Source organism: Antechinus flavipes, chromosome 4 (assembly GCF_016432865.1).
Source record: "Antechinus flavipes isolate AdamAnt ecotype Samford, QLD, Australia chromosome 4, AdamAnt_v2, whole genome shotgun sequence".
NCBI lineage: Eukaryota > Metazoa > Chordata > Mammalia > Dasyuromorphia > Dasyuridae > Antechinus > Antechinus flavipes.
The window spans coordinates 130,608,213-130,748,907 of NC_067401.1; the positions used below are offsets into that span (position 1 = coordinate 130,608,213).

A 140,695-nucleotide genomic window follows, 5' to 3' on the forward strand; every position below is an offset into this window, starting at 1 on the left:
TATCATCAATATTTTTTTCTTCCTCATCATAGTGATAAAAACGTCCACTGAACTTCTCTCATTTTCTGAGAGCTCAAGGCAGTAGTCTCTTTGATGTGTAAGAAATGGTTGAAGTAAGATTATGTGATGATTAACTATGATAGAATTAACTCTTCCCAGCAATATAGTGATCCAAGACATTTCTAGTAGACTTGTGATGGAAAATGCTATCCGCATCTAGAGGGAGAACTGAATACAGATAAAAGCATACTCTTTTCACCTTTTTGTTTGTTTATTTACTTGTTTTTTCTTTCTTATGTTTTTTTTTCCTTTTGATCTGATTTTTCTTGCACAACATGACAAATGTTTAAAAGAATCGTTATATGTATTAGTCTACCTGCCATCTGGGAGAGGGGGTGGGGGTAAGGAGGGAAAAATTGGAACAGAAAGTTTTGCAACTGTCAATGTTGAAAAATTACCCATGCATGTATCTTGTAAATAAAAAGCTATAATAAAAAATAAATTAAAGGATTATTATATGTATAACTTATATCAGAATGCTTGCTGTCTTGGATAATGGAGAGGTAAAAGAGGGAGAAAAAATTTGAACCACAAAATTTTACAAAAATGAATGTTGAAAACTATCTTTACACATATTAGAAAAAATAAAATATTATTGAGAAAAAAAAGAGGCAGTTGAAGCACTTTTCAGAGTCAGCAAAATTTGCCAACACCTCAAGGACTAATTCATCTTCAAGGGGATTAGAAAATATCAGCACTATCCATTAGGAAAAGCTGATCCTGTTATTACCACTGACCCTTGAATCCTGTGCCATCACTGCAGGGGGTTGGTGAAGCAAGACAAGTGGGGCACTCAGAACTGGGCGTTTGGATTTAGGGAAAAGGTTAATAAATAAGTAACACATTAGGTTGGTACAGCAGAGAAGTGGTTTCTCCACTATTTCTTTTTACTACTTGAGCAGACTACCTATCCACCTGCTCCAGAAAAAAAAAAAGTCCATTAAAAGTAATAGATTAGGAATGGGGTGGTAGGTAAGGGTAGAGGGCAGTGCACAATCAGGATGGGAAGCATGTCAAGTTCATGCCATGGTGATTTAGCCTAAAAAGAGAAGATAAGGGAACATAATAATAGCTGTTGTAAAGTATATAAAGTACAGTTACGTAGAAAAGGGATTACACCCTTGTTTTCTTTAGTCCCAGAGCTCAAAAGTAAGAACAATAGCTGGAAGCTACAAGAGAGGAAATTTTAGCTTGATGTGAGAGAAAACTTCTTACAATCAAAGCTATTCAAAAGCAGGATGGGAGGTTAGTGTGTGTTTCACTGGAGATTTTCAGACAACAGATGGATGATCATTTGTCTATCAGGAATGTTATATATATATATAAAAAAGGATTCTTACTCACCTATGGTTGCACTAGAGATCATTTGAGGACCAGTTCATTGGACAAATGAGAGGGAAGTGACTTGGCCAGGGTCATACAGTTGGTTGTTTGCCATTTCCTCCTCCAGTTCATTTTACAGATGAGGAAACTGAGGCAAACAGGGAGAAGTGATTTTTGCAGTCACACAGCTAGCAGTTTGCTATTTCTTCTCCAGTTCATTTTACAGATGAGTTAACTGAGGCAGACGTAGTGAAGTGACTTGCCCAGAGTCACTTAGGAAGTGTCTGAAGCTGGATTTGAATAAAGTTCTTCTTGGCTCCAGGTCTGGCTCTGTATCCACTATGCCACCTAGCCATTATCTTAATGTAAAAGACATTGTGTTAAATGTATAAATATATTATATAAATATATAAATAACAAATATAGAAATATATTTTATATAGCTATATTATATAATATATAAATAATACCAAATATAATATATATAAAAACACCAAATATAGAAGATCCTTCCACCCATGGAGATAAATGGCTCATCTGTAACTTGTAGTCTTAGAGGGACATTAAAGGGTTAAAGTGATTTACCCAGAGGCCTCAGAGGCAGCTGGGTGACTCAATGCATAGAGTACTGGACCTGGATCAGCCAACTCATCTTCCTGAGTTCAAATCTGGCCTCACTATCTATGTGAGCCTGGCCAAGTCACTTAACTCTATTTGCCTCAGTTTCCTCATCTGTAAAATGAGCCAGAGAAAGAAATGGCAAAAGTCCAGTATCTTTGCCAAGAAAATCCCAAATGGAATAGGAGAAAATCTGAAACAATGGGACTGATTGAGGGCCTTGATAGTTGGGTAGTATTTAATTAAGGGAAGGAGATTGTTCAATCATGTCTGACTTTGGGACTCCATTTAGGTTTTTCTTGCACAGATGAGGAATTGGGACAGAGTAGGTGACTGGCACAAGATCACACAGCTAGTACGTGCCTGAGGTCAGATTTGACCCCAGACCTGGCGTTCTATGCACTGTGGCAGTACCTAACCTCCTGAAAAGATATTGTCAAAGGTTGCCTTTTTCTTCTCCATTAAGAAAAGGAAGTGATGGATGAGATTTGGGAAGGAAGAGATGGATGAGATTTCTATGGAGGCAAGCCTTCATGCAGACATGGAGGAAGGAATGAATCTGCAAGGGGAAGACTTAAGATTTCTGGCCAAAGAAGCAAAGACTGTTATTTACATTCAACCTAACTAGATCAGGACTCAAACAATGACCAAATGGAATGTGGCCTGAGACCTATTGATAGAAGCAGATTGGCTTTGGTTCGGTCCTTAAGAAAAATCTACTCAGAAAACCTAAGAGATCTTGAGAAGGTTTAGAGGTGCAAAAGAGAAAAAACAAACAAACCTTTGTATCTGACTCTTTGTGACCCTGTTTGGGGTTTTCTTGACAGAGATACTGGAATGCTTAGTCATTTCTTTCTCCAGCTCATTTTACAGATGAGAAAACTGAGGCAAACAAGGTAGAGTGACTAGTCCAGGCTCATACAGCTAGTGAGTGACAGAGGCCAGATTTGAACTTGGGAAGGACCAGCCCTCTATCTATTCATTGAGCTGCATTGTTGTCTCAGATATCCAGCAGAGAATTAGAAATCTAAGACGATGGAATATTCTAAAGTATTACTTGTCTTCCCCCAAATCATATCATCTTCTCTCTTTGTTGACATTTTTTCTCTGTATCTAACCTGAATGCCCTTTTTATGTAGGACTCAGCTCTCAGGAGGCTTCTTGGAGTTACAGTTTAAGTTGCATAATAATGTAAAAAGATTAATCTGGGACCTCTCTCCTCCCCCAATCTGATCTGGCTAGAGAACAACTTTTAGAGTGTAGCTGAATTCCTCTGATCATTTTTGGTAACATAGTCTGCTTCATTGCTTAAGAATTTTCAATTTGGGAAGATGCAGAAATAATATCTTGTTTTTTTAGGTCCCCATGATAGTAGGAGGAGGTGGGTTATATCAGAGTGTTGAACTTTTGTTCAAATCTTTTCTTAAATACATTAACTATGTGTGATTGAGGGGGGTGAACTCTGAAAACTGTGTCCCCTTTAATCTGTAAAATAATCACTCTGGAAGCTGAGTCCTTGTTGATTTGTAAAAAAGGGAGATTCAGCATCTCAGGCCTTCTTGGGAAAGCATGTCTCCCCAGACAAGTTAAGTGGAGTCATTCAATTGGGCTTTTCTAAAGCAAATCAGTCTCCCCCTTTGGTAGCCGGATCCTCATTCAGGAAGCCTTCAAAGTGATTTTCATTCAATTGGGAGATCTGGGCCTGATATTGATAAGTATCTAGGCCTGGGGGCATTCATTGGCTTTCTTTTTAACTGGAAGTTTTAGCCTCATACTTCTATAAAAGACAATTCTCAATTCCATATTTTTGCAGCAGTTCAAAGTAGTATGCTTTGCCTCTTGGCACAACTGCCTACCAGGATGCCTGCCCGCTGTGAAGACATTCTCTTCTCAGTGCCAGCCTCCATTTTCCTAACAGGACTTTGCCACTCGGAAGTCAGTCTCGGTACCAATAAAACTTCCTTTTTTGCCACTAATATTTCGGGTTCATGAATTCTTTCTCGTAGGAATTGCACCTATGACCAAAAGGGGATTCCCACAACTTTCTGCACTGCCATTAGAACAGCATCATGATGATGTCAAATTCACTAAACTTCTTATAGTTTTAGTTTCCTTATCTATAAAATGGACATTAAAATTCTTATTCTTTCTACTTCATATACTTTCTACTTATAAGAAAAGTACTTTGCAGATCTTGAGTGTTATATAGAAGTATGATTGTACTTATATATTATATAGATTCTGATATATAATATATAACTATAATTAATAAAAAAATACTTCAGTACTTTGAAAGCTTTATGATTTCATCAGTGTTTTTATTCCTTCAAATAACAAAGACCATAACCTTTACATGTCTTAGAAATGCACTTGGGAAATGACTTTATTGGGATCAAAAAAAGTCATTATTTAGAGGTGAATCTTCTGGTAATAACTCTCTTTGAACTTATTTAATTAGAAACATACTCAAAATCTTTCCCACTTGATAAAACCTGCCAGAGTTTGGGTTCCACTGACATAACATTTGGAGGAACTCAGAGTGATCTATATCAAAATGAGGGATAGGACTAAAGCTTTGATGGAGAAGAGTAGAAATCACCCTATAAAAATTGTTCACTTGCCTATATGATATGTCCTCTGGAGAAGAAGGGAATATAATAGGCTTAAGTCTGCCAGAAACATTTTTAATTAACTTATTATTATTCTAAATTCAAGTATTAGTCTGCTTAGAAAGAAATGTCCAAATTGGCAGAGTCCCCTCAGGCCTGAAGCAACATTTAAAGAAGTCATAATCAGATAAAAGACAGTATTGGAATAACTTTCAAATCTATCTAATTGAATAATAGTCACTTAATTTTTCCTGAGGCAGCTATTAGACAAAATGGATGGAGCCCTTGACCTGGAATCAGAAAGATCTGAATTCAAATGTGATCCTGGGCATGTCATGTAACCCTGCCTATTTCAGTTTCCTCATCTGTAAAATGAGCTGGAGAAGGAAATAGAAAACCAGTTTTAAAAAGCACCACATGAGACTCAACAACAATAACAAACAACATCATCTTTTCTAAAACCACTCAATTCTTTCTTTGACTAAGATCGATACCCTAACACCTTCAGAACTGGGAAAGAGTGAATCATAAATCTAGTCCCCTCAGGGGATGGAGAAGGCCCTGATCTTAACAAGACAGGAAGTCTCTCTAATTTTAATTTTGGCCAATCCATTTTCTGAGGGCCTTAAGTTTAGCTTTTTTCCCTTCTTACATTCTTCCCTAAGGGGAAAAGATTGTAGTTAGAGAAGTATTTATTAATATTTTCAGCTGAACTAAAAAGGTTTTAAAATGTCACAAGAACTATTTTGCTATTGCTCTAGACAGATTCCATTTTAGAGATTCAAAGAGTTATCTAATTATTCATATTTTTCTGGATGAAGTCTTTCCTTATTAATTAACCTTTATAAAATACATTTGTACTCTTGAGTGTTATAGAAAAGGGGAAGAGTAATGCATGCTAGGAGCAGAATATCAGTTATGAAAGCAATGATTTGGAAGTGCAGTAATTAGTATCAGAGTACAGCAAAATAAGTAATGGGATTTAGTCCTCTAATAAAGAGCAAACAGCTACCAGTGGGTTATAGGATTTATAATTATTGAGAGATGCTTAGTTAGGCAAAAAACAAAAAAATTCCCAATAGCAAGGGTCAGAAGCTAGTGATAGACAAGCTCAAAAGATGAGCTTGGAATCCTATAATGTCTGGGCTAGCTCTCTGGAGGGCCTCAGGATCAGTCAGAGTCAGGATCAATCAAAGTCCTTGGCCTTTAAGGGGAGAAGTGAAGAAGGCAGGCAAGCTGCCATGAGGCTTGCCAAAGATCAATTCTGGACTCTGGAGTCCAGAGCCTGAAGTCTCTCTCTTCCTCTTCCTTCAGCTGAGTGACCCTGACCTCTCTCCTCAGCCCTCCAATCCTTGCCTACAATTACCTCACCACCACACATTCAGCAAGCACCAATGGTGAGGAGAGCCATCACATTGCCATCTCATCTATATATATGTATAGAGAGCCATTCTCTCACATCAAACAGGTAATTAGCCTTAAGTGCTCTGCGGTCTCAGATTCAAGTACACCTTTTCAGAGTTTCAACCCTTTACAGAATCCCTGGAAGATTCCAAAAGACCTGGAAACAATTGTCATCTCCAGACACTTCTAAGTAACATATGATAGTAATTTAATCTCTATAAGATTCATTTGATTCATCTGTAAAGTATAAATGTTACTTTTTTTTAACACTTTTACTTCCTCTCTTGTAAGGAGGTTGAGAGAAAAAATAATAGACTTGCACTGGCTTAAGGGACTGGAGCTTTCCTTTGCCCTGCCAGAGTTCTGAATTCCAGGTTCAGTCAGGGACTGGATTCAATCCTTAGGATGACTATCCTTTTTTGTTGTACAGCCATTTCACTCTCACCTTGGTTCTACACTATTTGGAAAACTCAATCTCTCGAGGACTATTATCTCTTGGCAAGTTAGGACATCTTCCTGTTGGTGTCATCTTCTCTGAGAAGAATTTGGTTACAGCAAACTCATGCTGTTGCCAATTGGCTGGGATTGGGAGAACTGGAGCCCCTAACTTCTCAGTCTCATGATATTGCTCCCAAAGGTAAAAATGTTCATCTCAGGATCACAATACAGCCAAGACAAATAAATCAATGCACTGACTTCCTTTGATGACACACACCTCACTCTGCCTTTCGAATTCCCGGTTTCAGGCTGATTACAGATAAGCCTGGAAAGATCTACATGAACTGATGCTGAGTGAAGTGAGCAGAACCAGGACACTACACAGTAAACAAGATGATCAATTGTGATGGACTTGGCTCTTCTCACCAATGTGGTGATTCAAGGCAATTCTAATAGATTGAGCTGGAAAATGACAATCATATCTAGAGAGAGAACTATGGAGAATGAATGTAAATTGAAGCATAAGATTTTCACCTTTTTTTTTTTCTTTTTTGTGGTTTTCCCCCCTTTTGGTCTGATTTTTCTTGTTCAACATGACAAATATGGAAATATATTTAAAAGGATTACACATATTTAATCTATATCAAATTGCTTGCAGATTGGGGAGGAAGAAAAATTTAGAAGACAAAGTGTTACAAAAATGAATGTTGAAAACTATCTTTACATGTATTTGGAAAAATAAAATAATATTTTAAAAAAAAAGAATTCCCTGCCTCTTACAAGAAACAGGGGATATGCTACATGGTTAATATTCTGATTTTAGTTTGATAGTACAATTCATAGAGTGGTAGGTCTAGAGTCAGGAAGACTCATCTTCATGAGTTTAGATCTGACCTCAGGCACTTACTAACTGGTGATCCTGGGCAAGATTCTTCACCCTGTTTGCCTCAGTTTCCTCATCTGTAAAATGAGTTGAAATAGGAAATGGCAAACCACTCTAGTATCTCTGCCAAGAAAACCCCAAATGGGGTACAAAAAGTCATGACCTACAACAACTACTACAATTACTTACTACTACTACTATTACAACAAATTCTGCTATCACTTTGACCCGTCTTTCTTTTTTTTTTTTAAATTATAGCTTTTTATCAACAAAACATATGTGTGGGTTATTTTTCAACATTGATCCTTGTAAAAACTTCTGTTCCAAATTTTCTCCTCTTTCCCCTTCCCCCCTCCCCTGGATACTTGCCTTTCTTTTAAGAACCTCCATAGAAGAGGGACAATACATTATTAATCAGAGAAATGCAAATTAAGACAACTCTGAGATACCACTACACACCTGTCAGATTGGCTAGAATGACAGGGAAAGATAATGTTGAATGTTGGAGGGGATGTGGGAAAACTGGGACACTGATACATTGTTGGTGGAATTGTGAACACATCTAGTCATTCTGGAGAGCAATTTGGAACTATGCTCAAAAAGTTATCAAACTGTGCATACCCTTTGATCCAGCAGTGTTTCTACTGGGCTTATACCCCAAAAAGATACTAAAGAAAGGAAAGGGACCTGTATGTGCCAAAATGTTTGTGGCAGCCCTGTTTGTAGTGGATAGAAGCTGGAAAATAAAAGGATGTCCATCGATTGGAGAATGGTTGAGTAAATTGTGGTATATGAATGTTATGGAATATTATTGTTCTGTAAGGAATGACCAGCAGGATGAATACAGAGAGGCTTGGAGAGACTTACATGAACTGATGCTAAGTGAAATGAGCAGAACCAAGACATCATTATATACCTCAACAATGATACTGTTTGAGGATGTATTCTGATGGAAGTGGATCTCTTCGATAAAGAGAGCTTTAATTGATCAAAGATGGACAGAAGCAGCTACACCCAGAGAAAGAAAACTGGGAAATGAATATAAACTGCTTGCATTTTTGTTTTTCTTCCCGGGTTATTTATACCTTCTGAATTCCATTCTCCCTGTGCAACAAGAAAACTGTTCGGTTCATACTGTATGATGATCAATTCTGATGGACGTGACCATCTCCAGCAATGAGATGAACCAAATCAGTTCTACTTGTTCAATAATGAATAGAACCAGCTATAACCAGCGAAAGAACTCTGGGAAATGAGTGTGAACCAATACATAGCATTTCCACTCCTTTTTTTATCCGCTTGAATTTTTTATTTCCTTCTCAGTTTAATTTTACATTATTTCAAAGTCTGAATCTTCTTGTGCAGCAAAATAACCATGTATATGTACACATATATTGTATTTAACATATGCTTTAACATATTTAACATGTATGGGTCTACCTGCCATCTGGGGGAGGGGGTGGGGGGAAGGAGGGGAAAAGTTGGAACAAAAGGTTTTGCAAGGGTCAATGCTGAAAAATTACCCATGCATATAACTGTAAATAAAAAGCTATAATAAAGGGGGGGGGGGAAAGAGGGACAATTGAAACAGCTGAATCCCAGATTTCTCTGTAAGATTTTCTTTAAAAGAAGTAATCAGTGGTAAATTTAAGCAAAGGACACAGCTTTCATGAGAACAAAGGAAAGTCAATTGTCAGGTATATGAACGGATTAAATCAAAATTTTCAGCAAAATACCATCTGCTTTTTGTACCTTTACCACCCAGCCAGGGAGAATTGCAATATGACATGAAAGCTTAAATGATGGCTACCAAAGAAATTCCTTGATGGCTATAGGGAGTTTGGATTTGTGTTTGAATTTGTTGGAAAATAAGAAAATCTCCCAGAGAGGAATCTGGAGTACAGATGTGTCAATAGTCATTAATCATACTCCAAGTGAAAGCATTATTTTAGAGGGTAAAGATAGTAACTGAGGGTGGAAGAGAGGGTGGAGTGGAAACTAAGAATTTTTTCCCTTCTACATGGGGACTCCCTTCAGTGCCTTGCCCACTTTTTCCCAAAAACTCTTCCCTTCCCAGATCCCTTGGTAATCAATATTGGAGATCTAGCAAAACCCATGAGGCTTAGGCTACAAAGTTGGGAAATAAATCACAAATTCTCAGGGGAAAGGGGATGAGTAAAAGTAATGTCACACATTACAAATCATTCCCTGAAGTACTTTCCTTTAAAAAAAAAATTATTTTTCTGTTATCCTGAATACTAACTTTTATATAAAAGATGATTGCTTATGAAACCATGAATTTAGTTCATCCTTGCTTTTTAAAAAAAATGTAATAAATTCAGCATATTAGTTTAAAAACTATCTCTCTGTTGTCTCCTTCTGAACTTTTCCCCTTCTTGTGCTAGGCATTTTTAAATACTTCACTGATGTTTTTTTCTTTTCCCTTTTTTTTTTTAGTGGACTAGGACCAACATATCATTAATGCTCCCTACTACCCCAGCTAGAGTATCACTTCATAAAATTTTCCATTTTTAACAAATAAGCAATCAAACAAACAAACAAAAACTAAGTTTGTATATAAGCTATATCTGAAAATATATCTCATTCTCTCCCTCTTGTTCTAGACAGCAGCACTTGATCCTTGAGCAATAGTTTGCAGAGTGACTAGTCCAATACCTCTATCAATAAATATGAAATATGCTTCATACTTGATCCTCTCATACTGAAGTTGGTAATTGCCTTGGTCAAAATTCTGAACTCTTTCAAAGTTGTTTTTCTTTACAATGCTGTAACTATTTCTTTTTTCATCTCTTCCTGCTAGATTTTGCTAGTAATAAAGGCTAGCTGTTATTTATATAGGTTTATTTTGTATTACTACAATTTTGTTGAAGTTATGGTTTTAATTCATTTTTAAATGGAATCATTAGGTTTTCTAGGTAGTTCATTTTATCTGCAAAAAGCATTAATTTTGTATCTTCAGCTCTAATATGATAGTCAAAGGTGAAAGAATTGCAGGCAAACTAGTACATTGTTGGTGGAGCTATGAAACAGTATGATCATTCTGAAAAACAAATTGAAATCAACAAATAAAGGGATTAAAATGTCCATATCTTTTATCCAGAGATTCTACTATTGCAAGGAGGTCATTAACATTATTTCACTGTACAATAAACAGAGTTCTTTAATCTTTCAAAGTTTTCTTTACAATGTTGCTGTCTTTGTATAAATTGTCCTCCTGGTTCTACTCCCTTCACTCTAAATCAGTTCATACTTTTCAGTTTTCTCTGAAATTATCTCTTTCTTCATTTCTTATGGAACAATAATATTCCATTACATTCATATACTTCAATCTGTTCAGCCATTTTACAATTGTTTAGAAGAATTTAGGTTTAGATAGATTCTAGTTCTCCTTTTCTTCTCCCCTCCCTTTTTAATTTTCTCTTCAGGATCAGGGAGTTAATTTTTCTTGTGGCTGTTCCCTTTCAATCTTATTATCCCTTTTAAATCATCCCTATCACCCCTACTTGTTCTAAGATGACTGACAACAATAAATCTGGGCTTCATTTATTGTTATTTTGATTGTTTAAACTTAGGAAATGATGTAAAAATGTTAATAATTCAGATTAAATTTAAGTGTGTTGTACCCAGTTCGAATTGTTAAAACATTTATCAGCACACCATTGCTAGTTTCCCTTTTGAGTAGTTTAGTACAGAATATACTAAATTGTGTATGTGTTCAACTATCCTTTCTTTCAGAGATAACTGAGGTGCATCTGATATCTGCTTCCCCTGTCCTCCCCCTTCCTCCTTGTTTGTATTTTCTTCTCATCTGTACCAGATATTGCCTTTTTCCTCCTTTCTGTACTAGTTCTGATGGTGTATTTGTTAAATTAGAATGTTAGCACCACATCATCATAAAGTTTCTTGTAGTTGCTCAAATAAATGTAACCTTTTAATAATTCTATTAACTAGTTTTTGGTTATTTAAGGCTATTATACGAGTTCTCCTTTCCCTTTCCTTGATTTCACAATCCCATTGATAGCAGCATCCGCTCCTCTGCTTTTTCCCGAGATTCTCACAAGGAAGTGGCTCTTTGTGCCTAAGCTTTATATATTTGATTTTAACCCCTCTGTTCTCTCCAACTCCCTGCAACCTCAATCATTTTACCTGTTACTATTTAATCTTCAGATTCTCCATTCCTACTGATTTCTTCCACTCTTTTAAACCTCTCCAAGTTTCCCCATCCTCAAAAAACCTTCATTAATCTAGACCTTCCCTTCAAACTATGATCTTATATCTTGCCATAATCCACTGGAAAAGGAAATGGCAGACCCCTCCAATGTCTTTGCCAAGAAAAACTCATGGATAGAATGGTACATGAGATAATAGAGTTGAATTGACTGAATAACAATAATAATAATACACTCAATTCTCCTACCTGTCAACGGCTCTTTTCCTGGTTCATAACATGATCCTTAACCGCCTATTACCAAGGTTCTGGCCTTGGATTCTCCCCTTCTTTCTCTACACTCTTCCTTGGTGATCACCATCAGCTCCCGGGGATTTAATAATTTTTTCCATGCAGATGACTCACAAATTTATATATCCAGTCCCAGTCTCTCCCCTGAGCTCCAATCTATACCAGAAATTACCTAATGAATATTTGCAACTGGAGAGATCCCAAACAATGTATGCAAAATTAATCCCTTACCTTTCCCTCAAGCTTAAATCTTGTTAAAGGCACTACCATTCTTCCAGTCTCCCAGATTCATAATCTTGTCATTATTCTTAATTCCTTACTCTCCTTTATGCTATGTATCCAATAATTTTCAAATTTTCCCATTTCTAATTTTATAATACCTCTTACATACAATCCTTTCTCTCTACTCTGCTACCACCTTAGTTCAGACTCCTATTACCTATTTGGATTATTACAATAACTTTCAGATTGTTCTCTCTGCCTCAATTATAGTTTCATTCCAATCAATCTTTTATCTTGTAACCAAAGTGATTTTCCTTAATTGACCTAATCAGGTCAATTGAAACCCTGATCAGGTGATTTTTCTTAATCTACTTCAATGGCTTCTCATTGAATCAAATATAATAACCTTTTTGTATAGCTTTTAAAATCCTTCCCAAACAATTCCTAACTGATTTTTTCATTTTCATTGTATATTATTCCCCATTTAGCACTCTGCAATCTAGTCAAACTGGGCTTTTCTCTTCCATACACACAAAGCTCCATTTAAAAATTCTCTAAATCACTATTGATTAGATTAATTAAGATTTTAATTAGTAAGATTAATTGAACTAACACCCAGATTAGCTAAAATGACAGGAAAAAATGATAAATGTTGGAGAAGATGTGGGAAAACTGGAACACTAAATACATTGTTGGTGGGCTTGTAAAATTATCCAACCATTCTGGAGAACAATTTGGAGAACAATTAGCTCCAAAGAGCTATAAAACTGTATTTACCCTTTGATCTAGCAGTCTTACTACTGAGTCTGTATCTCTTTAGGATATTTCCTAAAGAGATAATAAAAAAGGGAAAAGGATTCATGTACAAAAATGTTTATAGCAGCTTTTTTGTAGTGATAAGGAACTGGAAATTGAGTGGATGCCCATCAGTTGGGGAATGGCTGAATAAGTTGTGATATATGAAGATAATGGAATATTAGTGTAATATAAAAAAAATGAGCAGGCTGATTTCAGAAAAGCCTGGAAAGACTTACATGAACTAATAGTGAAGTGAGCAGAACCAAGAAAATGTTGTAACAGCAAGATTATGTGATGATCAATTATGATAGAACTATGATAGATTTGGTTTTTCTTAACAATGTGGTGATTCAAGACTATTTCAATAGACTTGGGATAGAAAATGCGCCAATCATATCCAGAGAGAAAATTATGGAGACTGAATGTGGTTCAAAGCATAGTATTTTTACCTTTTGTTTGTTTTTTCTTTCTCATTTTTTTCCCTTTTGCTCTGAATTTTCTTGCACAACATGACAAATATGGAAATATGTTAAAAAGGATTGCTCAAAATATTTGTGGCAGTCCTTTTTGCAGTGGCAAGAAACTGGAAACTGAGTAGATGCCCATTAGTTGGAGAATGGCTGAATAAGTTATGGTATATGAATGTTGTGGAATATTATTGTTCTATAAGAAATGATCAGAAGGATGATTTCAGAAAGGCCTGGAGAGACTTACTTGAATTGATGCTAAGTGAAATGAGCAGAATCAAACCATATGGCAACAAGAAGACTATACAATGATCAATTCTGAGGGACGTAGCTCTCTTCAACACTGAGATGATTCAAACCAGTTCCACTTGTTCAGTGATGAAGAGAGCCATCTACACCCATAGAGAGAAATATGGGAATGGAGGGTAGATCACAACATAATATTTTCACTCTTTTTGTTATTTGCTTGAATTTTATTTTCTCATTTTTTTCTTTTTTGATCTGATTTTTCTTGTGCAGCAAGATAATTGTATAAATATGTATGCCTATATTGGATTTAACATATTTTTTTGCCATGTTTAACATATATTGGATTACTTGACATCTAGAGAAGAGGGTGAGAGGAAGGGGGGAAATTAGAACACAAGATTTTGCAAGGGTCAATGTTGAAAAATTATTTTTACATATATTTTGAAAATAAAAAACTTCAATAGGGACAGCTAAGTGGTGCAGTGGATAGAGTACTAGCCCTGAAATCAGGACAAACTGAGTTCAAATCTGTTCTCAAACAGTTAACACCACTTCCTAGCTGTGTGACCCTGGATAAGTCACTTAACCCTAATTGCCTCAGCAAAAAAACAAAAAAAACAAAAAACACGCATAACCAATAAAAAAATAAAAAATGAAACCAAAAATAAAAAACCTCATTATAAAGGTGGGGGGAAAGGATTACATATATTTAACCTATATCAAGATTGCTTGCTATCTATTTCTTGCTATAAGAAAAATTTGGAATACAAAGTTTTACAAAAAGGTATGTTGAAAAGCATCTTTTATATGTATTTTAAAAAATAAAATATTATTTTTAAAAACTCCATTTCTTATCTCCATGCTTTTATGTTGTTGTTCAGTCTTTTCAGTTATGTCTCATACTACATGACCTAATTTGGGGTTTTCTTGGCAGAGATACTGGAATGGTTTGCCATTTCCTTCTCCAACTCAGATGAGAAAACTGAAACAAACAGGGTTAAGTGACTTATCCAGGGTCACACAGCTAGTGAACTTCTGAAGTCAGATTTGAACTCAAGAAGGTTCCTGCCTCCTGACCCAGTGCTCTGTGCACTATGACACCACCTAACTGCCATCCATGCCTTTAGACTAGCAGTCTTCCATGCTTGCAATGCAGTCCTATAATCATCTCTATCTCAGAATCTTTCTCTTCCTTTGAAAGATGAATTTCAAGCACTACATGTTATATATGGTTTCTTTCTTGATGATCTAAACTATTAATGATCTCCCCAAACCATCCTGTATTTAACTATCATTTATTTGTATTCCTTCTTTTTTATTTTTTGTATATTCATGTATTTATTGGGTATCTTATTAGAATGTAAGCTGTTCCTTGAGAGCAGAGATTGTTTCATTCACTGTGTTTGTATCCCCAGCACCTAGCACAGTTCCTGAGTCATAATAGGTGCTTAGTAGATTATCTAAATGCCAGTGGATGGATAGAAGATCTGAGTTCAAATCCAGCCTAAGATACTTAACTAGCTGTATAATTTTTGACAAGTCACACTCTCCATCTGCCTTAGTTTATTCAACTATAAAATAAGAAATAAAAGCCTATATCTCACAAGGTTGTTGTGAAGGTCAAATGAGAAATCTGTAAAGCACTTAGCACAGTGCCTACACAAACTAGGAGCTTAATAAATCTTTATTTCCTTCCCCTTAATAAATGTTTGTTGATTGTCACTGAAAAAAAAACCCTACTGATTGAAATCTATATTAAAATATATTTACTGAAACAAAATGGAAAGTAAAAGGTCCAAAATATTAAAATTCTGGAGCAACAGGGCTACTTTTCTGGAAAGTTTTGAAAATTCTTCCCTCCTTATCTTGGTTTTCTGATCCTATTTTTCCAAAGATATACCTGAACACCTTTTTTTTAAGAAAAATGCTTTCAGCATCCTGATTTCAAAGCCAGGAGAAGAAAGGAAGGGCTTAAATCACTTCACTGAGTTCCTGTTGCCCTAATTCCTCATGTGGCACATGATTTCCTTTTCTGGCAAGCTAGTCAGGTAAATTACCTCCTCCCTATCTTAGTCCATGTCCATGCAATCACAGTGGGAAGATTAGCTTCCTTCTTTTATTCTCCCAGAGTCTCAGCTGTGTGTCCTCCTGCCATGGACAAGCCTGGCCTAAAAAAGCAAATGCCCACTAAGCAGACCTTTTTGGTGAGAGACAGATAGACAAAGAAAAAAACAGACACAGAGAGATAAAGAGAGGGAGGAAGGGAGGTTTGTCTTTTACAGTAACAGAGCTATATATATTTCTTTATAATGCTATAAAGAAAAAGACCAGTTCCAAATAATGTCGAAATGGTTTCAAAATCTCATTATGACATATTGGAATAAGTCCTCACTCCTGGAGTGAGACTACTTGGATTCTGACTCTTGTTCTTATTCCTGACACTGTATAATGTATCCAATGTACATCATGTCTGTGAGCTCTGTTTTTCCAGACTTAAATGGGAAGGATGCTACTTCTCCTCCCTATTTGGATATTGTTTCAAGGAAAGGGCCCTAAGAGTATTGCATTAGTGAGATCTCAATGAAGAAGCAGAGGAAGCCACTAGATAGTGGTGACTTCTTTGCTATGATTACAGCTGTTATTCTGCAGTGATGACCAGCAAACTTGAAAGAATTAGATGTTTCATGTAATTCTTAGAGCTATCTTAAGTGGATGGGGAACAGAAAGAAAGAGAAGGTAGCAAGCATTTATAAAGCACCTACTATATGCTGAGGTACTTAGCATTTGTTAAACACAATAATCTCATTTGATGAAAAAGACAGGGAGGAATCTCCAGAAACCTACCTCTGCAGAAATAACCATCTTATGACAAATATTCCAGGGGATGTGAGAAAATCGGGACACTGATACATCATTGGTGGAACGTGAATGGATCCAACCATTCTGAAGAGCAGAATTATGCTCAACAAGTTATTAAACTGTGCATACCCTTTGACCCAACAATGTTTCTACTAGACTTATAGCCCAAAGAGATATTGAAGAAGGGAAAGGGACCTGTATGTGCCAAAATGTTTGTGGCAGCCCTCTTTGTAGTGGCCAGAAACTGGAAACTGAGCGGATGCCCATCAATTGGAGAATGGCTGAATAAATTGTGGTATATGAATAATATGGAATATTATTGTTCTGTAAGAAATAACCAGTAGGAAGATTTCAGAGAGACCTGGAGAGATTTACATGAATTGATATTGAGTGAAGTGAGAAGAACCAGGAGATCATTGTACATGGCAACAACCAGACTATATGACGATCAATTCTGATGGACATGGTCCTCTTCAACATTGAGATGATTCATTGATAAATAATGGACAGAAGCAGCTACACCCAAAGAAAGAACACTGGGAAATGAAAGTGAACTATTTGCATTTCTGTTTTTCTTCCTGGGTTATTTTTACCTTCTGAATCTAATTCTCCCCGTGCAACAAGAGAACTGTTCGGTTCTGCAAACATATATTGTATCTAGGATATATTGCAACATATTTAACATATATAGGACTGCTTGCCATCTAGGGGAGGGGGTGGAGGGAGGGAGGGGAAAAATCAGAACAGAAGTGAGTGCAAGGGATAATGTTGTAAAAAAATTACCCTGGCATGGGTTCTGTCAATAAAAAGTTATCATAAAATAAAATTAAATTAAAAAAAAAAACATTGAGATGATTCAAACCAGTTCCACTTGTTTAGTAATTTAGTAATGAAGAGAGCCAACACTACACTCAGAGAGAGGACTGAGGGAACTGAGTATGGACCACAACATAACATTTTCACGCTTTGTGTTGATGTTTGCTTGCATTTTGTTTTCTTTCTCAGGTTTTTTTTTTCTTTCTAGATCCAAATTTTCAGATCCAGCATTTTTTGGATACAGCAAGATAACTCTATAAATATGTATACATATATTGTATTTAACATATAATTTAACATATTTAACATGTATGAGACTACCTGCCATCTAGGGGAGGGGAAAAGGAGGATCAAAGTTGGAACAGAACATTTTGCAAGGATCAGTGTTGAAAAATTACCCATGCATCTGTGTTTTGTAAATAAAAAGCTTTAATAAAAAGTGGGGAAAAAAAAGAAAGGACCATCTGAAAATTCTGTCCACTAAACAAGCATTAAAATGTGGAAGGGACAGATAAGAAAAAGGATAATTTGGGAGTAATTAGTTTTAGGTAGCAGGATAGAATGATGACCCCTAATATTGAGAGAAATCATTGTGTTTGTGTGCACTTCATATGTATATATGAGCAAAGTGCAGATCCCTCTGTACAGTCATGTGCAAGGATAGACACTCATCCCTATAGGAATATGGTTTACAGATTTCTCTGTATACTTCTTTTAGCCAAATTTATCTGACTACTTGCCCTCTCTCTATTATGGATTCTTCTGAATATGCTTTTTTTGGTGGATTTAGATAAGTACTATGTCTAAAACTCTCTAAGAAGGGCTTCTCTCAGGCAATTCACCAGAAATTAATCAAGTATCTATTAAATATTTGCAAGATACTATGCTAGATTTTTGTATGATACCAAAAAAATTTCGTGCCCTCAAGAGGCCTACATTCTACTAGAGGATACAATACGAGAATAAAAGAAATATGAAAGAACAGAAACCTGACAGCATTTGAAAGTACTTATTATAACAGATAAAATAAATATAAAATTAATGGAGTATGGGGAGCAAGGAAAGTTTATGTATTGAAGTGGTACCTGAGCTGAGTCTGGAGAGATGTCGGTTCCAATAGCTTTTCCCGCAGAGATTATGCTGCTACTGTAGCTTTGAGATACTATTATTGTATCTTTAAGAGAGAACAATCTTGAATTACAAGCTTACTTATTCTAGAGAGGCTATTAAAAGTGATGGCTTGAGAGAAATGAAAATCAAAAGAACTTTTCTGGTGAGAAGAGGATGATTTTAATTTGTATCCAGAGCGAATAGAATGATAGGACTATTGTTTCAGAAGTAAGAAGTTATCAGTGGCTATAATGATGTTTGGAGGTAACTGTAATCTTTCTCACAGTTAAAACATTGTAAATAATTATTTAGGTCTATTGTGTTAATAGTTGTTACAGTATTAATAAATTGTATAACTTGCAATTTTAGTATTTAGCTAAGTTTGGTATTTACATATAGAAATGAGAGAAACTGCTTATGGGAATAAAAAAGATCTATCCTTTTAAATCGGAGGTAGGAAGAATCACATTTAGATCTAATTGAAAAATAAATGAGAAAGGTCATTTGTCATTAACAAAAGACTTTCCAAACATACTTATATGTTACCTTAGAATTTAGGATGATAAGAATGAATATGATAACAAATCTGTATGTGTTTATAACAAAAGATAAAGACATGTAAAGGAGGCATAGGAAGTTAAAAATTATATGTGTATCTATATATATAATATGTCTATCCAGGCCATCTATCTATGGCACAGGAAGCTAAAAGACCAGGGGAAAAGGTTTAAGTGGAAAATCTGCCACAGAAAACCCTCCTGCTCTTTTTTGTTGTTGTTTTTAAGAGACATATATTGTTTTTAACATAATAACAAGAGCATCCCCTGTTTTCATTTTCTTCCTGAAATCTTGTCACCTTAACCCCAATTCCTCTCCCTACTCACTGGCTTGCCTTCTTGTCCCCTTTCACTTTTCTAGGACTGAGGATAAAAATAAGAATGTAGTAAAATTTTAACAGAAGTTGTAGTTATTCAGTCTTGTCCAACTCTTAATGACCCCATTTTGGATTTTCTTGGCAGAGATACTGGAATGATTTGCCATTTCCTTCTCCAACTCATTTTACAAATGGGGAAACTGAGGCAAGCAGGGTTATGTGACTTGCCTAGGATTACACATTTAGTGTCTGAAGATGGATTTAAACTCTAATCCTTCTGATTCCTGGGTCACCTCTCTATTTACACCCTCTTTCTAAGAAAAGGGAATTGGAAATAAAAACAGGACATCTATGGATGCTGTTTGGTTATCAGAATGGTCTCTGTTCATACACTGGAGCTTCTCTGCCACTTTGATCGATGTGCCCTCTCCCACAACACAAACAGCAAATCTGCTAACAAAAATTAAATTTTTTCCAAGATAGAAACCAAAGAAAGGTACATGTATAGCAGGTGCCAAAAGCCTCATGAGTTTCCTAAGAATGTGGATAAATTATTTTTCCTGGTTCTTGCTCATCTGCCTCCTCCTCAAGAATAAATATCTCAGTTCCTGTTTATTACCCATTTAAATGTGCAGTCATTCCAAGAAGCTATAGGTGATGTGAGGTCACTGGGATTGAGGGAGGAAGAAGAGGAGAATTGGAGTTAGTTTAGATGAGGCTAAACCAATCCCAACATGATAAAACTTGAGCTCATTTGCATCCCTTCACTAGATTGGACAGCAAGGTATCGAGGTCAGAGTAATTATTTATTATGGGTTTTTGTTTACGTCAGTTGATCTAGTGAGCATTCAATTCCACAGCACTAAAAGCAAATAAACCCTTCCTCTTCCTACCACCCTCTTCCCCCCATCCAAATGTCTTATTAGCCATCCAAACTTTTCTGATTTAAGCTACTGCTGTTGCTCTGAACTTTCTATTATCGTTTCACAAACAAATATCAATAAATTCACACTATTCCTGGAAAAGTTAAGGACCCGGAAGGAATTTATTGGGATGGTATAAACAATATAAGATTCATTAGGGAATTTTTATTACATCTGAGAGTGACAAAGATCTCCACATAACCCCCACCCCTCATACTGACACATATGGATAAGGCATGATGGGGAGATCTTTATAGTGGGCTAAATAAGAATTATCTTCTCACCAAAAACATCACCATTCATTATATTCTTAGAACCACAGGAAGAAGAGGACAGACATTAAGGTGATGAGAGATGGGGTGGGATGGGAGTGAGAGTGCAAATGGCAAGGGCATCCCTGGCACAGAATCTCATCCTCCTGGCACTGGCAGAAAAATCTGAAAGCATTTGTAAGCACTTACTAAAAGTCAGGTACTATGCTAGGCCCTAGGGATACAGATTAAAAAAGGCTGGGGGGGGGGGGGGGGTGGGAAGAATGATCCCTGCCCTCAAGGATCTTACATCTTATGGAATGTTAGAGTCTGAAGTCCTTGAGAGTAGGGATTATTTCATTCTCTGTCTAGCACAGTGCCTGACACATAGCAGCTCCTTAATAAATACTGGAAGGTGATTAAATAATCCCAAGAAGTTGGAAAAATAAAAAGAGAGTTATGGCTGGAGAAGAGACAAATGATATTTCCAACAGCTCTGTAAATACAGGCTTAGATGAAACTGCCCTGGAGTCCACAGGAATACCTGGTTCTGGGGAGTTCTGGGAAGACTCCTTCCACCCTACCATATTCCCCTCCTCCACAGCATAGCCTTAAGCTCCCCTTCCCTGCCCCCCAGCCCCTGAACAGCTTTATCTCTCATGTCCCAGAATAAGGAAGGAAGTAGGACAGCCTTGTAATTACAGCAAATCTGGAAAAGTCAAAGGGGGGGAAAGATTAAACGTTTTAGGTCACCGTTTGGCCATCCCTTCAGGGTCTGGGATTATGCTCTCCTCTTTCCTCTCTAAATCAGGAATTCAATATGTTTTAGAAAAAGTGAGACTGAGCTGAGTCTTCACTGATTTGCAAAAGTGAAGTGGTACATTCAGGGAAGAAAAAGGCGATCTGGCAACGGTGGAGAGGGCAGCTACAGAGCTGGGGACCTGGTATCGCTGCCGGGCTCCGGCTCTCCTCCCTAGCTGGATACCGAGGTTCGTAGCCAGGTTCTAAGGCTCTGTTCTGAAGCCACCGTGGGTGAAATCAGGGAGGTTAGGAGCACAGGCAGCCGTCTCTGGAAGGCATGAAACAGGGTTGACTTTGCAGAGCCCGGCATCCTGGTCACTCTGAAAGTAGACGGCATCAGGAGACTGGACAGATGGATCCTCATTAAAAAAGTTATAGGGTCGAAGGAAGAAGCCAACACCATTCCCCACGGTCAGTGTGTTAGGGATGTCCTCTGCATGAGGAATATGCAAAAAGCCAACGGTCACCCAAGCGACCAGGTCCTGGAGGAGGAGACAAGAGGAAGGGCCCAGGGATGAATGCATTCTCTGGAAGGGAGGACCCAGTCTGGCAAAATAACTCCCCCTTCCAGCCCTGTGGAAAAAGGAACCTCAATCCTGCTAAACACCCTTTCCCAATGAACCGAAAGAAGCCCCCAGCTGTTGTCCAGTCGTGTCCAACTACTCCCTCCATATGGGGTTTGCCATTTCCTTCTCCAGAGGATAAAGGCAAACAGCTTCAGTGACTTGACAGGGGTCCCACAACTAGCAAGTGCCTGAGGTGAGTGGAATTTAGGTCCTCCAGCCCCAGCACTTTATCCCCTAACTGCCTCCAAAGCAGGACTTGCATTTACTCATCTGATACACATCGAGCCCAATGGTATGTACTTACTACAGCCTAGGTGTTGGAGATAAAGACAAAAATGACCTATCCCTGCCCCAAGGAGTTTACATTCTAGGGGAGGAAAATATAAATATAAAGTATATAAAGTAAATGTAGAGTAAAGGAAACGCATGGTGATTGGGAATAATCCTTCAGGAGAAGGTCCCTGCAGATATTTTGAAGGAAGGGAGGGACTCTTGGAGGTGGAGGGGAATGGGGAGTACATGTCAGACATGGGGGAGGAAGGAATTGGGAAGTGGGTAACAAATGGCCCATGGAAAAATCACAGAAACTTGTGCCCTTCCTCTCCCCCCCCCCCCCCCCCCCCCCCACTGCACGGATCCAGAGAATCCTGCTTGGTGAGCCCAGATCTGGACCTCCGAGCTTGGTCTCATCTTCATTTCTGTCTTAAGAATCATTTCTATTTGAGGGAAGACAAGGGAAGTCAGAGAAGGTGCTGTGTGTAGTTGGGGTATCTGGAAAGAGGCGCGCATTAGGAGAGCGTACACCAGATCATGGCAGAGCCAGTGGGAGCTTCCAAGAAAGAAAATATATTCTCCCCCCTACCCTCAGCACATAGTCTCATAAGTAAGGTCATGCTGTTACCAAAACTGGCTCAAGACAGGGTGTGGGAAGACCTTGGCAAAGGGCTAATAAAGAGCTTCTCTGAAGTCTAAGGAAGGCAAAAATCAGCTATATTTTGAAGTCACGAGGAGCTCTCTGAAAAACTCAAATAGAAAGCCCGACTATAAGAAACCCTATAGGCAGCATATTGACTTAGAAAACTACATATTAACATTATTTGTGTACTGTTATTTTTTATTTGTTTTGTTAAATATTTCTCAATGACATTTTAATCAGACTGAAGCAGACTAGTGGATGCTGTGAGTCGCATGTGGCCCAGATAGGTAAGTAGATTTGACACTTCTGTTCTATGGAAACCACTTTATCCAAATTTAATCAGAGTATTCCAAGTCTTACTGTTCTTTTAAGTATTATACTTATTATAATTAACACTTTGGGGGCATCCTCTATGAGAATTTGGTTTGATGGAGAGCAAACAATAGGGAAGGAGATTCAGCCACCCTTGCTCTTGCCCCATAGATTGCCTACCTTGCCCGCTATGGTTTCATTGTTGATGAAATCAGTGAAGTTCAGAGTAGGAGTCCAGGGATCATTCTGATTATAGAGACTGGTACTCGAAGGTTCTTCCTCCTTCCTCTGTGTCACTGCCAGTTGGTACCTAATATCAGGGACTATGATCAGAGCTCTCAAGTGGAAGATGTTATGATCCCACCAGAAGGTAATATGAAAAAGGATCAAGGATCTTCAGGTTATCCCCTCTTCCTCCCCCTTTTCCATTATCACTCTAGAATTGTTCACCTTATCCTAGGATTTACAGTGCTTTCCTATGCTCTACTGGATTGTTCCCCTATCTCTGGGCAGGATGGCCCCGTCCCCATCCCAGGCCGGTGCAAATCTCTCTCATATGCCCAAGGATCTCCAGAAAAATTGATGACCTGAGCTCTTTGACTCACCCCGTTTTGGTGTCTTCCCAAGATCTACCATCCTCATATTCTATACTGCTTCTGTAGCCAGTTTCTCCATAGTATAGACCTAGAGTACCCCGTGCCCTTCCCCCCACAGGCTAGCCCCAGTCCCTGACCTCCCCCAGCTGCAGGCTCTTTCTATGTCGCTTTCCTGGGGCAGTGGCTGCCCTGCAAAGTTGATGGGCTGGATCCGGTATCCCCGACGGTGACCCCAGGCATTGGTCCGATTGCTAGCCAGGTAGAGGTATCGAGGAGTGGTGCTCCCAAAGGGGAAAGCCGCCTGGTCTTCGCTTTCCACTGTTTTTTGAGTCAGCTGCATCAGCTGCATCTCATGCTCTGGGCTCCAGGGTACAGACCTAGGCTCAAATGCCATGTCCTCTGCCACCAGCCAGTTCTCCTGTCCTACAAAGTTAAGGAGAAGGATGGTAGTTAATCATCTACATAGTCATTTTCTGGACTACCTAGTCCAATAACCCCAGGACTGGGGAAGAAAGTTGGGGTAGAATCAAAGACTAATACAGGATTAAATTACAAATACCTCATACCTTCTTTAGCAACTAGGTAATACAAGAGACAATATGCTAGACCTAAACTCACGAAGATTCTTCTTTGTGAGTTCAAATCTAGCCTCAGACACTTACTAGCTTGTGTGACCCTAGGCAAATCATTTAATCCTATTTGTCTCAGTTCTTCATCTGTAAAAATCAGCTGTAAAATACTCCAATATCTTTGCCAAGTAAACCCCAAATAGGGTCATGAAGAGCTGGATACAATTGAAATGACCCAACAACAACAAAATCTCATACCTTCCTATAATCTCCCCTATCCTTTGGCTAAAATGGCAAAATTGTGCCAAAGTTTGGAGCTGTTCTTTCCTCAGTAATTCTCAACCCCAGTAATAATCCCAGATGCTCCAATACTACTCTTCATCTGGTACCTGGTCTTTCTTTTAAGAACTTGCCCATGTAAAGAGGAGACAACACACACAGCTGACTCACAAAGCCCTTTTTAAAAGATGTTTTTAACAAGTAGTGATTAATGGCATGTTCAGTCTGTCAGCCCATAAGCATTTATTAAGTGCCTACTATGTGCTATGTACTGTACTAAGCACTAGAAGTCATTTGTCTACAAGGAAGTCAAGAAATGACAGATCAAAGACATTAAAAAAAAGACTATCCTTTCATGATGAAATGACATTTTTACACAGTTATTCATACATACTATACATACAGAAGCATTTTCATCCTTTGCCAAGGTCAGAGAATTAGGGAACTCAAGGTACATTAGAAAAGTCTTGGAGAGACTGATAACTACCAGAGACTTTCTTGAAGACCGTGTGGAATTCAAATTAAGACTCATGGGTAAGTCATTTAACTTCTCTGGGCTTCAGTCTCTTAACCGTGTAAAATGAGAGAGTGAACATGATGGCCCCTGAAATCTCTTCCTACTTGAAATTTATGATTCTACAGAGTGCAAATGTGCACATTATCCCCTGTTAGCTAAATATACTGTATTAGAGGGGACAGAATAAATGTGAGAAAGGTAGATACTTCCTGGTAACGAAAACCGACTCTTTTTTTTCTCTGCCTAATTTTTCTCCTCATATGCCTCCCTGCCAAATCTCTTGGGAGATTGCTGTTGGAATGTAATACCCAACAAAATCCAAAGCCAATGACCCCTACTCTGCTCTGGTTGCAGAAATGAGGGCCAATGGGAGCAGAAATCATGAGTTTTGGGGCTTAAGTTAGACTTGGGAAACACTCACAATCCTCCAGAGAAGTCAGGAAAGAAAAATGAGATCACAGGTTACACTGTTCACTGTTCCCTAAGCCATAAGAGTTCCCATGACTTTGTCATGTAAAATGTCTTATATAAGGAGTCTTCAGGTGCTCTGAGGTTGAAGAACAAGAAATCAAGTAGAAAATCACCAGCTAACTTTGATCCCCAAGATCATGGGAAACAAAAGTTTAAAAACTTAATAGTTCAAATAGCTTTTTTAAAAATAGTTTTCCTTATAGCTTTGAGAAACCAGCAAAATAATATTCTCATGCTGACATTCAAGGTCCTTATAGTCTAGCTGACACCAACTTTTCCCAACTTAATCTCCTACAGTTTCCCTACTTGGATCCTATGTTTCAGTCAAACTAGATTTTGCCCTGTTCCCGACTCTTCTTGCACACCCTGTGTTCCCTAACTCTGTGCCTTGCTCACTGTTCTCCTGGAACGCCCTTTTTTCCTTCTTCACCTGACTCCCCATCCTTTAAAATCCAGTTCAAATTCTCTTGACCTCCATTAAACCTTTTCATTTCTCCAGCTAGAAGTGATCTCTCTCTTTGGGGAACTTATGCAACATTCTACACAACAGCATATGTGACCCTCTGCTTTCAATCACGGATATGTTTATGTCCCCATCTTATCTCCCCATTAGACTGTAAGCTTCCAGAGGATTTCTATTTATCTGACATCTTACCTGGTTTTTGTTCTTTGTACACAGCAAATGCTTGACCAATATTTGATGAAAGAATGGATGGATTGATTACTTCAAAGTATCGAACATAAAGCAAAAGATGAGAATTTGAACCTATGCCCTTTTCCCTCGGGGCCTCTCCCCCAGGAGCCTACAAGACCCCCTCACCTGCCACATCCAGATCAACCTTGAAGTTAGCAGCGTGGGTATGGATGGTCCCTAAGGTGTGCTCCCCAACCCGGTTCCCATATCTTCGGCCAGCGCCAAATAAAAAGGATGAGCTGATGTAGCCGGTAGCATGAAACTTGACCTCTATGGCTCCATTGGGGTGGAAGGCCATGTCCCACACGTAATCATAGTTGAGTAGAGTGGACACAGACCTGACAATCAACACTGTCCCCGGGAGACCCCCGTAGTAGTAGGAGAAAATATCAGAGTGGTGCCGCCGCAAGGGGATGCCCTGGTTCTGTTCGAATATGCACAGAGCATCGCGGATGGTCCTTGGAGCCCCAGAATCTGCGAGGAAGTCCCAGTCCACGTAGGTGGCCAAGTATGGACAGTCCACTCCCCGAGTCAGCGGTGTGGAGAACAGGCCCATGCCAAAATTTCCGTCTAAATAGCGAGTCATCATGGCTGCCGGGGAATTGCCGCCATAGATAGTCAAAGCCTCCTGGAGGCCCACCTCATAGGCCACGCGCTCGCCTTGGAACCGGATGTCAAAAATCCTCAGGCCGCTGAACAACTCCAGGCTGAAGGTGAAGGTCCAGAGAGGAGAGGCCACCTGGCTGCCTTGGACGTGGTATCTGGGACCCTGGGGAGAAAACTGCAGTGGGGGTGGAGCACCTGGGGAGCCCCGGGGCCTGAGGGATGAAGGTCCCTTGGAGCTGGGGGGTGCTATCTCTACAACTTCCACCCGTCCTCCCTCAAACTCTCTTTCAAGGACCTCCAGGCTCTCGTAGTACCGACCGTTGTAGAAGGCCCGCTGAACTCTCCACTGATCAGGGTCCAGGGCCGCATGGTCCACCAGCAGCTCCAGCCCCACGGGGTGGAGGTAGAAGCCAGCCCCTGAGACATTGTAGTAGATCCCAAACCAGGTGGCCCGGTCCCCCGAGCGCAGGCCCCGGGGAGCAGTGGTCATGGACACCAGGTTGTTCTTGTAGTAGCAGCAGCGATGGAGGAGCCCACTGATGCGAGGCAGCGCATGCTCGGAGATCATCCTGCTCACTTCTTCGAACTCCTTTGAGGACAGTGGGCGCTTGTAATAGGGGAGGGGGCCCCCGTGACGTTCTACAGTCACATCCCGGAGGTAGGCAGGGTTGGGCAGCGGCCCCACCACCAGCTCACTCACATTGGGCTGGGCCTGCTGGCCAAAGAAGACAATGGCTAGAGCCTCCCGGGGGGGTGGAGGGCCCCCCCTGTCCAGGTGGGCCAAGGCTGCGGCCTTGGAGGGCAGCTGCAGCTGCACTGAGTAGACAGAGTTATCAGATGGTTTGGCCAGGTTTGCATCCACCAGCCCTGATCCCAGCCTCTGGGTCAGGAAGCCCATGACAGAGGCCAGCTCCTCCCGGCTCAAGTCTGAGAACAGCCGGCTGGGGTCCGGGTGTGGCCTGAGCAGGCTCTTCTGGGCCGTCAGGGGGGAGCACTGGGGAGGTGGGCTGCACCGCCCCCCACCCCTGCCGGTCAGCAGGACACAAACCAGAGCAAAGATGATGAGGATGGAGATGACCAGAAGCACCAGAGCTGTCCTCAGGTTCATGGCAACATGGACAGTCAAACCTAAACAGAAAGGGGAATGGGGAGGGGGATATCTCCAGGCAAGGGCAGTGCTTGGGGTTATGTGCCTGGTCACAGGGCAAAGCTGCCAGACTGCAGAGATATGAGAGAATGTGTAGGGCCCAGACAGCAGGGGGGAGGATCGGAGGGATGGGAGGACCAAGGGCGGGCCAGCCGGGGGTGGAGGCGGAACTGAAGCAGGGGCCACTGGAGCTTGAGCTGAACCATATAAGGATCTGTCTTTCATATGGGGTCCTGCTTCCAGAGGCAGAGCTGGGGGTCACGCATGGGAAAGGAAAATGAGAGGAACGCAGGAGAGAGAAGGGGCTGAGTGCTATGTCCTCTGTCCTACTCCTATCCCCCTTTTCCAGCCTCCATTTCTTCCACCCTATTCTCCCCTTCCCTCCCACATCCAGATGTGGCCTTTTCTTTAGTTGCAAAATATTGTTCAGCCTCCAAGGGAAATTTATTCCTTATGCACTCCCATCCTCCCAGTTTCCCTCTTTCCTAAATCAAAATTCTGACTCTTCCCCTCCCCCAGCTTTCTTCCTTCTGAAGCCCTCCACTTCCTCTACCATGAAAATTCTGGGGAGAGGGCAAAGAAGGGTTAAATTCTTAAAGAACCAAAGTGGAGAGGAAATGAGAAAGAATAAAGAACATGACAGGACTAGGGAACAGGGTGGGGATGAGTTCAGAGAGGATGCGTGGAATGACTCCCAGCTGACTTGAAGAATGTGCCAGGTAGGTCGACCAAGTAAGGAAAAGGATGGAGAAGAATGACTGAAGAGAGGGGAGTTACAAAAGACACAACCCAGATGTCAGGGTTTTAAGCAGAATTAGAAGCCATAGTAGGAAAAGGGAGGCAGGTCAGGCACACAGGCAGCCAAATCCGGGAGGCAGGCAATGGGGTTAACGTCGCAGACCCCAGCATTCTGATCATCCCGAAAGTAAATAGCATCAGGGGAGAAGGCAGAAGGGTCCTCATCAAAGAAGTTGTAGGGCCTGAGGAAGAAACCAACGCCATTTCCCGAAGTCACTGTGTTGGGGACGTCCTCTGCATGGGGGATATGCAGAAAGCTTGCTGTAACCCAGGCAACCAGGTCCTGGGAAAAAGAGGAAAGAATGAGGACCTCGCTTGTGAGGATGGACTTTGCCCACCCTTCCCCCACCTGGCAGGGAGGAGGAGTCCCCTCCCCAATATTGTCAGTCTCCAACACTCAACTCTACAGTACAACTCAGGGTGTATCAACCATACTTCCCCATCTCCCACAAGATCCTAGCTGCCCCCGGGGAAACCAGCTGCAGGATGATTTGTGCTCAGGTTTGAGCAATCACCCCAGGAGGGTAGGAGGGGCCTCTGTTTCCTTTCTATCCCAGGCCATGTGGCATCTGTCCCCACAACTTTGCTGAAACTGCTCTGAGGCTACCAGTAACTCTCAATTGCTGAATTCAAGGGTCTCCCCCCCTCCATCTTCTTCCTTAAACTCTGCATTATTTTTTAACATTATTGACAACATCCTCCCTGTTTGTTCTCATTCCTTGACTTCTGAGGTATCACCTTCTCCCTGGTTCTCCTCCCTCCACTCCAATAGCTCCAGTCTTTTTTGCTGGTACCTCAACATCAAGGTTCCACATCTGTCCTTGGTTTTCTTCCTCTATAGTTTTCCTTTATCCTCTAACACCTTCAAATAATATGTGTAAGGCACTTAGCACAGTGTCTGGCATATAAAATACTTATCCCCTTCTTTCTTCCCTTTCCTCCCTCTATTGAAGGGATTCACATATCTAAATCTCCAGTCCTGACCTAAGCTCCACATCTGTGTCTACAAACATCTACTATGTCGTCTCTAGCTAGACAAACCTCTCAAGCTCAGCATGTTCAAAATAGAATTTTACTCAACACTCTTCCTTAATGTTTCTGTCATTGACTCATCCAATTTCCTTGATTAAAGTTCCTTTATTGCTCATATCCAATCAGCTTACCAAATTCTGTTGGTTTTATGTTTGAAACCTTTCACACATCTGTCATCATTATCTCTCTTATCCTACTTTCACCATTTTAATACCAACCTTCATTACCATCCACCTGGAATATTAAAAGTTTCCCATAGTTTCAGCCTTCACCCTTTACTGCTCTCAAGTTTATCTTTCATTGCTGCCAACATTAAACTTTATGCATTGATTCAGTCATCAATTTCACTATTCAAATGTCTTTTAGGCTATTTATTGTTTACTAAGTAAAACTCATACTCTTTTCCCCTGGTATTCATGGTCTTTATTTATAGCAACACTATCTTTCCAGCCTTATCACATACTGCTCTCCTCTACAGGTTACACTCCAGTCAAATTAGACTTCTCTCCTGAATATGTCTGTACTCTCTTACTTGCATACCTTTGTTTATGGTGTTCTGGACACTGTTTTAAATCTGCACCTTGATAAATGTAGCCTTTAAAACCCTAGTTCAAATGCCACTTTTACCATAAAACTTTCTGATTCCTCTAGTCATATCAACAATTTCCCTGATGATTTCTTGCACATTTTTTGTACTTGTGCATTACTTTGACCTGTGATTATCTAAATAATAGAAACAGAACTGGATTTTGTTTCAGGACATGTAGGTTTGAATCCAGCTTTGCCACTTACTTTCCCTGCCCCAGCACCTTGCATATAGCAGACACTTAATGATAATCGTTGTTTCTGGTGCTGAATATCATACAAGTCCCTATCCTTTCAAAAGGCTCAGACACCCAAAGTCAAAGTCTAAAGACTGACATGTTAGTCAAAAAGACTGAACAAACTTGGAGACTTGGTAACTCCTCTCTACCCCCATCCATCTCTAGGGCAACTGACCTCCCCAGAGAGCAGCTCATTGTCAATGAAGTTGGCAAAAACCACAGTTGGTGTCCAGGGATCATTCTGGTTGTAGATGCTGCTGCTCTGTGGCTCCTCCTCTTTCCGGCGAGTCACTGCCAGCTGGTACCTAACCATGGGATGGGGACTCCAGATAAGCCTGAGAGGCCTTAGTTAGAGACTGGGGTGAATCTTTATATAATTAAGTCTTCTCTCCAGATGCTAGGAGATATTTTGCCTTTTGGTCTGGAGGAAAGGACGGGGAGCTAACAAATTGTACCCTTTCTTCCTGATTCTTCCCACCCAGATCCCTTCCTCCCTCTTCCTCACCTTCCCCAGCTGAATGCCTTCTCCATGCTGGTCTCCTGGGGTAGATGTACTCCAGCAGGACTATGAATCTGCAGCCGATATCCACGGCGGTGACCCCAGGTATTGGTGTGGTTGCTGGCAAGATACAGGTATCTGGGAAGGTCATCTCCCAGGAGGAAGGCTGCCTTATTCTCTCTGTCCAATATCTGCCTTGTCAGCTGTGGACGTTGCAGCTGGTGTTCAGGACTCCAAGGCACAGCTATGGGTTCAAACACCACATCCTCTGCCACCACCCAATTTTCTAGCCCTGCAGGGGTGAGGCAGGGTAGGGGTTGGGATTACACATCATTTGAGATCAATTCAGACAAATTGTATAATACACACACACACACACACACATACATGCACACATGAGTGATGAAAAAGTGAATGATTCAAAATCTTACAAAGATGAACATTGAAAATGTTTACATGTAATTAGAAAAAAAGAACAATTCATCTCTGATTGACTCCCTACCAAATTCCCCACAAGGCTATTTCATACCTTTCTGTTAAACTCACAATTCCACCCCCCTCCATATCTCCTTTCTTAAAGTGTAACCCTGACTCTTCCTTTGTGAACTAATCCTCTCATCTCATTTCCACACTCCAAAATGTCACATTTTCATCATTCATCCACTCCTTCCTTGTTTTCAGAGTAATATTTCCTTTACAACTCTTAGCAAAGCTAAATCCCTCCATTTCTGTCCCAGTCTTCCAGTCACAGAACTTGCTCCTTCATATCCATCTTTGACTCCTTCCCATTTGCTTATAGACATGCTTAGGTTTCCCTTATCCTAATCAAATCTTCCCTTTCCTTACTACTTATCAAGCTATTTCTTCTTGGCTTTCTTCTTTTACTCTCAAATGTAGTATTTCCAACGTAAGCTTATCACTTTTCTCCCTTAACCTGCTCCTCCCTTCTGATCACTCTTTGTGGCACCCACTGTTTCCCACCACCAGTTTCCCACATTCATAATAACCTTGAGACTACCTTTGACCATTCCCTTCTCTTTTCCCTCTCATAGCCAATTACCTAGATTTAATGTTTACATAGCCATACTCTTCTCATTTGTGCTCCCCCTCTCTCTATTCCACAATCACCACCTTAATATTGGCCTTGAGGACCACTTACCTGGACAACTGTAATAACTTCTTCACAGGTCTCCAATCTCTATTTCTCCCTGCCCCATAGCTCTCAAATTCACCCTGTATACTACTGCCAGCATTATTTTATTAGCAACTCTAATCATATCATTCCTCTGTTCAAAGAATCATCATTGGCTCCCCTTGTCTTTTGAAGTTGACTTGTCTGCTTAACTCTCCATTCTCTGTAACCATTATACCTTCCCAGCCTTATCTTGTTACTTCCCCTTCCCTCCCCCACCTTGAACTCTTATAGTCAAATTGAAGTATATATATGTCCTTTACACACACACACACACACACAGCTCGTGTTTTTATACATTTGCCCTTAAATGCAATGCTTTCTGTAGAAATGCCCTCACTTCTTGAGTTTTCCTACTGAATCCTTAAGTCATCTCTTAAAAAATTCATTTCAAATACTACCTCATTCAAGAAACCTTTCTGAAGTTTTCTACCCAGCCACAGTGTTTTGAGTCAAAGAATATGGGCACTAATCTTGAGACTCCTTACTATGTGTATGACTGGTTAGTGAAATAGGAGGAAAAGCATTTAGTGCAATTATGTCTGACATATAAAATCTATAAAGGTCTTACATATACATTGTCATATATATATATATAATTTTATACATACATACACACACGACCAATGGAATAATGACCAAGAGACATGAACAAACAAATCAAAAGAATTACAAACTGCTAATAAGATTAATAACCATAAAAAATGCAAACCAAGAAACCTTAAGCTACTACCTTCATACCCAACTAGGATGAGAAAAATAGCAAAAAATAATCAAAATCAAAATTGGTGCAACTGCAAGGAAAACAGGAACTTTTAATGAATTGTTGATAGAGCTGCAGACTGGTGCAAACATTTTGCAGAGTAGTATATATGTCAACATATCATGAAACTAAAAAAACTGGCTAATTTTTGTTCTAACAATTCTTATAGAACCCTTGCCCTAAGATATTATAAAAGGATGCTTATATTTAAAATATTCATAATTGCTTTATTTGTAATAGAAAAAAAAGGAAACCCATCTATATATCCAAGAACTAAATGGCTGAAAATGTTATGGAACCTACCCTTGGAATACCCGGGTTCAAGTTCTGCCTTTGATACACTTTGACTATGGCAAGCCAATGAATTTCTTAGTTATAGGCAATTCTTTAAAACTACAAATTGCAGAGAAGGTGCCAATCTGCATCAGCAAAGGGAGTTTCCTCATCGGGAATTCTCTAGTTCAATGAAATCACAGGTTCAGTCCCTTTCTATGGTGTAATATACATGGAAGCAGCTAGATAGCTCAGTGTACAGAACCCTGGACTGAGTCTGGGATACCCATCCAGAAACCCCCACACACTTATAGCTATGTAACCCTAAGTAAATCATTTCATTTCTATTAAAAAATGAGATGCCCTTTCTCTCCCACAACTGTTGAGGGGATCTCTTAAAGGGAAGTCCCTGGATCCACAGAAATCCTGTGCTAAGTATGTTCCCCAAATTCCCATCTTCATTCAACTGTGCTATACACTGGTAGCCTTTATAGTTAGGCTCAGGTGGATATCACTTGAGACAGTACACTTAAAGCACTTTGGCAAAATCTTAAGATGCTACATAAATGCATGCTCTTAAATGTTGATTTTAGGAATTGGGAAAACTTGGGTTCAAATCATGGACACATGGTAAAGTCAATCTCCTCAAGTTTCCTCATCTGTGTAATGGGGAAGTGTCCATTTTCCTATCTCACAGGGTTGTTGAGAGGTTCAGATGAAACAATAGCCTTTGAGGGCTCTACAACAATGTTAGCTATTAGGTGACACAGGCTTCTTTCATAACTTCTCTTTGTTCACAACAGCCAGCTGCAGGTAACCACCCAACTCACCCAAACCACCATGATCCCTGTAGGTTTATGTAGCTGGCTGTATCTCCCATGTTGCATCACTGATCACAGAGCATGCTGCAAATAGCAGAGATCAGTTTATGCAGAAACACAAAACCTAAAACAATTTAATAATTCCAGCTAATGTGAGAATGTGAAGCAAAGGTGATGACCCTGTCTAGACATCTGATAAACTGTTTCATGGACTCTCTGTGCCTGATACTTCATATAGTGGACAATATAATTGCTCAGGTCACTCTCACCAAGTGCATTATACTACTTGTGTGGTGCTCCAACTTTATCCCCTCAATCTCCTTCCAAAGACTGGTATTTTGGATCTTTCTCCTTATATATTCCTTATTAACCAACCCCAAATTACCTGCTACATCCAGGTCCAGCTTGAAGTGAAAGGCATGAGTGTGCAGTGTCCCCAGGACTTGTCCCCCTATACGGTTCCCAAAGCGAAGAGTATTCTCTCCCCCACCTAGAAAGGCTGTATTGATATAGCCTGTAGCATGGACCCGGCCCTCAAGTGCTCCATGAGGGTGTAATACAAAGTCCCAGATGTAGTCATAGTTGCCCACAGATGACACCGACCGGATAACAAGAGCCGAACCAGTTACGGCACCAAAGTAACGACCCTGTGCCTGGTTATGGTGTCTTCGAAGAGGCATTCCCCGTGCCTCTTCAAATACACACAAGGCTCCAGGGAGCAACTGGGCTGTCCCTTGGCCCACCAGCACATAGGCATCCACCATAGTGGCTAAATAGGGACAATCCACTCCCCGTACAAGCCCCCGACTGTGCCGACCAATCCCATAAGTGCTATCCAGGTAGTGGGTCATCATTGTCTTTGGTGAATGAGCACCATAGATGGAGAGACATTCCTGGACACTGATTTCATAAGCCACCCGCTCCCCCTGGAACCATACATCAAAAATCCTCATGCCACTGAAAACCCCAAGGCCAAAGGTAAACGTCCAAAGTGGAGAGGCTACTTGACTCCCTTGGACACTATAGCGGGGACCCTGGGGTGAGAACTGCAGAGGAGGAGGAGGACCTGGAGGTACCTTAGGCCTCAAAGAGGATGCCCCATCTGGCAAGGGTGGAGCAATCCTAACCACATCCACTTGGCCAGCCTTGAACTTTTGCTCCAATTGGCCCAAATCCTCATAATAGTAGCCTTGATAGTAGACCTTCTGGAGGGACCACTGAGCTGGATCCAGGTCCCCGTGATCCAGCAGCAGTTCCAGCCCCACAGGATGCAGAAAAAAGCCAGCATCTGAGACATTCTGGTGGAGGGCAAGCCAGGTAGTACGCTCCCCTGATCCAAAGCCATGAGAAGGTGAGGGCACAGGTGCCAAAGAAGAGCCATCGTAATTGAAGACCGAAGTCAGGAAGACAGGTGCCTTAGGCAGCTCTACCTCCTTCAAGTGCTTCCACATTTGGGCAAACTCAGTCTTCAGCATGGGGCGCCGATAATATGGGAGAGGACCCCCCCAGCGTTCTATGGTCACATCGCGAAGGTAGGAAAGGCTTGGCAGTGGCCCCACCACCAACTCACTCACATTGGGCTGGGCCTGATGGCCAAAGAAGACCACAACTAGAGCTTCGCGGGGGGGTGGTGCTTTTCCCCCATCCAGGTGGGCCAGGGCTGCGGCTTTGGGGGGCAGCTGCAACTCCACTGAGTAGACACAGTTGTCTGAAGGGCTGGCATGGCTCGCATCTACCAACCCTGTCCCCAGCTGCTGGGCCAGGAATCGCATCACTGCGGCCAACTCCTCCCGGGTCAGATCTGAGAACAGCCGGCTCCTATTAGAATGCAGCCCAGACTGACTGACAGGGGTCCGTGAGGGACAGTAAGGAGTTTGGCTGGAAGCACCCCTACCAGTCAACAGAACACAAACCAGAGCAAAAATGGTGACAACGGAGAGAGCCAGGAGGACCAGAACCACCCTTGTATTCATAGTGAATACCAAACAGATCAAGTCCTGGGAAGAGTTCTCCCAGTTGCTTCTCCCAGCTCCAGGATCCAACTCTGGGGAGAAAGCTACTCCCTGGGGCGGGACTGAAGCTCTCCACCCCCTGGTCTAGATATGTAATTTTCTCCATACTTTGGTCCTGCCCTCTCCATTTTCCTTTTCTGTGGTTTGGCTTTCCCAATTGCCATCCCCCGCTCCCCTATTCTCCCCACCCCCAGCCCCAGTACACCCGTGAGTCAGGCTCCAACAACAATAAAAAATGTAGGTACTTTTCATCACTGCCAATGTTGTTGGTTAAAAACTTTTAATTTAGGGGTTTCCTTTAGTTGAAGGATAGCATAGATCATGGGTAAAGAAATTTTTAGAATCTTGAAGTACAACCAAACAGGTGCTGGAAATAAGATTCCTGCTTTAAGTCTCCTTACAAGGCATCCTTATGCAGAGCTAAAGAGCACTGGACTGCAAGTCAGAGAACCTAAAGGATGCATCTGCAGGAAATATTAATATCCTCAAGTCACAGGGCAAGTCACTCTACCTTTGTGGGGCTAAGGGAGGTGGGGAGGTTGTCTCAGTTCCTTAAAGTCCATAAGAATTGGAATAGTTACATCTCCAAAGTTTTCTTAATTCTGATGCTGTATACATACAGGTGTGTATACGTACACACACACCATGTCTTATCTCTTCCATTTTAGTATAGTCTTAAGGGGAGCCAGCATCTGTACCATCCTTTTTTCCTATCCCCATTAACATTTCCCTTAGTACAAATAAGCTAGGTCCTTGGCAAGCCTTTCAAAGAAAAGGGAACTCCTGAGCTCCAGGACTAGAGAACATGACCATTCAGTGCAAAAGACAGGTACTCTTCCCCACATGTGCCTCTGCCTCACAATCCTAGGATGCCCTCCCTTTCATCTACTCTCCATTTCCCACACTAGTCTTTTTTTTTTTTTTTTTTAACGGATTCTGATAAGTGGAAGACAACAAATCTTAACTAAAAGCAGTTTTTGTTGTTTTTTTGAGTGGCAGTAAGGTCAGGCTCTTAGCAGCATATGACTGGAAAATGAAAAGTATACTTGCAAGATGTAAATTGAGGAATTCCAGCCAACATATCAAAAACAAAAAACCCCCACCACTCCTAGAAGTGAGCATAGACTAAGTACCAATATGCAAAGTTTTTAAGGAATTGAGAATATCCTTCTGAAAATCAGAGATCATATCCTGGCAACATATCCCTGAGCCAGTCACTTAATATCTTCTTGGTGTTCTCATTAACTCTCTAATACTAGAGTTGACAGAGAAATTCAAGATCTACAATGGTAAATGAAGGTCCTGGCTGGGCGCTCCCACACCAATGAAATCACAGGCACAGCATGCTACTAGGTTGGCTTTCTTATGACCCTTCCTTTGCACAAGGGAAAAGGAACAGCAAAGGGCATGGTGGTGCATCAGATAGAGCATCAATCAAGCCAGTTGGGACTGCTGCTGTCTGAGTCTTGGTTTGGCACTAACCAGCTAATGTGGCCTCGGACAAGTCGTTCTGCTTCTTGGGGTGTCAATTAGCTCCTCCATAAAACAGGAGTGTGGGTTCAGATGACCTTCCAGCTCAAACAACTGTAGGCCTCTTAAGTTCAATGCTGAGGAAACTCTGTACCAACTGCATGAGAGCACAGCAGCCTCTACTGGCAGCTCTGAGAATCATCAGGAGAGCAAACAGATGCCAAAAGAGAAGGGGTGGGGAATTGGGAGGAGACCCTCAAGTCTCCTGGAAGTGCCATTTTTAACATAAACCAAGATAGATGGTGGGGCCATCAGAGAAAGGGTCTACCTTTTCCCCTAATACTGGAAGACAGTTGTTAGGTCAATCTTTTTATCACTTAAGGGGGAGTAGAGGTTGCTCACCTCATTTGTAGTCAGCCTAAGAGGTGTGTGTATGGAGATTGGCCTCAGTTGTCTGAGGATCGCACTGGGGTCTGTGACTTTAAAAAAAGGTCAAAGTACCTGTATTTTTAATAATTTCTTGACATGGTAAAAGGATTTTACATTACGATCCAGGGAAGCTGGGATAGGATAAGGATTGGGGAAGCAGGGTTGGGGACATCAGAACAATCCAACAAACAAAAAAGCAAACAACACCAAGAAACACATGGTGGAGAGGGAGAAGGTAGGCTGGGAAGGGGACAGGCTCTAGGAGAGGCCCAACTAAAACACAGTTGGTTTGTTACTGAATATTATTCATGGGAAGACAATGTCCTGACTCCTTCACTATAACATAATGGAACAGACAGTGATGCATCCCAGGTGGAAACCAGCAGGAAAGTGAGGAACAGAGAAAAACAGAAGGGAAGATGGAAACACACATAGGAAAAGGGTTGATTGGCTGAAAAAAAGCAGACTTTCTCTGAGAGGTAACAGAGCTGAGGGAGGAGGGGAGAGGCTGAAGAACCTGTAATAATGGAATATATCCAGAATTCTCAAGAGAAAGACAGCAACTCTTCCATGTTTCTGCTCCATCCCAGAGTTACGCACGCATGCGCATGTACACATGCGCACACGCGCACATACATACACACACAGGCACACACACAGGCACGCACACACACACACATGTCCTATCCTTCTTGGGAAAAAATATAAATAAAAATATTCCAAAAGGAAGAAGCCCAAAAGTAGCATCTGGATCTAAGCTTCAGAAAACACCACCCCCCTCCCATAATTTTTAACTGATTTAAGAAGAACCAAACAGTTGGGGCAGCAATCTTTGTTACAATTCCCAACAAAACTTGAGTCACAGGACTGGTGGCTGCCCTCACCCTCTCCTCCCCATCTCTCTGTTCAGGTGAACAGACTGTGCCTCTCAGCTGAAGCCTCTTCCACTTTAGTCTGGACACCTGACTCTTGTTCCTAGAATGAACTTTTAAAGATGGGGGGGAGGGGGAGGAGTCTGGTAATAAGGTCAGGCGTATGTGTGGTGGCAAAGCTATATATGAAAAACTGAAAACCTCACAATAAAGACATTTTTTAAAAACGAGAAAGAGACAGTAGAAGGTATATTTCCCAAGGTCCCATGGTAGGGAGATACAATTTAGGAAATACAACCTCTTCCTCTTTCTTTCCCCATTCCCATAATCAAAGATCCTCTACGCCAGAGAGGCAACGGTAGCACCCCACCCCCCCAATTCCCTCAAAGAAAAACTAAATTCTTTCACTTCTGACTCCCCCAATATCTAACCAACTAACTGAAAAGGAGACAAACAGACCAAGATACCAGAGATGGGTTGGGGTGGGGAAAAGAGTTCAAGAGAAAGTGCATGTGTGCATGAACACACATATGCAAACACTCCAGAAACGAGTCTTGACAGGGCAAGTTGGGAATGGGCACTAGGGTAGGAGAGTTCCTGAGGCCTGAAATAAGAGGTAAACACGTCACAGAACTACATGAGAGCTTCATTAGACTCTAACTAAAAACAGAAGAGAGGTGTGATTACTATTTCCAGCCAGTTTCCCCATCTCGATAGTCATGTAACAAACCAAGGCAATGTCGGTCTTGAGCCAGACTCACAGAGTCCCCTGGCTCTGGCCCTGGCCTCAGTACAGCGTCTCTGCATTGCTGCTCCGGGGCCGCTTGATCTTCTCAATGTTTTTCAGGATCATGTCATGTAAAGTGACCTGAGAGAGAGGTTGGGGGAGGGGGAAGGAAAATCACCCACCTGGCTCTCATCCAGCCTAAGCATAGGGACTTCAAACAGCTTTCAGGTAAGAGATGGGATCACTGGATATCAACCACCAACTTTATGGCCCTGAGCTCTCAGATGAGAATCAGACATGCCCATGCCCATGCCCATGCCCCCGCCCTCGCCGCCCCCCCCCCCCACTCCCATCCCCTGGAGATGAGTGCTGAGAGAAGCCAGGGCAACTGGAGAGTTATGTAGTAAAGGGGTCACTCACGTATTGGTTCCTCAGTTCTGATATGATGAGCCGAAGGCTGATATATTCTTTCTCATCAATCTCTGTCACTGTGCGTCGATAGTCTTCCTGAAGAATAGGAAGAAAGGAAAGGAAAGGAAAGGAAAAGGAAAGGAAAGAGGAGTGGCTGTTTTTCAGGGCCAGGAGGAGGGTGGGCTTATTCAAGACTTTTCTCCCAATTTCACACTTCTCATCCCCCCACCCAACAAAATTTTCTCACTTACCACATGGGGATATTTGGCTATTTTAGAAACCAATTTGGCTCTTGTAATGTAATATCTGGAATAAAAAAAAAAGAGGAAAGAGCAAGTAGTAGGAGGAGTCAAAGATTAACCCTATTCCCCAATCCCTGGGCCAGTCCCCAACAGTCTTACCTAGAAATCTGGTCCAGATAAGATGCAGCTTCACTCTCCACAGTCCTTAGTTCTGCAACAGTCTCCTCCTATGTGGGATTAAAGGATGGATGTGTGAAAGCAAATCCATTCCTACTGACACCCCAAAGGATATCAGCTAGTAAGGCCCCAAAAAAGCAGATGAGAAAATGCTTGACTACGTAAGTAGACTTTCATTTAAGGATTTTATTAGACAATCAACCAAGAACCTGTATTTTGCAAAAGTACAAAAGTAATGTTGGATACAAATGTAAAGATCACCAAATTTCTGCACTAAATGAAATAAATTCCTTGAGGGCATATGATCTAGTTTATCATCTAATCAGAAGGCATTACCTGGATGGATACACCAAAGTTATTCCCATCTTCTATCCTGGGGATAAGGAGCTGAACCCACATTTTGACCTGGAAAGAAAACAAAGCAACATGAGAACATTACTTATGTGAAAACTACTACTGGGTGAAGGAAGAAAGGAAAAGAATCACTAAACACAAACTTGGCAGGGAAGCATCTACTGCCCTTCCACCTCAAAAATAAAAATAAGTAAAATACAAAACCACTTTCCTCTTCCCATTAAGACTTTTCCCCATCCACCATGATTTTCATTTCTACTCTGGCCTTACCGTATTGCATTTCTCGATCAATAGCCGGATTTCAGGTTTCACCTTTTCAATAATGTCCACCAGCTGCTGGTTGCTTTTTAACATCCCATTAGGCATCACAAATACCTTGGTACCTGGTAGGAAAAGAAACAATTTTTTTTTTCTGGTCTATAAGAGGTATAGACATTTTTCTCTCTTCTTCCCAAAGCCTCATAAGCCACCCTTCTCCTCCTCAGTACTCTCACCCACACAACCCCTGGACTTCCCCCAACACATGACCCTAAAGTCAGGTCAGGACTTCCCTTGCCTCAATGAAAAGCAGTTTTTGTGTGGCTCAAAATTCTAAATTCAGATACGTTCAATTCTAGAAAATTCAATCAGACTGTAGCACTCTGGATACCAAATCAACCAAGATGAGGCTTACGGGAATAGGTTTGGGGAAAAAGATAGTGCTCACCCTGGAAGGCCTCCTCACATTCATCCAACTTCCTCTTCTTCAAAGTGGGCTAAGGACATGCAGAGGTTAAGTGTTATCCTCCTCAAAGACATCAATTTTTAAATTACTTTACCCTATTCTTCCCATAGAGTCCTGAAACCTAAATTGAAAGTCCCTCATTGTTGATTCCATTCAATTCAATAAACATTTATGTGCCTATGTCAATGGCACTGTGCTAAAATACCCCAGAGATAAAGACAGTAAACAATCTGTTCTCAAGAAATAATTTAATTGAAAAGACTAAGCTCATTAAAAGCAAATGATGGAGATGATTTGGTATTGACTTCATTTAAATAAATACTAATAAGCACTTAAACAAAGAAATGATCAATGGGGGGTACTGAATTTATTTGGGAATTCTTGCTTTAGACCTATACTAGTTCTGTAAATAGCTGATAGTTACATAGTGCCTCTTTTCAGATTTACAAAGTACATTACATATATTATCAAATTTTCATATTCAAAACTACAAGTCAGAAGGAAGGGTGAGCTTAGACAGCAACAACTTCCTAATCTTTGACAGAATGAGATACCAACTGGTTAAAAAAAAAAAGTCTTACCCAGGACCAGATATCTTATAACCTCTAGAGAATGCGTATGTTGATTTCAGTACTGTTGGATGTCACAACAGCTTTAGGAACAGGATAGTTAAGAGTCTTCTCATGTTACAAATACAGAAACAAGATGGATTATGCTAAACTCTCAGAAAGTGGCTCCTAGTCCCTGAAATAGGTCTTTAATACAAACAGAACTCTGGTTTAGGTGCATCTATAGATCAACAACAGAGAGTAGTAAAGAGAAACTTACACCATCCAATCCGTCGTGGCTATTGGTAAGAAGGATAGGATCAGGGACAGGGAGATTCATGTCTGAGTGGATCTGGGTTAAATCATGGATGTTTAAGATAGGCTCCTGGAAGGAGGAAAAAATATGTTTCTAAGTTAAATAGAAGTGTAAAGATGATTTAAGTGGAAAGATGAGGGGCTATGGGTATGGAATGTCACTGTCAGATGTGGTCACTGCTAGCTGCTTGTGCTTAACTATTTTTCTTCATTATAAGGAAGGACTCAGGGGAATAGAGGTACAATTATATCTGGAAATGACTTCAATGTTAAAAGAAAAGGAATAAGAATTCTTTTTTGAGGTGCAAGGAAGGAGAATGTATGTGTTAGAATCAAACACAAAGCAGACAATTCCAATTTGCTATGGAGTCCAGCATCCTGAGGGAACTGGGGATAAAGGTAGCTATAGAAGGGAAGGGAGGGAAAGGAAGTATCTCTCACCTTCAAAAAACTATCAAGTTCTAACAACTTCTTTGGGAAAAAATTTGCCACCAAGTCTTCTGCCTGAAAGGGACACAGTGAAGTTGACTTACTGCTTGCTGGAGGGCTCTTAGCATCCAATCTACACACTCCCCAGGTGACCTCTTTTGGGTATCCCCAACTAAATCAGTCTTCTCTTCCCACCCAGCAAGAAGCATCACTACATCACTCACCTCACTTGTGATCCGCTCCCTGAAAGAATCAACCTGCAAAGGGCAAGAACATACATCAGAACTTCTTCCAGGGTCTGGTAGCAGGAGGAACAGGTGTTCTCAGAAGCAAAACAAACAAACAAAAAACCCTAAACTCCACAAATACACACCAAAAAACTGTTGCTGGTGCCTCTGCTCACCTTGTAGTTGTAATGAGAAGACGAGAGACCCCCAGATTCTAAGTATTTTATTTTTTTGAGGATCCATTTTTCCATCTTGGGGGTGGTACCCACGGAATAGGGGCCAACACTCGTCGGTTTTTCCTCCCTCCCTATGTCAGCTTGCTCTCAGGGGTAAGGGGGTTGTAGGAGAGTGGAGACTTGGGGGCTGTGATCTCACAAACGCATCCCCCAACCCTCAGTGACGATGCGAGGGCAACCCCAAGCACCTGTGGGATGTTGGCCTCCGGAGGGGGGAAGGGGGTTGGCGCTGCACAATCGATAAAGGGAAGGTTGGTTTTCGCTGCGGCTTGCCTACGGAACCCGGCCCAACACGTGTCCGTCACCGCCTTCCCTCTCTCCTCCCTGAGCCCTGAGCCCAGCGCCGGTAGAAACTGCAGCGGCCCCAGAATAATAGCATCCCCGGGTGAAGCGACGCTCCGCCCGCCTCCAGGAAGAGCCGATGGCCAACCCGGGCTGGTAGCAGGATGGGGCGGGCCCGGGGCAGGGGGAGGGGGCGGCGGGATCGGAAGTCCCCCCGGGAGACAAAGGCGGCCGCCGCGGGGTCAGGAACCGGCCCGGCGGGGTCGCGGGGAGGAGGCGGGGGCTGCTACCTTGAGCTTCACTTCCTGATCCACCTTCAGCAGCGAGGCCATGGCCGGGGCGGGCCGCGTCCGCTCCGCTGGGGGCTCCGGGACGGGAAACCGGAGGACCTGGGCACAGGGGCAGGCTTTCGGCTTCCTTCGGGCCTCCGCCGGCCTGTCTGGCTCCCTCGCTTCCTCGCTGCCTGCCTCCCGGGCGCCTGCCTGCCTTCCTGCCTGCCTCCCTGCTCGCTCACTCGCTTGCCCGCCCGGCTTCCGCCGCTTACAGCGGAAGTCGCGTCACAGCCAATCGCCGGCAGGCTCTCGGGCGGCACGTGCCTGGCGCGCGCTCTTACGCACGCGTGCCCTAACGCGCGGCGCTAGCTCGGGCCGGAGGCCAAGGGACTGGGCTTTCTCTTGTCTCTAGTCACAGGACCAGCTCCGAGTAGAGAACTGGAGTCAGGGGCGACCTAGGAGGCTAACAATAGCTAGTGCCTTCCTCCTTTGGGTCTCAGAACATTACGTGGCTAATGAGAGAGGCCAGAGGGGCCTCGGGCATCTTCGGCCGTCTTCACATCTCTGGTGGAGGCCAGGCGCCAGCGCGCTGTCGTGTGCCAATGACGTCAATATTGCGGGCCGGGTCCTGGGCTGTCAGTGGAACCCAGCAGGTGCATGCCTCGGGCCGGGGCGGGCTACTTCAGAGCCCTGGGATACTTGCCCAGGTGCCAATCTCTGGTGTGTGTTGAATAACCGCACTCATCTCGTCCCGTTTCATTTACCTTAATCTGGGAGCCTTCTGCAGACAGCGATAAGCTCATCATCATCAATAGATTGAAAAAGTTGGTTTACAAAGGGAACTTGGGAGAATATCTCGTCCAATGCCAACGCCGTGCTTTTACAGATAAAGAAACTGACGCCTGCAGATGGAAAGTTGATCGATCAAAGTGGTAGAGCCAGGTCTAGGAACCATAGCCACAAACAAGAGACCACACCCTTTTCTAACAAGTTTAGGGCCAATGCCATCGAAGTCATATGTCATTTTCTTTGGATTTCTCCCCTCAGCTCTTTATTTTGTAACTCTAAAATACACTTCCTTCTTATGTAATGTTTAGTACAGTTAAAGATATTTGGGTTTTACAACCCACTTGACTAATCTCTATGAGGGTCAAGGGTCTTCTCTATTTTTTTTTTTTAAATCTCAAGCACCTAAAAGCAGATTGCTTTGCACTGGAGAAATCTCTTAATGTTTTTGAGCTGGACCTTGTGTCAGAAGAGAATTGGAATGATTAATGAGTATATATGCAAAGGATCTTCACGGTTCTTTGAGTTAGTGGGACAGAGAAGTTGCACTGTTTGACTCTACAACCCAACATGGGTCTTTTCCTTGTGCTAGATTTAGAGTGAGGGAAATGAGTTCAAATTCAGCAGCTGATGTTTATTATTATTATTCATACTTAGCAGAAAGAAAAGTATAAAGAATAGCTTTATTTTATAGCCGTTTGAACACAACCCCTATGATTATCCTATTTTAAGAGTGAAGGTACAGGTTTAGAAAAAAGTTAATTGTTCAGGGTCATCAGGGTCATCAGCTGAATGTGAAACCAGGGTGGGTGTTGGCGTTTCCCCACACCCCCCCAAGTCAAATTCAGCCCTCCATTACACCTCATAAATTACTCATTCTTGAGAGCTCTTGTCAATTGGTCAGTAAGTATTTATTAAACTTCTACCATGTGTCAGGCATTGTTCTAAATATTAGGGATCCAAAAAGAAACCAAAAGACAGTCCCTGTCCTTGCGTTCACAATTTAACACAAGATAACAGGTAAATATGTACAAACAATCTATATACAGGAAGAATAGGAAATAATTGAGAAAAAAGGAACTAGTATTAAGAAAAGTTGGGAAAGGCTCCCTGTAGAAGATAGGATTTTAGTTGTACTTATAGGAAACTAGTGGGCAAAAATAAGGAGAGAGAACATTTGAGCTACAGAGAAGGGAGCAAAAAAAAAAAAAAACCTGAAGCTGAAAGATAGTGTCTTTTTTGTTTGGTGACAAAGAGGCCAAAGTCACTGAATAAAAGAATATGTCACTGAGAGTAAAGGTGTAGGACTACTTTCATTAAGGGTATCTCATAGAAGACAGACTACTGTGCCAAATGCACTAACACCATTGATCTTTGTTTTCCCCTGCTTAATAGTATTTTTCCCAATTACATGTAAAAATAAGTCTCAGCATTCATTTTTATAAGATTTTGAGTTCAAAATCTTTCTTCTTCCCTCTTTTCTTTCCACTCTCCTTAAAAGAGAAAGCAGTCTGATATAATTAAATATTTCCACATTAATCATGTTGTGAAGGAAGAATTCGAACAAAAGGGGAAAACTATAAGAAAGAAAAAAAGTGAAAAAAGTATGCTTTGATCTGCATTCAGATTCCATAGTTTTTTCTCTGAAAATTTTCCTTCATGAGTCTTTTGGAATTGTCTTGGATCATTGTATTGTTGAAAAGAGCTAAATCCACATGTAGTTGATCATTGCGCAATGTTGCTGTTTCTGTGTTCTCCTGGTTCTGCTTGCCTCAGTCAACATCAGTTCACAGAAATTTCTTACAGTATTTCATCACAATCACATACCACGACTTGTTCAGCCATTCCGCAGTTATTGGGTATCTCCTCAATTTCCAATTCTTTGCCACTACAGAAAGAACTGCTACAAACATTTGCATGTGTGGGTCCTTTTTCTCCTTTTTATGATCTCTTTGGGTTATAAACCCATCAGTGACACTGCTGGATCAAAGGGTACAGCACAGTTTTATAGCTGTAGTTCCAAATTGCTTTACAGAATGGTTGGATTAGATCTAAATTTTTGGATCTGTTTTATGCTCTTCTCCTCTGCCAGGGAATTTCGGATCATAGAATCTAAATTGGAATGGACTGCATCTAGTCCAATCCATATCTAATATCCTTTCAATAATACAACTGGTCCTACTCAGACCTAGACTCACTTTCTATCTTCCGAAATAGCTTGTAGTTTTTGTTTGTTTTTTCAAGCACACATTTTCAACACACACATAAAGTTAAACTTTATGTTTTTCTGCTCTCTCAGAATCATGAATTTAGGTCCTCAGAGACTATCCAAGCCAAACTCTCTCATTTTATAATGGATGAAAAGGTCCAGAAGGGGTGTGATTTACCCAAGGTCACACAGGTCATGAATAGCAGAGGCAGCATCCAACTCAGATTCTGCGACTCCAAAAAATATCTTCTGACTTCAATCCTGACACTCAGGAAAGTCTGAAGGAATCTGGTTCAGTTAAGATTGAAAGGAAAGGGATTGATTGATGGGAAGGGCTGGAGAATTCAGAAATTTTCAATTGCTCCATTTTCCTTCCTCCAGTTCTTGTACTTGCCCGCAACTCTTGGGCTGTTCTATGGACTTAACTGCAGTTCTTAAATCTAAGCTGTGGAGGCCGCTGTCGCGCTCCTCTTACTCTGGGACCGAAGAGCCGAAGCTTGAGATTGGTGGGTGGAGTTCGCGTCTTTGAGTCCTTCGTCACATCCTTTGGAGGGCGGAAGTCCCGCCCAGTGAACCGGGAAGTAGGAGAGGGCCGAGATATCTGGGCTGTGGGCGATGGGGGTCGGGGAGACGGGAATCCTGGAGAAAGCCGGAGGTGTGAAGGTGCCACCGCGGTAGGCCCTACTCGGCCTGGCCTGGGCAGCGGATTCTGGAACGTAGAGGTGAGGAGGCGGCGGCGGTGGTCCTGGACTGGGGCCCTGACCCTGGGGCGAGACCGACCTCGACCCCGCTGTCGCCTAGTTCGTGATTCTGCACCTCGGCCAAGAGTGGGCTCCCGGGCCCTGGGACTGGAAACTCCTTGGAACCCTGGGGTAGAGGGCTGGAGTGAGAATTCTAGGCCAGAGAAGCGCCCCCGGGAACCCCTACCCCACGCTGATCTACAGCCGGGTCCCCTCAGGGATGGAGGGGTCGAAGTCATCGAGCAGCACCATGCAGGTGAGCTTCGTGTGCCAGCGCTGCAGCCAGCCCCTGAAACTGGACACGTCCTTCAAGATCCTAGACCAAGTCACCATCCGGGAGCTCACAGGTCTGCTCCGTTCTAAGGGTTAGGGGGAGGGCCTTTGCCCTTAGAAGTGGACCAGTGACTGATTACAAGCCGCTGGGCTTTGCCTAAGGATTATTTTTTTCGTTTTGAATAAAAGAGGAGGTTGAGATGGCTAAGACTCCTTGCAGTTTTAATGCTCTGTAAGTTCTGGAATTCTATTTGAGTTTTTCCACCTCATTTTCATTCGTGTTGAATATAAAGTGGAGGTCGAGAGCTTCCAGTGTGATGGAGAGAGGGGTAAAAATAGGAGAGGAGTGGAGTGAGAGTAATGAGAAAAAAATTAAAATTGATGCTTGTTTTGTATGTAAAGGTATGTGAAGTGAAACAAAACAGTTCCAACTAATGTAAATGTCAAATTCTAAAAGGGAGGGCAAGGCTATCTTCACAGCTGGAGCAGGAAACTTTCACTGACTGGAGTAATTTCTTCTCTCTCTAGCTCCACTACTCACCACAGCTCAGACAAAGCCTGGAGAAACCCAGGAAGAAGAAACTAACTCAGGAGAGGTAATAGAATAGGGTTTGTACTTTGTCTCAAGGGTAGAATCCAGCCTAAGAAAAACATTCAGAGCTTCTGCTCTACTATAATGGTCCCTTGAATTTACCCAGGCTCCATTTATAGATGAGAAATATTCTACTTAAGGTGTCTGTGAAACATGCGTTTTTATCTCTATAGTTACAGAGAAGTAGAAGACAATTTGAGGGTCCACAAGTATTAGCCTATGGTGGGAGAGCTCATGAAGCAATAATAACACTTTAGAGAAGATTGTTACTTGAACACTGATGTTTTCTAACATAAATGATGAATGGCACTGTTAGTATTAGTTTTAATATAAAAAGCAGTAATGCATGAATATGTTTTTTGTCATAAACACATAAATTATTTATTTTATGGCTTACTATATTATCGTTAATCATAGGCTGGCTTGATCTTGCCAGCCCTTTTTTGGTGAGGCAGTTGGGGATAAGTGACTTGCCCAGAGTCGCACAGCCAGGAAGTGTTAAATGTCTTGAGGTCAAATTTGAACTCGGGTCCTCCTGACTTCAGGGCTGGCACTCCAGCCCCTACACCGACTAGCTGTCCCACTGCCAGCCCAATTCTAGGCAAATTTTTCTAGCTACTATGGTTTCATTGGTATAGGGAACTGCCACATGAGGACTGGGGGTTGGGGAGAGACGGGGAGGTTGGGCCACCTTCCCTATAAATCAGTAGGTTAAATGACTTCCTTGAGTTCATGCAGCCAATATCTCAATGGCAAGATTTAAAAGTGAGGTCTTATCTTGAAAACCAGCTTTTTTACTATATTACAACTTATATAAACATGTATTATGGAAACATATCTAGATCTAACCTATAATAATTGGGTAAATTTGCTCCTTCCCTTGGGGGAAAACATAAACATTTCACCTTTCAGATAAGGATGTTTAAAACCAAATAGGATTTTTTAAATTATCTGACCCATTAGTGCTATTAATCAGAGATTGCCTATATTACCATATACCAGCTTTTGTTCTGTTAAGTACTGGTGATTTAATTACTAAAGCAAAACCAGTCCCTGCCCTTTAGGAATTTATATTGTAAGGGAGCTGACTTTACATTTAGGAGAGTGGTTGGGTGTGGGGTAAGGGAAGAACACTTTGGTTTGGAAAGTTACTAGAATGAGAAGATTGGGCTGTTGGGCAGCTGATTACCCAATCTAAGAAAAATAACTGTTGACTTACAGTTCTTGGTTCCAGAATTGGAGGACCTTAAGGAAAGGGTACTAGCACAGTAGCAATTAGTCTTGCTGATGTGAAGGATTTGGCCAGAGGAGAAGGAGAATAAAGATTAGCATAGTGACTAGAGCTTTATTGAAAATACTTGGTCAGGACAGGCGGTTATATTCAGGGGAGCAGGGTTATTGTTTGGGACACTAACTGGTACCATAGTCAACTGGTAGTAAGATAATAATGTGTCCCCTTATTTTTAGGAGCCATTTGCTGAAACTCGTCAGGATGGTGTCTCCCGAAGATACATCCCTCCAGCCAGGTATTTATGCCTCAGCCCCTATTCCATACTAGAGGCACATAGAATTAGGGTGGCTTTCTCTGTGTAAGGTCTTAGGATCAGATGTCAATGGACAACCATATAATTCCTCCAACAATCAAGGTCTTCTGTCTCCCTTCCCCCATAGTTCTTTACTGTTGTGGAATGAATCCAAAATTTCCCTCTGGCAACTATTAGGATGGAGAGGGCAAATTAAGTAGTACTTAGCTGGGAAAAGTTAATTCCCTGCAGTGGAAGGAACAGAAAATCTGAAAATGATTATCCTTTAATTGGTATTTATGAAATTGGGTTTTTTAATAGGGGCTATATATAGGAAGTGCTCTTCCTTGGCCACCCTACCCACTGAAATTTCTGTGGCATAAACCTCACGTTGATGACATGGTGGTTCTCTCAATCCAATGACTGCCTTATGTATCACCAAGAGCAGAGATCAGAATGACTTTAAAGAAACCCAGAATTGGGGGAATAAATTTGACTCTTAAGAGTTTCTATTGCTTTGCTACCTAAGAGTCTTGCCTCTGGCACGTTAGGAGGTGGAGGGGGAACCTCTCTGCTCCCTCATGTGGCTGGTGGGTGGGGGACTGTCTATAGGATGATGTCCACAGAAAGTGCCAACAGCTTCACTCTGATTGGGGAGGCATCCGATGGAGGTACCATGGAGAACCTCAGCCGAAGACTAAAGGCAAGTCTGCCCATCAAGGGGATATGGTCTGAACTGGTGGAGGAGTATGTGATCAGTCAGTGTGAGGATGACTCTCACTGACTCCTCACAATGAACTTCATAGATCACTCATTTCTTATTCCTCAGGTCACTGGAGACCTTTTTGATATCATGTCAGGCCAGACAGATGTGGATCACCCTTTGTGTGAGGAATGTACAGATACCCTGTTGGATCAGCTGGACACCCAGCTCAACATCACAGAAAACGAATGTCAGAACTATAAGTGAGTTCTTGTCAGAGTTTGATAAATGAGACTCTAGATTAGAGTCAAACAACTCGGTGCTTGCTGTTTGATCCAAAGTGCAGCTTGGATGAAGGAATCCCAGATTAATTTCTTACAGGTTTTCCTTGAGTCTAGCCGTACTATAGTATGGGTGACAGGTTCCCTCAGATTAAATATAGTGTCTTCAACAGGCGATGTTTGGAGATCTTGGAGCAAATGAATGAAGATGATGAGGAGAAATTGAAGTTGGAGTTGAAGGAGTTGGCACTTGAAGAAGAGAGGCTGATCCAAGAACTAGAAGATGTAGAAAAGAACCGAAAAATTGTGGCAGAAAATCTTGAGAAAGTCCAGGCAGAGACTGAGCGGCTAGATCAGGAGGAAGCTCAGTAAGTGATTCTTATCTCAAGTGTATACCCCATTCCTCCAAGGCTAAAGAAAACAAATAAAGCCTGAATGTACCTTGGACAAGTTCTAAGGCACAGATTAAATGACTGTCTAGGAGTTAGTAACAATTGAAATTTGAACCCTTGTCTGCTCAACTTCAAGCCAAGCAGTTTCTGTATTATGCCTTCTACGGCACTGAGTACAAACACAAAACGCAAACAGGCCCTGCTTTAAAGTTCAGTTTTTGCTACTATGTCACAAATATGTCATTTTTAAAAAAAAACTACATTTGGAAGTTGGAGCTTGAGCCGAGCCTTGAAGGAAGCTGGTAAAAGGTGGAGTTTAGCCTATGTATAGGAAGAAAATCAGGAGGTAGGATTCTAAGTCCAAGAAATAACTAATCGATTAGTTTGGCTGGAACATAGAGAACAAAAAAGGGACTAACATAAGTCTGGTTATATTGGTTGGAGCCAGATTATGAAAGGCTTTAAATACCAGGAATGGAAGAAAGCTTGCATTTTATCTTAAGAGGCAATAAAGAACCGCTAAATATTTAAACTCGCTGAGCCTCAGTTTCATCTGTAAAATAATGGTATTTACTTGTTTTAAGATAGGTTATGTACATTCTCATTTAGTCCTCATAACAACCCTAGAATATGCAGATATCATTTTACAAATGAGGAAACTGAGGTTTAGGGAATAAAATGGTTTACCTATAATGACATTGCTAGTCATCTTCTCACAGCCACATCTTCTGATTTCAAATCCAGTGATTTCACTATTACTCAATAACTGCTAAGATCTCTAAAAGTCCTTTCCTGGCTTAGAATTTTGTAATTACATAACAGTGAAGGAAAAACCCATTCTTGTTAGGTTCCTGTTATATGAAGCTGGAAGAGGTTTCCATCTGGTGGGGAAAATTGATCTTTTTGGCACTTATAATTGGGGAGATGTGTAAAGTAAGCCATTTTAAGTTTTACCATTAACTGTGGGCTAGGCTTTGGGAATGCTAAAACAAAGAAAAAAAATTCCATGCCCTCAAGGAATTTACAATTATGTTCCATGAAGGAAAGTACAGCTAGGATGTTTAAGTGTCACAGCTGATAGAAATTGAGCCAAGGATTTTATAAAGTAAATTCATACTAGTGTAAATACTCAGGTCAAATGAGCCAACCCAGGGTAGTGTATATGTCCAATATGGTCTTAGGGAGTCAATCTCCCATGATTGTCCTTTTTGAAAAAATTTGTGTTTTGTCCTTTGTGAAGGGCATGCCCAGCCCCGAACAGATGGAACTTTACATTCTTTTTCTCCTCTCACTGGGAAAAAGGAATGACGCTCAGTGTTGTGTCCTATTTGGTAACCCTATACCAAATTCAGAAGGCCCCAACAGCTTTAAAGCCAAAATAATTCATTGATTGGAATGATAAAATTGAGTGCTTTGTCCACAAGTGACACCAGCTTGTTTGCCTTAACAGATACCAGAGGGAATATAGTGAATTTAAACGACAACAGTTGGAGCTAGATGATGAGCTAAAGAGTGTGGACAACCAGATGCGTTATGCTCAGATTCAACTAGACAAACTGAAGAAAACAAATGTTTTTAATGCAACATTCCATATCTGGTAATATGGACTATGGTATGGGAAGAGAGCGTGGGGGGTGGGAACAAGACACATCTGGATTTTAATTACAGAGCACCAAAGACACTCTCCCCAACAAAACAGGAACTAAGTGTTGTATCATGATGTTTTGTTTTAATTCAGTGTTAATGGGGTGAGTATGAATTCACCTAATTCTAGGGCATAAAATTACCTAACACTGAAGGGGGAAAGAATCATTAGGCAAAATTTTCTAGACACATAAGACTTATTTGTCCTGTCACATAGTACTGATTCTTGCCCCCTTGCTCCTGCATCAATATTTTTTCCCTGGGGTTATGGCAAAGGTCCACTAGGGTCACAAATTTTTTCCCTTCTTTCCTGCTTTCTTCCACAGGCATAGTGGACAGTTTGGCACAATTAATAACTTTAGGCTTGGGCGGCTCCCTAGTGTCCCTGTGGAGTGGAATGAGATCAATGCTGCATGGGGACAGACAGTGTTGTTGCTCCATGCTTTAGCCAACAAAATGGGCCTGAAATTTCAGAGGTAGGATAATCAACTTTTTTGTTTCGTCTCCATAGATTAGCAGCATATTTTCAATAATACCCCATTCTATTTGGTAGATGTTTTCTGGATGAGGATTATATTTCTTTCCTGGACATTTTCACTCTGTAAAGCATTTTGTCTATAGGAGAGAAGAAACTACTAAATCCATGGATAATTGATAAATTACATGGCTTCATTGCCTTTATTAGAAAAGAGTATCCTCTTAAGCAGCCCTGTTATCCACTTCCTTTAATTTTTTTTTTTTTTTTTTAGGTATCGCCTTGTTCCTTATGGAAATCACTCATATCTGGAGTCCCTTACAGACAAATCCAAGGTACTCTGGGGTATCTCCAGTTCAACTGAATTATAGAATTAATCCTGGTATTTTCTAACGAGACAGCTGAATATTGTTCTAATATTGCACTTCAGCTTCTGTCCCAGCCTCAGGTGGTCTCTAAAACATGAATATCTAAGATGCAATTAAAACTAAATATTTTTCAGAATCAGCTAGAAAATTCTGAATGAGAGGTCCCTAAGGTTTTCTCTACTTGGGGTGGCTACAGAAGGTTGTATTAATTGTCATGGGAAAGGAATAGCTACGAGGGAGATTTGTCTTGCTTCTATTTTCTACACGAAAAAACCAGACCCAAAGAAGTCAGTCTGTACCCAAAGTAATATAGTTGCTCTACTACAGGAGAGAAAACCACCAGGACTTGCCTGTTTTCAGTGGAATTCAGATAAGAGCATGGATTGAAAAATCAGCAGGACTGAAACCATTCTGTATGCTTTGGAGTCATATGTACATTAATATGTCTCTCTTCTTGAGCAGGAGCTGCCATTATACTGTTCTGGAGGTTTGCGGTTTTTCTGGGACAACAAGTTTGATCACGCAATGGTAGCTTTCCTGGATTGTGTGCAGCAGTTCAAAGAAGAGGTGGAGAAAGGCGAGACACGCTTCTGTCTACCTTACAGGTTAGTGTACAGTGACACCAGACCAAGCCAACTTGGAAAGAATTCACAGTCCAGGAAGTCAGAATAGTGTCAAGGACTTGTAAGGCCTGAAAAGAGCTGGAAAAAAGTGCTAGGTCTCTCGGCTTTGATTGTGAGGGACTTGAGTATTGCTCTTTCTGAATCTTTGCTCAGGTCCCTTGATCTCATGAATGGAGCAGGATGCGATCCCCAGTCCCTAGAGAGAGAGAGACAGAGAGACAGAGAGACAGAGAGAGAAAGAATATGTTATACTAAATGAGTTTGGGGGTTATCTTGGCAAGGAGCTCTGTCTTCTCTAGTTTCAAGAGGGTTTTTCCAGAAGCTCCTGGAAAATAAGCATTTTGATCAGATGTTGGCACCACCCTTAGTTAACAGGCGGAGAGTTCTCCATCAGTGGAGCAGAATTCTCTTTCCTGGCCATGAAAACAAAGCATTTCCTTTCCTCTCACCTTTCTTTTCCATGAATGCAAGGATGCTTTAGAGATTAGTGAGGGATACTCTAACCTTCACCTCCCGCTACAGCCTACTCTTTGCTCCCATCCTTTCATTTGCTTCTATGCTCTCTGCATTCAGCTGTGACAATGGGGCTCTTGTGACAGCCAGCATGATATTTGGCTTTCGAAGCAAATCCAAAGTACACCACCCATCCCTGACAAGAGTGCTTTTAATAGAGAAAATGACGTGAATGGTCCCATGACCGTGGCCCTGCCCGTTTGCCTGAGCTGACTTGATTTCTCAGTTACTAATGAGCTCTGATGTGTCTCCTCTGTAGGATGGATGTGGAGAAAGGTAAGATTGAAGACACAGGAGGCAGTGGCGGCTCCTATTCCATCAAAACCCAGTTCAACTCTGAGGAGCAGTGGACAAAGGCACTCAAGTTTATGTTGACAAATCTGAAGTGGGGTCTTGCTTGGGTCTCTTCACAATTTTATAACAAATGACATTTTCTTTTTTTTCCTCCATGAGAGAGAGAGTGAGGGAGTCTTCTGCCTTAATGGCTTTGGAATGTTTTATTGGCAGAAATGTTATATTCATTTAATATTAAACAGTACAATATGTTTACAGTACCAAAAAGGAAAATCCACAAAGCCACTTTATTTTAAAAGAATAACGTTCTATTGCAGTAGTGTCCAGAACAGTAACAATGTGTAGAACTCTCCACTAGTCCATTTCACAACTTTCTAATGGTCTTCAAAACAAAATAAGCTTGCTTAAAAGATTGATAAAAAGCCTAAGTTGAGTGATTATCAATGGATTTTCTTTCTCCTAATTATATTCATATTCAGCATAGTTTTTAAAATATGAACATCTATTAAGAGGGGTGAAATGTGTGTAACGTTAAGTAACATGGGAAAATGTCACATAAGCTTTTGCCCAGAGGCCACATGATGTGATTGGAAGCTTGAAACTTAATTCTTTCTCAAAGTTTAGTGCTTATTGTCTCTGCTCTGTGCCAGCAAACACAAGGCAGAAGAGAGAGACATGGAACAGACTTTAATAATGTTTGGGGCATTATGAAGATATATAATTATTCTTAATAAAAGATTTGCTGCAGTCTGTTACTGTGCTGAGGTGCACTGGTTGTTTAAAACAAAAAAACTATTCTATAATAAAATACTTAGTATTTTAGAAAAACCAAACGCATGTAGCTATGTAAAAAAAGTTGGGACATGTCAAAAATTTTGTATTTTTAGTCATTTAAAGTAGACTGAAAATAGCCAATTCTGGAGAGCTGGTGTGTTTGCTTATTTCAGAGGAGTGGGCAAAGGTCCCATCCTCAAATGGGAATGTACTTGGACTGGGATATTTGGGACAAAGAAATGTTAATGGCCTGTAAGTCAAGGTCACCTGGTTTGGAGTCTTTTTTTCTTTCATATTCTTTGAAATCATATCTAAAGAGGAAATTACCTGTACTATAAAGCCAAACATTTCAGCCTACCATTCTTCTCCCTCCTTCCCCATTTATTTTTACCAAGGCTGCAGGTAATAAAATATATCCACATTGACCCTTTTTCTGAAGATTAGCAAACAGAAAATGGTAACATAAAGTCAAACTTGCAAGACCTAAGATTTCTGAGCTTTTTTTTTCTGTACTAGGTTATGAGATTAAATAAATTGGGAGTAGAAGTGGTCTTGACCTGAGAGTCTGATAATATTCTAGAAACTCACAGTCAGGCTCACATGTTGCAGGTGGCAGCAGCTCTCAGTGGTCTGACTGCCAAGTGGTGCAGGCCAGGTTGCTGTCGAACTGGGGTGCTGGCTCCTACAGAGTGAGTCAGGATTGCGTATGAAAACTCAGCAATACTTTCGGTAGCAATGCCAGTGATGCTATGTAAGTACTTCACAACCTCAGGGAAAGAGACAGACAAGCAGCTAGTTTTTCTACATCATCTTGACAAATTATACAAGTGTAAATTAAATCTTCCTGTTCCTCTGATTTTTCAGAAGGTTGGATCCAAATTATGTTTACCAGAGCTAAAAACTTTTAACACTTAGTACCTAAAACTTGGTATATAAATTGACTTTTAAAGATATTAGTCTGAGGAACATGTTGCCAACTTGAAATTTCCCCTATTTTTAGAGGAATACTCTTCAAGATATTTGACCAGAGTACATACCTTTTCAAATCATTTTCAACTTTGCTTTGTTTAAAAAGTTAAAAGTGCTTTAATCAGCAACCTAACCCCAGCTGTAGCTTTTTATTGCCAATTTGTCTTGGCACACTGATCTGTCTTGTGCTAGGCTTTGGAACTTATTTCTGGTGAAGTTAAATCTGCCTTTCCCTTTAATTGACTGTGGAATGCTCTTAATTAATTGAATTTTGATAATGATGCCACTTAAGAGTGCAATACCTGGCCCCACCACTCCTGGTTTTGGATGAAAGCACTGGCTGCAATGATCCCAACTGCCAAAAGCATGAAGTCTTCTTTTACTGTTAAAAATTTTCCCCTGAAAAATTAAAATCACAGTTCAGTTTTATAAACAACGTTTGAGTTGCCCAAGTTCTTTGGAAATAGAAATTTATATTATTTGATAAGATTACTCTTACGGAAAAGAAGTGATGGAACCGGCTAGCTGGTTATTGCATAGGTAGCTTCCTCCCAACCAGAATGAAACATGAACTTTATGTGTTATTTGATTACTGGTCTTTTGTGTTCCCATCTATTATAACAACATGTTTGTGGGGGTTTCTCTCATCTGCCTTTACAGTAATCAGGCACTTATGTCAAAGCTGCAATCTTATGACTGGTTTGTTTTGTATGTTTTCTCTTTCTGAAAACAGCCCAAGCTCCACAACATATGATCAAGAATCAATAATAGATGTTAATGACAAGTTCATTTAAATATCAGTCTTTGGGGTTTTGATTGGGTTAAACTTGCAACACCAAAACATTTAAGTTGCAAGATCATAAATTACAAGTTTATGTAAACAAATTCATTATGAAAATTATCTCTATACCTAAGTGAGGGGACAAATTAGTTGGCTTTACTGAGTCTCACCCACTCAAATCCTTGTCTGTAAATCTTTAAGAGGTATCTTACCTTTGCTCCATGGGAGTAGAGTTCTCAATTGATGCCCTCAGCAGACTTTCATAGATAGGCTCATGCAGGAGATAGACCAAGTCAAGTAATGTCAGGCAGGTTCCATGCAGCTGTTTGGCTGAGACCAAACAGCCATTATACCCTGGATGGGGCATGGAAAGAGTTAAGGCTCTACCTTTGTCCCTCCATTAAAGGAAATACTTAACCAGGAACATGATCCTATCCCTAATAAATCAGGGTAGTACGTTTAGGCTACCATTCTTCCTAATAACTAAGTTCTTCTGTAGACTTGTTTCAATGGATTGGATATTTGATTGTCAAAGGTAAAATTGGAGAAAAGGGCACAAAACCTCTGTGCACAGTCTATTATAAATACTGAAAAAAAAAAACCCATCATGGAAGCTATTTCTTTGCTAGCTAAAGCAAAAAACAAAACATGCTGAGGAAGGTTTTTAGTGGTTCTAAGAAGTTAGCTATAGGGACTTCAAAAAAAAAAAAAAAAAAAAAGCCAAAACCCACCAAGGCAACTACTGCCCCCTTCCCTTCCTGGCTGCCAAACTACTAAGAACATTCAGGATGTTGCGGTTCTCTCCTTTGTTCAGTTAATCCAGAGCCCTGGAAGGCACGAATGCTTCTAGTAGAGAAGTTTCAAGGTATACTTGGCCTTTCATGGCTAGTGTGCTTGCCTAATTTTCACCAAGATATCTCTTGAATGATATACCTAAAACTTCTAGGAGCATCTCCACATACGCCAAAGGAGTAGGTAGATTGATTTGGAAGTTTAAAGACTTCAGAATGGCAAGTTCTGATTCCAGTAGTTCTTCTTTAGTATAAAGGTACCCCAGAGCCTGGAGGAAATTAAGGACTGTAACATTGCTGACTATCTGAATAAAAAAGAGAGGGGACAGAAAAAGGATTTTCTAGTTAAGTTGGGGATTTTGTTACAAACATTGAGGGTAGGGAGAGTAATACCAGCATAAGATCATAGATTTAGAGCTAGAAAAATTTGAGAGATGAGGAAACCGGTTTAGAGTTCAGAGATAGCAACTGAGATGGAATCTGAACTCTTTCCAATTCCAAATCTAATACCCAGAGTTACTTTCCTTTTTATAGAGCTCATCTTTAATGATAATTTGAGTATATTGACTATTCAGGCACCTTATGCAAACTGTCCTTGAGTCCAAAGGGGGGAAAGGTGACTTATATGATGGCATTAATCCAGCTATTATACTCTTGAGAACAAGATTGCCAGTTATAACAGCTGTGTTTAGTAGATAGAGGTGCTTAGGAAGTGTAATTGCACTCTGGAGTTTCCACATGAATAGAATCACCCAGGCTAGGGATAGGTGTCTCAGAACTGCCCAGTAAAAAACTTAGATTTATTCATATCTAGTTGCCCACAGGTCGGGTTTTGATCACAGTGCTGTGAAGATGGAAAGAATAAGACCAATTCCTTACTTTGTAGTGAAAGGAAAGTTTGCTTGCCAGCTGAACACATGACACAAGTCGAAGTACAAATGTATTACAGAGCTGTTCTTTCTGGGCCCTCCAGTTCCAGGGCTCTGCTTTCTCACTCCCTCTCACCACAGGTGCTGCTTGGCTGCAAATGCTTTCTGCTTGCTTAACCATGAACCTACAGGAGTGGGGGGAGGACAGGAGTAAACAATCTAGCCTTCCACACATTCCAGAGGGAGCATTTGTTCCTTAGATTGCTGCATCTTAGTCTCACCAATATCAATTTAAGACTTAGTTAACACTTGCAAGTAAAGGAAATCAACAGCAATGCCAAGGTACCATTTCAACAGTAGTGAGCACATTAATTAATCTGAGAGCTACCTAGTTGCAAAGCCCTCATGCCCAGGACTTTACCTTTCTAGGATTTCTACTGCCTGGTAGCTCACGGATTTTTCCAGGCACCATTGTTCAGACAGGAGAAAAATGAACTCTGCCAAAATAGAAAAGAAAAGCCTGAATCACAAGATGCAACCCTAACCACTCTGAACTATCAGTGTTGTGTAAAAACCGTGATGCACGACTCAAGTTAGAGGGTCAGAAGGTGAGAAAGATGAGACCAGAATAACTAAAGCAGAGCTTAATTTCTTTTGCTGCCAACAAGCTGATCAGATGTACAAAAGGGAAGTCTTGATTTGAGTGCCAAGAGCAAGATCCTTGGTGACAAGGGTTCAGCAGATAAGAACTCTTGCCTGGTACCAATATACATTAACCCCTTTCCCACCCTCTTATCTGTTCATATTCTTGACTGCTGGGAAATTTATGGAATAGCTAAGAAATCCTAATACCTATAGTTTAATATGAAACCAAACCGGCTCTCTTGAATTTTAATCTTGCTGATGACAATTTTGTTTAGCAACCTTCCTCTGGAGATTTCCCATGCATGCATAGTTTAACTCCACCCACTTTATAGTGTGCACGATTCCTCTAATCTGTTAAGTGGAACTAAAGTGACTGAATTCCTTACCTCCCTCCTTCTCTATCTTCTCCCACCAAGTTGTATTGTGTGTTTTTCTTCACTAATAAATTGGTAAAGACTAGTCCTAACAGCCTCCAATATTTCCCTTTGAATGAAAAGTCCCAGTTGGAATTGTTTAACTTGCAATTCCATTATAGGGTGGGAACCAGGAAAAATCTCAGTTCTCAACAGAGGAGCTTTCCAAGACCCCTGGGTTATACATAAAAGACCATCAGCATGGGACTGCAGATGGTCAGATACATGCAGAGAGAACTGTACGGCAGCCAAATCTCTCTTCACTGAAACCCGTCTCTCTTGACTAATGTGCAGCGGTAAATCCAAGACAATCCCACAACCCTCTAGCACATAAACAATACCTGCATAAAATATCCTGGTAGACACACAAAATCCCACCCTCAATACACAGGTATCGGTACCGACAGTGGAAAACTAGATTAATTCGATTATCTCCTGTATCTCTATTGCCTGGCATATGTAATTACTTTAAAAATGTATCTTGACTTGATGGACCTTGAAAATTCAGACATTGTGTCTAGACTTTAACCAAAATAAAATGCCTCCTGTGTTTTCTAGTTGGTTTTGGGACCTTAAGGATCTGAGCAATGGCTTTGGTTTTCTCGTGGCTTACGGAAGAAGGGGGGAAAGGAAAGGAGCGTAAGAGAAGGAAAAGGGGAGGAGCTGAAGCCCTCGAGGCAAGGTTGGGGATTTTGGCGCCTCGGGTGCGCAACACACCCCATTCCCCCCCAGTCCTGGGCCCACACCCACGATCCGGGTCTCCCTGAAGCTGCCCGCCTGCCCCCGGGCTTCCCGCACCGCCCTCTCATTCTCTTGGGCTAGGTGGAGCAGGGCGTCTTCGATCGTCTGTGTGTCCACAGCGCCAAACTTAAAGTCACTGAGGGAAGCCGACGCTCTGGGCCCCGCGGCTCCAGCCATAGTCAGCTGCCCTGCACACCCTCCAGACAACAACGACCCCTTTCCCCCCTCCCCCCCAGACTCTCAGAAACTTTGCAGCTTATGCCGGGCCTCGTGCTCCCAACGGCTTTTCTAGGTCTCAACTGCCGGGCTCGCGGGCTCCACGGGAGCTTCAGCCAATCAGAAGGCGCGCCCAGGACACTCCGCCTCATCTCCGATTCTTCCGAAGAAAAGGTCAGCCAGACTACAAGTACCAGAATCCTCAGCGACGACGACGACCAAGGGGCTACCGTCCTTTCCGGCGTGCGCCGTGGTTCTGACCCGCTCTGGAGTAGGTCGAGGAGCGAGATGGCTGATTCCAGTGCTGGCGGAGCTGCGGGATCAGAGACTGGGAAAGCCCCCGTAGCGCAGCGCATTGACCCGGCGCGAGACAAACTGAGCCCGGCCCAGCTGCACTTTATGAGGCAGGTGGAGCTCTCCCAGTGGCAGAAAACGCTTCCGCAGCGGCGAGGTCGCAACATCCTGACCGGACTGAGCATCGGGGCCCTCGTGTTGGCCATTTGTATCCGCCGGTCACGGAGGTTGGGGGAGGGGAAGGGAGCAAGAGAAACGAGGCTGGAGTCGGGGGAAGGAGAGAGAGGGGGCGAGAGTGGGGGTGGGCCTTAGAATTCGAAAAGACACATTTAATTTCCTGATGGGAGCCAATGATTTGTCCAAGGTCACAGTGCAAGACAGTAACATAGCCTTGCCTGATACTAATTAACAATTACCTAATTTCTTAATAGCAGTAATTTTTTTTATAGCGCCTACCCTGTGCCTTGACACAATGCTAAAAACCTTCCCCCAAATATCTCTTTTGATCCTCAGGAGCAGTAGATGCTAGTATTATCCCCATTTTGCAGATGAGGAAACTGAGGCAAATCTATTTGCCAACAGGTTTGATTGCCTAATGTCACACAACCAGTATCCGAAGATGAATTTGAATTCTTACAGTACTGAAGACCTTCCAGGTCTACCCTAATTCTTCAGTCCTCAGATAAAGCTTTCTGCTCTCCAGGAATACATGGAGAACAGATAGCTACAGGCACTGGATCTTTGGGTTGTATGGAGTGTATTGGTATAATAAAATAGGTGAACAAATCAAATATTTATTGATAATAAGTCATAATTTTGCTGATCCACATATTCAGTTGAGACCCTATATGGGATCATGACCCACTAAATAAGAAGCTGGGATCTAATCAGCATCCAGAGAAACAACTATGGAGACAGAATGTGAATCGAAGCATATTATTTTCACCTCTTTTGTTTGCTTTTTTTTCTGGTTTTTCCCTTTTGTTCAGATTTTTTTTTCCACAAAATGACTGCTATAGAAATGTTTTAAATGACTATACATGTATAACATCAAATCGCTGTCTTAAGCAGGGGGAAAGAAATTGGAACTCAAAATCTTAAAAAATGAATATTGAAAACTATCTTTACATGTAATTGAAAAAATAAAACACTACTGAATTCAGGAGGGAAAAACAAGCAGCTGGAGTCTAGGGAATTCCCTGATGGGGAGATTCCTAGTGCAGGTCAGTACTTAGAGCTTTAGGATGCAGAGGCTGTGCCTTGCAGAAGCAAATCTTGAACTCTTATCTTTCTGGCTTGGAGGCTGGCTTGCTCTCCATTATGCAGTACTACTTCTGGTCACTGTTCTTGTCCTAATGAGCCAGTGTGTTTTTGTTGCCAGGCTTGAACCCAGCTTTTCCTTAGTTAGAAGCTGTTCTTTTCCACTACTGCCCAGGGGAGAATAACTGGAAAAGAGGTAGGATCAGGGTTGCAGGTAGAGAACAAATACACTGAACATGTATGAATGTTGGGGGTCAGGGTGGGGGTGTGGTTTGAATTCCAGGATGGGGTGGGAACCACTTGAAGGAGACCAAAAAAAAAAAAAAAAACAGCATAGACTACTGGGAGGAGGGGTTGGGACAAGTTGGGGAAAGAAAATTGAGGGATGTACTCTGATTTCCTTATGGTTTTCCTGAGCCCGTGACTCCCAGATGGCTATACATTCTACTCAGTGTCCCAGGAGCGGTTCCTGGATGACTTGGACGACAAGGCCAAAGCTGCTAGAGTGAAAGCTCCTGGGACCAATAGCCCCTAAACCTAATGAGTGCTCAGACTCTCCATTCTGGATGGAACTTCTTCAAAATGAGAATAGGATGTTTCCACCTTCTCTCCTTTCCCTCCTCTACAAGAAAAAGACTCCCACTTGGGATAAGGAGTGTTTGGGCCAGCCTGACTTTGGGATGTGCTTTGGTTATGGAGTTCCACCCTACTTTGGGAATTGTGTATACAGCCAGTTTGATAGGAACACCTATTCCTTCTCTCTCCCCTTCCTCCCAAATTGAGCCATTGTTAAAATAGAAAGGAGGCGTGGCTTAAGTCACCTCCAGCTTTTTCATGTCTTCATAGCTTCTTTCTGCCTAAGATTTAAAGCTATCGTTAGGGGAAGAGAGAAAGATAAGAAAAATACCTCTTTTTTCTTTGTTGAAACCTGGCAGTGATAATCAAGGACTGATTCACAATAAAATGAATCATCCTCCTTGTTCTAGAGCCCTGTGAATTTATAGGAGGGGAAGAACAGGTCTACCAATTGTGGCATTTGTGTTGCCCTAAGGAAATGTGAATGTTTAACTAGAATAGCTTTACCTGCGATCTTTCTACCCGATTAGCAGGTAAAAATCATGGAAATTATTGGGCTGTGTGTGGCTAAGCTATCCTTCATGCACTAACACACTCCTTTTCTCATCTCCATTTTCCTTCCATTGCCTGGGGCCCTCACAATAGCCTTTCCCCGCCCCTGGATGGAAGGGTGAATGGGGGTCATCCAGCCCTCGAGTTTTCTGAGCTTGCCTGTGCAGGCCCAGGGTGGGGTCTGGAGGAGAGGTTAGATTGGTGGAGTTGATGGTTGACCTTGAAATTAAGCCGCTGATGGCATAATGCCAGGAGGCTGGGTGTCCACTTATGCTCCCCATTGTGAGAAGATTTTTTAATTCCCCCCTGCCTCACTGGTGAGACTAGGCCTTTCCACCCACCCTCTATCCCCTGCAGGGCTGACAGACCAATAGACTCGTTTCCAATATTTTTATTGGCTTCTTTACAAGTCTGACATGAGTGTGCCTAGCCCTCAGCTTGGGGGATGGAGGTGGGGGGAATGGCTAGGGAAGTTCTCCACAAGCAACCTTGTGTAGTTTTAGTGGTTGGTGCTTGAAAGTCCTAGGGCTCACACTCTACACTGCTGAACAGTCTTCCTCTGCCTTTTTTTTTTTTAATAGTAATATTTAGCATTTATATAGTGCTTTAAGGCTTGCAAAATGCTTTACAAATTTTGCTTCTTTTGACAAGGTAAAGAAATTCTTCCCCTGCTTTTCTCTCCCTATTCCTGGGATGTGATAATCATAATAGCTGACAGTTATATATTTATATAGCACTTTTAAGATTTGCAAAGCATTATGCAGGCATTTCATTTGGTCCTCACAACAACCCTGTGAGGTAGGGACAGCCATTATAACCCTTATTATTGCGGATGAAAAAAACAGGCACAGAGAATTAAAAGTGACTTGCAGGTGGTCACATAGTATTAGAGGGAGGATTCAAATCCAGGTAACTTGGGATAACAAATGCTGAAGTCTTTGCAAAACTGCACCAGTCCACCTTGGAGTAGCATTCTGAGTTATCAAGAATCAGGTCCTGAGGGCATCAGCTCTACCCTGGTCCCACATTGCTTCGGTTCGGGACTCACTAAAGGGGGAAAAGAGAAAGGACTGAAGAGACTTGGGAGAGGAAAAATCTTCGGGTAGAAGTTTCCCCAGTATCTTCCTCCCTTCTGCCCTCAGTCCCTAGCTCCCCCTCACCATCCTGCCAAAATCCCCAGCGAATGTCACCCCCTTGCTTGGTCGCTGTTCTTGAGAGCCAGTGCTGCTGCCACTTAAAGAGTTCCTTCTCATAATGCCTGGAGAAAGGATGGATACTGAGTGAGAGGAACCAGGAGAGAGATGGGGAATGCCATTCAAACCAAGGTGGACGCTCAGGGCCTGAAAGAAACTGGGGAAGAGACTCTTGTTGACAAAGCAGGAGCAGGGGTGCCTTACCAGGGGGCGGGGGCTCGGGCCGCTGCAAGCTGTTTCTACGAGAGGCAGGGAAACTGCCCTTGGAGATGCGACGCTGCCGACTAGAGAGCATGGTAGCCGGGGCCACTATGCCGGGTGGGGGCTGCTTCCCTAGCCTGCTGTAGAGGTCTTCAATCTCTTTCTTCTGCATCATCTGCAAGGTCTCCACCTCAGAGAGGTGTCTACAACAGGGCAAGAGGGTTGATGATGAGAGTAGGCCCACCCTCACCTCTTAATACCCCCCTCCCCATTAGTCCTCCCCTTTCTGTCATTTCCCCTCACTTCTGACGGAGATTCTGCAGCTCTGCCCAGATCTCTTCATCCTCCCCGCTGCTCTCCGAGTCCCCGCTGCTCAGACAATGGCTACTGTTGTAGGTGTAGTTCAGCCACACTGGGCTGGGCTGGCTCGGAGGAGTAGGGCTGGTGCCCGTCCATGGCTCCCTCTCCTCCCCGTCCTCTCCCTCAGCTCCAGGCCCCAGTCCCTCTGCCGCCCGATCACTTTCAGCTAGAGCCTCCCCTGCCTCTGGCCCTCCTCCGGCACTGTCCTCGGTGTCTGAACTCTCAGGGGCCAACAGAGGGGTGGAAGGTTCTGGGGAATCCGGAGGTGGAACTATGGGCTGTTGGAGAAGAGGTTCAGTTGGCTCCTTTGATGAAGTCACTTGGAAACGCCCAACAAGCTGTGGCTTCCCTTCTGTTGTGGATGGGAAGGTGCGGAGAGGAAAAGAGCTGAATTAATTAGATGCTGACCAAGAGACTGAACAGGGCAAAGTCGTTAGAGATTAGAGGTCTCACCTTCTGTGATGGGTGACAGCCTGGCTTCCCCCTGGAGTGACTGAGAACTAGAGGGGGTCTAAAGAGAGTGGGACAGTTAAAAGGCAGGTCTTGATTAGAGTCACCAAGCCTCCCTGGGTCCTCCCTTTCATACTCACCTCACCTTGCTCCTCAGCTTTGGATAGTGGACTCTCCAAGGCACACGGTACAATGGGGTCTGGGAGACTTGGTGGAGAGGCAGGAGGACTTGAAGGGCGAGGAAGGAGCTCAGGTTGGGGAGTTAGCAGGGACTGAGCCACAGTCATCACAGCCAGAGAGAAGGCACCAGCCAGAGACAGGAGGGGAGTTGAAGGGGGTGGAGGAAGAGGAGAGGATGGACTTGGAGGAAAGGAAGAAGTACTGAGAGTGAACTGGGAGCAGCTAGGCAGAAATGGAGGTGGAGAACTGGGCAAAAATGAAGTGGTTGGGGAAAACTGGGAGGAAATGATGGGGGATTGGGAGGAAATAGGGGAGAATGAAGGTGAAGAAGCGGAAGAAAAGGAAGAGGGACTTGGAAATGGAGAGGATGGGATAGGGAATTGAGAGAGATTAGGGGGAAATGGGGATGGAGAACTAAGAGGAAAAGGAGAGAGACCTGGGAGTTGGGAAGATGTGATAGGAAACTGGGAAGGACTGGAAGCAAACTGGGAAGAAGGGAGGGGATATGGAGAGGAAGTAATAGGTAAATGAGGGGGCGGGATGGGGAAGGAAGGGCCTGGAGTAAAGGGGGTCCCAGGAGATGGGGGGTACCCTGGTGACAAGGGGGAGGAAGGAAAGGATGTCCAGTTTCTCTGTTCCAGAGAGGTATTATTCTTGGTCTCTGCGAGGGAGAAGGGGAGTGTTGAGGCTGCAGCCCTCAATCCGGGGCCTGCCTCCCACCACAGACTCCTATTAGGTCACCTTCCCAAAACAATCCCTTGAGACACCCCTTCCTTCGATAGGGATCAGCAAGGGCAGAGGGAAGACTCAGTACATACCACTGACTGGGAGTGAGAGGGGGCCAGGGAGAGCCGGTATCATGGGCTCCTCCTGCTGGAAACAGGGAGCTCAGTCACAAAGTGGAAGGTCTCCAGTCTTTGGAATAGGGGGCTCAAGAAGTCAAGGGGTTGTGGAGTAAAGGGTTGTAAAGGGTCTTGAGTGGGGCAAGGGAAGGGAGTAATGAGATGTCTGTTATGGATGTGGCAAAAATTCTGACCTGGGAAGCTGGGGCATCTCCAGTGGCCCCAACAGGGCCCCCCTCTCTCCTTAGCAAGGTCTCCACACGCTGAATAATCTCCCGAATTCGACCTAGAAATCCATTCTGCTCCGATGGTAGAATGAATTCATTATATACCTGGGGAGATTCAACATAGATTAGAGTGAGAAATGGGTTCCTCCCTCTCCCTCCTCACCAAAAATACTCATATTCAAATTTCTCCAAATCTCTGACAAGCATCTTGCTGCAATTGGGAGTGCCTAGAAGGAATGGGACATTATTTCTCATGCTCTCGATAACTAATCCTTGCTCTGATCTCTCCAACAAATACCATTCCCTGTTTCTGAACAAACGTGCTCCCAATACACATCCCTTCTCCCTCTTATATCACTTCCAAAGTCCTTGAATATCTTAATGTTGCACGAGAAAGAATGATGGAATCAGGGGTCACAGATTCAAATATTTGCTCGGTTACCATCTAAGCAGAAAGAAACCTCTGTTTCTGATGTAGTTGAACTAAATGAACATTCTGTTACAAAGTCTATGACCCTATGAACTGATAAGTAATCATCGTAATATCACAAATAGCTGTGATAATATAACTATTAGCTATTATTCAAATGGTTTCTTAAGGTTTGCAAACCCTTTTACATTCATAATCTCCTAGATTCTCATTTTGAGATATGCCCTACAGATGAGGAAATTTAAGTTTGTCTACTCACACAGCCACCACTTTATTTGAAACTTTCACTTCAGCTTTCCACTGTACTATTGCAATAGCTTCCTAATTGGGCTCCCTGCCTAGTCTTTCCCTTTTCTGAGCCATCTTCCACAAAATTGACAGAGATATTCCTAAAGCACAGATCTGATCCCCTCACTTCTATCCAGAAAATGCCAGTTGTTGCCCATTACCTTTTTGTCATCAAATTCCCAATGCCTGGCACTGTAGTGGGTGCTTAACAAAGGATGGTTAATTGACTGATGGGCAGATAGGTGAGGAAGTGGATAGAGCTTTGGACCTGGAGTCAGGAAAATCTGAGTTCAAATCCAACCTCAGACACTAGAGATAGGACCCTGGGCAAATCACTTCACCCTACTTTCCTCAGTTTCCTCATTTGTAAAATGAACTGAAGGAGGAAATGGAAAACTACTTCAGTATCTTTGCCAAGAAAACACCAGAAGGGATCACTGAGAGTTAATATGACTGAAAAGACTGACCAGCAACAACAAAACTGATAGATTGAAATGACTTGTCTGTGGTTACACAGTGCATCCACAGTTTGCATCCACAATTCCGTCCACTACCCACACTTCCTGCATTGGGCGTCACTTTAATATTCCTTCCAAGCACAGTACTACTCTCATTTCAGCCAGTCTTATTCTATATAAGATGCCAGTGCCAGATGAGGGGGAAGATACACAAGATTACAAGATACACCGGCACAAAAAGATGGGAAGGCAGGAAATGTTTCAGAAATGGCGCACACAAATGATCCCTGAAGAGGCAAGTTTGAGATTAGAACTAGTGGCATTTTAAATTCGTTTGGAAGCATGGGTCAGATGTGGATGGATGAATTCACCCATTCATTCCTCTGGATAGGTGGAAAGGAGAAAGGAGGGCTTTCTACTTGGGGGTGACATCATGAATGATGTTGGGAACTCACTCGGTCAGTTCAGGGAAATGGCCCAGTCTGGCTGGAGTACAGGATACGTGGAAGGGAGGAAATAGTAAAAGAGAAGAGTGGGAAGGAAAGTTGGGGCCAGATGGTGGAGAGTCCGGAAAGTCTAGGTGAGGGAGTTGTCTTTTATCATGCAAGCACTCTGGGGCTACTGCGAGTTTTAAGAGGAAAGGGACTGGGGGTGGATGGATAATGACCCAATTCAGGAACTTTTTCACAGCTAAGCTCTAGCCCCTCAGCCATAAATTTCCTTTTTAGCTTCTAGCAATCTAACTTTCACTCCATTACCACTCCCCAACACTCTTGAATCCACAGTCAGCAACCTTGCAGCGAAATACAAAGGATCTTTCCTCCAGGCTGATTCTACTCAGCACTGTCCGCTGCTAGCGGCAGCTAAATTTTCCTGGACACTTTCTCCTTTAGCTTCTATAGGACCGGCTAATAGATCTCCTGCCTCTTGAGCTACTCCTGGCCTGTTTCCTTCAATGATTCCTCTTCCCATTCCCAGACCACTGGTGTCTTCCAAAACCCAAGTTTTGGCTCTCTGCTCCTATTTCCTCTATGTTCCAGCTCTTGCCTATTTGCAAAGCTTTAACTATTCTCTTCTGGTGATTCCCACCAAATTCCCATCCCCAGATTCTCTCTATTCAAAAATATTACCTCAAAGGTAAACATTCTTAATTGAATGAGCTCATCATAGAGCTGGAAGAAAATCTAGCATTCATCTAATCCAACCCCTTCATTTTACAGTTGAGGAAACTGAGGTCGAAAAACTGAAGTGACTTGGGCAAAGTCACAGAGGCAGTAAGGAACTTGGATGAAAGTAGAGATAGATAGATAGATAGATACATAAAAGAGCTGGATGAATAGATAAATATAAATGGGTAGATATATAGATAGATGAATAAATAGATTGATTAATAGCTAGGTGGATATAGATTGGTAGATAGGTGGATTGAACAACAGATGAATATAGGTAGGTAGGTGGATAAATAGAATACTTATTAAGCACTTAACTGTGTGCTAGGCACTGTGCTAAGCTCCAGATCCAATGGTCTTTCCACAATACAACAGAGTGCTTTGCAGTCAGGGAAACCCAAATCCCTGCCTCTGGTATTGACTTTGTGTCCCTAGACTAGTCGCTTGACCTCTCAGTACTGTAGGCAATTCTCTAAGATTTTCAGTATCTGCAAAGGTGCTGATCTTTATTGGTAGAGGAATTTTTCCCTCCTGGGAATTCCTTTTATCAATGAAATTATAGGTCCAGTCTTAATCCTCTTTCCACTATATAACCTCAATCTCTGTAAACCACAAGCCTCTCAATCTTCTCCCTAGGGATCCATTTCTATTCCTTTAATGGCAGTTTTCTTATTCCAATCTCCTAGGGTAGAAATTCTAGACTAATCTTTGATTCTTCCCCCTATTGTGTGCCCAATATTCAACATATATATGCATACACATTACCTAGGTATGCTTATATGTGTGTCTAACCATCCACCCATCTATCCATCTCTCTCTTTTCCTCTTCCCTTCCCTTCTTTCAACTCTCCTTGGCCCTATGTACAAAGAACTATATCCAAATTGTCACTGAGTTCTGTCAGTTCTTTTAAAACGTCCCTGAAATTCAACTCATCTCATGCCTAGATACTGCAACAGCTTTTTAGTTAAGCTCTCTGCCACTGGTCTTTTTTTTTTTTCCTAATATATTCCACACATCTTTGACTAAATCCCTAAAAAATTGCTTCTACCACGCTATTTTCCTATTTAAGAATCCGCATTAACTCCCTATTGCTGATCATATCAATACAAAAACTCCAGAGCTCGCTCTCTGCCTGGCTTTTAAAACCTGCCATAAGCTGGCTCTGATTTACTTTAATGCCGTTTCCCAATATATTCTAACAGCAACTCTTTCCTCTAGTCCTAGTTTCTCCCTGTCCCTCAACACATGAACACACCCTATGTTTAATTTCTATGTGCCTTTGTTCGTGTCAGTTCTAGATGGATTGCTCTCTCCTTGCCTCCCACTCTCTTTCATCTAAACAAATCCAGAAAGCTATTTTGAGCTTTAATCTCTTCCCTTCTTTGTGAAGCGTCTTCTCTTTTTTCATCTTTCTTCCTTTTCTGAACGACCACACCACAATCTACCAAAAACTTAGATTTGCTCATTCTAAATCGATTCGGACTAATTCTCTTTTCTCGGTGGCTTACATTTGAGGTATCGATGTAGTGTAATTGATAGGGGGATTGGACCTGGAGTCAAGAATTCCTGAATTCAAATTTGGTCTCAGATACTAACTGTGTGACCTCAATCCACTTAATTTTGTTTGCCTCTGCTTTCTCATCTATAAAATGGAGAAAATAACAGCATTTACCTAAATAGGTTATAAGGATCAAAAGAAATGATATTGTTTGGCACACAGCAGGAGCTATATAATTACTTATTCCCTTCTCCCCATATATGTTAGTCCCATTTCTTTTTCTTCAAACTAGAACTTAAAAGTCTCTGAGATAGAGATTTTGGCCCATACTTACCTATGTGATTTCAATCAACCCATTTAACCTGTTTGCCTCAGCTTTCTCAACTGTAAAATGGGGGTAATAACAGCACTTACCTAAATAGGGTTGTTATAAGGATCAAAAGAAATGATACTGTTTGGCACACAGTGAGAGCTATATAAATGCTTATTCCCTTCTCCCTTATGTGTTCATCCTATTTTTCCAAATTAGAATGTAAGATCTTTAGGGCAGAGATTATGACCCCTATTTCTTTTGCACGCCCCACAGGATGAAGTAAGATAGAATGCTGGGTGCTGTGATTCATGGAAAAAATAATACTGACTGATCAGCTCAAGTCCTGAACCTGGCACCCCAAGTCCTAAATCAACCGGCCCCAACTTTATCTCCCACTGTTGGCCAATATTATGCTTTCTGCTACAGTTAAGCCACCCTCTTTACCATTCTTCATTTCTACCTTTATTAATGTTCTTCCTCCTACTTGAAATATTATTCCTCCTTCCTCCTACTCAGCCCAGATTTTGTACTTCCTCTGAGCCTTCCCTGGATATCTCCTCACCGCCTTTAACCACAAAAAAATGTCTATTTTTCAGACTTCATAAAGCCTTTATGTTTAATTCTCTAATGTACTTATGCATATCATTTTCTCTGTGTATCATACCAATAAATTCAATTCAGCAATTCAATCCTTATTAGGCTGCTACCATATGTAGCGGAGAAACTCAGTTTGCAAGAGAAACTCTTTATTTCTCCCAGGACTTAGCTTAGTGCTCTGCCTGCAGAAAGTACTTAATAAATGCTGATTAGATCAAATAAAAATCCAGCCTTTGCTATAAAAGCCATCATTCATGAGATCGGTTTATGAGGCCCAAGGAGAACAAGTGATTGAAGACACACAAGAAATGTGCATCCGAGGTGAGACTTGAACTGGGTCCTCTGACTCCCAGCACTTAGCACAATGCGTGGTACACAGTAGGTAATAATAAATGTTCATTGACTTACTGACTCCAGAACAAGAGCTCTTTCCACTCTTTCATGCTACCTTTCCATGTCTTTAAATTGTCATTACGTCCCTATCATTCTAACTACTTCACTAGATTTTATCTAATGTTCTTCCCTTATTTTGTGGATTTCAGGATTCCCCTCCTCCCCCAAAGTGGCCTCCAAGGGACTAGAGATCATGCATCCTAATTCCTTAGTATCCTCTACCACCATGCCCAGAATACTGCTGGAAACCGAGAGAAGAGAGAGAGAGAGAGAAGAGAGAGAGAGAGAGAGAGAGAGAGAGAGAGAGAGAGAGAGAGAGAGAGAGAGAGAGAGAGAGAGAGAGAGAGAGAGAAGAGAGAGAGAGAGAGAGAGAAGAGAGAGAGAGAAGAGAGAGAGAGAGAGAGAGAGAAAGGAAGGAGAGAGAGAGAGAAAGGAAGAGGAGAGAGAGAGAGAGAGAGAGAGAGAGAGAAGAGAGAGAGAGAGAGAGAGAGAGAGAGAGAGGAAGAGAGAGAGAGAGAGAGAGAGAGAGAGAGAGGAGAGGAGAGAGAGAGAGAAAGGAGAGAGAGAGAGAGAAGAGAGAGAGAGAGAAAGGAAGGAGAGAGAGAGAGAGAAAGGAAAGAGAGAGAGAGAAAGGAAGGAGAGAGAGAGAGGGGAAGAGAGAGAGAGAGAGAAAGGAGAGAGAGGGAGAGAGAGAGAGAGAGAGAGAGAGAGAGAGAGAGAGAGAGAGAGAGAGAGAGAGAGAGAGAGAGAGAGACCCATCCTGGGTCCATTCATGAAAGCCTCTTTCCCTTCTTCCTAACCATGGCAGCTGCGATCTCCTCAGGACTGTCTCCATCCAGGTCGAATCGGAAGGTCACCATCTTGCTGTTGTGCGTTTGCAACTGACATTCAACGACTCGATCATTTTGGTCCGACACCTTTGGGTACAGAATCAGTGTGGGATGGAGCTCACTGTCCCACCCCCTAAGTGATAGTTGGGAAATTTGAGGAAAGAATGACAGCTCACACCATACAGTCAGATGAGAGAAACAAGCATTTCCATCTATAATCTGGGCGCCCGGCCCCTTCCCACCATCCCTCCCATTGTTTCCTCCTGGTCCTTCCCAGGGTCCAGCTGCCCCATCACCCCTTTCTCACACTGGTCACACGTAGGCGGGATCGAGGTCTGCGCTTTGGGCTTCTCCCAGAAGGTCTCTTCATTCTTCCTGGTCCTTCTCCTACATCACTGAGTCCTGATGCTGCATCTGAAGTATAACTGGAGAGAGCAGAGGAAACAGAAGGAATAGGAAAGTTGTGGGCACCCTGATCCCAATTCCCTCCAGTCCCCTCCATCCATCCTAGCCCAGAACTTACCTATCCCCAGGAGAGAAGTCACTGGCTGGACCAGATCGGGGAATGGATAAGGCAAAGCCCTGAAAGGAGGCAGGTACTTAGGGTCAAAAGAAATTGGATAGACCCTTCCCATTCTGACATTCTATGATTCTGGGTTTGGGGAATCATAGTCAGGATCCTGACATCTTAGGGAATTGGATCGGGAACAGATGAAGTCCAGGGTGGTGAAGTTCCAAGGAAGTACCAGATAAGAGTGAACATTTAGGCTCGATGGGGTTATGTCACAGATGAGTCAGAGATTTAAACTACTACCATCCCCTTTCCCTAACTTAGCCTCTCTCACCGAAGGCAGGCTGATGTGGGGATCAGCAGGACTGGATGGTTCCCTTCCAGGGGGCTGGAGCACTGGGTCTGAAGTTTCTATGAAGCCAGAGGAGCTAACATAACCATCAGTCTCACAATCCGCTGCAGGAGAGAGGTGAAGGGAAAGCGAATTACAAAGGGCCAAGAATGGGGCAGCCAGATAGCTCAGTGAATAGAATATTGGTTCTGAAGTTCAAATCTGGCCTCAGACACTTAGCTCTCACTAGCTTAGGCTAGTCATTTAACCCAATTCTCTCTCACACACACCCCAAAAGGACCCCGTGAAGGGAAGGGTGCTGGACAAGGAAGGAGTATGTCTGAGTGGCAAAAGTCTCCAAATGCAGTTCCATTTCTTCCTTTCTGGAGGGATCAAAGATTGGGAAGAGGGGACCACCCAGTGCCAGGGATCAGGAGTGACGTACAAGTGGTAGAGGAGTAGCTGGCGTGACGGAAAAGGAATGGCTGGTGCTGATCTGCCTCTGGTTCCTCAGGTTCAGGAGGGAAGGGAGCTTCAGGGCCAGGAGCTGTGGTGGCAGCCACTGGAGGGGGTCCTGGGGGTGGAGGGGCTGGCTCTGTCTCTCGAGCTCTTCGAAGCTTCTCCCTTTTCCGTTGAATAGCAGCGACCCTTTCTCGAACAGCTCTAGCTACAGGCTGGTAATCTGCTTCACAGACTAGTCCCAGGGCCACCTAATATGGGAAGGAAAATAACAGTGCCTACATAGACAAAGACTAAGTTTACATAGCCATTATTTCTCAGAAGTCATGTCACAAATTTCTGATTTTGCTTGGTGTAGAAAGGACTTTTAGGGGTGGAAATGGGAGGTTTGATAGATTTGATTTTTATATCAAATCATCTGGCCTGGAGAGACATCTTTTACATACAAGTGTTGAATGTTGCTATTGTATATTTAATAGCATAAAAAGGAAAAAAAAATAACACCCAGAACTCTCAACTTTAATTTCCCATCAAGTTTACCAAAGGATTATTCAACTCCAAGTGTGAGGAAGGGATATTACTCAAACCAAAGAATATATTTGGATTCTCCCTTTAACCTGGACTTTTCCTAAATTAGTGTCAGCCACCTCCACCCAGTTTCCTTTCCTGTACTGACTGGAACCAGCTTCCACTCTCCTTTTCCCTTCTCTATTTCTCGGATGAGAAATTTTCTTTTCCCCACCTTGCCCTTCCTTCCATACAGTAATGCTACAGCCTCCCCCCACCCCCATCCTCCCTCTCTCTTAGGTCCAGTCCTCTCACCATTTCCTGGGCCACCTCCTCAGCCGCATCCCTTCCCAGCTGGAAGAGAAACTCAATGGCCTGGTTGTCTCGAGGACGACCAGCCCTCCTGGCATCTTCCATTCGCAACCACAGCTTCAGGCCTTGCTTTTCTCCATCGTCCTCCTCTGCCAGCTCCACATGCACACCTCGCTCTTCTCGGAAGAAGGCATGGGCAAGGAGATCCTGAATGGTGAACCTAGAAATGCAGCGGGACGGGTTAGCTGAGGCTGAGACCCTTCTCTCCCCACCCCCACTATCCCCTTTTTCCTTTCCCTGTCCCACCCTCAGCATCTCCCAAAATTTCATTCCCAGCTCCCACCTCTCGTTCTTGTCCGTCCGGATACAACCTTCGATTATTTCCTTCAGCTCTGGTACCTTCACTTTGTGAAAACTATTAGGCTTCGTGCCCTGGGCAGAAGAAGAAAAGGGATGGGGACAATGTCAGGATCCAACTTAGAGACAAACACCTGGGGGTTTTCTTGACAAAGATTCTGGTATTTTCTTCTCCAGCTCATTTGACAGATGAGGAAACTCAAGCAGACTTAAGCGACTGGCCCAGGGTCACACAGCGAAGTATCTGACCTTGTGGCTTTTGAACTCAGATCCTCCTGACTCAGAGGGCAGCACCCTGACTACTTCGGAGCCTCGCTGTCCACCCGCCATCTCCTAAATTGTCTCACAAGTTTCAGAAGGGAGGCCAGCAACAAAGATCAGATCCCTTGTCTTCCCAGGAGGAAAAAATATTTCTTTGTCCAGAAATAAGTATTAAACAGAGGCAGTAAGAAATGAGCAGCACCGGAGGGTCCTTTCCTCCCATTTCCTCACCGAAGTGACCTTGCGGTAGATTTGGGCAGCGTTCTGGCACTCAGAATAGGGGTACTCAGAAGTGGCCATCTCCAGCATGCACATGCCAAATGCGTACACATCCACCGCCTCGTCGTATTTCTCCTCGTACATCTCGGGTGCCATGAACTCCGGGGTCCCTACGAGCGGGCAAAGTGGGCATCAACAGGGAGTTCCTATTCTTTCCACGGCCCTCTAATAGAGGAGTTCCAACAGGGCAGGAATTAGATTGGGTGGGCTGGAGTGGGGGGCTCTGGGGGTTTAGGAGAAAGTCAAGTCTAAGACTGGTCCCCCTATCTGTATCAGGGCTGGGCTGGCTTTTGCCTCCTTCCTCTAGTCTTATCGAGATTTAGACTTCTCTCTGCAGCCGGCCCCACTTCCAAGGAGTTCCAAGGTGCCTTTCAACCCCTCCGATCTGAAATCGGGTTCCCGGGCAGAATGGGGCATTCTGGGACCATTCCAGTCTTCTCTAAGTCTAGAGCGGGTTGAGCGGAGAAGGGGGGAGGGAGTGAGGTCGGGTAGAGTCAGAGTAAAGGGGAGGGTGGGAGCACACCGATGACGCTCTTGGCAAAGGAGGTGCGCTTCAATGTGGCCAGGCCAAGGTCCCCGATCTTGACCGAACCAGTGGGACCCGTAATAAAGACGTTATCGCACTTAAGATCCCGGTGCAAGATAGGGGGGTCCCGGGAGTGCAGGAAGTGCAGCCCCCGCAGGATCTGTCGGCTCCAGCGCTGAAGCACCCGAGGCTTCATTTCACGGAATCGCCTCAGGTATCTGGGAGGAGAAAAGAGGGCGTGAGCATGGCGAGGGGAGGATACTTCAGGGTCACCTAAGAATTCAGCCGGGCCTACTAGACTTTGGGGGAGTCTTTCTGGAGCCCCCCCTCTCCTCCTTCGGCTGCTCCTGAGCATACTCCCACCGCATCTCGCCTCCCCTCGCCCCACCTCGTTTCTCGTGGGTTTTCACCTCCCCCCTCTTCCTTGCGCCCTGCGGGCCCAGGGTCCCAGAACTCACGTCTTGAGCGTGCCCGAAGTCATAAGTTCCGTGACTAGAACGATGCAGACTTGACCCTTCAGCACGGATTTCCACGAGTCGTAGAAGCGGACGATATTGGGGTGTTGCAGCCCTTTCAGCATCTCCACCTCTTCGGAGAATCGCTGCCTCTCCGCCCGAGACAGTTTCCGAGTCTGGGGGCGGGGGAGGAGGCAATGAACGGCTTTCGAAACCCAACACCCAGGGGGTGCCCCTCAGATTCCGAGAAGGCATGGATAAGGAGGAGCAGCTAACTGTGGAGTCCTTTTCGGGGCAAGAGGGAGGGGGCAGGCCAACAGGGTCTGAGAGGAAGAGGATGGGGGAGGCTGTAGGGGATGGGACTTCAGGGGGCCGATCTGGACGTTCGCGGAGGTCTGGGCCCTAGGGTGGGGAGGGGGCTGGGTTGGGGGCGGGTGGGGCTCTTGGCCAATAGGCTCCCGAGTCCCGGTCCCACCCGGCCCGCCCTCTCCCGCTCCGGCTCCGGAGAAGCACCCGACGCGGTACTCGGACCCCCACAGACGAACACAAGCGCCTTTATGTGGTACGGTCCAGGGGCCTAGAGTTCAATGCTGTCTTTGTGCCCGACTCCGGAGGTGGGAGTGGGAGGGGGCGACCTGGGGCCAGAGGGGGAACTGGAGGGGAAGCCCGTTGGAGGAAAAGTGGGCTAGGAGCGGATAGACGAGGAAAGGTAGGAGAACGAGAGGAACTGGGTAGACTAGAGTCAAGGTAGGGTTACAGAGAGGAGTGCGAAGTTCCTGGGCTAGGCTCCTTGGAGCCTGAGCCTCTCTGCCTCTCCCCCTGACCTACCCTCCACTATTCGCCCCAGCCCCACGTCTCTCCTCCCTCATCTCCACCCCCCTCGTTTTGGCCGTCTCTCTCCTCCTGGCCCCAGTCCCAGGGCGCGGCGTTGGCAGGAGTGAGAGACCATCCTGGTGCCAGGACCCGAGGGGAGGGACCCTTCCCTCAAGGTGCCCACCCCTCCCCGGCCCCCTCCCCCACAGTCCCATTGAGGTATCGGGGGCTAGGCAGCCTCTCTCAGGACCCGGAGCTGGGAACTACAGCGTTCTCTTCTTCAAGCCGTAGTAAAGTCTGAAAGTGGACGGGGGGGGGAGGAGACGCAACTTCACACTCTTTCCAGCAACTCCCACTCTGCAGCCCAGACCCACACCTGAGGGTTGGGGCTGGCAGTGGGGCGAAGAAAGAATTAAGGAATCAGGTGTTCCGACACCCAGCCCAAGACATAGGATCCCTGTTCTTGCTTTCTCGCTTAAGGCTTCAAGGATCTTTTTTTTTTTTTTGGGGGGGGGATTTCCCTGGGTCCATGCTGCCAGAGAAGCAATGTAGAGGTGATGGGTTCTACAAGTTCCCATATAGTCCCTCTCTTCACTACCCCTAAAAACTCCCAGAAAGATATATCGTTCCGAGGTCCAACTAAATGCCCTGCGCTGAGACTGTTCCAGGGTCTCGAGCTTTTCCAACTCCGCATCCATGACCTCTAGTGACCTCTAAGGAGGGCGAAGAGGAAAAGGGATCTTTGACTGGGGTGAGAGGGGGAGTAAGCAGGTAACTCCCGGTATCAATCCTAACCCGCTGTGTCCGGACCGGTCTGGGGGACAAACTCTCCTCTGATCCTTTCTCTTGACCTAAAGCATAAGTGGAAATCAGGGGAGATCCCGCTAAGGGACAAGTAATTCCCATTGCACGTTACCTGTCTTTTTCTCTCTGGCTCTGGCTCTATGGTTTGGCTAGAACGATCGGACCAGCGGTACCCCCATGCAGACCATGGGTGGGATAGAGGCAGGAAGACAAACGTAGGGTTCTGCCTGATGCATTCCCTAGATGCAGAAACTGGCCCATGAAGATCCCACCGGGGCTGAGGGGAGGGGGAGTGCCGGTGTCCCGGATTGTAAGCGATTTGCTACCGTCCTCTGAACTCTGCCACAACTCAAGTCCCGTCTCTCCCGCTTCCCCACTCTCACCTGCAGCTCACACCATGCAACCTCCACCGTAGTATCTGTGTCCAAACCCCTGTAGACAGTCTTAAAGGAGCCACGTCCGATCTCGATGTCGAACTTAAGATAGCGGCCGTCCGGGGACGTGGCCACAGCCTGCGTTTCCGTATCTTCCTTCTCCTCCTGTTCTCGTAGCCTTTCAGGCGCCACCCCACTGGGGCTCTGCAGCATCTCCCCGAAACCCAGGCCTCCCCCCGACCCTGAGAGTTCCGGACGCCCTAGATCTCCCGGCTTCCCTGCAGGACCCTCGCTCGGTGCGCCCTCCGCCTGCTCCCCGGAGTTAGGCTGTGAAGACTTGGGGGAGCCCGGGCAGCTTAAATCCGGAGGGCCCGGGGGATCAGGGAGGGGCGGGGCGGGCTCAGACCAAGTGCTTAGGAGCCCCAGGTCCACTGAACTGCGGCGGCTGAAACGCGTGGAGCGTGGTCGGAGCTCCCCTTTTCCGGAGAAGCGACGCATCCGCCGGGGTGCCGGGCCGAGGCGGGGAGCCCCGGCAGGAGCTGGAGGCGGCGGGGACCTCAGCGCCAGGTCCGCCTCGGTCTGAGACATAGGAACAGGGGGCTCCGGAGCAGGGGAAGCCAGCATGAGGAAGGAAAGGGTTTGATGGCACCGGAGGCCAGGAGCCAAGGGTGGCAGAACTCTCTGCTTTGGGCTCTATGTCTAAGAGAGCTGCGCTAGCTCAGAGAGCCTCACTCGGGTTTGGGCTCGAGCTCCTGCAATGGGCTTCAAGCCCCGGCCCCCAGCAATCCTGCTCCGGAGCTCCGCCTTCTCCACTCTGGTCCTTCCCACAGGCCCCTTAGTTGGGGGGGCTCCCTCCCTAACCTCCGCCTATTCTCCACCCCTCTCCCACCCACCCCAGGCCGCCCCTTCGGGGTTTCTGTGCTCTCACGTTCCCCCAGCGCAAGCCAAGAAGGGATTGGTTAATGCTGCAGCTAAACCTGCTTCCTTTCAGGCTCCACCTCCTAAGACCCGCTCCGTCTCATCTCCCACAGCTATTCGCCCTCCCCCTCACCGCAGACAACCTCTCCCCGTTTCCCCCGAGAAATAAACTCTTCTGAATAGAGAGGTTCTTCTCCCCAGTACAAGGAGCTAACGCACCGGCCTTATGGAGGGGAGCAAATGTGAGTAGCTCTTGATCCAGGGTCGGGCTAACGCCGCCACCCGCCTGCTCACCCTAGATAAGACAGCCCCACCCCCGTCCACTAACTGGCCTGAGTAGCTCCAGAGGCGAAAGCAAAGGCAGAGGGCACAAAGACTACAGAACGCTTGGGTTTCTTTTCCAGGACCCCGCCCACCTTGGTCACTCAGCTGTTTGCTCCAGCTGAGGAGCCATCCTGTCAGGACACGCCTCTCTCCATCACCCCTTCCAATGCTGAGAGCTCCGTCTCCACGTCCAACCCTCTCCCGCCCTCCTCCCAACCAAGGGACCACAACCTGAATCAGTTGGCTACCCTGCAGCCATCTGCGCTTTCCTGTTTGACCACCTCTCCAAAGAAGCAAAGTCCAAATCCGCCTTAACCCTTTAGCTTCCGCCTACCGGAGACAGCCCCACCCAATGTCTAGGACCTGTAGGGGTTTAAGAGGGACTGGCTCTCACTGCATTTTGGCTTGAATCTGTATTTCTTCAAGTTGCAAAGTCCTCCTTTCAATGCTGGCCAAGAAAGCATTAATAGCTAAACCCCAGTAGAACGGACTAGAATTTGGAGAAAACTGTTCCAGAAATTCTCTGTGGACATTTTAAAGATCACAGGACCTTTCTCTTTTTCACATTGGAAAACTTCCATACTCCTCCCCCTCCAATCTCTATGCTAAGATTCATTCGTTCACATTACGCTCTCATCTTCAGTTCATCCCCTTCTCCCACACACACAAGTCACCCAGACAAAAGCACTGAGAGCTGAACAATCCAGCTTTAATAACATAGATCAGAGCCACACTTGGTACTTCATGGCCAGCTCTCCCTCTCTGATCTCCTATTCCTATGATGCCCGGTGGGCTGCCTGCAGCCAGGTCCTCCATGTAACCTCTACCCCTCTACTAGAGGATCCAGGCTAAACCTGAAGGGAGAGATGTGTAGGTACTGTGTACTTGTAGATATGTGTGACTATGTTTTATGGGTATACTGACCCTGGATCAGCCAAAGTCTGGAATGAGGGAGTAGAAAGATAAGGAGAAACTAGGCACATATTTTCTCTCTGGCGTTATTACCTCAACCCACTCATGGAGCAGAACAGTGGGGTAACAGAGGAATTATCTTTTCCAAATTCTCCCATGGTTCTCCCAGCCCACAATTGGGAGGAAGCTGAAAAGTTCCTTTAAGTTACGTTTGGGTTTAAGCTCCAATCTGTGGGAACAGAGCCTATCTCCTTCAGAGAACTGAGGAAGGGGAGGAAGAGGGAAGGGGTCCACTAAAAGAACTTGACCCCTCGGCCATCGCTGACTGTGATGATCTCAGCCTTGTGCTCCAGCTGTAGGGCTTGCAGAGCTCGAAGAAGTGTGGCCTCGTCCAGCCCATGGAACTCTGTGGGGAAAGCAGAGTTGTAAGGGAGCCTCTCTGTACAAGGGACCCTAACACACACACAAAACCTGATGCTTTAAAAGGCTGGAGGGGAAATGAATAGGGTCATTGCTAGTTAATGACTGGTACAGGCTACTGAACTCAAGACGCCTGGTAAGCTGGGCATAAGACTCTACCTGGCATTTCAGAATCTGGAAGAGGAGGGGCAAAGGGTGAACTCCAATGGGCTTATAGGGGAAAAGATGAGATAATTCAGAAATCAAAATGAACCCCAATTCTTGACTAGACAAAAGCCCAAATACCTGAAATAGCTAGGCTGTCCATTCCCCCCAACTTACTTCAGTTGATACGAGTCAGATGATGAAAAATCATTATTATCCACGGTCCCCCAATAACCTCCCTGCTATGAGTCTCCCCTCCCCAACATTCACTCCACTTTTCCATAGTATTTACAGCCCAGAGGTCAGGAATGAGATGGATAAAATAGGACATGTAAAATTCAAACTGGGGGAGAACTCAAAGGTATTACCCTCATCCTCTGTGTCATCTCCATTGGTTAGTTCATAAAAAGTAAATACAGAGTTATTCTGGCCACTCTTTGAAACCTGTGGATACAGAAAAGGAGGACTAAGTAAGGCCCATGAAGTCTTTGGGGTTGTCACCTCACTGACTCATTGACCCCACCCCTCTAATCGAGGAATCAGGTGCCAGAGCTGATTTTAGCCTCCAAGGAAGAGTGGCTGAATAGCCACATTCCCTAAGGGAAGCTATATTTACATGCACACACAGCATTTCAAACCACAAGGTCTCACGTGTCTAATGAGGGACCTCTTGTCCTGGTGAGGTCTCTATTCAGGAATGAAGGTGGGAGCTGAATGTCTTGTACATGTTGTATTGCTACCAAGGATGCTTTCCTTTTTGGTGGGGGTTGGGGTTTGTGGCTGGAAGTTTCAGGAGAGCCTGTTCTGTCTTTACAATGGCTCAAAGAAATTCACTGGCATTCTGTAAGTTTGAGGCAGACCCTATGAGTATATGTGTAAGAAGGAGGACTCAAGTTATTTTTTTACCCTTTCCTCATTTATCTCCTGTGGTCAGAGCCTCTGGTCAACAAAGCAGCCTGTGGTTTCTTCCACTATGCTCTGAAAATATGGCCTTGCCTAATCCCTTGGCTCCTGGTGGTGAGAAGGGAAAGAGAGGGAGGCCTTATTTGGCCAGAGAAACTGAGGCATTGGGAAAGCCTTGCCCAAGATGTAGCTTTCTTCTATAATCCATCCCCAATGTGCTTGGTATGCAGGTCTGCATAATAGAGTATATGTGCACACTCAGTGTTGAACCCCAATTCCTTTCTACTCTCAAGGTGAGGGGCTTTCTCTGTACTACTGCTATGTGTCTCACCCACTGGTAGATAAGTTTCCCCCATTCTTCTGGTCTCCGCCACATGATCAAGAAGCTGGACTTGTTCTTATCCAGCCACTCCAGGTTCCCTAGAAAGCAATCATGCATGGGAGTTGCTATGAGGTTAATGAGGTGGAAAACACAGGAGGAGGTTCTACTTTCAGGATATTGAAAGATTAACTCCTTCCCACACCTAGCTCCCACCCCAAATCCACTGTTGCCTTCATCAAAGAATATTCCAGCCTTCTGATATGCTATAGTCCATTTCTTCCCACTTAAATACACCAGGCATAACAAGGATGGGTAGGAAAATTCCACTTTTAGAGGAAGATGGAAAGCTACGAATCAAGGAAACAGCTATTAATATGTCAGTCACCCTGGACTCTACTGCCATAGAAGGGGAGGAAACGAGAGTTTAAAAGGGACAAAGACAAAGAAAATGAGGGAAGGCACAAGAGAATCTACTTGAAGGTAAAACTATCATGGAAGAGAGAATATAAGAACTGGGACCCACCTTTCTTCCTCAGTTCCTCCAACACAATCTGGATAGATTCCATGGGGAGTTTCCCTGACTCAGGGTTAAGGGAATGACCAAGATACGAGAGGTGATTTTATTCCTAACAAAGAATAAAACCCCAGAAGTAGTTCCATGCTAAACCACCACACACAATATTTTGAATGTCCAAATGGAATCAGGTTAGATGTGTCTAGAGTTTGGAGGAGGGCTCATATTTACTTTGTACACATTTTAACATTTACTTATATATGTCCATGCTATTTTCAGCAATGGAACATAAGTTCCTAAGGGTAGGGTTATTTTCTGTCTTTTTCTCTAGCATCCAGCGTAGTGCCATTTGTGACGGGACTTGTTACAAGAAGTAACATGTTTTGGCGGCTGTCTTTGTCATTCTAACTAATTTCCCCAGATGTCCTATGGATGAACCAGAAAACCCAGGGTCTGTCCAAAGTGGACCCAGGAGCCAAAACCGTTCGATTATTATTATTTTTTTTTTGCTGATGGTCAGACACCTGGCTGTGAACCTGCTTGTCCTGTATTACTAGGCCCGCCACTTCACCAACATAACAGTTAGGGAGGACAGGAAAAACCCCAACCCTGCATCTCCCTCCTGGGCAGGCCCTCCCAAGTAGGAATCCCTTCAGAAGCACAATCTCAGCGCACATACAGGAGTCTCTTCCACAACACGCGGGACAAGCACGTCGCTAACGGGGCTCACCCTCTCTAGCTTGCTAAGAAGTCTGTCCTAATATCTGAGTCTAAATCTCCAACTTGGGCCCGTCTGGAGGGGATGAAGGGGGGTGTGTCAGGAGCTGTGCCGGGTCACTAAAGGAAGGGGGCGGGACTCCTTAAGGGAGGATACTCTGCAGCTTGTTGTTGTTGAAAAGAGGGCTTTCTTGTGCCTCCATTACCGTCATGCTGGATTGTCGGTGCAGGCGGCAAAAGGACAAGACCAGAGAGCACCAGGCCGCCAGCTGCTTCTGCCGGGTGTCCACGTTGGGCTGCAACCTAGAGAGGGGAGAGCCCGGGCGTAGGAGGGGGATGGGGAGGAATCGGTAGTACGCAGCGGGGGGTGGGGTGGGGTGGGGCAGAGGCAGGCGTGCCCAGCGCGAGGGAGGGGGGCCCCTGGGAAGAGAGCAGGGGAATGGAAAGGCAAGGGGAGTGGGGGAGGGACGAAAGCGTGGAGGGTCAGCAGGGTCCTCGTGCCCCCACCCGCGGGGAGGGGCATCGGAATCCAAGCTGCTGAGTCGGAGGGATGGCGGGATGGAGGGAGATCTTTAGGAGAAAGTGGGGAGAAGTCCCTCAAAAAGGTGGGGGGGGGTCCCTAAGCGGGTCCGAGGCTCACGTGAAGAAGGGAGGGAAGCGGTATTGCCACGGCCACTCGAAACTAGTCGCCATCGTCACCCAGGGAAACCGGAATCGCTTTGAACGGACTTCCGGGGCCCGGCGCAGCACTTCCGGAACCGAACTCAGGCGAGAGGTTCCGGGCACATTGAGAACTCGCGAGCTGGGCGGGGCTGAACCATGATGGAGAGAGTGGGGCGGGTGCCCGTAATATGTTGGGGTGCAGAAGAGGGGTGAACCCTGGAACTGTCGGGGACCTAACTGTGTACCCAAGGAGGCAAACCATGTGAGCCTGGGAGCCGGCCGGAGTCTCCAAACCTCCTAGAGCTGAGAAAAATCCTTTAAACAGAGGAGAAAACTGAGGCCCTTAGTCAAGTCGCCTTTGTAAAGTACCTGTATGGGCCAGGCAGGCCCTGGGATGCTCAGAAACCCAGCCTCTCTCTCAAAGGGCTGCCAGTCCCAGAGCTCTCTGGGATAAATCGGAGGGAGTTCCCTTCTGAAGAGGGAAGGCACCAAGGGAAGGGATTTAACCTCGAATCTAGAGCAGGCTAGCAAAGTAGAAGGGTGGGAGCCAGACTGCCTGCAGGGCCAGCGCGGTGCTCTGGGCCCGGCCCTAGGGAGAAGAACGATTCCCTAGGCTGTTTTCCTGTTCGCCCCAATCGCCGCTCGGCTTGGGCGGCAGCTCTGGCTCCTTGTCTCCCAGACTGGCCTTTTGCTGGCTGCGCGGGATGCCCTCCCCCAGACCCCGAATATCTCCCCGGTGTCCTTGGCCTTCTTCTCTGCTCTCCCCTGGCGATCTTAGTCACTCCCTGACTAAAGCAATCTCTCTGCAGTGGACTCCCAAATTGCTGTCTCCGATCCTGACCTCTCCTGAACTCTCCCCTGCTCCATCCCACCGCAGGAAAGAGAGCTCCATCTGGATGCCGTCGCGGGCTCGTTGTTTTCTGGAACCAGATTCCCCCTCCCCCACCCCCACCTTCCCCCTTCTCTTTTTATTTTTCACAAGTGCAACAAAAGTTACTCTGCCTTTCGCATTCCAGACTTGGGTGATTATCCCAGGCCCTTTCCCTCCTTTATTTCTCCTATCCAAGGCACCCTGTTGACTCCCCCTCTGCCATCTCCCACATCCGTCCCTTTTGCTTTATTCCATCCCTAGCCTCCCACCAGGCTGGCACTGCCAGCTGCTATATCACAATGGCCTCCTCAGAGAAACACGGGTCTCCGCCCTTCCCTCCCCTTCTCCCCTTCCTGTATTCTTCACACTCAGGTCAAACTAATCTTTCTGCTCATTCCTGGCAAAGTCACTTCTCTGCTCAAAACCTTTCTATTGCCTCTAATCAACTACTGAGCAAAGCTCTCTTCTACTTGGTATCAGACTCTCACTCTAAGCTCAACATCATCCTAAGCATCTCCTCCTCCTCTTTCACATACCTTTCACTCCAACCAAACTGAGCTGGTTTGTGTCCTTATAACACTTCCCCCCCATTCAATGACTCTGTTAACATTATTTCTTCTATGCTTCTAATAGCCTTAAAGGGCAAGGTAAGGATGCCTTCTAAAGAAGAACATTCCACTGAAAGAATACTCATTGGTCTGGTGGCAAAAGACCAAGGTTCGAATCCTACCTCCAGGACTTACTACTTGTGGAATCTGGACAAAGTCTCCCTTGGCTTCAGTTTTTGCTGTACTAGATGGCTTCGGAGGTCTCTTCGTGCTCTGTGATCTCACCTCCAGCCCCACTTGCTGAACCTCTTTGAATAGTTGAAATTTTACCTCCTCCATTAACAAAAATTGACTTTCTTTCCTGAGAAAGAGCCCTCATGGCACTTAATACCTTTTTTTAGTCCTTATTGTTTTCAATTTTGTCTTATCTACTACTAGATTATGATTAAAAGAGTGAATTGTGCTCTATTTATCTTTGAATCTCACTCAGAGCCTAAGCCAGTACCTTGCAAATAATTTGAATTAGGAAACACCTTTTTTTTTTTTTTAATTATACCTATTTGTTTAGATCCTCTAATGTCTTTTTCTCTTCTCTCTTTGTAGTTTACTCCCAAATACCTATCTCTGATCTCTCTTGAACTTTGATCTGGTATTTCCTACCACCCACAAGATATCTCCATCTAGAAGACACTTCAAGCTCACTGTGTCTGAAACTAAATCCATCCTCTTTATCCCCAAATCAGCCCCTCCTGGCTTTATTCTTTTTTGCAAATACAATAATACTCACCCTATCTTTCACATCCAAGACCTTGATGTCTTCAAAGAGCCTGAGAGTAGTGCTTCTACTTAGTTCTGGAAAGACCTACCAAACTGGAGAATGGGATTAATGACATACTTTATGTCTGCCAGTTGAGGACCAGCCCAGCTAAATTTAGAGAGGCTCATATCTAGGTTAGCTATAGAGTGATGAAGTTTTTGGCAATAGACTCAAAGACTCTGCACTAAATTGTACAGGAGTTAAATTTCATGTAGATGTAGGGGGTAAAGTGGTATAAATACCAAGTTTTGTACCTCCCCAGTATAAGTACACTGACCTACATTTTTGAACACTTAATAAAATTTCATTGAAATGATTAAGGCTGAGTGTATCCCAGGAATATTTATGGGAGAGAATGGGTGTGATGTTGTATATATGTCACGTTCATAGAAGAAATAGATACATACAATAGAGCAGTCAAATACTGCTCTCTGCAAAGTACCTGAAAAGAGCTCATGTGTTCATGGAAAGAAAAGTTAAATCCTTGGAAGAGAATACTGGGAGCTTGAGCAGCCAAGTGTTATATCTATTGACAAAAGATGACTGTGTCCATGGGTAGAAGAGATAGGTTCATAGTAAGGGCAGGTACATCCCAGGGAATGTGTTATTAATGCTATAATTAGAGAAGTTGAACAAAGGTCAGGTGAAATGTATTTTAAACAATTATTCTACATTGTTATTAGAGGAGACATTTAAGAAACGGAAGAGATAGCATCAGCTGTTGGTGGATTATTAATATAGCTGCAATCTTGGTGCATTAGGTGGGCTGAATTTTTCACAGAGCAAAAGTCAGATGCAGAATTCAGCAGAGACACAGTTGTGTTGTCTGAGAGCCTGGAATATATTTCCTTGATAAGTTTGTCAGCTAGTCCATCAATAAACAAAATATATTCTACTACCTGCCAGGCACTATGCTAAGGGTAGAGATTAAAAAGAAGGTGAAAACAAAGGAGACAACATGCAAACAGCTACGTACATACTATACACACACTAAAATGAGATGCAATCTCAGAGGTAAAGCAGTTTGTATTTCTACCTGGGGTCACTTTTGGGGGGCAGGGTGTCAAAGGAACATAGATTTATAAATTAGAATAGAAATCAAAGGTTACCCAGGATGGAGGACTGTGCTACGTTGGCCATATCTCTTCCCCAAGTGTCTTGTGGCCTTTGCTGTGCTTCATAATTGTTCCTATGGCAGGAAGCCAGTCTACTGACCTGGGGACATCATTATTCCCTTGTCTAGGCCCTAGCGTCAGGAGGAGCTTCAGTATTATTGTTTCCTATGGTTCAATGGTTCTTTCTCATATTGATTCAAATAGGAAGGAAAGATATTAGTGGGCATGAAAAAGCCTGCACACGATGGCTCCCACTTAGCTTTCTGTTCTTATTTCATGACACTCTCCTTCAGGAATGCCACATTCCAACCAAACCAGACTAGAAGGCATTCCACAAACTCCACAATCCTCATCACCACTTCTCAGAATCTTAGCCTTCTTTCAAGGTTCATGTTAGATGCCACCTTTTACCTGAAGCCTTCTTTCCCACGCATTTTGCCCTTATCTGCTCCACTTATTTAATGTTTTTTCCTTCCTCAGATCACCTTATATTTACTTGTTTTTACTTTGTGTCTCTCGGTAGAGTATAAACTCTTTGAAGGCAGGGATTGTTTCATTTTTGTCTTTGTTTCTCTGGTGCTAGCACATGGTAGATCTTTTATTCCTGTATATTAAGTTGAATTGATAGGTTAGATCAGGTGGTTTTGAGAGTGGTTTATCCTTCCAAATTTATATTCCTAAAATACATATATATGTCACTGCTCTACTCAAGGAGCTTCAATAACTTCCTATTTTTTCTAAGAAAAATATAAACTGAGCTTAGCATACTTAAGCCATAAGTTTCTTTTCTAGACTTGTTGCTGCTATTATTTCTAGGAAAAAAATATAAACTAAGCTTAACATATATAAGTCATAACCTTCCTTTCTAGATTTGTTGCTTGGGTACATAGGATGGAATGCTAGGCCTGAATGCAGGATGACCTTACTATCTGTGTGATCCTGGGCAAGTCATTTGACCTCCATTTGCCTCAGTTTCCCCCATCTGGAAAACGGGGATAACATTAGCACTAACCTCCTAGGGTTGTTGTAAGGATCAAATAAGATAATTATAAAATGCTTAGGACAATGCCTAGCACATAGAAAGTGCTACTTAAATGTTAGCCATTATTATTGTTGTTATAGATTACTAGTCTCCACACTGAGATCAGATTTGATTTCAGGTTCTCCTGACTTCAGGGATGATGCTCTATCCAATGCGCCACCTAGCTCCCCACCAGTAGATTCTTAAAGTTCAAGGAATATTTTGTTTTTGCTTCTAGATTCCCATAACTCAGACCTGGACCTGGTACTTAGTAGATGCTTAATAATTATTTGTTGGAAATACTCTTTAAGAAATAAAGAATGGGAGCAACCAGTTGTCGCAGTGGATAGAGCACCAGCCCTGAAGTCAGGAGGACCTGAGTTCAAATCTGGCCTCAGACACGTAACACCTCCTAGGGCTGTGTGACCTTGGGGAAGTTACTTAACCCCAATTGCCTCAGTAAAAAAAAAAAAAAAAAAATTAAAAGAAATAAAGAATGACTTAACTAACTAGAAGAATACTCATTGCCTTGGTTAGGTATGACCATATTACCTAATGAATTTACAAATTTAATACTATACCAATCAAACCACTAAGGTGGAGCTTCACAGAGCTAGCCAAAATACAACAAAGTTTGTTTGGAGGAACAAAAGGTCCAAAATGTTCAAGAGAATAATAAAAAAATCAATCAGTCAAATCAATCCAACAGGTAAGAGCTTCTTCTGGGTGCTGGGAAGAATTTAAAAAATGAAACCACTTAAGCTCTCAAGGAGCTTCTGATAGTTTGTAATTCTTCTTTTCAGATTTTTGGATCTTTTGTTCTTCCACTTATCCTTTGAAATTATAGGATCATGGACTTGACACTGGGAGTTACCTCAGAAGTCATTGGAAGTTATCAAGTCAAATACTCTTATTTTATAAAGAAAATGAGATCCATAGAGGTAAAGCAATTTACCCAAGGAGACACAAGCAGTAAGTGCAAAAACATCATGAAGAAACATTGTTTGAGACCTGTACATCATAGAATAAATTTATTCAGAATAAATACAAGGTAGCTAGCTGGCCCAGTGGATAGAATGTCTGGAGTCAGGAAAACTCACCTTCCTGAATTTAAATCTGGCCTCAGACACAAAGCTATGTGACCTAGGCAAGTCACTGAACCCTGTTTACTTCAGTTTTCTCATCTGTAAAATGAACTGGAGAAGAAAATGATAAAGCACTCTGGTAATTGTGCCAAGGGAACCACAAATGTTGTTCAACAAAGAGTTGGACATGACTGATTGAGCAGATTAAACAACAAAATTTAGGAAAGTCAGACTCTTGAGTTGAGGGAATCAAGAAAGACTTCCTGTAGAAAGTGATAAAATTATAATGAAAGGCAAATAGGATTTCCAGAATTGAAATTATATTTTATAAAGCAGTAATCATCACAATTAGTTGATACTGATTAGAAAATAGGAATGTAAATTTTATTTTAAAAGAGACAGAAAAAAATGAACCCCATAATTTAGTTTGTTCAATAAATCTAGAACATAAATAACTTGGAGAAGAGTTCCATATTTGATAAGAACTTCCAGGGAAATTAGAAAGAAGTTTAACCATAGTCAAAGAAGAAACCACAATAAACTCAAAAAGATATGTGATCTGATATTAATTATCATATAACAAATTTAGAAGAGAATGAGATCAGAAACCTTCACAATAATGGCTAGGAGATAGAAGAGTGGAGGGTTTTTAAATCAAAAAAGGATGGAGATGATAATAAAACATTAAAAAAGAATTTGAAAAGCTTTTGCATGAACAAAATCAATACAACTAGAATAAAATATGGCTAATTGGGGAAAAAACTTTGACTCAAATATCTCTAATAAGGGTCTAATATTCAACATATAAAGTAGAAAAATAGCTAATATGCGCAGGCAATAGATATATAAGACTAAGAGGCATTCACTAGTATGCAGACAACATAGTACAGTGCAAATGTCATAGGATTTGGATTAAGAGGAATTGAGTTTCTATTTGAATCCTGACAATACCACTTACCCTGGGCAAAGTCACTTTACATTTCTGGCACCTAGTTTTCTCATCTATAAAATAAGAGGGTTGTATTTAATATTCTCTAAGATTGTTTTCCAGCTCTAAAACTGTGATCCTGATTCTAGTGGATAAATTGTCAAAAGGATATGAACAAACAATTCTCATGAGAATTGCAAAATATTAGTAATCAAATGAAAGGTAGCCCTAAAATTAAGAGAATTGTAATCAAAACTTTTTCAAGGTTTCATTCATACTCTTTATTAAAAAGGTGAAAAAGATGGAAACAATTCTGAAGAGACTTCAGAAAAAGAGGTATATTGTTGATGGAATGATGAATTCCTTCTGGAAAGGAATTTAGAATTATGTTAAAATTGACCACAATGTTCATATCCTTTGATGCAGAGATCCCACTGCTGACGTATGTCCCCCACCCCAAGTCTAAAATAGAAAAGTTTCATATATAACCATATTTTCATAGAAGGATTTTTGTTTTAGCAGAGAACTGGAAACAATGTAAATATCCATCCATTGGGAATGTCTAAACAAAGGATGGTCTATGAATATAATAAAATATTATGTCATGAGATGACAGAATATTACGTTGTTTTGAGAAGATGAAGAATTCAGAGAAGCATGAGATCTTTGAACAGAATGACATTAGCAGAACTCCAGCAACAACAATGGAAATGGAAAGAATAAACTATATAAACCCAAACAAATTTGACATTGTAAGATTATACTGACTAAGTGTGGCACTGGAGAAAAGATGTGAAAATCTACCTTCTCCACTTCTTTGCAAAGATGAGAGATGATGTATTTGGAACATTGCATATAATGTCAGGTTCTGTTGATATGTTGTTTAGTTTACTTCACTAATTTTTTTTCTCTTTCTCTTTAATAAAAGATTCCTTGTGATGGGTTGCTGGGAGGGGAAAGGGATATATTTGGAAATGAAGTTGCTGCAAAAACAAAATGTTTCCTTAAAAATCTTTTTAAAAAAGTTTGTTGGATTGGATTGGACTGGACTGGATTGGGGAAGGGCCAACTAACAACAGCCTTCTCACTAGGAGTACACAGCAATTCAAGGAACCTTGTTTCTAAGGAGCAGGAGAAGCCCTTGGCAAGCAAGACTGTCAAAAGTCAAGCCTCCACACCAGGTGGGAAAGATATAAGCAAAAAAGGTTAGGATCCCAAAGTACCATCTCCTGGTAGAAGCCTAAAAGTACAAAAAGGAGCTGAGGGAATAATGGGACTGAGCATTATGACTAACCAGCCAGCCAGCCTTTCTGGGAAGAAGAAAAAAAGAGATATGGAACATTGAGACACGAAAAATAGAGACAGAATAATATAAGGAAAGATAGCCAGTTGACAACAGATAGATATAATGTGGCAACTAAATAGTGATAAAGGATGTTCGTGTCCTTGTTAGTGTGAACTAGTTCCCGCCCCCCACACAAACACACATACACTCCACTCTTCCCTCATCCAGAGAAGACCAAACATATCTTTTATGAAGAAGGTAAAAGAGGTGGGATTTTGAACCACAGACATTTCCAGTACTATACTAATAATAGCAAGCACTTATATAGCTCTTTACGGTTTGCAAAGCTCTTTACAAATATTATTTCATTCTATCCTCACAACAATCTTGTTTTCCATCATAATCCAATTACTTATCCCTATTCTACAGTTAAGGAAATTGAGTTCAGTCAGCAGTTAAGTGATTTTCTCAGGGTCACATAGCTAGGAGGTATTAACCTCAGGTTTTCCTGATTCCAGGTCCCACACTTTATCCACTGAGCCACCAAGCTGCCTCTAGTAACCAAGAAGTCCAAGAGGGTAGATGAAGTTGAAAGTAATAGTGCTGCCCTAGCAATAGTGTATAGAGGAAATTTAAAAAGGAATCTTGGGTTACTTGCAGATAACTGGGCTGCCTTGCCCTCAATCTTGTTTAGGTGCATCTCTGCTGCATATATGATTTGCAAAGAAAAAGTCAAATTTAGGTAAGTCTCTGTCTCCAGTGCTTGTATCTTTGTGTTTTTTCCCTTGAGCACTGATTAGCAAAGAGACTAAGAGGGGAGAGTGTGCTCTGTTTCCTTCCCAAGGCGTCTTGAAGCCTGAACCACTGCTTTCTTCTTACCAGGAGTCTTTTTTTTTTTTTTTGGTAAGACTCTGCCTCATAACTCTTAAGGGTTCTTTGAGTGAGACCATGAACCCGTTGAATACATGTATGTTAATGAAGAAGAAAGGAGAATGCTTGAAGGAGTCTAAATGTATCCCAGCTATCAGAAAGACATGTTTATGGAAAAGAAAGGGTGTGTCTTAGGAGATGTATATCCATGAGAACAGAGACAAATATGGGAAGGACAGGTATGCCCTATAGTACAAATAGGTGTGTCCCAGGGAATATACCTGGGGCACACAGATATTGCTCATAAAGAGGAAAAGTGTGTATTTTGAGGGGACTGGATGACTCCCAGGGTGTCAAATAGGAGTGTCCAAGGGCAGATGTATACCTGAAGGAGGCCCCATGTCCAAAGAAGTGGGCAGGTGTCTTCGTGGGGAGGATGCCAGGTCATAAAAAGTCAGTAATTCCATTCTGAGGAAATTACCAAGCGGGGCACAGGAAAGTCCGATCTACCATCTTTGGGCCATTTCATTGGTCCCGTCCACCTTTGTGTGTCCTTGATTTATGTGGACACCAGAGGGCAGCATGTTGCCAGGCTGCAGTTTGGTGTGCAGAATTGCAGACAACACCTCTGGCTTAGAGGGGGACAGGAGAACAGGGACCAGGAGGGAGTTCAGTGTAACTGGGAGAGAGCCTCGGTTACATGCTGCCCTCTGTCCTGAAACCTCTTTGGATGAATCTCCTTGGAGTCATCTCAGGATGGCTGGCTCTTTAGGTCCTAAAAAGGAAACTAAGACCAGGAAAGCAAGGATGTTATACTCTCCCTTCCCCCTTCCCACCATATCTCCCAATCCAGGGCGGATGGGAGTTGTTTCCTGAATGTTTCCTGGAGCTGGGTTAGGAGCAGTGTCAGGAAAGGCCCTACCCTCAGAGGAAGGAGCAGGAATGGAGGAGAGGAGCAGGAAAACCTTTATGAGAGAGTTGTGGACTTCATCTGGTTCCTTTCATCCTTGCTACCCCAAGCCCAGGGACCATGCCAGAGAGAATCTGAGAGAGAAAACACATAGCTTTATGGAGAACTTCGAGAGGGAACCCCCCCAACAATTGATTTATTTATTATGATAATTCTAGAGCCCATTTCCCCACTTGTCTTTCCCTTTCTGCTCCTATTCCCACCAGAAGTTCAGATTGAGCTTCCCCAGGGGGTGGTTGAGGGCAGGGTGGCGTGGAGGTGATGGAATAGAGTCCCAGGGAAGGGAAGGAACTGTCAATTGGAAGAGATATTTTGATGAGGAATGGAGATATTTTATGTTTGGACCTCACTGTCCTTACTCCGCCATACCACCAGAGTGACAAGGAAAGGGATGAGACAGATGGGAGCAATGATCAGTGCAAGCAGCACCTCTTCTGGGGGGTCAAAGAAGAGGGGCCGGCGCTCTAATGAGCAGTTGGCAAAATACATCTGGTGGCTCTGGAAGATGATCTGCTCAGCCCAGGGATTGGGGAAACCCTGTTTGAAAATTTCTGCCAATTTCTCCAGGCAGTGTTGTAAGTTGCTGTATGGCCTGTAGGGGTGGGAAATGAGTTTAAAAAAAAAAAGAATCAGAACGAGGAAGGTTGGGGAAAGGCCATCTCCTGTGCCACAGTCCCACCCCAGACCTAGGGCCCTGCCCTCATTTATATTCCTTAAGACAATATTCAGCCCTTAGAAGTGGGTCCCACCCCTTAGGTTCTGGTCCATTAACCCAGGTCCATGGCCTAGTTCCCAGCCCAGCCTCTGCCTCCTACCTGCTGATCATGTCCCATTCACACCAGTCCTCTCTGCTGATGTTTCCCATGTGTTCTTCATAGAAAACCCAGCATTGTCTGGCTGTTAGTGCATATGACTGCTCTGAGGTCACCTCTATAAGCACAAATGCAAAAGGTCCCTTACATCTGTGTACCCTTGTGTCTTTCCTCTCTTACAAGCATAAACATTTTTCCCACCAAGGGCATCTCTTCTCCCTCTTTTCAAACACTAAAATGCTATGGAAGCCCAGGATACTTTCAAAATCCTTAAGTCAATTTAGGAACCCCTTAAGTCAATTCTGGCTGGGAAGATAGAAAGCTTAAAATAATAAAAAGCACAGAGAGAAAGGGAAATGAAATAGAAGAGCAATAATTATGTTTACTGGGGAAGGGAACAGGGGGCAGCTAGAAAGACAGAAAAAGTCTAAAAGGAATACCCCTCTTTACTCTAATGCTACTTTTCTTTAGTCATTGGACAACTCACCGTTCTGCCAGTTAGAGATTTCCATGTTGTTGACATCAGGAACTGTCTGAGCATCAGAGCCTTGGGTATTTAGAATAGCTGGGGGAAGAGGAAGCTATGAACTGAAGTAAGAGAGCAAACCATGGGGAGCAACCTCAGTTAAATCCCGCAAGGAGACTGCAGAAAGGTTGGGGGCAAGGATTAATGAGTGAAGGGAAAGGAGAAAGGATGACAAGGGACGACCTTTCAAGAATCCTTGCATGGTTAGTAAAGGTGATATGATGTAGACTTGACTTCAGAATGCCTATTTAAGTTGACGTTCCACAGTAAGGAGGATATGGATACCTAGGTCAAATACTTAACTGGCAATGGCCAAGTTACTGAAACTCTCCATGCCTCCATTTACCCCCTTTTTTTTTCTCCACAAAATGGGGGCAATATTAAACTACCTTCCTGAAAAGGGCTGCTTCAAAACAAGTATTCTGCAAACGGTTATATAAATGTAAGCTATTATTATTTAGCTTCTGGAAAGACTAAGTTAATATGGTTTGGGACTAGTTTACTAGGGTAGGGGAGAGTACTGATTCTTTCATGGATTCTCCAAACTCCAAGAAAGAATTGTTTGGGACAGGCCCCTATCGAAAAATCAGGCCACAGTGGTTTCCTTGAACCCCCACTCCTCCCCCACAAAATTCATCCTCTGATAGGCATCCCAACCCTCACATCTGCTTATACTTTTCAGTACCGTGGTTGGACTTTGCTTGAGAGGGGCTTGGATGGAGGGATTCAAAACACATGGTTCCCCAAACCCAGAGTCATTTCTCCCTCAGTTGTTCTATCTCCCCCATCCCGGTCCCTCACACCCGTCCTTCCTCCTGCCTCTCTCCCTAGCCCTTCTTTCTGGTTCCCTTTCCCCTGGCCCCGAGAAGCATCTCACTCACAATAGAGCAGGAGGAGGAGCCAGAAGGGGCTTCGAAGTCTGGCTGGGGTCGCAGGGAGATGAGAAGCAGAGCGACCGGTCCTGATTGAGGCCATGGTGCAGCCGAAGCAGGGAGGCAGCTGGCGGACCCAGAGCCGGGACCAGGGCGGGGGGAGCTGGACGCCTATATCCCCGGCCCGAGCCGCAGGAAGCGGCGCCGTTTCCTCCGAGGGGCTGGGGCAGCTGCGGACACGTGGGGGGCGGGGGACGCCCTGGACCGGACGGCTAGAAGGGGAGTCGGCTTCCCCTCCCCACCCCGTGGCCTCTTCTTCTCTTCCTGCCCCGCCAAAACTTTGACCCCTTTCAAGGCGAGGCACCCCGACTCGCTGGACAGCTCCCCCTGGAAGCCTGGAAATTGTAATCAGTTTCCCAGTCTCAGCGGCCCTGGACCCTTGTACTATCTATCTGTTGCCTCGCAGGTCCCCGGACTCCTCGTTGCTCTGTCCCTGGTCACCCCGTTTCCTCCTTGGAAGTGGGGGATCTGGAGCTGCCTTAGTGGGTCCGAGAACAGGGAATTTGGTTTAGTTGAGCCCGGAGTTTGGGGGGCTCAGGCTAAGGCCGCTAGTCTCAGCAAACTAATATATAGATCTGGGCACTTGAGCAGACTGGGGTGGGGAACAGGGACCGGGCACTAGCTAGGGGCTGCCTGGAGCTGGGCCTTGGGCCGGGTAACTCAGAATTTCTTTTCCAGGGGAACACCCTCTGATGTCAGCCCAGTCTAACTCGAGAGAAGGGGAGGGAAAGGGGCCTCTTTGGGCGGGGAAAGGGCCTGGGCAAAGGGGGACTGGAGTCTCGTTATCCTCCCTATCTAGGGCGGCTGGCTCTTGGGAGGATGTGTTGTGGGTTAGTAGAAAGGAAGGTGAGAGCTCCAACTGAGATTAGCGTTTGGCACTTAAGAGCATCAAAGAAAGGAATATGAATGGATTCTCAGGATAGTGTCCAAGACCCAACATGACAGATACAAACAGATAGAACAAATCCTTGAAGCTCTGTGAAGTTAAACAAACCTGTGAGGAAGGAAGGAAGATTAGAGGTGTTGACCCAATCTGGATAATGGTTGTCACAGCAAAGATCATCTCCCCCTGAAATTGACCCTCAGTTGTTCCCATTACCCCAACAAGTTTCCTGATTTTACTTTTACTCAATGACTTAGTAGATAAAAGTATCTTCTTCCTTCAATGTAAGCTGAGTAAGTCTGGGTTCTCTTCTCAAATTTACTAAATCTTTAGCCACTGGATCTACTTCTCTAGGATGTGGATTAGAATTAGGATTGGAGTTCTGGATCATATATCATAATAGGGTTGAAGTGAAAGTTAGGATTAATTCACCTCCATCATTGTGGTTCAATCTGCACACCTGGGACTGGTGAAGTTGTAATTTATCCATAGACACCTGTATCTGAATGTTTACTCTCAATATCTTTACTCTTGGAAGTCCACTTAGTGGGGTGAAGAGTTAGTAATTTTCCCTCCTTCTTTCATCCCTTGAGGATGTTCTGCTGAGGCAGTTCAGGGAACAAAGGGATTCACTTTACATATCCAAGTCTTATATTATTACTAGCATTATAACCAATATCAAAAGGAAGAGGAAAATAATGCTATGTTAATAAAAATTGTTTCTGACAGGGTTATGCTTAAAACATAAGAATGCATTATTAATAATTTTTGGATAGACTATAGCATATTTTAATTTAGGTGGGAATGATTTGAATAACTAAATCAATCCACAACCACTCTTTTATATGCATAAAGATTAGCCTGAAAGTAATGTGAAGGATTAGGGAAAGGGAGAAGTTGAATTGGATGTGAAAAGTCTCTTTAGGTGCTTATTTCAATAAGGGTAAGTAAGATATAAAGACTTGCAGTAGAAGAGGACCAAATAGGAAAAGACAGGATCTGGAAATAAATGCAGAAATAAAATTGGCAAAATTGGCAATTATATATGGAAAGTGAAGTAAAGAGTACGGTCAAAGATAATATCAGGGTTTTGAACATGGGACAGTGGATGAATAGTGCCATAAATAAGAAAAGTCAGAAGAATGTAAGAATAGGGTTGCATCTCTACTCCAATTATTCCAATCAATTACAAGATATTCAGTGTAAGGGTCACAGTGATAAAAGTCTGAACAAGATAGTTTAGTATTGTGATTTCTCTACAAAGTGCAAATTGGATCAAGAAGGAAACAGCCAACAGGCTAATCAAACAAGCTTAACTACATCCCTGGAGAATTTATATAATAAAGGATTTCCAGTAGTAGACCAAGGCTAACCATCTCTCAAGGAGTCATTCCAGATTCAGAGGGAATCACTCTCTCGAATAAGGAGAGAATTTCTTCCTTTCCCCTCCTACCCACGCCCCCTGCTCCCATCCCCATTGATCATATCACTGGAGAGAAGAGACAAGGCATCTAGCCAAGAGCAGAAAGAAACAAGCTAAGGATAAAAATGGACATAGAGAGATATGGAAAGATAACCACTCAAGGAAGGAAGCAACTAGAAGGAACTAGACCCCTTGTATCAAAAAATAATGTTGGCTATGTAATCCAATAGCCAGGTGGTGTGAATTTACACCTTTGCCCCCTATATATCATCTATTTCCCTTACAACCAGTCCACTCTTCCTCTGGCTTCTGTGTGCTTATAAGAGTATAGCTCAAGTTTTTATGTACTAAATGTTCTTATTAAACTACCTTACTAATTAAACTATTCTTTACAAAAAATAAATCCAAACTCACAACTAATTACATCTGACTGATTATCACTGTGAAGAACAGGGTCTCATCCACACTAGTATAAGAAATACAATCCTTAGGTTTCCCTATAGACTCTCTTTAGAAACCGATTCTTTAAATTCCAAGAGGAGTTTAGAAAGCAGCCCCAGAGGCTGGGGGGAGCATTAAAAGGAAAAGATGGCTTAGTTTTAGAAATGTTGAATATGAGTTTAAAAAGAAGTAGAATGTCCTGGTGAAGATTATATATTCTGCTGGAATTTAGAGGAGAGATTAGGACTAAAGGTACAGACCTGAGAATCATCAGCACAGAAGTAATAGTTGAAGCTTGTCCTCTTTTGGCACCTTAAAGTGTGGCTTCTGAAAGGGTCCAGAAATGGTCAATATGTTACCTGACAATATGACAACTCCAGGAGAAATGCCAGGAGCAAGACAAAGGTCTGCACATATTTCTCGATCTGGCCATCTTTGATACTGTCAGCTATGAGAGCTTGTGGGAAATCATGGCAAATTTTGGTTGCTCAGAGAATTTCATCAGTATTGTACTCCAGTTCAATGATGGCTTGCTTGCAGAGGTTCTGGATAATGGACAAATACTCTCATGCTTTCTTATTCAACAAGAGAAGGAAGCAAGGACTATGTGCTTCCTCCTATCTTTTTCAGCATGATGTTTTCAGTAGCATTTTCAAATGCTTTCAAAGGAGATAAAAATGGAATCAAGACCAGCTGCCACACTGAAAGTAAACTTAACTTGAAAATACCACAAATCAAAACTAAAAAGTTGCTGCATGACTTTTTGTCTGCAGATGATTGTGCACTCAATGCAGCCTCTGAGGCTGAGATACAAAAGTTTGGATTGGTTTTCTGCTATTCTAATTTTGGCCTGACAACACAAAGAAAACCTCCATCCATCCAGTTTTCCACCATCCAGTACCATACCATTGATGCATGGAACCATCAGTTACAGAAAGTGGAGAAATTATGAATGCTGTGGATAAGTTCACTTACCTTGGCAGCATACTTTCCAGGGATGTGCTCATAGATGTTGAGGTGGAGGTATACACTGACAGAACTAGTTCAGTGGCTCTGAAGAAAAGAGTAAAAGAGAAGAGGTATTAGGCTGTCTACCAAACTGAAAGTCTACAAAGCTATTGTGCTGATTTCATTATTATATGCCTGTGAAACCTGGACAACATACCAGCACCATGCCAAGAAATGAAATCACCTCTATTTGAATTGTCTGAAAAAGATTCTGAAGATCACCGGGCAAGATAAAATTCTAGAGACTGAGCTCCTTTCTAGAACTGAATTGCCAAGTATTCAAACTCTATTGCAGAGAATTCAACTACAATAGACTGACTATATTGTTCAAATGCCAAAAGTACTTTGCCTAAAAGACTAATTTTTATGGAGAATTCACACAAGGCAAGTGTTCACCCAGAGGTCAGAGGAAGTCATACAAGAACAATCTCAAGGTCTTTCGGAAGAATTTTGGAATTGATTGTATGACATGGGAGATACTGGCAAAGGACACATTGCATGCCCACATCATAGAAGGCAATGTGCTCTATGAGCAAAGTAAAATTACAATAGCTCAAAGGAAACTTGAGAAGCACACATATAGAGATCTTTCAACTCCAAAAGTTCCCATGGACTATTTATGCTGAATCTGAGGTAGAGCCTTCCGTGTTCCTATTAGTCACAGTTGGACACACTGTACCTTGATCCCAACATAATGATGTCCTTTTGGTCCTTTTTGAGAACAAGGACAACAACCAACCAAATAACCAGTTGAAGCTGAAGTTGTTACAGGAGTGAATGAGGTAAAAAGGGAAATAACACAGAGAGAAAAGAAGAGAACCAAGGACAAATCCTGGGAAATTTCAAGGTTTTGGGAAGAAAGTAAGAAGCCAAAAGCCACAAAACAGAAAAAGAGCTGTTAGAGAGTTAGGAGAAAAACCAGAAAAATGTATCACCATAAACTAAGCAGAAAGCAGGTGATAAACTGATTTAATATTGGGGCTCTCAGGGCTTTCTGCAGGTAGGAGAGACAATCAAACTCTTGTACACTTTTCCTACCATTTATAGTTAGTATTTTCTAAGTGAATAATTTCATGGTAAATTACTGGTCACCCTAGACAAATGCACAGAATTCATGTATCTAGAGTTACATTTATATTTACAGCTTAAAACAATCTTGTTATGGATGATGTAGTAGGAGCAATATCTAACTCTGTCTTTCTCATGCAACTTAGGGTAAGTTTTTTCTTAAATCATTTAAAACTATCCTTCACACTTAATTGGCACAGAGACATAAAGACTCCAGCTATTGACATTATTTCCTGATTCCGAGTGAAAACTAGGTACTCTAGCTTCTCTCTGATACTTGGCTAGTGGACCACAGTGTTCAACTTGTTGGCAGAGGAACTTCGCTATTGATAAATAAATCTTCTTTTATTATTGAACATGCTATGACTTCTCATTTCATTTCAATATCAGAACCAAACTACCAGAGTTGGTATGAATCAGACCCAGCCCAGAACAGATGATGAGGCTAAGAATACAATAGCTAGTTCTTAGTTCTTCTCTGTTAGAGAGTTAGTACTGTCCCCATTGACCTATGGAAATCCCATGTTCTAAGTCAAACAGCATAAAATACAACATTTGGACCCAATTATAAGATGACAGAAGAAAAATAACTTCCCAGCTTTCTCCTCCTATAAAGAAAAAAAATTCCATCTCCAATGTACTCTGCTGGAGCTTAATGGTTTCCCCCTTTTCCAAATCCATACCCAAAAAGACTTAAAAGACAAACTTTGAAATAAAAATCAAAGGGCTGAGAACAAAGGAATTATTGAAATATCTAACAAAAATCAGTTATTACAGTTAAGCAGATTTGAAGTATACTTAACATAATTTCATATGAAAATACAGAAATTTGTTCATTTTTGCAAAATTTTAAACATAGCTAGTAAGTGTTAGAGGTTGGATTTGTACTCAAGTCCTCCTAACATGAGGGCCACCACTCTATCCACTGTACCACCTAGCTGCTCATTTGTTTATCCTTTATTTTCAGAGGATCAATGACATCATAAGTCTTGACTTATGAATGAATTGGATTTAAGTGAGGCAAATTGCACAAAGTTATCAGCTTCATTCTCTTTTCCAGAATCATAGAAGTCCAGCAGCAGGACAAAAATCAAGATGATTGGTGTTGGCCAGGGATATGGTAGATGATCTGGGGGGTCTTCAATGTCTCTCCAAGCTCCAAGTGTTTCAGAGCACCTGCTTCAACCACCTTCATGGCTATTGGAACAAACTGTTCTCATCTGCCCATTTTACAGGGGAAAGTCTTTACCTGCTTGGGGTAGACATCTCATTAGCTCACCAATGGTTTTGAAAGCTATTATTTACTGTCAACCTGGTTTAACTCATCTGCCTAGATAATTTTTACTAGGATGTGGCCCCTATGTATGCTACAACTTCTTTTTTTTTTATTTTGAAAAAAAATTTCTTTACAACATTATCCCTTGCACTCACTTCTGTTCTGACTTTTCCCCTCCCTTCCTCCACTCCCTTCCCCAGATGGCAAGCAGTCCTATACATGTTAACTATGTCACAGTATATCCTAGATACAATATATGTGTGCAGAACTGAACAGTTCTCTTGTTGCACAGGGAGAATTGGATTCAGAAGGTAAAAATAACCCGGGAAGAAAAACAAAAATGCAAATAGTTTACATTCATTTCCCAGTGTTCTTTCTTTGAGTGTAGCTGCTTCTGTCCATCCTTGATCAATTGAAACTGAGTTAGGTCTCTTTGTCGAAGAAATCCACTTCCATCAGAATACATCCTCATACAATATTGTTGTTGAGGTATATAATGATCTCCTGGTTCTGCTCATTTCACTTAGCATCAGTTTATGCAAGTCTCTCCAAGCCTCTCGGTATTCATCCTTATGCTACAACTTCTTGAAGCCACAGGTGAGAGTTAGGTGGCAGATGGACACCAAAGTGGATGAGCAGTCCTGAAAAGGGTTAGCCAGTGCAGGAAGCTAATGGACAAAAGTTATGGCTTGCCAAATGTGCTAGACTTATGGAGAACAGTTCACTCAAGACTATTGTTTTCTCAGCTCATGGTGAATTGGTGACCTTCTGTTAGTTCCAAATCTCTAATCTGTTTTAGGGATCCATGTGTTCTAGGAACTCTTTTGAGATTAAAATTTCCACTTGAGAAAGAAAGCTTATTTTCTCCCTTCCTCTCCTTCATGTTTTCTGTAGATTCTGTTATTTGCTTTATTTCTATTGTACCCCCTTGAAGATACATGGCAAAGGGGCCCTTTTTTCACTCATGACAATTCATTTCATTGGTTGCTGATTTAGAATCCTAAAAATTTAGTAATCCTCAACCTTGAGAAGTCTCCTTTCTGTTGATCATAATATATGAGGAGGATTCTCTGAGCTCTGGAAGGCTATTGAGGTTGACCTATGAACTTGTGGCCTTCTCAGAAAGACAGTCTGAGACAAGACCATCTTCTATTTGTGTCATCTTTCTTTTAGTACTGGTTCTTGTGAGATATTGAAAGACCCTCAACAACTTTGGTCTTCTAGTCTGAGCAACTAGAGAGGTTGCAGCAACTGCAGCACTAGTAGCTGAGGCAAAGGAAGACTGGCTGAAATACAGAGTCATCACAGAGAAAGAAAAGAGCCCTCTTGGCAGGGATCAAGTTATACTCAGTGGAGGTGAAATGTAAAACAGCTAATAAGCAGCTCTTTTGTAAATGTCCCAAGGAGCTTTGTATATTAGACCTGTTTGCTGATTGTGATTATTCAATGATTCTTTATTGTTTAGTGTTCTCTGTTAGGATTCTTACAAGGTGCCAAGTCAGTAGAATTGATGAGATAATGATTCTCTAATTTACATGTACTTAATATAATTCCACACGATTCACACCTTTAAAAGAGCATATATAAGAGGAGCTCTCAGGGCTAAAAGAGAAGTCCACTAGAAGCTCTGAGCCTCAACCAGGATTCAGAGGAGGAGATTCACAAGGCAGAGAAGGCAGCATAAGCTCTCAGAACCAAGGAGAGAAATAGGCCTCTATTAAAGCTAACCGGGCCCCAGGAAAAGAGATAAGACTTGGAAAGAGAAAATAAAGGATTTGGACTTTTAACACCTGGCTGCATTTGAGGTGATTATTACTCTGAACTGAAACTAAGGCTGCCTCCAGAAGCCCCCCAAGAAACCTGCTCCCAGATGATATTATATTTTAGAGAAGAATATTACAATTCCCTTTCTGTGTGAAATGAAAACTGTTTCATATTTGATTCATGTTTGTATTCAGAACACTTTTTTATTAAAATTTTAAAAAAGATTTTATTTTCATTCCAAATTCTCTTCTTCCTTTCACCTTTTCCCCACCCACTGAGAAGATAAGAAATATGATAACCATTGAAGTTATGTAAAACCTATTTCCACATTAACTATGTTGGGGAGAAAAAGAAAAACAGAATAAAAAGTATGCTTCAATATGTATTCTGTGTACCTTAAATAAACTTCATCCTCCCTTGTTCTAAACTAGAATCCCTCAGGTAAAAATCAAAATAGAATTTCCTCTTAAGAATCTAAGGTGGCAGAAGAATTAAAACACTAGGAACCTATTCCTATTCCCCTATTGAGGGGACAGGCAAACCCAAAGCAACAAACTTAGGGCAAATCACCAAAGCACTTGAGTTAGAGATTGACTAAGGTTTCTAACTTCTATAGTCTGGCTTCAGAGTAGTAATATTGGGCTTAACTGCTGGGTTAGTTTTCCACTTGCATTTTTTCCTACTTATTTCTGGTTGGAACAAGCCTTTAAAAGCATTAGGTCATCCCTGAGAACTTCATAAAATGCTGTTTAATTAGTGAATTTGTAAAACTTTATATTTAGGGATGGTTGTTATATTCAAACCCACCAGCTATAGTATACCTGGGCTCCCCAAAAAGGATGTTGATTGTATGAGTGTTTAAGAACTGTGATGGAAGAATAAGATAGCTGCCTAAACAAAAGCAAACTGACCAATTCTCATGTATCCCTGCCAGCAAAAGCCAAAAAATTGCACTAGACCAAATAGCTATTAAGAAAGCAAATGAAAAACTAAGTTATTTTTCTACCCCAGAACTGCACAAAAAAATCAACCAGAAGCCCATAAGTAATAGAAAAGGGGGCCACCAGCAAGGTTGGCATTAGCACAAACAAATAATCTGGCAGTCTCCCAGTATAATCAGAGATAGACCAAGGACATTTGTAGCCTACAAAGCACTTTCTCCAGAGGAAATAAGAGTAGAATGCTCTTCTGAAAAAGCCACAGAGTAGTTGGAAACCTACAGAATGAACACTGAAAGGAGCACCAGTGATCATTGGACACCCCAGCAATCCAAAGTAAATAGCACTCTATTTTGAGACAACAGAGAGGATTTGGAAGATCCGGTGACAACCTCAAAATTCCAGGGAGAGGAGGCACTATGATAGAAAGTAGACCTCTGCACAGAAATCCAGGTGACCCCAAGTCCAGATCAAGCTGAGCTGACTACCTCATCCAAAAGTGCAGGGGAAGGGGGATAGAGCCTGGTCTTGGCAACAAGTCCCAATTCAGGAATTAAGACTGGAAAAATGACTAGATAGAAGGTGAAATTGTCCATGATAGGAATTATATCTGCAGGGATGCTCCCAGTTCCAATTCAAGACAGATTGATGTTGAAATTACCATAAATAAAGGCTGTGAGTAGTTGCAGTTGCCTTCTAGAGACTTAACCTGCCAAGTTTAGTTGGAAAATGTGATTTTTCCTTCCTCTTCTTCCTCTTCTTCTTCCTCCTCCTCCTCTTCCTCTTCCTCCTCCTCTTCTTCCTCCTCCTCCTTTTCCTCCTCCCCCTTTTTTTCCTCCTCCTCCTCCTCCTCCTCCCTTCTTCCTCTCTTCCTTCCATCTCTGAAAGCTTCCCATTCCTTTTCTGCTCCACTGTTGCCACCTGTGAATTGGCTCAACTTTTCCTCCAAATCAGCAATGAATTGTTCAGCTTAGAAAAATGCACTAATTTGTTGACATTAAGTTTTGTGGTCTTGCCTTGGGGTCACAATTTTGTAGAGTATAAATTGTTTTCCATAAGGATTACAATAAAAAACTAGAAAAAGTGAATGAGAAGAAAATGAAAATGAAAGATTAAATAAAAGCTCTAAAGGAGAGAATTGGAAGGAGAATATGTAGCTTAGAACAGAAAGTAGTATACCTTATCCAAATAACAACTTCCTTGAAAATTAAATGGATCAAAGAGAAATCAGTGACTCCCTGGTAAAATGAATATTAAAACAAAATCAATAATGATAAAATAAAAAATCAGAAGACAGAAAAAATAGAATAAAATATAAAATATTTGCTATCAAAAACAACTGACCCAGAAAATAGAAAAAAGAAAACTAAGAAGTATTGGACTTCCCCAAAACTATTTTTTAAGTTTTTATTTAATTTAATTTTTAGGTTATATATGTATATTCATTTTTAATATATTTCTATATGAAGAAAAATGAGAACAAAAGGGGAAAAAATCACAAGAAAACAAAACAAAGAAAAGAAATGTAAAATACTATGCTTCTGTCTGTATTCAGTCTTCATAGTTCTCTCTCTGGATGCAGATGGTATTTTCCATCCAAAGTTTTCAAAGCTATTATTCAAAAAAAAGTCAAGACTCTATAGTTCAAGAAAAGCATAAACGAAAACTTCCTAGATCTATTAGAACTAGAGTGCAAAATGAAGATACCACAAATCCACCAATTACTTTCTGAAATAATTCCAAAAGGAAAAGTACAAGAATGTTGCAACAAAGACCCAGGACTTTCACATCAAAGAAAAAAGTATTACAAGTACCCAGAAAAGAGTTAAAATACCAAAGAACCAATTCAGGATTATATAAGATCTTATTAGTCCCTCCAATTACAAATAAGAACTCCTGGAATACGATATTTCAAAAGGAATAAGACAGGTTAAGACAAGGATACTAAGAATGATTTACCCCTTGAAGCTGATTATAATCCTATGAGAAGAGAAAATGAATCTTTAATGAAAGAGAAGTTTTTTGAAGTACAAACACCAGAGTAAAGAGAAACCTAGAAAGATAAATTTATTCAAGCAATTGAAAGGACTTGTAAAATTACATAAATGATATGATGCTAATATTCTAATAGGAAAAGAAGAAACAAACATTTAATGTTTTCAAAAGGTATTGAGGAATTGTTTTGAGCATTTGAAGAGGGCAAAGAGAAAGGAAGGTTAAAAATAAAGTAATACTAGGAAAAGGAAGAAGAAGGGAATGGAATTATTTCAGGCAGCTGATAATGCACTACAAAGTTCTGGGCTTGGAGTTAGGAAGATCTGAGTTCAAATACAATCTCAGATATTTATCAGCTGTGTGACTCTCAACTAATTGCTTAACCTCTGCCTCAGTTTCCTCATCTATAAAATGGAGCTAATAATAATATTTACCTTGCAGGGTTATGAGGATCAAACAAAATCATCCTTAAATGAGGCATCTGAAAAACTTCATTCTTATTTGAACTGGACAAAGGACTGTTAAATATAAATTTGATTGTTTGATGTAAGGTCAATGGATCATCCTGGTGATGTCATCGGTCCTTTTCCAGAATAAAGGATAAACAGCAATCTGTGAGTAGTTGTAGTTGCCTTCTAGAGACTTAATCTGCCAAGTTTAGTTGGAAAATGTGATTTTTCCTTCTTCTTCCTTTTCCTCCTCCTCCTCCTCCTCCTCTTCCTCTTCCTCCTCCTCCTCCTCTTCTTCCTCCTCTTCCTCTTTCTCCTCCTCCTTTTTTTCCTCCTCCTCCTCCTCCTCCTCCTCTTCCTCTTTCTCCTCCTCCTTTTTTTCCTCCTCCTCCTCCTCCTCTTCCTCCTTCTCCTCTTCCTCCTCTTCCCCTCTTCCTCTCTTCCTTCCATCTCTGAAAGCTTCCCATTCCTTTTCTGCTCCACTGTTGCCACCTGTGAATTGGCTCAACTTTTCCTCCAAATCAGCAATGAATTGTTCATGCTTAGAAAAATGCACTAATTTGTTGACATTAAGTTTTGTGGTCTTGCCTTGGGGTCACAATTTTGTAGAGTATAAATATTCAGCTTGGAAGAGAATAAGTCTATGACTCAGTCCAGCACTCTACACTACACATTGCCTTCATCACTTTCACATCCTATCTCTTCTCCTTAGAACCACATGGTCTATTAAATGCCAATGTTTGCTGTGAGGGTGAATTTATGAAGTTTTATTGTGTTTATATAAATGAAGATGATGTTGGTGATGAGAAGTCATTAGATGCACAATACTTCAGTAGTAAATGACCATTGCTTTTGTTGTTTCTGACTTCATTCTTCCCAAGAACTCCTCGCCATGTCTGGAAGTCTGTGCCTATTTTTGTATTGAAGTCACCCAGAACTATATGCTTGTCCTCTTTTGGCACATTGATGATGAGGGTCTCCAGGTCTTCATAAAACTTTTCTTTGACCTCATCAAGGTTCATCATGATAGGAACATGCACACTGATGATGGTAAAGAGCACTTTCTGCAAGTGGCAATCGCATTGTCTCAAACCCATCATTCATTTCTTTTAGTAAGCATGCAATCTTGTTGACTAAATTAGTTTTGTTTTGTTTTGCAAAATCCATGCCAGTTTCATGGTGTTCCTCTTCATTTTAGCTACTCCAGAAAAATGTGTAAACAGCTCTAACTTTGGTAAATTGATCTTTATTTACCTGTAATGTTTCACTCAGGGCTGTTATTTGAAGATGATACCTGCTGAGTTGTCTTGCAACAAAAGCTGTTTCTCTTTCAGGCCTACTGGATTTTGTATTGTCCATAAATGTGCTCACTAGGTTCCCTGTAAGCATGGTATAACTTCTTTGTTAGTTTCCTTTTTGAGACATAAATTTTCATCATTCATGATTCCTAATTTGAACACCATTGTCAGTGAATCTGGGAATGGTAAGACGAAAAATTCAACCGTTTTATTATGATTTGGAGCTTGAAATTCCCATTGACTCCTCTAGCCAAGAGGTTTGGGAAAGAAATCTAGGCCAAGGCCAAAGTCAAGTCTCTTTTTCCTTTAAGCAATTCGTTTCCTTAGGATTTTACTGAAACACTATACTTACTTCAGACTCTGGGATAAACCCTGTTCTCAATTCCCTTGATTTTTTTAAATTTGAAAATAAATCTATTTCTCTGCCTCCCACTTCCACTCCACCAAGATAAAGAAAAATTAGAAATCCTTGTAACAAATATGAATAATCAAATAAAACTAATTCTTTCATTGACCATTCTATCTACTTATCTATCTACTTACCCATTTATCCATTTAACTATCACACACTATATATATATATATATATATACATATATATATATACACATATATATACATATATATATTTTAAATAGAGATTTTATATGTATGCATGCATGTGTGTGTGTGTGTGTGTGTGTGTGTGTGTGTGTGTGTTATCTGCATGCTGGGCCCATTGTTTGTTAGGAAGTAGATGGAATTTTTTCATCATGGGACCTCTGAATGAATAGTTGGTCATTGTATAGACCAGAGTTCTTAATACTTTCAAAGTTATTTGTCTTTGCAATGATGTAAAGGATCAAAGAGAATCTTTTTTTTTCTTTTAGGATTAGAGATACAGTGGGCATGTTAGTAGACAAATGGAATGGAGCTGGTGAAAAGGGAGAGACTGAAGATCTATGACTGATAAGGAGTGATTGCTGAAGCAAAGAGTGAAAGGAACACTAGTATAGAAAATAGCCTTAAAAATAGGACTACTTGTTTCTCTATGACAAGAAGGGAAAAGGAATGAGAAGCTCCTATGTAATGATTTCTGTCTTCTAGATATAGAAGGCTACATTGACTGAAAGGAGGCTGAAGGAACTAGGAAAAGGGTGACCAATGGAATAGCATATTAGTTGGGAACTTGAAGAGAAAGGAAAAGATTTGAAGTGAGTCCATGAGAGCAAATAGATGGAAGAGTTGAGTAGAATTGTTAAGTAGCAGTGGGGACCCAGGTGAATTGAGGTATAAACCAAATATTATTAGTAAGTTAAACCAACAAAGTTAAGAACAAACTCAAAGAGATGGGTAGCACAGCAACCAAAGTCTCTCTTTATGCTTGTTATTCTAAGTTCATTATAAAGTTTGGTGGGAGGCTGGCTGCATCTAACCCATTAAAAGACAAATTGGTCTCTCAAAAGGCAAGGATGATACAAATCTCTTTTTTCACTGGCAGTCTCTGGAAACCACTTTATTTCTTTATTTGAAACCAGGACAGACTACCTTTCCCTAGACCAGAACAACTATGTATATATTGTTGGGTGGGATGGGAAGGGGAGGTGAATAGAAATGAAGTTTTCTCTCAATGGAAGTGAAGTACTATCACACTTAGTCCCTGCTCTCTCCTAAGCTCCCCACATCCTGGACCATGACATCACTTTGTACTTGTTTTTCTGAAGTGAGCACACGTCTCTGGCCCATCAGGCCTGATTGCAACAGATTGAACTCAGACAGTGTGACCACAGGAAGCCTTGGCCAAGTGACCATATGCCTGAGAGTACTAAGACGAGGAACAGTCCCTTGACACTTGTGGCTGAGTCACTGCTGCTGTCAGGATCTGGCTTTGCTTTCTTGCCCTTCACTCCCTAAAAAGAAACTGTGCTTGTTGCTGCTGGCCTGAGGTTGAGGAGGAGGAAGAGGAGGAAGAGCAGAAGGAGGAGGAGAGTTTATTTCAGGAATTGTTCCTTCACTCTTCTATCTCATTTCCTCCTCCAACATTTAAAAAAGTGATCAAAAAGAGGCAGATCTCCTAAGGAGATTCAGCCTTTCTGAAGGACCAAGTTATATGACACAGAGGAAAGAACTTTGGAACTAGCTTTCTGTGACTTCAGGCAAGTCACCAAATGTCTTTCTGAGCCTGTTTCCCAATCTGTATGCTAAATATACTGAAACATGGCCTCACTCTCCTAGATGAAGAAGGCTAAATTATTTACAGGAAGATTGGAGGGGGCAAGAAGAGAGTGACCAGTGACCTGGTATCATTACCACTGACCCTTCCCCAAGGGGTACACCCATGCACATCAGATTCACCATTTTTGCAAACCTATAAAAATTAGATTAATCAATAACTGCACCATAGTATCCAACATTATAGTATTGTTGTGAGAAAAGCACTTTCTAAATGCTGAAGTACTAAACAAATTTAAATTCTTAATAGCTGGGGGGACTAGTTAGAAGACTCCCTCTTACTCTACTCCCTTACCATGAACAAGGATGATTGTCCATCCCACCACTAACACTAGGCTTCCCCGACATGACTTTTTTCACTTTCAGACAGAATTCGTTTGTTCCTGAGCCCCATCTCAGTTTATTGTAGTGAGCAGAGAACTAGACTTGGAGTTAGGAAGAACAGGATTTGAAACCCTCCTCAGACTTTTAGTAGCTATGCAATCCTGGGCAGGTTCCTTAATATCTCTGTGCTTTGTGCAACTCTGAGACAAGATTACAGATGAGTAGCCATTCTGCTTCAGTGTGTAGGTAAAATCACTAAGCTAGATCAAAAAAAAAAAAAAAAAAAAAAAAGGAAGAAAGAAAGAAAGGAAAAGAAAAAAAAAAAAAAAGGACCCATGTTCGAGGCTGTCATGAGATACTGTATATAAATCATAGATACTATATTGATGTCATCAGATCAAGTAGCATTTCTTTAATGCCTGCTATGTGCCAGGACTGCACCAAACAGAGTATTAAGGATACAAAGAAAGGCAAAAACAGTCCTTGACCTCAAGGAGCTTATATTCTACTGGGGAAAATAATATGTAAAGTAAAAAGCCAAGTAGATACAATATGGATACAGAGTATCTGAAAAGCTTTCCCCTAGAAAGGGAAAGAAAGGCATCAGTATTTACAGGGAGGTGATAAAACATCCTGTATGTGGGCTTCGAGTTGACCCAAAGGAAGTCTATGAAACCAAGAGATAGCTGTGAGGAGACAGAGCATTCTAGGCATGTAAAGGTACAGAGATAGAAAATAGGATGGAATGTTAAAAGAACTTCAGGTAGACCAGAATTATTTGTGTTACTAGAATGCAGAATTTGGGGAATAGAATAAAGTATATGATGGCAAAGCCAGTTTATAGCGAATTTTAAATGCCAAACAACAGGACTATATATTTGTTCCTTTGGATAACAGAATCTTTTCACCTTGTGAGAAAGTGTAGCATAGTGTGACATAGTCAGATCTGTGCTTTAGAAAAATTATCTTCAATGCTGAATGGAGAATGGATTGATTGGGAAAAGACTAAAGAAAGGAAAGTGAAGTCAAAGGTTATTCAAATCAAAAAGTATTTATTAAGCGCTTACTATAATTATCTCTCTACATTGTGGAAGTTAGGAGAATGACAGCCTCCCTGCTCCCCCATTTGGCTCCATGTAAAATCTGTTGATTCTCTCTTTGTACTAGAGAAGAAATCTGATTTTTTTTCCTTGTATAAGGTGTTTGTAGTACCTTATTGTAAAATCTGGGTTAAATAATTGGTCTTAGACTATGTCATCTTCTGGCCTTCACTTGTCATCTGCAGCTTCCTCAAAACTCCCCCCTTCTCATTATAAAGTTTGGTAGGAGGCTGGGTGCATCTAACCCATTAAAAGACAAATTGGTCTCTCAAAAGGCAAATTCTCATTTAATTTCTTTTTTCCCCATTTAATTTCTTATGCTGACCAGTGATATGGGGAAATCTCAATGGGGAAAGCTGAGATAGAAAGAAAGTAGAAAGACAGTTCCTGCTCTCAAGAAGCTAATATTGTAAAAAGGACAGACAGCACATTAAGGAGGAGTTTAAAATGTTGGGAGAAGTCTGAAAGACTCAGGAGTGGTGCCAGGGAGAAATGAAAACATGGCTGGCTTGAACCTCCTTAAAATGGAATTTCTACATTGTGCTTAGTAACAGCAATATTGCAATCATAATCAATCATAATCATAATCAATAATCAATCTTTAAGATTTAGTTGCTTTGATCAATATAATTATCTACAACAAATACCAAAAACTCATAATGAAAAATGCTATACACCTCCAGAGAGAGAACTAATGAACTCTCAGTGCATGTTTTTTCATCTTTATCTTTCTCGCCCCCCCGCCCCCGACATATATAATGTAGGGATATTTTTAAAAAATTTTAAATTTCTAGGAAAAACAAATCAGTCAGAAGAAGAGGCCAGAGAAACAGAGAGCATTTTCAGTGTATAAAATCCAGACGTAAGGGTGGGATTGAGCTACCAAGGTGAAGAGGTTTCTGGGGGATTGTAGAGAAAGACCAGGAGGCTATTGCAGTCATACAAGTGATAGATAATGACAAGGCTGCAGTTGTCTGAACATGAAAGAGACATAGGAAAGATGTTATAAAAGTAGAAATGACAAGATTTAGCAAAGAATTGGATATATGATGTGAGTGAGAGTATGAACTGAGAGCAATGCTGAAATTGTGAGCCTGGATGATTGTGGGGCTGGTGTTACAATCACCCATCATCACCATCTTGTTTTCCCATCTTTTCAATAAAATTCAGACAGAAATAATTTTGGATAAAGTCATTATCCTACTATTTTACAAAATAGATTGTTTTGAGAATTGAGATGTATTTTTGGACGCCAAAAAAAATTTGTTGGAGAAGTTGTTTGTAACTGAAAAGAGCATTAGTGTGTAAGCTCATCATCTTTAGGCTCTCCCTAAAGCATCTTCAAAACAACTCTATTAGGATATAGAACAGATAGATAGGGAATGGATGATATTCTCACATGATTTTGAGTTCTTCTGCTAGGTCTCTATATTTTCTTATATTTTAAAATATTTAATTTTTTAATAATTGCATGTAAAAACAATTTTCAACATCATTTCTAAAAATTTTGAGTTTCAAATTTTTTCCCTCCCTCCCTTCTCCTCTCCTCTCCTTGATACGGTAAACAATTTGATAAAATTTATACATGTGCAATCATGCAATACATTCCCACATTATGGATTGATTTTATGATTGGATAATTCTAACAGTCATTTATAAAAATTTTGAGTTCCAAATTTTTTCCCTCCCTCCCTTTTCCTTCCCTCTCCCTGAGATGGTAAACAATTTGATAAATATATATATTTAAAATATTTATATATGGATTTTATGATTGGATAATTCTAACAGTGATTTCTAAAAATTTTGAGTTCCAAATTTTTTCCCTCCCTCCCTTTTTCTTCCCTCTCCCTGAGATGGTAAACAATTTGATAGATAGATAGATAGATAGATAGATAGATAGATAGATGGATGTATAGATTGTGTACACCCTCAGTTTCTTCTTAAAAGATTTTGATCCTCATTTTCTCAATTCCAGTCACAGAGATCACTCTGCTAACATCCTGCTAACCATGCTTTCACCTGGGAATTTAGATTTCCCCACTATAGAGCACATGTGTCTCATATGAGCACATTGCCTCCTATCTGATGTCTCCTGCCTGAGTCCCAGGCTGGTCAGGAGGTAGGAGCCTGGGAGAAGAGAACAGGATGACAGGAGAGGAAGTCTGGAAACAGAAGGCAACTCCCCTTTCCTGTCTGCCTGGGATTTGTTTTTCTTCCTCACAGGCTGTTCCCTGCTGATATGGGGCTTTGCTGTCAAAGCCCATTCTGATGAACAGATGGAGCCTGAAGGAGTCCCTGGGGCCTCTTATACTCTCTCTCAGGAGATGCCCTCCACCTTTGGTCAGAAACTGTAGGTCTCTGTGCCCCCAACAGATTTTCCAGGCCCATGCTGCTAGGGAGAGAGAGGAAAAGCAATGGAGTATCCCTTTCAGAAGTTAGCCATCTGGAACTACTTCCAGCCAAGACCAAGCATGAAATGAGGCACAGTGGGCAGAAAGGCTGGCAGGGCACCTCCCTGGCTATGTGCTTGGAAGCTTTTCAACCATGTACAAACATAGGCATAATATATGTAGTCCCAAATGGAAGGACCCGTTTCTCAGCTGGAGTTGTTTATTTTCTCATTAACAAAGGATAAGGGGCCCTTTCTGGTGACTTGGAGGTGGGGTGGGGTAGGAAGGGTGGAATTTAAACATGTCACTGTGTGTATAAGGATTCAATCTAGGCACTCAAAAGCTCAGTTAAAAGCATGTTTCCCATCTCCCCAGCCCCAGAGGGAGGGGGCTAAGTACCTAGGAGGTGGGTTATTTGGGAAAGCTGGAACACAGTCTTGTTGAAAGGCTCAAGAATGCCTGGCTCTGGGCTCCATGCTGCTGCTGAGGGAGGGGACTGACTGGCACTTTGGTGGAGCCCCACCACGCTCTGGGCAGAGTCCCCAGTTTCTAGTGACCTTCATGCAGCCTTCTCTGTTTTGTTTGTTTCTGTTTACAAGGCAGTTTATTTGAGAAGGGGCAGTGTGGGGATCTGGCTGGATCTTTTCTAGCCTGGCCAGATGTGTTGGGCTTCCCTTGGGGGAGGGGAGGGGTTGCCTCTGCTGCCTGATCTTTCCTCCGCCTCTGAGTTCAGATCTCCTGACTGCTAGACTCTATAACTGAGGTTAAATGACCTTCATCTAGAAAGGTCTTCCTTTGGTGGGAAGAGAGGAAAACATGTGCCAAGGAATCATAATTCAAAAGGGATTCAGGTTAGCACCTTGCTGAGGGGATGGGCAGTTCTGATTGGTTTCTAGAATACTTGGACTTTTCGGAATATCAGAACTGAAATGAGTTTTTGCTATTTGCAAAGCACTAGGCTAAGGGTTGGGGATACAAATAGAAATTTTAATTCCTGTATTTAAAGAGCTCATTTTTCAATTTTTAAACATTTTAATTTAAAGTTTTGAGTTCTATATTTTATCCCTTCTCTTTTCCACCTTCCTGAGATAATAAACAATCAGATATAAATTATACATGTGCAGTTATGAAAAACATTTTCATTTTAGTCATTTCTTTTAGAAGACTCAAATAAAAGAAAAGAATGAAAGAATGAAAGAGAAAAATAGCATGCTTCAGTCTGTATTCAAATAATATCACTTCTTTCTCTGGAGGTGGATAGAATGCTTCACTATTAGTCCTTTGGGATTGTCTTGGATTATTTTATTGCTAACTAACTAACTAAATAACTAAGTAATTCACAATTCTTCATAGAACAATATTGTTGTTACTGTGTACAAAGTTCTCCTAGTTCTGTTCACTTTGTTGTACATCAGTTCATGTCAGTCTTTCCAGGTTTTTCTGAAATCATCCTGTTGTTATTTATTAAAGCATAATAATATTGCATTATGATCATATATTATAGCTTATTAGCCATTCTGCAATTAATAGGCATCTCTTAGATTTCCAATTTTTAGCCACCACAAAAAAAAAGACCTGCTATAAATATTTTTGTACAAATAGATCCTTTTCCTTCACATCCTCCTTTTATGTCTATGGGATAATAGACATAGTAGTGATATTGCTGGATCAAAGGATATACACAATTTTATAGTCTTTTAGCCATAATAAAGAACTCATATTTTATCCCCTATATTTTACAAAGGAGGAAAATGAGACCCAGAGAGGTAAAGTGATAATAATAATCTTAGGAAGCTAATAAGAGGCATCTCAAGACAACAATTATAATACAATCATATTTATGTGTATATGATTATAGATATATATGTATATATAAATATATACATACTTAATTATAGCCTTCTTGTAAAGGGTAGGGAGAGGAAAGAAGAAAAAAAGAATAAATAAAAAGTGCACAGCAGAGAACCAAAGAAAACCCACAGGGAAGCAAAGAAAAGATGGACAGCTCTGAACACAATGTATATTGTTTTATGAATTTTCTCGAAAAGAAATATATTATCTCATATTTTGAATTCTTTCATGTTCTTCTGTGCACATGGCAATTTTTTCTTTTTTCTATTTTGTTTTTCTTCTTTTTCTATTTTTAATTAATTAATTAAAATATAAAAGATCTTTGATCATTTTTAATGAGTTTCTAAATCAGATGGATCAAAACTACCTTATGGAGACATAGACATGGCCATTGGCACCTTGATGAGAAGATATAGAAAACTACTGATGTGATTTTAGAGACTGGGGCTGCTTCTGAATGTCCTGCCAATGGGAATATACTTTCATTGGAGGAAACATCCTTCTCTGAAGTCCATAAAAGCAAGCTGACACAATAGCTCAGCTCTTTTCAACCTACTCTTTACTTTTTGTCTCTTGCAATTCTATCTGGAATTTGTGGGACAGGGAAGAAGATGAAGATTTTACCTTTTCCTTCCCCCAGTGCACCTGTAGAGCAAAAGCACAAAGTACCAAAGAGGCACCATGGTATAGTGGATAAAGAGCCAATCTAAGAATCAGGAACACTTAGAATTCTGAAATGGACTTACTGTCTATAAGACCCTATGAAAGTTATTTAACTTCTCAGTTCCATAGGAAACTCCCTAAAACTATAAGTTGAGGAATTACTTCAGCATTGGCAAAGGTAATTTCCTCACTTGAAACTCCCAACACTAAGCCAATCACAAATTACATGGCACATAGCATGGTGCTATGAATAACTGAGGGGACTTAGGAGTGGATTTTCCCAGTTTGAGGGTCTGGAGCTCTGAGGGATTATTTTAAAAACAGATATATATATATATATATATATTTATGTATATATAATCAGCCTAAGAGAAACATCTCAGTCTTTGAGGTAGGGGTTACCTCATTTTGAGAATTCAGGCACATACTTGAGGGAAATTTCCTCAACAATGCTTTCCATGGAGAGAAAGGTGGATCACTAACATGGCTCCTGTACCCAAAGGACTAAATAAAGCTACAGCATGAAAGTTGGACCTTGCCATCCCTTATTACCCTCAATTACTTCAGTAGTGCATTCTGATGGAAAAGGGATTAATTCTCCAGTAGTTCCAAAAATATATTTATAAAACCCAATGTTGAGCCATCTCTGCCCTGCTCTTCATACAGACAAGCATTCATCTCCACCAGTAAGGAGAGAGTCCCATAACATTAGACTTTGGGACTGGGGTTGCAACATTCCAGGGCATAATTTAAAAAATACAGAGTGGTTTTATAAGGGGAAAAATGTAGAACTTTGCAGAAAAAAAGGAATAGCTACAAATGTTAAAGGGTTGCCTGAATAGTAACTGCAAGTTGAGCTCCCTTCCAGGAGAAGCAGATGGGCTACCTAAATGCTTTATATGTTTTCAATATTTGTTTATGACTCTTGTAAGTCATTTACATCTACTTTTCTGGTGAGGTCTCATGCCCAATTGTGATATTGAGTGTTTGTACAGGAAGTAGTAACCCTTGTTAGCTACATCTCAAGAACATGGACTTAGCTACACCCATGTGTATATTATGAGATTTTAAGGGCAATAAGCCAAAGAAAGAAAAGAACCCTTTTACAGATCATCTGGGAGATTCTGGGCAAGTCACTTAACATTTTTCAGCTTCAATTTCAGTTTCCTCATCTATAAAAGGAGGGGTATTAAGTTAGGTGATTTTGTGCTATATAATATTTCCTCTGTGCCTTCTCTTCTGACTTACAAAAACTGATGCAAAGTAAAATAAGCAGAGCCAGAACATTATACACAGTAACAGCAATACTGCATGATGACCAACTGTGAACGACTTAAACTATTTTCAGTAATACAATGATCTAAGACGATTCTGAAAGACTTATGATGACAAATGGATCCTCATCTTCCATTTACTCAATATTTATCTTGTATCTACCTTTGATTTTTATGTTGCCTTCTTCCATTAGACTGTAAATCCTTTTGAGGACAGAGACTTTTTTGCTTTTGCTTTATATTTGAAGAGCTTAGTTCAGTGTCAGGCATATCGTAAACATTTTATGAGTGCTTGTGGATTGACTAGCACTTAGTAAGAGCTAAATTTGTGCCTAAGACACATTTCATTAGAGCTAAGTGAATGTTTGGTAAATAATTTGTTTGTCCTGCTGTGAAAGACAAATTGGGTACAAGGATGTAAATATTCCTTTCCCTAGTCCTTTACTTTACCAAGTTAATTTGAAGTGTAATACTAACAATAATAATCATTGACATTTACATATCACTTTGCCCACATAATCTCAATGGATCCTCACTACAACCCTGAGAAATAGCTAATGTAAGTATTATTATCTCTATTATTCTCATTTCAGAAATGGGAAAACAGTTTCAGAGAGATTAAATGAGTAGTTTGCCCAAAGACACAAAACTAGAAATTCAATTCCAGAAATATTTGTAAAATGCAAATCAAGCAGAATTCCTTCCAAACTCATGAAAAAAGTACTCCAAAGTACCTGGGTCAAAGACATGCTGGAGCCAGTTCTTACCACCTTGTTTATTTATGAAAAATTGTTAGATTTTCAGTGTGAACAGTTATACCTCAGAAAACCATGATAGCTACAACTCAAGACTAATTTTTATTATTTTATTGATTATCTAGCTCATCCAGAAAGGACTGATTTAATTTAAAAGTATGTGTTCTTACATAGGGGCAAGAAGGGTACATCATTTATCTATATTACCCCAGCTCTGGTCCAAGTCTCTTGCTAAATAAGTCCTCAAGGAACTGAAAATACTGGGGTTTTCTGGGAAGACTTATATAAACTGATACAAAGTGAAATGAGCAGAACCAAAACGTTGTACACAGTAACAGCAATACTTTATGATGACCAACTATGACTGACTCAGCTATTCTCAGTAATACAATGATCCAATGAAAGACTTATGATGAAAAATGTTATCCATCTCCAGAGAAAGAACTGATTGGAGTCTGAAGGCAGATTGAAGTAAATGTTTTCTTCACTTTCTTTTATTTTTCTTGTGTTTCTTTAAAAATATGTTTTCTTTTACAACCTAACTAACCTGGAAATGTGTTTTGCATGACTACCCTTATATCAAATTGCCTATCTTTTCAATGGAGGGGGAGGGAAGGGAGAGAAAAAGAATTTGGAACTTTAAAAAACTTTAAAACTAATGTTAAAAATGGTTTTTATATGTAATTGGGGAAAATATCAAATTAGAAAAATAAAACACTGGATTTTGTTTTGTTTTGTTTTGTTTAGCTTTTACAAAGAAATATCTAAGGATGGCAATTTTGGGTAGTGCACCAGTCTTAGATTCAGTAAGACATGACTTCAACTTCTATCATCCTGAGCAAGTCACTTAACATCATGTTTGTGTACTCTTTTAGAGCATCTCCATTTTGTAAAATCATGGGTTCTATTCTCTTCTTACTAATTTCTTCCCTAGAAGAATGACTTTTTCTCTCCTTTTTATTTATTCAATTAAAACTAAAAATCTAGCCAAAACAAAATTATATTTAGACCTTCAGAGTATCAGAGAAGGTGCTGACCTATACCGATAGAGGAAATTTCTTCAGAAGTTCCCTATACCAGTGCAATGACAAATTCAGTCCCCATATACAAGTCATTTAATTAAGATACAAACAGGTCCAACAATGAAACCGAGACTCATAGAGATTAATTAACTTGCCCAAAGTCACAAGGCTAGAAATTCAATTCAATTTTCAAGATACTAATCAAAAAAAGTTCTTGCCAAATACTGAAAAAACAAAAACAAAATTTAAAAAATTCCACTCCAAAGAACTTATGTTACAATGGGAAAGAGAAAGAAATGGGGATACAAATAGCCACAATGCATGGGCAAGAGAGATGAGTATAAAGGAGAGAATTAGTTAAAATGTCAGGGGAAATTTGAGGAGGAACAGATCATTTTCACCAGGCAGAGATAGTACTTGAATTGGGCCCAGAAAAAAGTCAGGCTTTAACAAATAAGAGCCTGGGGAGCAGAGAGGGAGGCAAGTCCATTTCAGTGAAAGATGGTTTGAGAAAAGATATGGGAATGGGAGGCAGCTGTATGAGAACAAAGGACAGAAAACAATCCAGTTTAGTTAGAATGTAGAATTCATCACTGTTCATAGCTTGAAATCAGCTAGAAAGGTAATTTGGAATGAGATTATGAAGACCTTTCAATGCCAGGCTAAGAAGTTCTCTTTACTCTAGGCAATAAGCATTCATTTGCTGAATATTTTCAAGCCCAGTTGCATACTCCAAATCTACTGCTTTTTCTATTACATCAAAACATCTTTTTATATAATGCTCAAACCAATAAGAAGCCAAAATGTAGATAAATAAAAGGAGGGTAATTGTCATTATTATTACAGAGTAAATCAAGCTCATCTCCAGGGAGGGAATGGAGCTGGTATTAATCAGTGCTTGTTGTAAGACTTCAGAATGCTTCAGCCAAGCTTAGAAAACTCACTGCCAAGATAAATCAGAGATCAGGTTATGGGAATTAAATCCATAATTTTATTTTTCTGCCTTTGGGAATTCCTAGAAGAAGAAATATTCATATTAGGTTTCTCAACTCTATTCGTCTAATTTTTCTTAGTACCAGAGGTGCACTAAAAATTAGCAATGATATAATTGCTATTGTCTCCTCCCTCCCCCAGTATCTCTGAATGAAAAGAAGATCTTTTTTAAAATTAAAATCTTTGATAAATCTTACTAAAATTTTCTCTTCTGCATAATAACAGGACAGTGATAGAAGGGTTTTTGGATTGTCTGTCCCTTTTCACCTTTGACTCTTGGAATCCCTAGCTTCCTTCAAAAGTTAGTTCAAGTGTCATTTTAGACAGATATATATTATATATATATGTATATATATATAATGCATATATATATAAAATGCATATATGTTTTTTCTTTTTTTAAATTTTATTTTAATGGTATATTATTTTTCCAGTTACAAGAAATGATGGTTTTCAACATTCATTTCAAAAATTATTTCCCTTAATAACATGTAAAAAACCAACATTTTTTGGTTATACATGTACTTTTTCTTACATATTTCCTTTTTTTTGGGGGGGAAAGGGGAAATCAATTAATAAACCTTTATTTAAATGCCATTAGATATTAGATACTATACTAGGAGTTCAGAATAAAAATACAAGAAATAAAATAATCCCTACTTTTAAGGAGCTAACAATTTTAACAAAAGAAGGATTAGATGTTAATGTGGAATATTTCAGTTTGTAAAAAAAATTCTTAACAATAATTAATGATAATGATAATGATAATATTTAGGGCTTACTGTGTTCCAGACACTTTATAATTATTATCTCATTTGATCCTTATAACAATCTCTTTTTAAATAACTTTTTATTGACAGAACCCATGCCAGGGTAATTTTTTACAGTATTATCCCTTGCACTCACTTCTGTTCCGATTTTTCCCCTCCTTCTCTCCACCCCCTCCCCCAGATGGCAAGCAGTCCTTTACATGCTAAATAGGTTACAGTATATCCTAGACACAATATATGTGTGCAGAACTGAACAGTTCTCTTGTTGCACAGGGAGAATTGGATTCAGAAGGTATAAATAAACTGGGAAGAAAAACAAAAATGCAAGCAGTTTATATTTATTTCCCAGTGTTCTTTCTTTGGGTTCTTACATATTTCCTTATGAATCATGTTGGGAGAGAAAAATCAAAACTAACAGGAAAAACATAAGAAAACAAATCAGAAGAAAAAGAAAAAAAGAGAACATTGCATATGCTGATTTTCAATCAGTTGTCATAGTTCTCTCTCTGGATGTGGATGATGTTTTCCATCCAAATCAATATTTTTGTAAGAATTTGAGTACCAATTTTTTCTTCCTCCCTCCCTCCCTTACTTATGCCCTCCCCAAGAAAGCAAGCAATATGATATAGATTATACATGTACAATCATTTTAAATATAGTTACTCCAAACATTCTAGAAAGAAATTTGGAACTATGCTTGAAGAGCTATAAAACTGTGCATAACCTTTGATCTAGCAGTACTACTATTAGGTCTATATCGCAATAAATCATAAAAGAGGGGAAAGAATCTACATGTGGAAAAAATGTTTGCAGCAGCTCTTTTTGTGATAGTAAAGAATTGGAAAATGAGTAGATGCCCATCAATTAGGGAATGACTGAATAAGTTATGATATATGAAAGAATATTATTGTTTTATGAAAATGATGAACAAACTGATTTTAGAAAGGCCTGGACAGATTTACACAAACTGATGCTGAGTGAAATAAGCAGAACTAAGAATATATTATAGACAGTAACAGCAAGATTGTTATGTAATCAACTAAGAAAGACTTGGTTTTTCTCAGAAGTTCAGTGATCCAAGGCAATCCCAATAAACTCGGGATAAGAAATGCCAACTGTATCTAGAAAAAGAACTATAGAGATTGAATCAATACATGGTATGTTATTCTGGGTTGTCATGGGTTGTTCTGATTTTTCTCTCCCAGCATAGTTCACAAAGAAATGTATATTAAAAAGTTAATATACACATAGAAAATACATATGTAGGAAAAATAAACATATTTTCATAGAAGTTGTGTTGGGAAAGAAAAAATCAGAACAAAGGAGAAAAACCATAAGAAAGGGGGAAAAAAAAGATGAAAATAGTATGCTTTGATCCATATTCAGTCTCCATAGTTCTTTTCTCTGGATGAGGATGGCATTTTCTTTCTTTTTTTTTTTTTTGTTATATATGCACAATACTTTTAAACATATTTCATTATTTATCATGAACAAGAAAAATTAAACCAAAAGGGGAAAAAAGCCATGAGAAAGAAAAAAGCAAAGAAACTAAAAGGTGAAAATACTATGCTTTGATCCACATTCAGTCTTCTTATTTTTTTATTTAGTAGTATTTTATTTTTTCAATTACATATAAAGATAGCTTCACTTTAGTAAGATTTTTGAGTTTCAAATTTTCTTTCTTCCTCCCTTCCTTTCTTCTCTCCTCCCCAATTCAACAAGTAATCTGATATAGGTTATATATGTACAATCATTCAAAACATATTTCCATATTAATCATTTTGAAAAAGAAAAATCAGAACAAAAAGGAAAAATCATGAAAAAGAAAAAGCAAACCAAAAAAAAAAAAAAAAAGGTGAAAATAGTATGCTTCAATCCACATTCAGTCCCCATAGGGAGTAAGTATATTCCTAAAGAGGTGGGAAGGAAATATTTATATGTTTGTTCTTGCTATATTTATGAAGTAAATACCCATTTGTTAAAAAGTAATTATTGTTAAGTAGTTCAATGGAACTAGAATACTAATCATTGGTCCTTAAAAAAGGAGAACACAGCTGGTTAGGTTTTGAGTAAAAGACATCAGAGAAAAAAGAAATTCTACAAACACTTCAGGGAACTTGGAAGCCTAAATAGTAATGTATAAGGTCTAGCTTTTTGAGGAAGGGCCAAAGCATCCACCTTATATTTATATATGTACATATTATTTCCCCTGATAGAATGTAAATTCCTTGAGGAACACAGCTATTTCATTTTTGCCTTTGTATTCCAAATGTTTAGCATTATGCCTGACACATACTAAGTTCTTGATAAATGCTAATTGCTTGATTGTGTGTATAGATAGGCTGTGTATAGATCACTGTGTTCATTATTGAGGAAAGTACAAGGGCTAAGACACTGTTCCTGCCTCAAGGAACTTATGCTGTAGTAAAAGGATAAGACAGTATTATAGACAGTTATAATAAACCAACAGTAGGTAAGAAGTAAATTGGACAATTGGTAAACAAAGTATCATGGGAATTTTAAGGAGAAAGGCCATTATTAACAAGGAAATTAGAGAAGACTTCATTGAGGAAGCATTTGAATGAGGTTTTAAAGGATGGGTAGCAATTGAACAGGTGAAGAGGAGGAAGAACATTCTAAGCATTGAAGACTGTGTAAGTGAAGACACACAGATAGGAGAGGATTCAGTGCATGTTCCAGAGGCAGAGAGTCAGAGAGTAGCCCGGTTTTTCTGGAGCTTAGTGTTCATGGAGATAAAGTATGAGATAAAACTAAATAGGCAAGATGATTCCAGATTGTGAAGGATTTTGAATGCTCAGCAGGAAGTTTAAACTTTATTCACTAGATAATAGGAAGCCACTTAAATTTTGTTTTATTCAACTGATGCAAAATATATTGTTTTAGCCCCTCATTTGAATTGTTTGAATTTTTATGCTTCAAATGTATTTCCAATAAACTACATATTGTTAGATTCTCCATTCTAATCTAGTTTACTACCCTTTTCCATTTTAGGTGTAAATTTATACCATTAACATTCATTGTGAAGATAGTTAATTGGGTTTTACCTCTATTATATCCTATTATAAGTTTTCCTCTCTTTGACTCCACCATTCACTTCTTTACCAGAAGAGTGGGGAGGAGAGAAGGGAAGGAGAGGAGAGAGGGAGAAAGACAGACAGACAAACAAAGACAGAGAGATAAAGAGAGAAATTGAAGAGTTTTGACAAAGCACTGGCTGGCTGAGGGCTCAGAGCTAGGAAACATAAAGAGAATTACAGATACTTTTATGCAACTTAACAGGAATATTTATATTGGGAAACTTATCTAGTCAGTGAGTCAATTAAGGAGTAAATAGGAGTGATTAAATGGATCTGGTGATCATCCCATTCTACCTCTGAAACATAAGCCTTTTTTCTCTTTAATATATAATATTTCAAAGCTTCCATTACTTTATTATAATTGCAGCAGAGTCTTATGATATCATGACTATGTTTTCTTGGTACTTGAGCTCTTTCTTTCTGGCTACTTAGAGTACTTATTCTTTAACCTGAATTTTAGTTATAACATTTCTGTATAAATATATTCCATTTGAGGTTCCTTTCAGGAGGTAACTAATGTATTCTATCTATATTAACTTTGCCCTCTGATTCTAAAGCATTTTTGTTTTATGGTTCTTACTTTAGGAATATGACAATGGAACATTTACATCTTAAAAAAGAAATATCATATATATATATATATATATATATATATATATATATATATATACATACAAAACTCAGGCAAGCATCTACACTTGTTGTATTACTTTTTCTCCCATGTAGTACAAAGTACATGATTTCTGGCTCTGATTTCTGGGAACCTCCATGGACAATTTCAAAAAAAAGTCACCAATCTGGTAAACTTTGGAATAAAATCAGTTTGCCATTCCCAGAGCCTTATCTCTCTATATCAATCCTTACCAGGTAGCAGTCTGGAATCCAAGGATGACATTACTCTCTGGAGTCAAAAATTTTGCAGTCCCTTGCAAAAATCATCTGGGGTATACTTAAATTATATAGAACATATAATTATATAGCATAAAATATCACACCAACACTTTAAAATAACAAAGGTAATTATCCCCACATACCCAGTTAATTATTCCACAGTACCATTTAAATAAAATGCATATTAACAATACACACAATAGACACAGCACTATACAAAGCATCACTTGACAAGTTGCTTCCCCAACTAAATTACTAAATTAAATACAGAACTTTGAGATTCTGCTTTATACCTATCAGATTGGTAAAGCTGATAAAAAAGGAAAATCAGAAATGTTGAAGGGATTGTGGGAAAACAGGTACATTGATACCTGTTTGGTAGAAATGCAAATTCCATTTTGGAAATCAATTTGGAATTACATTCTAAAAAAACCTGTGCATACCTATTTTTGACCTAGCAATACTACAATTAGGTCTATAACCCAAAAAGAACAAAGAGAGAAAAAAAAGGTCTTATTGTAAAAATACATTTATAGTAGTTCTTTTTTTAATGGAAAAGGGGTTATCCATCAGCTGGGGAATGACTAAATATGTAATAGTATATTAGTATAAATGGAGAATGGAATGCTATTGTATTATAAGAAATTAAGAAAAAGCAAGTTTCAGAGAAACCTGGTAAAACTTGTGTGAACTGATGCAGAGTGAAGTAAGTAGAATAAGAAGCACAATATATACAATAAAAACAACACTGTAAGAACAAACAATTTTGAACTAATCCCCAGGTACTAATCATGATTCTAGAGGTCTGAGGATTGGGAATGCTTCCCACTTTCAAAGAGAAAAGTGATGAATAATGTACAGAATAATACACACATTTTTAGATATGACCAATATAACAAAATCTCCATTTGTTTTACTTGACTCTTATTTATTACATGGATTTTGGTGTTTGTCCTCCTCTTTGGAAAAAGGTAATAGAAAAAAATGATTATTGAAGAAATTTAAAGTTAAAAATTATATACAATAACAATACATTCATATAGTAAGAATATATGCATATGCCTACTGAATAATCAGTTGTAAATAGCAAGAAAAGAAGAAAAAACCCCTCTAAACGAAGTAGCATTTACCCAATTCTTTAAGACTTGCAAAGTGCTTTACAAATGTTAACTCATTTGATTCTTACAATTCTGTGAAGTAGGTGATATTGCCATCCCTATTTTACAGATGAAGAAATTGAGGCACAGAGAAATTAAATGGCTTGCTTACGATCACATATCTGAAGTAAGCATCTGAAGCAGAATTCACTTTCAGGTCTTCTGATTTTAAGTCTTTACCATATTCAGGATACTACCTAGCTGCCACAATATCAATAGACCTAAAAAAGAACAAACAAATCTAATTCAATCCCTTGTACTAGCCAGTCTCTCCTTTCAACCAATGCAACTCTATACTATTATCTTGAATCTCTAACCCCCTTAACATTTCACAGATTGCATCTAGACAAGCCTCAGCCTGGGATCACTCTCATTATTTTCCATTTTTGTTCCTATACACATGCTGCTGAATGAAGGCAGGAGAAAATTACACAATGATTATGACTGGGCTCTCTTCTCAACTCACTATCCTACCCTCAACAGTGGCTCTTCTGAACCTTTTTATTTTTCCTTAAGCCTCCCATGGCTCCCCCACTCTCATTCTCTCAAGTTGAAAAACTTGCTTTATGTTTTTTTAAAATATATTTTTGTTTGTTAAATTAAATATTTCTCAATTACATTAAATTTTTTTCACATTCTTTTTTTTTAATTTTGAATTCCAAATTTTTTCCCATCCTCCCACCTACCCTTCCCTTACTCCTTGAGAAGGCAAGCAATGTAGTATTGATTTATACATGTGAAGCCATTTTTCATATTAACCATGTTGCAAAAGAAAACCCCCAAAAAGGAAGAAAAGGTTTTTTAAAACTATGCTTCACAGTGGTCATAAAAACTATTTGGTACTGGCTAAGAAATAGAGTGGTCGATCAATGGAATAGGTTAGGTTCACAATATACAATAGTCACCTTGCTGGGAGTAATCTAGTGTTTGATAAACCCAAGAACTTCAGCTTGTGGGATAAAAACTCACTATTTGATAAAAATTGCTAGAAAAATTGGAAATTAGTATGACCGAAAATAGGCATTAACCTACACCCAACACCCTATACCAAGATATATCAAGATTTTTGAAATGAGTTCATAATTTAGACATAAAGAGTAATACTATAAGCAAATTAGAAGAACAAAGAATAGTTTACTTCTCAGATCTGTGGAGAATGAAGGTATTTGTGGCAAAAGAAGAACTAGAGTACCTTATAGAATGCAAAATGGATAATTTTTATTATTTTAAGTTAAAAGGTTTTTGTACAAACAAAACCAATGCAGACAAGATTAGAAGGGAAGCAATAAACTAGGGAAAATATTTTACATTCAAAGATTCTGATAAAGGCCTCATTTCTAATATATATAGAGAATTGACTCAACTTTATAAAAATTCAAGCCATTCTCCAATTGAGAAATGGTCAAAGGATATAAACAGATGATTTTCAGACAAAGAAATTGAAACCATTTCCAGTCATATGAAAAGGTGCTCTAAATCATTATTGATCAGAGAAACTAAGACAACTCTGAGATACCACTATACATCTCTCAGATTGACTAAGATGACAGGAAAAAATAATGATAAATTTTGAAGGGAATGTGGGAAAACTGAAACACTGGTACATTGTTGGTGGAGTTGTTAGCTGATTCAACCCTTCTGGTGAGCACTATAAAACTATGCCCAAAGCGCTATCAAAATGTGCATAACTTTTGATCCAGCAGTGTTTCTACTGGGCTTATATCCCAAAGAGATCTTAAATGTTTGTGGCAGCCCTTTTTGTAGTGACAAGGAAATGGAAACTGAGTGGATACCTATCAGTTGGAGAATGGCTGAATAAGTTATGGTATATGAATATTATGGAATATTATTCTTCTACAAGAAAACAACCAGCAGGATGATTTCAGAGAGGTCTGGGGAGACTTACATGAACTGATGCTGAGTGAAGTGAGCAGAACCAAGAGAACATTGCACACAGCAACAAGAAGATTATATGATAATTCTGATGGAGGTGGCTCTTTTCAACAATGAGGTGATTCAGGCCAATTCCAAAAAGAGCCATCTGCATCCAGAGGGAGGACTGTGGGAACTGAGTGTGTATCACAACATAGTATTTTCACTCTTTTTGTTGTTTTGATTGTTTGTTGTTTTTGTTGTTCTACTGCCCAGTAGAAACACTGCAAGAAAGATTCATTACAACTTTTACCTTGGTGCTGGCTGGAGGCAGAGGCAGAAGCAAAGGACAAAGCTGCAAGAGCTCTTAGAACCAAGGAGAGAGAGAGGCCTCTAAGAAAACTAACCCGGCTATATTGGAGACAATAAAAGATCTGAACTTTTATCACCTGCCTGCATTTTGGGTGATTATTTACTCTTAACTAAAACTAAGGCTGCCTCCAGAAAACCTTCCTGAGAAACCTGCTCTCTGCCAGAGAGAACTATATTATTTTAAAAGAAGAAAATCACCACAATTATCTTTCTCTCCAACTTCCCTATTACTGCTTCTCAAATTCAGCTCCTTTTATCCTTTGACACTGCCATGACTTTTGTATGGGGTCTTATCACTATTGCAATAGCCTGGGATTGGGTCTCCTTGCCTCAAGTTTCTCCCCACTCCAATTCCTTCTCCACTCTAGCATTAAAGTGATTTTCCTAAAGTACCCTTCCAATGGGGTCACCCTCCTACTCAATATTCCAGTAGCTTCTAGCAGCAAATATAAAATCTTCTACATTTTGTTCAAAGCCCTTCATTACCTAGCCCTTTCTTACCTTTCTAGTCTTTTTTCTTCTTTCTAGTTTTTTTTTTTTACTCTTCCACCTCCATCTCTTGCTCCTGCTCCAATACTCTTGACCCAAAGTTTCAAAGTTTTTTGTCCTTCATTTTCAAAGAGAGCTAAAAAGACATCATTATGTTAGAGTCAAGTTAATGTGTTTGATTGTGGCTGATCAGACTAATACAAACTCAGAATGCTCTGCCACAAGTCAGACACAAATACACCCTAAGAACATTTGAGGTAGATCCTTTAACTTTGCAATTCTCATTTTTTAAATTAAAGCTTTTTATTTACAAAACATATGCATGGGTAATTTTTCAACACTGACCCTTTCAAAACCTTGTGTTCCAAATTTTCCCTTCTTCTTTCTCTTTTACTTCCTCTCCTAAATGGCAGGTAACCCAATACACGTTAAATGTGTTAAAACATAGCATATTTCATGTTTCTTCTAAGCTAATTCAAATCTGCTTTTCTCATAGAGCACAACACCTTCTCTGATAAGGGTGTTGGGTGATCTTGTGCCATGTCGTATATAATCATATAATGTCATATAATCAATTCTAAAGTTCTTAAAAGAGACTTTGAGAGTGTTCTTCTATCACTTTTTTGACCTTGAGAGCACTTTCCTGTGTGAGTTCTCCATAAAAGTTCTTTTGGCAAGAATACATTTGGCATTCAAGCAATGTGACCAGGCAACAGAGTCGGAATTCTTGACAGTTTAGTTTGAGGAAGGACCTCAGTGTCTGGTGTCTTATCCTGCCAGATGATTGCAGAATTCTCCTAAGACAATTCAAATGGAAGAGATTCTCTTTACTGAGATGGGGCTGCTTTCTGTCCAGGTTTCACAGGCATAGAACACTGAAGTCAGCTTGGCTCTGTAGACTTTCATTTTGGTAGTCAGTCTGATACTTCTCTCCCACACTTTCCCTTGGGGCTTCCCAAATACTGAGCTAGCTCTGGCTAGTTCCCGGGTCAACTTCACATGGATATGTGGCCATCCCTAGAAAGCATACTGCCAAGGTAAGTGACCTTATCCATAGCATTCAAAATTTCATTTGCTGTAACTGATGGTTCCCCATATGGATGATATGGTGCTGGCTGATGGAGGACCTGTGTTTTCTTGGGGTTAATTGTTAGGCCAAAATTAGCACAAGCTACAGAGGATCTATCCATACTTTCACCTTCTGGCTCTTCCTCAAACAAGATACTCCCATCTCTCAGCTCCAGGTATTATCTCTAGCTCTCCCTCATGTCTTGAATGCTCTCCCTCTATTCCTTTCCCTGGCTTCCTTTAAGTCCTAACTAAAATCCCAGCTCCTACTGAAAACTTCCCCCAAACTTTCTTAATTCTAGTTCCTTCTCTCTATTAATTATTTCCTAATTATCCTGTATATAGCTTATTTGTATATATTGTTTGTTTATCATCTCCTCCATTAGATTGTGAGCTCCTTGAGGGCAGGGACTACCTTTTGCCTTTTTTTGTATTTCCAATGCTTAGTACAGTGCCTAACACATAATAGGGTCTTAATAAATGTTGATTCACTAACTGACTTAGTCATTAGCATATATGTAAATAAACTATGAGCAAACAACACATAATTAACATAAGTACTCTACTATAAACATAAGATAAGCATAAGTAAATATAAAAGCAAAGTTAATAAAGCCAAAATATTATTCAAACATGCCATAATTACCATGTGTGTATCAGTAAACATGAGAAATGACAAAATAGTTTTACATGGACAATTTCTAACATTGTCACCTGATAATATTTACAACTAATTCTTCTAGTTCACCTGTAACATCATAAATTAGTTTCGTAACAGGCCATAATTGGTCTACCTTCTGTGACCTGATGACCTCACCCCATACTTGAGTGGTTGTGGATACGGGATGGTCACCATGATCATTATCATCATAATCATAGGCCTTGTCCTTTAAATGTGAACTTGTTGAAGTGTCAGGCTGGCCACCAGCATTTCCGAGCTCCACTGGTTGTCTTTGTGGCCTAGGAATCTCTTTAGATAAAGCTCTAAATAGAAAAAGGAGTTGTTTCCTTCTTCATTCCTCTTCATCTCTATGAACTGGAGCTCCCCTTAGCTTGAAGCAATAATAATATCCAATGTCTCTTTCACTGGAAATGTTACTTTCAGAGTTTGTATTTGGTTCACATCTACCTTCCTTCCTATCTTCCTTCCTTTCTTCCTTTCTTCCATCTTTCCTTCCTTCCTTCCTCCTTTTTTCTTCTTTCTCTCTCTTTGTCTTCCTTCCTTCCTTCCTTTTTTCTTCTTTCTTTCTTTTTTTCTTCTTTCTTTCTTCCTTCCTTCCTTCCTTTCTTTCTTTCTTTCTTCTTTCTTTCTTTCTTTCTTTCTTTCTTTCTTCCTTCCTTCCTTCCTTCCTTCCTTCCTTCCTTTTTTCTTCTTTCTTTCTTTCTTTTTTTCTTCTTTCTTTCTTCTTTCTTTCTTTCTTTCTTTCTTTCTTTCTTTTTTTCTTCTTTCTTCCTTCCTTCCTTCCTTCCTTCCTTCCTTCCTTCCTTCCTTCCTTTCTTTCTTTCTTTCTTTCTTTCTTTCTTTCTTTCTTTCTTTCTTTCTTTCTTTCTTTCTTTCTTTCTTTCTTCCTTCCTTCCTTCCTTCCTTCCTTCCTTTCTTTCTTTCTTCCTTCCTTCCTTTCTTTCTTTCTTTCTTTTTTTCTTCTTTCTTTTTTTCTTTGGTGTGTAATTAGTGAGTATTCAGAGTCAAATGCTGTAAGCAGTCATCACTTTTCTCTATTTTATCATTAGAAAATCCAGTTAATGCTCATATAGCACAACACCTTCTCTGATAAGGGTGTTGGGTGATCTTGTGCCATGTCGTATATAATCATATAATGTCATATAATCAATTCTAAAGTTCTTAAAAGAGACTTTGAGAGTGTTCTTCTATCACTTTTTTGACCTTGAGAGCACTTTCCTGTGTGAGTTCTCCATAAAAGTTCTTTTGGCAAGAATACATTTGGCATTCAAGCAATGTGACCAGGCAACAGAGTCGGAATTCTTGACAGTTTAGTTTGAGGAAGGACCTCAGTGTCTGGTGTCGTATCCTGCCAGATGATTGCAGAATTCTCCTAAGACAATTCAAATGGAAGAGATTCACTTTACTGAGATGGGGCTGCTTTCTGTCCAGGTTTCACAGGCATAGAACACTGAAGTCAGCTTGTCTCTGTAGACTTTCATTTTGGTAGTCAGTCTGAGACTTCTCTCCCACACTTTCCCTTGGGGCTTCCCAAATACTGAGCTAGCTCTGGCTAGTTCCCGGGTCAACTTCACATGGATATGTGGCCATCCCTAGAAAGCATACTGCCAAGGTAAGTGACCTTATCCATAGCATTCAAAACTTCATTTGCTGTAACTGATGGTTCCCCATATGGATGATATGGTGCTGGCTGATGGAGGACCTGTGTTTTCTTGGGGTTAATTGTTAGGCCAAAATTAGCACAAGCTACAGAGGATCTATCCATACTTTCACCTTCTGGCTCTTCCTCAAACAAGATACTCCCATCTCTCAGCTCCAGGTATTATCTCTAGCTCTCCCTCATGTCTTGAATGCTCTCCCTCTATTCCTTTCCCTGGCTTCCTTTAAGTCCTAACTAAAATCCCAGCTCCTACTGAAAACTTCCCCCAAACTTTCTTAATTCTAGTTCCTTCTCTCTATTAATTATTTCCTAATTATCCTGTATATAGCTTATTTGTATATATTGTTTGTTTATCATCTCCTCCATTAGATTGTGAGCTCCTTGAGGGCAGGGACTACCTTTTGCCTTTTTTTGTATTTCCAATGCTTAGTACAGTGCCTAACACATAATAGGGTCTTAATAAATGTTGATTCACTAACTGACTTAGTCATTAGCATATATGTAAATAAACTATGAGCAAACAACACATAATTAACATAAGTACTCTACTATAAACATAAGATAAGCATAAGTAAATATAAAAGCAAAGTTAATAAAGCCAAAATATTATTCAAACATGCCATAATTACCATGTGTGTATCAGTAAACATGAGAAATGACAAAATAGTTTTACATGGACAATTTCTAACATTGTCACCTGATAATATTTACAACTAATTCTTCTAGTTCACCTGTAACATCATAAATTAGTTTCGTAACAGGCCATAATTGGTCTACCTTCTGTGACCTGATGACCTCACCCCATACTTGAGTGGTTGTGGATACGGGATGGTCACCATGATCATTATCATCATAATCATAGGCCTTGTCCTTTAAATGTGAACTTGTTGAAGTGTCAGGCTGGCCACCAGCATTTCCGAGCTCCACTGGTTGTCTTTGTGGCCTAGGAATCTCTTTAGATAAAGCTCTAAATAGAAAAAGGAGTTGTTTCCTTCTTCATTCCTCTTCATCTCTATGAACTGGAGCTCCCCTTAGCTTGAAGCAATAATAATATCCAATGTCTCTTTCACTGGAAATGTTACTTTCAGAGTTTGTATTTGGTTCACATCTACCTTCCTTCCTATCTTCCTTCCTTTCTTCCTTTCTTCCATCTTTCCTTCCTTCCTTCCTCCTTTTTTTCTTTCTTTCTCTCTCTTTGTCTTCCTTCCTTCCTTCCTTTTTTCTTTCTTTCTTTCTTTCTTTCTTTCTTCTTTCTTTCTTTCTTCCTTCCTTCCTTTCTTTCTTTCTTTCTTTCTTTCTTTCTTTCTTCTTTCTTCTTTCTTTCTTCCTTCCTTCCTTCCTTCCTTCCTTCCTTTTTTCTTTCTTTCTTTCTTTCTTTTTTTCTCTTTCTTTCTTTCTTTCTTCTTCCTTCCTTCCTTCCTTCCTTCCTTCCTTCCTTCCTTCCTTCCTTCCTTCCTTCCTTCCTTCCTTCCTTTCTTTCTTTCTTTCTTTCTTTCTTTCTTTCTTTCTTTCTTTCTTTCTTTCTTTCTTTCTTTCTTTCTTTCTCCTTTCCTCCCCCCTCCCTCCCTTTCTCTTTCTCTCCCCCTCTCTCTATTTCTTTCTTTCTTTCTTTTTTTTTGGTGTGTAATTAGTGAGTATTCAGAGTCAAATGCTGTAAGCAGTCATCACTTTTCTCTATTTTATCATTAGAAAATCCAGTTAATGCTCATATAGACAATAAGTAATTGCAATAAATTGTTTTTTAAACAAATGCCTCCACAGTCTAGGATCATTCTATAATTTACAAGCCTAGACAAGTTGCTTATTCTCTCAACAGTCATGTATGACTTAGCTCTCTATTCTTCTGTTAACATTTATGTCCTTTGAACCTAAGTTTTCTCAACAGAATTTTATGTACTAGAACAATTTGGAACTATGCCCAAAGGGTTTCAAAACTGTGCATACCCTTTGACTCTGCAATACCCAAGGAGGTCAAAGAAAAAGGAAAAGGATTCACAAGTACAAAAATACTTATAGCAGCTCTTTGGCAAAGAATTGGAAATGAAAGGTTTCTCATCAATTGAGAAGTAGCTGAACAAGTTAAGGTTTATGAATGTGATAAATGAAGAAGGGGATAGTTTCAGAAAAACCTGGGAAGACATGTGTACTAGTGCAAAGTGAAGTGAGTGGAACCAGAAGAACAATGTACACAGTAATAGCAATGTTGTAAGGATAATCAACTGTGAAAGACTTAGAAACTTTGATTAATATAATGATCCCCCACAGCTCCAAAGGATTCATGAAATTAAATGCTATCAACCTGCAGATAAAGAATTGATGGTATTAAAGTGAATATTGCAATGTATTTTTTCTTTATTTATTTTTCTTATGTTTTTTTTTTTTTTTTTGGAGAGATAGATAACAAGACTAATGCAGATATAAAAAAGCTGAAATATGTTTTGCATGTATAGTGGCTTTCACATTTCTTGCCTTCTCAGTGGGTAGAGAAGGACTGGAGGGAGGGAAAAAAATTGGAACTAAAAAAAAATTTTTTTTAAAGAATTCTATCTCCTAGTTGGAGGTCTTGACAATGAACTCAAATATCATGCCATTATTTGTTTCCATTAAAACTTGAAATTGTAGTTGGTAGGCTTCTTTCCATTTTTGTCTCAGCTAGAAGAGTTGCTGATTGTGAGTATTTGTTTCTTTTATCTTCAGGCACACAGTGAGACCTGTCTCCTCCACCCCAGAACGTGATATTTTTTCCTTGGTCATACTTTTCAGTACTAGATGAACTTTCACTCATAATGACATACACTGACTCATAGTGGGGGTGGGGAGACAGTCAGAATACTTCTTTCCCACTGCTTATTCTAGATTCTCCTCCTATTGCCATCATTCAGCAAACTTTTCTCCTTTGATGTCAATTCACATAATTCAAATTTACCACTTAATACAGACTCTGGAAGGTCTTGTGTAACAACCTCCAAAATAGTCTCCCTCTTTTTTCAAAGAATTTGATGTCTGGTTCAGTCTTTTTCTTTAACCCAACTTTTGCTCTCATTCTAATGGACTTCAATTTATGAGTTGATATTCACCCCTCTATCCCTCAATTAACACGACACCTAATACATTTATCAGATGAATATACTTTCTGAGTTATAAATCAATAAGTCAAGTCTCATTTTGTGTGCACAAGACCGTCTACACCCTCAGACATACTTCTTTGATTGAGTCAGAAAGTGAAAAAGCATGATTGACTAATGAAATAAACTAACTATCCCTCTGGGAACTTTAAATAGCAGGGCATTTTCATAAGTTTTCCAATCCAGGGGATCCTGCCTAATTAGGAAGGTTTTCATTTGGGAATCATCTTCCAGTTTGAGCCAAGTCCCTAAAAAAGAATCACTCTTTGTCTCCAGCCCTACCTTTCCCCCTTTCCCCAAATCCAACATGTTATTGGAGAGACTGGACAGGTAGCAGACAACACATTCAGCTATGAGCAGAAAATTATACACTGACGCCAAACATGGACAAATGCAGACACATATACAGAAAAACAGCTATACAAGGAAGGAAGCAGCTTCAGGTAATGGAATTCCTCAAAGCAGAGAAGAATAGTAGGCTATGAACTTAAGAAAAGATTTCCATCAATAAAGGGTTGAGTTTATTTGTGATCATGTATGCTCTCTACATGTATGCCTCACCACTATTATATTCTAAATTTAAACCCACGCTTTTTCTAGACTTTGTGGGTACTTGTGGGAGAAAGTGCCACAAATTTTTGAAGAGAAATACTGTTATATCAACTGTTGCTCTATTATTTAATTTTTTTTCTTTTTTTCTCAATAATATTTTATTTTTCCAATTCCATATAAAGATAGTTTTCAACATTCATTTTGTAAGACTTTGAGTTCCAATTTTTTCTCTCTATCCATTATGTCCCCCCCACCCCAAAATAGCAAGCAATCTTATATAGCTTATACATATACAATAATTTTAAACATAATTTATATTTGTCATGTTGTGAAGAAATAATCAGAACAAAAGGGGGGAAAAGCCATAAAAAAGAAAAAGCAAACAAAAAAGATGAAAATAGTATTCTTCAATCTGCATTCAGTCTCCACTGTTTTTCTTTTGGATGTGGATGGCATTATCCATCCTAAATCTATTAGGATTGTCTTGGATCACTGCATTGCTATTGCTCTATCATTTTAGTAAACACTCTTTCCTAAAAGTTAATGGAGGCTGCTGACTGATAATGGAGTGTATACTGCTAGGTATTCATGTACAACAGCACTAGAAATGCAAACCCTGAGCATTACCTCTAGAATCCTAAGTAGGAGTTGTAGCTGTCCTTTAAGGAACTCATCTACAGCTACTAGTGGGAATTAGGAAGGTAGTTCTAAAAAATGTATTATACCTTAAATGCCTTTATTCCTCAATTTTTCAATTCTAATGACTAAATCTTCTAGTTTACCTCAGCTTCACGTAAAGATAGTCATATTCTTGATCTTTCCACCACCTACAAATGTTCCATGGTCAAGAATTCCTAATTTCCTTTATCCAAACATAATGTTATATTTCCATTTCTCCCTATATATTATCCTCCTAAATCTATTCTTTATCTTTACTGTGATCTCCAATCCTTCCATTCCTCAGCCCTGTCCTAAGTCTCTCTCACCCTGTTCCAGCTATACTTTCTCTCTTTTTTTTTCTTTTGCTCCCAACTTTCTCTTTTAATTTAAGGAAACAAGAAGATATTAAACTAATCATATTTGAAACAGACATGTAGTTAAATAAAACAAATCCATGTATGGATTATGTCTAAAATGCATGTCTCTGAGTTCTAGCTACACTCTCTTTCCTTCCTCATGTTCAATTCTTTGATGAAGTATTTTAATTCTACACTACCCTCTATTATTAAATCCCTTGTCCTTGGGTCCTCTCACTGTTCATTTTTTACCAATCCAGTCCTGTATTATTCCCACTCTCACTTCCTTTGCTCCAACTCAAGAGCTACCAGAGAAAATCATAAAAGGATGCTGAATGGGCATATTAAAAATTTTTGCTAGTTAATATCACTTGGACTCTCATACATAAGGACATCTTCCCTGATTCCCTATCCCACTCATCACAACTGCTTTTCTCTCTTCAAATTTCAACACTTCCCTTCACATTCTCAGTTAAGGAGCTTGCCTCATACCTTATCAAAAAAAAAAAAAAATTGAGGCCATTTTCAGGGAGCTCCCTCTTCTCCTACCCTCCTTATCTCACACCCACTGATATCATTCCCTACTATCTCTTCTTTCTTCACTTCAATCTCTAAAACTAGTCCATCTGCTTACCAAGATCAGCTCTTCTAGAGGTACATCTGATCCCATTCCCTTTTGTCTTTTATTGCAGGTTACTGCTCCACCCTAATCACTGCCATTCTCTCTTTAATCTTCAGTCTCTTCTGGTCTATGGATCCCTTTCCTTCTGCCTAAAGTCATACCCATCTTTAAAAATTTTTAATTTCTACATCCTATCATACTCCAAAATATCTCCCAAGCTCTGTCCTAGGCTCTTTTCTCTCTATTTACTATCATTGATGATTGCATCAGTTCCCATATTTTCATCTCTATGAAGATGTATTTTCTCCAGGCAGATGATTTCCAGATCTATTTATCCAGTCCCAGTCTTTTCCCTGAGCTCTAATCCCACATCTGCCATTAATTTACTATTGACCGTTTTGAACTACGTATCCTCTAAGCATCTTAAGCTCGACATGTCCTAAACAGAATTCATTACTTTTTTTTCCCCTGCCAAATGCACACCTCTTCTGAATTTATTTATCACTATTGTGGATACCATCATTCTTTTAGGCACCTAGGTTTACAAATTCAGTGTTATACCCAACTACTCTCTCTTACTTAATCCATATATCCAATCAGTTACCAAATTTAATCATTTCCTTTTATCTCTCAAATACATCATCTTCTTTCTATTCAGTCATTAGTTTCTCTCTACTTCAGTTTTGGATCATCTTTTAGCTAATCTATTACAAAAATCTACTAATTAGAGTAGTTTGTTTCTTCCCATTCCAATCCACTTTCTACACAGCTGCCGTAGTGATTTTCTAAAGTGTAGATCTGACCATTTTAGTCCCCTCCTCAGTAAACTCCAATGATTGTTACCTCTGGGATCAAATATAAATTCCTCCATTTGGCACTTAGAGTTCTTCACAACTTGACCCCTTCCAACCTTTCCTGTCTTTACTCCCCTCCCTGTACTTTGAGGTCTAATTGCACCTACTCAGGATGTACTGTATCTTTATCTCAATGTGTCCATATTGCCTCTCCCAAGCTTTAGATCTTCTCTTTCCTAATCTCCAGTCATTGTGTTAGACGCAGATGAGAAAAATGCCTT

At 41.1% G+C, this 140,695-nt stretch overlaps 9 protein-coding genes across 17 annotated transcripts; 2 read left to right on the forward strand and 7 right to left on the reverse strand.

The window, feature by feature from the left end:
• Positions 1-20,236: 20,236 nt before the first annotated feature.
• Positions 20,237-28,664, reverse strand: AOC3 (amine oxidase copper containing 3). Its single transcript, XM_051994377.1, has 4 exons — positions 26,232-28,664; positions 23,713-23,998; positions 23,160-23,289; positions 20,237-21,667 (listed from the first exon to the last, which is right to left on the reverse strand). The coding sequence occupies exons 1-4, from the start codon at positions 28,081-28,083 to the stop codon at positions 21,389-21,391; spliced, it is 2,547 nt and encodes an 848-aa protein (XP_051850337.1). The 5' UTR covers positions 28,084-28,664; the 3' UTR covers positions 20,237-21,388.
• Positions 28,655-36,269, reverse strand: AOC2 (amine oxidase copper containing 2). The gene is made up of 4 exons (XM_051994390.1): positions 34,446-36,269; positions 31,018-31,303; positions 30,688-30,817; positions 28,655-28,939 (listed from the first exon to the last, which is right to left on the reverse strand). The coding sequence occupies exons 1-4, from the start codon at positions 36,031-36,033 to the stop codon at positions 28,673-28,675; spliced, it is 2,271 nt and encodes a 756-aa protein (XP_051850350.1). The 5' UTR covers positions 36,034-36,269; the 3' UTR covers positions 28,655-28,672.
• A 1,753-nt stretch (positions 36,270-38,022) lies between these two features.
• Positions 38,023-44,039, reverse strand: PSME3 (proteasome activator subunit 3). Of its 3 annotated transcripts, none has more exons than XM_051994384.1 (11): positions 43,806-44,039; positions 42,995-43,027; positions 42,783-42,845; positions 42,307-42,411; positions 41,461-41,509; positions 41,025-41,137; positions 40,737-40,805; positions 40,383-40,450; positions 40,233-40,287; positions 39,991-40,077; positions 38,023-39,711 (listed from the first exon to the last, which is right to left on the reverse strand). In XM_051994384.1, exons 1-11 carry the CDS (start codon positions 43,845-43,847, stop codon positions 39,631-39,633), a joined length of 765 nt encoding a protein of 254 aa, XP_051850344.1. In that variant the 5' UTR covers positions 43,848-44,039; the 3' UTR covers positions 38,023-39,630. The 3 variants fall into 3 exon arrangements, with proteins under 3 accessions (XP_051850344.1, XP_051850342.1, XP_051850343.1); XM_051994382.1 differs by lacking the exon at positions 43,806-44,039 and adding an exon at positions 43,144-43,313; XM_051994383.1 differs by lacking the exon at positions 43,806-44,039 and adding an exon at positions 43,174-43,312.
• A 3,293-nt stretch (positions 44,040-47,332) lies between these two features.
• On the forward strand, positions 47,333-55,958 carry BECN1 (beclin 1). 2 transcript variants are annotated; one of them, XM_051994380.1, is made up of 12 exons: positions 47,333-47,504; positions 47,584-47,869; positions 48,324-48,391; positions 49,855-49,913; positions 50,523-50,613; positions 50,740-50,876; positions 51,068-51,262; positions 52,737-52,883; positions 53,257-53,406; positions 53,680-53,740; positions 54,236-54,378; positions 55,169-55,958. In XM_051994380.1, exons 2-12 carry the CDS (start codon positions 47,743-47,745, stop codon positions 55,335-55,337), a joined length of 1,347 nt encoding a protein of 448 aa, XP_051850340.1. In that variant the 5' UTR covers positions 47,333-47,504; positions 47,584-47,742; the 3' UTR covers positions 55,338-55,958. The 2 variants fall into 2 exon arrangements, with proteins under 2 accessions (XP_051850340.1, XP_051850339.1); XM_051994379.1 differs by having other exon boundaries at positions 47,741-47,869.
• CNTD1 (cyclin N-terminal domain containing 1) lies at positions 54,385-61,436 on the reverse strand. 2 transcript variants are annotated; one of them, XR_007953274.1, is made up of 7 exons: positions 61,192-61,436; positions 59,809-59,884; positions 59,398-59,572; positions 58,661-58,823; positions 57,940-58,081; positions 56,566-57,345; positions 54,385-54,592 (listed from the first exon to the last, which is right to left on the reverse strand). XR_007953274.1 is itself a non-coding variant. In XM_051994381.1 (6 exons), the coding sequence occupies exons 1-6, from the start codon at positions 61,361-61,363 to the stop codon at positions 57,234-57,236; spliced, it is 840 nt and encodes a 279-aa protein (XP_051850341.1). In that variant the 5' UTR covers positions 61,364-61,436; the 3' UTR covers positions 56,234-57,233. The 2 variants fall into 2 exon arrangements, 1 of the variants encoding a protein (XP_051850341.1); XM_051994381.1 differs by lacking the exon at positions 54,385-54,592 and having other exon boundaries at positions 56,234-57,345.
• LOC127560097 (cytochrome c oxidase assembly factor 3 homolog, mitochondrial) lies at positions 61,428-63,935 on the forward strand. 3 transcript variants are annotated; one of them, XM_051994386.1, is made up of 2 exons: positions 61,428-61,806; positions 62,279-62,872. In XM_051994386.1, the coding sequence occupies exons 1-2, from the start codon at positions 61,445-61,447 to the stop codon at positions 62,361-62,363; spliced, it is 447 nt and encodes a 148-aa protein (XP_051850346.1). In that variant the 5' UTR covers positions 61,428-61,444; the 3' UTR covers positions 62,364-62,872. The 3 variants fall into 3 exon arrangements, with proteins under 3 accessions (XP_051850346.1, XP_051850347.1, XP_051850345.1); XM_051994387.1 differs by having other exon boundaries at positions 61,444-61,806; positions 62,210-62,872; XM_051994385.1 differs by lacking the exon at positions 62,279-62,872 and adding an exon at positions 63,388-63,935 and having other exon boundaries at positions 61,622-61,904.
• Positions 63,936-64,459: 524 nt separating this feature from the next.
• On the reverse strand, positions 64,460-80,706 carry WNK4 (WNK lysine deficient protein kinase 4). 3 transcript variants are annotated; one of them, XM_051994374.1, is made up of 19 exons: positions 79,513-80,706; positions 77,516-77,688; positions 77,055-77,275; positions 76,484-76,641; positions 75,978-76,066; positions 75,638-75,854; positions 74,802-75,066; positions 74,360-74,481; positions 74,038-74,096; positions 73,822-73,939; positions 73,485-73,601; positions 67,505-67,642; positions 67,287-67,341; positions 66,429-67,129; positions 66,292-66,349; positions 65,782-66,190; positions 65,482-65,681; positions 65,245-65,342; positions 64,460-65,131 (listed from the first exon to the last, which is right to left on the reverse strand). In XM_051994374.1, exons 1-19 carry the CDS (start codon positions 80,125-80,127, stop codon positions 65,129-65,131), a joined length of 3,816 nt encoding a protein of 1,271 aa, XP_051850334.1. In that variant the 5' UTR covers positions 80,128-80,706; the 3' UTR covers positions 64,460-65,128. The 3 variants fall into 3 exon arrangements, with proteins under 3 accessions (XP_051850334.1, XP_051850335.1, XP_051850336.1); XM_051994375.1 differs by having other exon boundaries at positions 67,287-67,338; positions 79,513-80,705; XM_051994376.1 differs by lacking the exon at positions 65,245-65,342 and having other exon boundaries at positions 64,803-65,131; positions 79,513-80,694.
• Positions 80,707-81,433: 727 nt separating this feature from the next.
• On the reverse strand, positions 81,434-86,288 carry VPS25 (vacuolar protein sorting 25 homolog). The gene is made up of 6 exons (XM_051994389.1): positions 85,318-86,288; positions 84,835-84,980; positions 83,970-84,023; positions 83,456-83,544; positions 82,590-82,665; positions 81,434-82,063 (listed from the first exon to the last, which is right to left on the reverse strand). Exons 1-6 carry the CDS (start codon positions 85,368-85,370, stop codon positions 81,951-81,953), a joined length of 531 nt encoding a protein of 176 aa, XP_051850349.1. The 5' UTR covers positions 85,371-86,288; the 3' UTR covers positions 81,434-81,950.
• An 8,657-nt stretch (positions 86,289-94,945) lies between these two features.
• RAMP2 (receptor activity modifying protein 2) lies at positions 94,946-97,341 on the reverse strand. The gene is made up of 4 exons (XM_051994388.1): positions 97,070-97,341; positions 96,150-96,227; positions 95,666-95,780; positions 94,946-95,442 (listed from the first exon to the last, which is right to left on the reverse strand). Exons 1-4 carry the CDS (start codon positions 97,161-97,163, stop codon positions 95,184-95,186), a joined length of 546 nt encoding a protein of 181 aa, XP_051850348.1. The 5' UTR covers positions 97,164-97,341; the 3' UTR covers positions 94,946-95,183.
• Positions 97,342-140,695: the final 43,354 nt, after the last annotated feature.

Bases quoted from the DNA above. Each gene is read 5' to 3' on its own strand.
- RAMP2 (XM_051994388.1), bottom strand. From the start codon at position 97,163: ATGGCCTCAATCAGGACCGGTCGCTCTGCTTCTCATCTCCCTGCGACC. The intron at 96,228-97,069 runs GTGAGTGAGATG...CTCTTCCCCCAG, and splicing joins GCTCCTCCTCCTGCTCTATT to CTATTCTAAATACCCAAGGC. The intron at 95,443-95,665 runs GTAGGAGGCAGA...CCACCCCTACAG, and splicing joins GAATGGGACATGATCAGCAG to GCCATACAGCAACTTACAAC.
- AOC2 (XM_051994390.1), bottom strand. From the start codon at position 36,033: ATGAATACAAGGGTGGTTCTGGTCCTCCTGGCTCTCTCCGTTGTCACC. The intron at 30,818-31,017 runs GTGAGGAAGAGG...TCCCATGGTTAG, and splicing joins AAGGCATTCAGCTGGGGAAG to GTACCAGCTGGCAGTGACTC. The intron at 28,940-30,687 runs GTCAGTTGCCCT...TCTTTTTCCCAG, and splicing joins ATGAGCTGCTCTCTGGGGAG to GACCTGGTTGCCTGGGTTAC.
- WNK4 (XM_051994374.1), bottom strand. From the start codon at position 80,127: ATGCTGGCTTCCCCTGCTCCGGAGCCCCCTGTTCCTATGTCTCAGACC. The intron at 77,689-79,512 runs GTGAGAGTGGGG...CCCCGCCCCCAG, and splicing joins TTGCATGGTGTGAGCTGCAG to ACTCGGAAACTGTCTCGGGC. The intron at 77,276-77,515 runs GTGAGTTCTGGG...TTCTCCTCCCAG, and splicing joins ACTTCGGGCACGCTCAAGAC to ATACCTGAGGCGATTCCGTG.
- BECN1 (XM_051994380.1), top strand. From the start codon at position 47,743: ATGGAGGGGTCGAAGTCATCGAGCAGCACCATGCAGGTGAGCTTCGTG. The intron at 48,392-49,854 runs GTAATAGAATAG...CCTTATTTTTAG, and splicing joins AAGAAACTAACTCAGGAGAG to GAGCCATTTGCTGAAACTCG. The intron at 54,379-55,168 runs GTTAGTGTACAG...TCTCCTCTGTAG, and splicing joins CGCTTCTGTCTACCTTACAG to GATGGATGTGGAGAAAGGTA.
- AOC3 (XM_051994377.1), bottom strand. From the start codon at position 28,083: ATGAAAGACAGATCCTTATATGGTTCAGCTCAAGCTCCAGTGGCCCCT. The intron at 23,290-23,712 runs GTCAGGGACTGG...CCCTGATATTAG, and splicing joins AGAGCCTGCAGCTGGGGGAG to GTACCAACTGGCAGTGACAC. The intron at 21,668-23,159 runs GTAGGCAATCTA...CTCCTCCTCCAG, and splicing joins ATGAAACCATAGCGGGCAAG to GACCTGGTCGCTTGGGTGAC.
- CNTD1 (XM_051994381.1), bottom strand. From the start codon at position 61,363: ATGGCTGGAGCCGCGGGGCCCAGAGCGTCGGCTTCCCTCAGTGACTTT. The intron at 59,885-61,191 runs GTGTGGGCCCAG...CTATTTTGGCAG, and splicing joins CAGGGAGACCCGGATCGTGG to AGTTCATTTTTCTCCTGTCT. The intron at 58,082-58,660 runs GTATATCATTCA...TGCCCCATCCAG, and splicing joins GATGCTCCTAGAAGTTTTAG to GGTATAATGGCTGTTTGGTC.
- VPS25 (XM_051994389.1), bottom strand. From the start codon at position 85,370: ATGGCGACTAGTTTCGAGTGGCCGTGGCAATACCGCTTCCCTCCCTTC. The intron at 84,981-85,317 runs GTGAGCCTCGGA...TCCCCTCTCTAG, and splicing joins CGCTTCCCTCCCTTCTTCAC to GTTGCAGCCCAACGTGGACA. The intron at 82,064-82,589 runs GTAATACCTTTG...CTTTCCCCACAG, and splicing joins AGATGACACAGAGGATGAGG to AGTTCCATGGGCTGGACGAG.
- PSME3 (XM_051994382.1), bottom strand. From the start codon at position 43,248: ATGGAAAAATGGATCCTCAAAAAAATAAAATACTTAGAATCTGGGGGT. The intron at 42,846-42,994 runs GTGAGTGATGTA...TGTCCCTTTCAG, and splicing joins GGGAGCGGATCACAAGTGAG to GCAGAAGACTTGGTGGCAAA. The intron at 40,451-40,736 runs GTAATGCCTTCT...AATCCCACATAG, and splicing joins ACTTTGGTGTATCCATCCAG to GAGGAGACTGTTGCAGAACT.
- LOC127560097 (XM_051994386.1), top strand. From the start codon at position 61,445: ATGCCGGGCCTCGTGCTCCCAACGGCTTTTCTAGGTCTCAACTGCCGG. The intron at 61,807-62,278 runs GCAGGTGGAGCT...ATTTGCCAACAG, and splicing joins GCCCAGCTGCACTTTATGAG to GTTTGATTGCCTAATGTCAC.